General features: G+C 55.7%; 15 protein-coding genes across 15 annotated transcripts in view; 7 read left to right on the top strand and 8 right to left on the bottom strand.

Annotated features, from left to right (window-relative positions):
- The window catches only part of NCLIV_021800 (hypothetical protein), a gene marked incomplete at both ends in the record, with an annotated part of 44,106 nt that extends 39,868 nt beyond the window's left edge, over nucleotides 1-4,238 (top strand). The window contains 5 exons of the mRNA XM_003882374.1: nucleotides 1,237-1,347; nucleotides 1,692-1,844; nucleotides 2,440-2,701; nucleotides 3,420-3,535; nucleotides 4,065-4,238. Of these exons, the coding sequence (XP_003882423.1) occupies nucleotides 1,237-1,347; nucleotides 1,692-1,844; nucleotides 2,440-2,701; nucleotides 3,420-3,535; nucleotides 4,065-4,238 (816 nt within the window). The remainder of the gene's footprint in view (nucleotides 1-1,236; nucleotides 1,348-1,691; nucleotides 1,845-2,439; nucleotides 2,702-3,419; nucleotides 3,536-4,064) is intronic.
- A 2,279-nt stretch (nucleotides 4,239-6,517) lies between these two features.
- Nucleotides 6,518-11,840, bottom strand: NCLIV_021790 (conserved hypothetical protein; the record flags this gene model as incomplete). Its single annotated transcript, XM_003882373.1, has 2 exons — nucleotides 6,518-9,149; nucleotides 9,511-11,840. The coding sequence occupies 2 exons, from the start codon at nucleotides 11,838-11,840 to the stop codon at nucleotides 6,518-6,520; spliced, it is 4,962 nt and encodes a 1,653-aa protein (XP_003882422.1).
- A 5,386-nt stretch (nucleotides 11,841-17,226) lies between these two features.
- NCLIV_021780 (conserved hypothetical protein) lies at nucleotides 17,227-25,168 on the top strand (the record flags this gene model as incomplete). The annotated part of the gene is made up of 12 exons (XM_003882372.1): nucleotides 17,227-17,320; nucleotides 17,871-18,100; nucleotides 18,627-18,746; nucleotides 18,883-18,925; nucleotides 19,352-19,439; nucleotides 20,001-20,109; nucleotides 20,452-20,539; nucleotides 20,910-21,067; nucleotides 21,530-21,673; nucleotides 23,084-23,235; nucleotides 23,834-23,948; nucleotides 24,611-25,168. The coding sequence occupies 12 exons, from the start codon at nucleotides 17,227-17,229 to the stop codon at nucleotides 25,166-25,168; spliced, it is 1,899 nt and encodes a 632-aa protein (XP_003882421.1).
- A 1,308-nt stretch (nucleotides 25,169-26,476) lies between these two features.
- On the bottom strand, nucleotides 26,477-34,156 carry NCLIV_021770 (replication factor-A C terminal domain-containing protein; the record flags this gene model as incomplete). The annotated part of the gene is made up of 14 exons (XM_003882371.1): nucleotides 26,477-26,551; nucleotides 27,207-27,257; nucleotides 27,833-27,970; nucleotides 28,528-28,619; nucleotides 29,107-29,191; nucleotides 29,612-29,824; nucleotides 30,341-30,466; nucleotides 30,990-31,169; nucleotides 31,563-31,673; nucleotides 31,973-32,066; nucleotides 32,363-32,502; nucleotides 32,948-33,019; nucleotides 33,474-33,615; nucleotides 34,128-34,156. The coding sequence occupies 14 exons, from the start codon at nucleotides 34,154-34,156 to the stop codon at nucleotides 26,477-26,479; spliced, it is 1,548 nt and encodes a 515-aa protein (XP_003882420.1).
- A 3,646-nt stretch (nucleotides 34,157-37,802) lies between these two features.
- On the top strand, nucleotides 37,803-55,067 carry NCLIV_021760 (leucine rich repeat containing protein / ankyrin repeat containing protein; the record flags this gene model as incomplete). Its single annotated transcript, XM_003882370.1, has 11 exons — nucleotides 37,803-43,269; nucleotides 43,686-43,871; nucleotides 44,300-45,317; nucleotides 45,653-47,640; nucleotides 48,044-48,129; nucleotides 48,535-48,912; nucleotides 49,179-50,286; nucleotides 50,767-51,928; nucleotides 52,347-52,476; nucleotides 52,930-53,067; nucleotides 53,448-55,067. The coding sequence occupies 11 exons, from the start codon at nucleotides 37,803-37,805 to the stop codon at nucleotides 55,065-55,067; spliced, it is 13,281 nt and encodes a 4,426-aa protein (XP_003882419.1).
- Nucleotides 55,068-56,906: 1,839 nt separating this feature from the next.
- NCLIV_021750 (putative leucine rich repeat protein) lies at nucleotides 56,907-67,946 on the bottom strand (the record flags this gene model as incomplete). Its single annotated transcript, XM_003882369.1, has 9 exons — nucleotides 56,907-57,847; nucleotides 58,285-58,762; nucleotides 59,277-59,509; nucleotides 60,405-60,666; nucleotides 61,199-61,671; nucleotides 62,969-64,278; nucleotides 64,969-65,246; nucleotides 65,631-65,944; nucleotides 67,136-67,946. 9 exons carry the CDS (start codon nucleotides 67,944-67,946, stop codon nucleotides 56,907-56,909), a joined length of 5,100 nt encoding a protein of 1,699 aa, XP_003882418.1.
- Nucleotides 67,947-72,134: 4,188 nt separating this feature from the next.
- Nucleotides 72,135-81,226, bottom strand: NCLIV_021740 (putative ATP-dependent RNA helicase; the record flags this gene model as incomplete). Its single annotated transcript, XM_003882368.1, has 13 exons — nucleotides 72,135-73,254; nucleotides 73,653-73,761; nucleotides 74,109-74,160; nucleotides 74,424-74,776; nucleotides 75,120-75,615; nucleotides 75,945-75,993; nucleotides 76,895-77,007; nucleotides 77,323-77,578; nucleotides 77,976-78,156; nucleotides 78,591-78,690; nucleotides 79,284-79,455; nucleotides 79,642-79,778; nucleotides 80,870-81,226. 13 exons carry the CDS (start codon nucleotides 81,224-81,226, stop codon nucleotides 72,135-72,137), a joined length of 3,495 nt encoding a protein of 1,164 aa, XP_003882417.1.
- Nucleotides 81,227-83,439: 2,213 nt separating this feature from the next.
- On the bottom strand, nucleotides 83,440-84,135 carry NCLIV_021730 (conserved hypothetical protein; the record flags this gene model as incomplete). The annotated part of the gene is made up of 1 exon (XM_003882367.1): nucleotides 83,440-84,135. One exon carries the CDS (start codon nucleotides 84,133-84,135, stop codon nucleotides 83,440-83,442), a length of 696 nt encoding a protein of 231 aa, XP_003882416.1.
- A 2,574-nt stretch (nucleotides 84,136-86,709) lies between these two features.
- On the top strand, nucleotides 86,710-94,334 carry NCLIV_021720 (conserved hypothetical protein; the record flags this gene model as incomplete). Its single annotated transcript, XM_003882366.1, has 12 exons — nucleotides 86,710-86,970; nucleotides 87,293-87,482; nucleotides 87,701-87,852; nucleotides 88,370-88,509; nucleotides 89,362-89,910; nucleotides 90,165-90,305; nucleotides 90,924-91,062; nucleotides 91,588-91,762; nucleotides 92,479-92,615; nucleotides 93,118-93,186; nucleotides 93,483-93,573; nucleotides 94,189-94,334. 12 exons carry the CDS (start codon nucleotides 86,710-86,712, stop codon nucleotides 94,332-94,334), a joined length of 2,190 nt encoding a protein of 729 aa, XP_003882415.1.
- Nucleotides 94,335-97,326: 2,992 nt separating this feature from the next.
- NCLIV_021710 (conserved hypothetical protein) lies at nucleotides 97,327-98,961 on the bottom strand (the record flags this gene model as incomplete). The annotated part of the gene is made up of 1 exon (XM_003882365.1): nucleotides 97,327-98,961. One exon carries the CDS (start codon nucleotides 98,959-98,961, stop codon nucleotides 97,327-97,329), a length of 1,635 nt encoding a protein of 544 aa, XP_003882414.1.
- Nucleotides 98,962-104,753: 5,792 nt separating this feature from the next.
- Nucleotides 104,754-111,257, top strand: NCLIV_021700 (conserved hypothetical protein; the record flags this gene model as incomplete). Its single annotated transcript, XM_003882364.1, has 3 exons — nucleotides 104,754-106,673; nucleotides 107,423-109,040; nucleotides 109,249-111,257. The coding sequence occupies 3 exons, from the start codon at nucleotides 104,754-104,756 to the stop codon at nucleotides 111,255-111,257; spliced, it is 5,547 nt and encodes a 1,848-aa protein (XP_003882413.1).
- Nucleotides 111,258-113,635: 2,378 nt separating this feature from the next.
- On the bottom strand, nucleotides 113,636-117,686 carry NCLIV_021680 (hypothetical protein; the record flags this gene model as incomplete). Its single annotated transcript, XM_003882363.1, has 4 exons — nucleotides 113,636-113,770; nucleotides 114,466-114,661; nucleotides 115,071-115,969; nucleotides 116,601-117,686. The coding sequence occupies 4 exons, from the start codon at nucleotides 117,684-117,686 to the stop codon at nucleotides 113,636-113,638; spliced, it is 2,316 nt and encodes a 771-aa protein (XP_003882412.1).
- A 1,936-nt stretch (nucleotides 117,687-119,622) lies between these two features.
- On the top strand, nucleotides 119,623-121,642 carry NCLIV_021670 (conserved hypothetical protein; the record flags this gene model as incomplete). The annotated part of the gene is made up of 5 exons (XM_003882362.1): nucleotides 119,623-119,693; nucleotides 120,170-120,308; nucleotides 120,412-120,504; nucleotides 120,876-121,136; nucleotides 121,508-121,642. 5 exons carry the CDS (start codon nucleotides 119,623-119,625, stop codon nucleotides 121,640-121,642), a joined length of 699 nt encoding a protein of 232 aa, XP_003882411.1.
- A 2,335-nt stretch (nucleotides 121,643-123,977) lies between these two features.
- Nucleotides 123,978-124,715, top strand: NCLIV_021660 (conserved hypothetical protein; the record flags this gene model as incomplete). Its single annotated transcript, XM_003882361.1, has 1 exon — nucleotides 123,978-124,715. The coding sequence occupies one exon, from the start codon at nucleotides 123,978-123,980 to the stop codon at nucleotides 124,713-124,715; it is 738 nt and encodes a 245-aa protein (XP_003882410.1).
- Nucleotides 124,716-125,790: 1,075 nt separating this feature from the next.
- Nucleotides 125,791-127,625, bottom strand: part of NCLIV_021650 (hypothetical protein) — a gene marked incomplete at both ends in the record, with an annotated part of 9,352 nt that continues 7,517 nt past the window's right edge. Inside the window, 3 exons of the mRNA XM_003882360.1 lie at nucleotides 125,791-125,922; nucleotides 126,628-126,798; nucleotides 127,135-127,221. Of these exons, the coding sequence (XP_003882409.1) occupies nucleotides 125,791-125,922; nucleotides 126,628-126,798; nucleotides 127,135-127,221 (390 nt within the window). The remainder of the gene's footprint in view (nucleotides 125,923-126,627; nucleotides 126,799-127,134; nucleotides 127,222-127,625) is intronic.

Below are 127,625 nucleotides of genomic sequence, written 5' to 3'. Positions count from 1 at the left end.
CTGATGGATATAGATAGATATCGATAGATCTAGATAGATATAGATAGATATAGATAGATATAGATAGATATGGATAGATAGATATAGATAGATAGATAGATAGATAGGTCGATAGATAGATAGGTCGATAGATAGACAGATAGGTAGATAGATAGATAGATAGATAGATAGATAGATATAGATAGATAGATAGATCGATAGATAGATAGATAGACAGATAGATAGATAGATAGATAGATATAGATAGATAGATATAGATAGATAGATATAGATAGATAGAGATAGATATAGATAGATATAGATAGATAGATATAGATAGATATAGATAGATATAGATAGATAGATATAGATAGATATAGATAGATATAGATAGATAGATATAGATAGATATAGATAGATATAGATAGATAGATATAGATAGATATAGATAGATATAGATAGATATAGATAGATATAGATAGATATAGATAGATATAGATAGATATGGATAGATAGATATAGATAGATAGATAGATAGATAGGTCGATAGATAGATAGGTCGATAGATAGACAGATAGATAGATAGATAGATAGATAGATAGATAGATAGATAGATAGATAGATAGATAGATATAGATAGATAGATCGATAGACAGATAGATAGATAGATAGATAGATAGATAGATAGATATAGATAGATAGATATAGATAGATAGATATAGATAGATAGATATAGATAGATATAGATAGATATAGATAGATAGATATAGATAGATATAGATAGATATAGATAGATATAGATAGATATAGATAGATATAGATAGATATGGATAGATTGATATAGATAGATAGATAGATAGGTCGATAGATAGATAGATAGATAGACAGATAGATAGATAGATAGATAGATAGATATAGATAGATAGATAGATCGATAGATAGATAGATAGATAGATAGATAGATAGATAGGTGCATGTTTGCCCTGTGCCTTCACATGGATAGAGGGGAGTTGAGGGCGGTCCCCTGGAGTCGAGGTGAGCGCCATCTACGGTGTCGCTCTGTCTTCGAAACTACGACATCTCTGCACGTGGGGTGTGCAGATGCGCCTGGAAGAATAAAAGACGACTCGCAAGATAGAGATTCCTCGACGCAGGTGTACCTTTTCATCTGCGGATTTCGCAGGCGGTGCGCCAGGTGTTCCCGCGTCTGTCCAGGATTGCCTTGGTCCCCTTCTCTCTCTTGTGCTGGGTACGTAGATGTGCCACGAAGTCTTGGAGGAGCTGGGCGATTCGCGATTCGACATCGAAGAAATCGCCCAGTCAATTCCCGACGAAGAGAAAGGGCCGTACCAGCACGTGTTTCTGCAGGTGAGGTAGACCGGCCGCAGGGAGAGTCAGTGCGTCTGTTTCCTTTCAGCGGGGGGAGATCGCGCGACGGCGCAGACAGCGCCGCCTTCATCCTTCCTTTTCTCCTGACTGTTTCTCGGTTTCGTTTCAGTTGGTTCTCTTTCCGCAAAAGAGTTATCGTACCTATGCGCTGCTAACAGAACAGAACCTGGCGCCGAACGGTGACGCTGGCGGCGTGTGGTCTCCGATTCCTGTTCGCTCCCTGCGCGCCTTTGTGGGCGTCTGTCTGAGCAGTCGAACTCAGCCCTTTCCAGGGTGCCAAGCAAAGCGCACTTCTCCCGGTTTCCTTCTGCGGCTCTGGGCAGGAATGCCAGTGTATGAACGTCTTGGTGACGGAAATGGTTCGGTCGTTGAATGAACTGGAGATGGGATTCAAAGGCGAACTGACCATGTCTTCGCTAATGGAGGAACTCGCCGACAACCTCGTCCTCGACCGGGTTCCGCCTACCTGGACCAAGGTAACCTGACACTGCGATTCCGCACACAAAGGCCGTCTCTACACGGGTGAGGGATTTACCTAAATGCATAGCGACAACTCGTTGTGTGTGCATGTGGTTACATATATATATATATATATATATATATATGCATTAGATGCGTATATGGAGGCATATAGTGCTGTCATTCGGTCCCTGATTTCAACGGGAGTTTAACGCATGCGACTGCGACTCTCCTGTAGCGGTTTTCCTGAATCCGGATTTTGTTGTATCCGAAAACGGGGTGCGTTGTTCCTTGAGATTCCCCACCGCGCAGAACAGGTACGCATACGCGCGTACACTGAACACGTGTCTGTGGAGGCAAATGAGAACGCCTTTTTCCATTAGCGAGCTTTTTGTCCGAGTAGCGACTGTCTTATCACTGGAACACGCAGAGGTGTTTAGGACATGAGAATATATGTGTACATATATGTAAATACATATGTATATATGTATATATATAGGTATATAAGTATACATGTATATATATATATATATATATATATATGTGAGTAGATGCATACATTTGTCCAGGGATCACATCTTTTTCTCACGTTTCCTTGTCGCATTTGCAAAGCTTGCGTTCCCCTCGACACGGCCCCTGGGTTCGTGGCTGAGCAATTTGAAAGAGCGCATCGAGCAGCTGCAAGAGTGGACGAAAGACCCGCTGACGATTCCGAAGGTTGTCGATCTCTCGAAGCTGTTCAATCCGCAGTCCTTCCTCACCGCGATTAAAGAAGTCGCTTCGCAGCAACACCAACTTGAACTCAACAAGCTGGTCATCGTCACAGCTGTGACGAAGAAAGACGTGGCCTCTGTGGACGCCGCAGCCAGAGACGGTGAGAAAAAAATGCGAAACCCCCTCGGCTGTCGAACCACGCAGCGTGGCGAAAGAACGCTGGATCCGAAGAAGACAACAAGAAAGAAGAGCAAGAGGAAGACAAGGAGAGAGAAAAGGCGAGAGAAGAAAGCGAGAGAGAAGAAAGAGAGAGAAGAGGAAAGAGAAGAGGAGAGAGAAGAGGAGGGAGAAGGAAGGTGAAGAGGCGGAGGAAGAACACGAAGGACGGGATCCATAAAAAAGTTATTTTGAGGGCACCATTTCACAGAAGTTGTGTTTTGAGGAGAGGCTGTCGCAGCATTATTGTCGTGGCGTCACTCGGGCACCCGCTGAACCCGGGCGATGGACCATCTCAACCGTGTAGATCAGTTCGTAAACCACTCGGCGCAACTATGGGTACCATGGCGACAAGGTTTCGATTCAGAAGATAACAGGCACGAGCTCCAGCTGGTAAACGCGAGAAGAAAGCAGTCTTAAGAGCTTCGTGCAATACGTGGAAAAGAGGGACGAAAACGGGGCCGAACCAAACGATCGCGGAGCGGCGGTAGTTCTCTGTTTCTCCAGAAAGAGCCTTCTCACGGATCTTTTTCTCAGGTGATTTCGTGTCGCGCCTCGCCTTGGGAGTTGCCGCTCTCTCTCTATGTGGGAATGGGGCCTTCTGCAAGCCTCAGACTCATTTTTTGTCTCTTCCGTTTGTTGGCGCTTGTTTTTCCGCGTAGGCGCCTTCGTCACTGGCCTCTACCTCGACGGGGCGAGGTGGGACTCAGCGGCGAACTGCTTGGAAGAATCGAGGCCGAAAGAATTGTTCTGTGCGCTGCCAGTCGTCCACTGCAAGGTGAGGCCTGCGCTTCTCCAGGATGTTGTGGATATTTGTCTGTTTTCATCGATCTATTTCGATCTATCTGACTCGATTAATTTACCTATATCGATTTCTCGAAACTCCACTCCATCTCTTGTCACAGGCATACGCCTATGCTGCCGAAAGGAATGGCTGCCTACTCGCCCCGCCGTTCCGTGTTCAGTGAGACGTCTGTTGCAGCCAAGAGAATTGCTTTTGGGGGATCCAGGACCACTTCACGTGACTGGATTCGGATGTTTTCCGGTCTGCTATTCCTTTGGGATACGACTTTTTTTTGCCTCGGAGCTGCTCTTCATATAACTATTTGGCTATGTTGATCTGGGTATACGGACACATGCTCCTGTGTGCCCCGTAGAAGTGTAAGGACGCATCCTGTGTCCTTACATTTCTACGTAAACCCTCTCTCATGTATAAATGCATGTCGGAAGATTTTGTCTCGTTCCGTGCAGTCGCGCCTTTGCGCGCACTGTTGGGTTCCCTCTCCTCGTCGATTCTCTGTTCTCAGGCGGCAGTAGGGTCTCAAAAGGAAGACGTGGGGACGTATATCTGTCCGGTGTATCGGACACAACAGAGAGGCGCGACATTCATCTTCAATGCCCAACTCAGGACAAAGTATCCTTCGGCGAAGTGGATCATGGGAGGGGTGGCGATGATTCTCGATGTCGGCATGACGCTGTAGAAGCGAGGGGGGAGGGTGAGATGAAAAGATGCAGGATAAAAATAGAGTTTTGCTCTTGTCGAAAGCGGAGCCTTTTCACGAACTGACCCCCTTTATTGTTCACTTACCTTTCTTGAGGCGGAGGAAAGTGGTCCCGCTTTCGAAGCGCTCGAATTTGAACGCATGTGAGGACACCTGGCGTTTCGCGCTTTTTGAGAGAACGAACCTTTTTCTGTGGAAAACGCAAGTTAAGTTACCCTTCGTCTCCGTGGTTAAAGACTCTATAACCCTTGGCGAGGGCAACGCAGTGAAAAATTCATGATGCTGCGAAAACCAGGGAAATGATCTGAGTCTAGACAAAGAGACCAGAGACACCCTTTCTCACAGGGAAGATGCCACCAGTCTCCTCGTGCGTCCCTCCCCACAAAAGCGAAACCTGGCACGAGGGAACGAAAGGGATTCCTCCCGTTTTTCCACGGGGAGTTCTTTGACTTGACCTAAGAGAAACCGACGCCCCCCTTCAACACCAGAGTTCCTCGCCTTTGTCAGCCGACCTGCTCACACGCACGCGTCGTTTACTTGGGAGCTTTTGTCCAAGGCCTTTGGATGACCCAGTCAGAGTGCCGAAGGAATACAAAAATCTAGAGGCACTATAACCAACAGTTTCTCCACGAGTGAAAACATAACAAAGCATACAATTAAATGTATACATGCGTACAGGTAGAGAGAGAAACAACTCCACCAACACACAGCCGGAGATAACGTTGGCGTCAAATTGCATGCACCCCCTCAAGAATTAATTTACTCTTTGCATATATTCAACCGCACATAACAACTATACATGCAAATCCATCTCTCTATCTCCTTCTATCTACGTATATATGAGGCCACATGCAGACAGATACAAACGTTCTGACTAACATGGGGAGGCGTAGCTGTTGTAAGTCGATTTTCTTCACGGGTTGTGCCGCAAAAAAGAGATACAAACGTTCTGACTAACATGGGGAGGCGTAGCTGTTGTAAGTCGATTTTCTTCACGGGTTGTGCCGCAAAAAAGAGTATTTTGGATAGTTGAAATCACAGGAGTGAACAGGGACGCAGTGTCTGACACATACGCAAGTGAAACGGGTGCCAGGAGCAGCCTAAGGTCGCTGCAGCGTACGACTCCCAATCACCGAAAGTAAGGCGATGCGTAAAAAGTCGACTTGGAAGCTTGCTGTCTTTAACATCAAGCCGCCATCTGGAAAGTGCTTATGCTGCCTCCATATCAACATGTGTCCGTACAAACACTATATATATATATGTGTCTATATGGCTGCATGCATATAGATATGCGTCTACGTTTGTGACGTTTTTTTTTGCTGGGAGGATGGTGTGCAAGTGGTGATTGTGGAGAACGGCGGTTCCTGAGCGAGGAGCGTCCTTGGACTGGGGCACTGTTCTGAAAGAGCTGCAAACGAGAACATTTTGAGGGACAGGCGCTATTCTGCATATTCTGTCTCTCTGCTTCGACTTCCCGAACAACAGAGGAGAGACAAGCAGGGAAATCTGAGAAGAAACTTCCCCCTCTCGCCCAGTGTCCCGGAGGCGGCGCGCATATACGCCTACAGCCCCTGGGAGTCGATTTGCCACGATGAGAGAGAACGAAAACAGAAAAAAACGTGCAGTGGCCTGCGTTTTGTAGGTTTCCTGCACTCTCATCGGCCACCTCGTCTAACGCCATCTGAGCTTCTGTCTAAACAGAAAAAAGGTCATATCCTTTCAGGAAACACCATCTTCCTCGCCCCCTCCCTCTCCTGCACTGTGACACACAAATCTCGCAAGAAAAAAGCGTGGCTTCCTTTCTCTGGCGTCTCTCACCGTCCCTTCTGTTTTTCACTTTCTACCTACACAAAGGCACGACCTCGGCAGACTGCACTCCCTTTGTTCCTTTCTCTTGCCTCCCTTTTTCCTTCCCGCTTCTCCAGCACGAAACGTCCGCAAAGGTATTTCTCTTTCTCCCGACGCTCTTTGCGCGCAATCTCGTTGAGAAACAGCCGCGCACGAATTTCAGATTTCCTCAGCATCCAGGCTCCCTATCCTTCACTCTTGCGCATGTGTCGCCGAGCCTTCTCCACGTGCTTCAACGTCCGCTTGACGCGCATGTTTTGCTTAGGCAACTCACACCGCCGCGCGCGCCTCGGCATGCAGTACCGAGTCAAGACTGTGTATGTGCATGTTCGTGCGTCAGCAGCTAAATCCGTCGCTTTCTGCTCCTTGGCCCTCTTCGTCGGAAGCATCTCTCCTTCGTTGTCAGCTCTCTACGAGGTTGGGAAGACGGGCCATCCGTCGCTCGGAAACACCTTCGGGGGAGTTCGTTCCTGCTGGTGAGTTGGCAACGCGCCGCGCCCTCCGCCTGCCTGCGAGCCTCCAAACTGCGACTCGCCCGCATTTCCGTCCGGCGCCCATGAGGCAAAAGGATCTGCAAGAGGAACCGAAAACGGATCGTGTCCGTTCAGGTGTACGCCGCTTCCCTCTGGCGATGCCTCCTGATTTCCTCGGTCTCCGCAGGACGCACCGAAGGAAGAAACAGACGCGTCCACATTCTCCCCGCCACTGGCTGTCCAACGACTCGAGTCGGGGAACGCGACGCCCTCGGGAAACGGCGCCGCTTCTGCGTCGCATTCTCGCGTTGCCTCAGAATGCGCGTCGGGTCTGTCGGAGTCTGCAGAATCACGCGACTGCTGCTTCTTCGCTTCGACACCTGCCTGATCTCCCTCTCCACGCGGCCATCGACTGTCCTCGGCATGCACCCCGTCGCTCTCCCTCGCGTCCGCACGTCGCCTCGTCGCCGCGTCTACGTCTTCTTTGCTCGGATGTCGCGTGTGTGCGTAGAGAACAAAAGAACCGGCCTCGTCCCGCTTGTCTTCGACAATCTCGCCAATTCTCTGGATGCTGTCTGTGCCGAACGACGCAACCCAGGACGTCTCCCGTCGATCGGGTTCTTCCTCTCGAGGTCCCAGGACAACCTCTCCGTGAAGCTCGGCCTCTGCAAACGTAGAGCTGCCAGCCTCGTCGCGAGCGTGGCCGACCTGCCGTGTCCTCGGGCTTTCTGTCCTCTCGCGGTTCCGCAGTTTCCGCTGGCGCGAGTAGAGATCGAAGATGTCTTCATCGCGCTCGTCCTCTTCGCCGCTGCTCTCGTTATCGCTCGAGCTGTCGCTGTCGCTCTCACTCGAACTCGACTCCCGCTCCTCCTTCTCGTGCCCAAAGCAGAACGCGTCGCTGCTGCGTTCGTAGAAGAAGGTTGGCATCTCCTTTCCGTCTTCTCTCGCCTCCGCCGCAAAGTGCAGGTGCCCTGCGCCGTCACTGCCGAGGAAGGCGGCGTAGGCCCCCTTCCTGTCGTGGCCGCGCCAGGCAGAATCCTCTTCGCCTTCTCGCCGGCTCTCTTGTCCGTCTCCCGAACAGTGGAGGTGCGACAAAAACTGCGGAGACGCGAGTTGGCCCGCTTCGATCCAGTGCACCCACGTCTGGACACTGGTGAATGGTGCCCCGTTGAAGCGGATTTTGTTCGACTTCCGGAAATACACCGCGGAAAACTCCTTCCGCTCGCCCGTGACCGGATTGATGTGTACGTACACTAGCTCGTCTGCGTCGCTCGGAGCGCGCGCGGGAGAACCCGGCGGCGTCGGAGACAGCGTCAAATGACTGGCATTTACGAACGCGTCCTGCGGCGGCTCATTCGGCCCAAACAGCGAGGCGAAGGAAGGAAACGACACATTCCGCTTTATCGCGTCTGACTCCTTCCCAACCGCGCCTCCGCAAGTGTTACACGCGTAGGGCACAGAAAACGGCGTCGACGAATCCGCCCGACCAGCCTCCACCCTGTCGACCGAGTCCTCTTCCTCGCAACCTTCTCCTCCCTCCTCTCTTTCTCCTCCCTCTTCTCTTTCTCCTCCCTCTTCTCTTTCTTTTCCCTCTTCGCTTCTCTCTTTCTCCGGCTGCAAACCGGAAACCGCCCTTCTCGCTTCTTCCCTCTCAGCATCTCCACCCCCCCGTGATCCACTCTCTTCTAAGGCTCTCTCGACAGTGCCCGACACGGCCTCGCCGGAATCCGCCGGCAACGGAGAGGGAGGCGACGAGGAAAATGCAGCCTTTTCGTCGTTGCCGCCCGGCACGTCCCCACTCTCAACGCCCGGCTCCCTGTATTCTTCGCAAGGCAGTTGATTCGAAGTCGCAGAACTCCCGGCTGGCCCCTCACTGGACGGCGCCGCGCGACTCCACGTGCTCGCCGGCTGTGGAGCCTCAGCGCACGTTGCGGAGTGCTGGTCTTCACGCGCGTTCCCCCGAGGAGCGTGATCTGCCTTCAGCTCGCAAAAGGACACGGGAAGTGCAGTCTTGAGTCCCCTCGGCTTCTGTTCGGGCGCTTCTTCAGCGCCGTTCTCGATGCTTTTCAAAAAAGGGGGCTGTCGCCCCGTAACCGAGAGTCTCTCTGCTGGTCCCTCTTCACCTTGTTCCCTTTCTCCATCCTCCCTCTTCAGTCCTCCTCCGTCTGCTCCTGCTTCAGGTCGAGCAGGAAGATCCTCCCCTGGAACCTCCCTTTTGCCGAGTCGTGTTTCTTCCTCTCTCCCTGCCGCTCCCTCTCTCTCCTCGGCCTCTGCCGTCTCCGTCGCCCTCCGTGGTCCTCCCTCCGTCGCGCCTTCTCCCTTCTCCGATTCTGAAGCCTGCTGCGCAGCAGCGTCCTGGCTGGAAGAGACTTCAAACTCAGAAGGCTCGTTCTTCTCCTTGGACGAAAGAGAGGCGGGCAGTGCCTGAGGCCCCGCGGAGACACCTTCGACGCCCGCTGCCTCGTGCGCCTCGCTGCCTGTCTGCCTGGCCTGGACCACTGCCGGATCTGCATGCGAGAGGTCTCGCCCGAGAGCACGCGGGAGAATCAGTTTCTCGATGGCAGACAGCCTGCACAGCAAAACACAGAAGAGGCGAGAAACGGACGGAACATCTCGCGACGAAAGAAAAGAACAAGTGAAGGCACGGCTCCACCATTCACGGAAACATGGAAACGGGCGAAAAGGAGGGCCTCTCGCTTTGCGATGCTCTCCACGCGTTGCCAGCGCATGCGTGCCCAAGCTCGGTTTTCCCCAAGTCTCTCTGTTTGCAGCCCCCTGCCTCGTGTTCCCTGCCATCACCCGGTATTCCACAGGACAAACGCGAAAAACAGGGAACTACAAAGAGGGATAGGAAGCACCCCACAAACCGTAGGCTCTCGCACGAGGCGCCAGAGACGCGTGAACAGGCAAAAAGACTCGAGCTCTCTTACTCGGCTGGTGCGCTCTTGTTCGTTAGCCCGTGCCCTGGCTCTGCCTGGAGACCGTCGTGGGCGAGACAGCGCGAAAGAGAAGGCGAGGACGTTCCTTCTTCCGCCCCCGCAGCCAACCCGACGACGGGCTGTAGGCTGGACCGTTCCCTGTTTCCAAAGGACTTGTCCAGCGTCGCTACACCCGTTCCGTTCCCGCCAGAGCGGGCCTCGGGAGTCCTGTAACTTATCGCCGCTTCAGGGAGGACGAGGCGTTTCCCCCCCTCGAGAGAAGACGCGTGGCCACAGGATCGCTGGCCAGCGTCCGCAGCAGCGGATCTGGCGGCTTGCGCAGGCGACAGCGGGTGTCTCTCTTGCGTCGGAGACAGTGGCGAGTCAGCGTCTTCTCCGCCGCCCGCACTCTCGGCGAGCCGTTCCTCGTGTGCAGAGGACGGCGACCTAGGGTGGTGTCTTGGAGACGAGAACGAGACAGACGGAGACGAAGGCTGAGAGGGCGAAGCGGGCGAAGGCACGGCCAGAGATGACGAGGGCGAGAGAGAAGCGCGTGAGGGAGAGAGACGAAAACGACGCGACGGCGAGCCGTGGCTCTTTCCAGCGAGGGCGTGGGGACAAGGGGTGGTCTCTGAAGCGTTCGATTTGTCAGCGACCGGAAGGCTCGCCGTGAACATGGAGAAGTCGATTCGGACCGAGTTTTGAACGTGGCAAGAACACGTGCACCACGGGCTTTCCGGGGCAGCCTCCAGCGCTGAAGCATTCGGAATGTAGCACTCTCCAGAGCAGCCACAGCACGTGCAGCAAGTCGCCGCCGAGAGCCCCGAGCTCCCGAGCGCGCCTCCTCCTGGGGCGGGCCCCGGTGGGGATCCCCCGGCAGGGGGTTGAGAGAAGTGGTGGCACGGCGAAGACGGCGAGGCAGTTCCATGAGCATTCAGGCAGCTTCCCGTAGCGTGGGGCGACAGCGAGGGCGAGTGATGCTGCGAACCGGATGGAGGGCCGGAGCAAGGCGGATACGTCGCAGGCGCAGGAGAGAGGAGACCAGGGGGCGAAGCCGAGCCTGGTTGATGTCCAAAGCGCGAGAGGGGATCGAGGGGAAGTGGAAACTCGTCGCGGAGCTCTGGATCGCTGATGGGGTGGCCCGCTCCCGACGGAGACGCTTGAGGAGAGAGGAAGGAGGGCGAGAGAGAAGACGAAGAGAGACAGGAAACAGATCGAGGCGAGAGCGCTTTGGGGGAGAGACGCCGCGGAGAAGCCTGGAAGGGGTGCACTGGCGAGGACGGCGCAGCGGCGGGCACATGCAGCGGCGAGGCGGAGTTGTTCCGCGAGGCGAGCGGACAGGGTGAGGAAGGCGGGGAGTTCGGCGAAAAACGGCACGGCGAACAGGCGTGCTGAGGCGAGGACAGGGGTGACCCTCCCCCGCCGCACAGTCCGTGTGAGCTCGTGCGCGGGGACAGACAGAGCGGAGACGACGCGGAATGGGGCGTCGGCGACAGGAACCCCGAGAGCGAGGGAAACGCCGCGGGGGCATTCGCCGCAGCCGCCACAGCCCCCAAACCGGGGGACGAGCAGGACGCGGCCGGCAAACGAGTGGGAGCGGACGGAGACCCGAGCATGTGGCGAGGCGACAACGAGGGGGTAGTCCCACACGTTCTGGGCATGGGGAGCCCCGGCGAGGAAGCCGAGGAACGCGCAGGGCTGAAGTCGCTCGCGGGCGCACAGCACGGACTGCCCTCGGAGGCTTGGCCACTGGAAGAATCCGAGGCCGTTCCCCGGTCCCCGGCGGCTCGAGCCGCGCGAGGCGCGGCCCGATGCGAAGAAGGTAAGCCGCTCCGAGATGCCCCGGCAACAGCGGCGTCTCGCCAGGCAGCAGGAGAGGTCGGAGCCTCCAAAGGATCCTGCCTGGGTTTTGTGGACATCCGCTCAGGCGACGCGCTCGCAGTTCCGTCGACGGAAACTCCGACTGGGGGCTGCGTCGAGCGCGAGCTGTCTGGTGACTCCGGCGCGGCTGCGTGCGCTTTCCCGCCGTTAGAGAACCGTAGCGTCTTCTCGGGCGGTGGTGCCTCCACTATGCTCGTCGAGAGACCCCGTGCACTCTCTCCCCATGCATCTCCGCTGGGCACAGCGCCCGGACAGTCGGCTCTCGAGCCGCGCCCCGCTGTCTCGACAGAGGCATCGGCTGCGTTCGGCAGAGAGGCGGGGGGAGAAGGCAGTGGGAGAGAGGAGGAAGGAGAGGAGGTCCCGACGGCCCTCTCGGGCGTTGCCTCTGAGGGCGGAGCTTGAGGGGAGTGGCAGGGTAGAGCTTCGAAGATGACAGAGGATGGATCCGACGCGGCAGGCATCGTGAAAAGCGATGCACGCTACGGCAGCCAAAAGAGAGGGACAGTGTGACGTGGAGAGACTGCAAACAACGGCAGCGACCGTCCAGGTGGAGAGCGGAGACAAAACCTGACAAAGAGGGCCCGTTCCTTCGAGGAATTCAATGGCGAAATCTCCTGAAGAGGCACGGAGACGCGTCGACAATCAAAAGAAAAAGGGGGAGAGAGCTCCGCCGCGCCTGGCGGGTCTATACACATTCGAGCAAGGACGCCGACGCACAGCGAGTGTCCCGGAGGCGCCTCTGCGCAGTCCAGGTGCGCTCCCCCCCCTTTTCGGCGGAAAACAAAATCTCTCGCACGACACACACAGCTACCGTTTCAGAGGCAGGAAAACAACGGCGGCGCAGTTTCTGGGACGGAAGCTGTTCCCTGGTTCGCATGCCCTCGTTATAAATGGGCAACCCCAGCACTCAGTCGTGCGCCTTTTCACGGTCTCTCTGTGAATGGACTCACGCAGAAAGGCTCGACGATTTCGGACGGGAGAAATGAGACGGAAAAAAGGCGTGCAGGACAAAAGAAAGGATGGGGAAGCTGGCCGAGAGTAGGTGCCCTACACCTCGGGAATCCCGTCGCGGAAAGGCGCTGAAAGCGAAAGAGCGCATAGCATTCGATCGAGGTGAGCTCGAAATACGAATACGCGGAAAACAACTTTGGCGAAAAGGCGGTATGGACATTTAAACTTTGTGAGTGTGCTGCCGACGAGCAAACCAGGGACCGCCTGGCTGTCGCGAAGAGTCGTTGTGTGTCCGACGGTCTAACAACATTTTCACAACCCACAAGTTCGGGGGTTACACAAGCGACGAGGTACACAGCCGGTACGATGTGAACGGTAGAGAAGGCAGAACATTTGAGGCTCCTGGCATGGAACGAGGCAGTGGTGTGAACCGTGCGACGTCGTTGCTGACGGGAAAAACGAAGCTCGGCAGACTGCCGCGAAAAAGAGAGTGGGAAGACCTCTCACGTCACTATTTCAGCACGCGCGAGTCCTCCAAAGAAGATCCTTTTTGCTTCGAATGCGTCCTTCACGAGACGAGCACTCTAGCGTTTGTGGTGACCTGTTTGCGAGAACGAGGCGCTCTCGAAGAGTTCCCTTGTATCGCAGTACTGCGGGAAAGTGGACGGGCAACGGCGGACGAGGGCTGCAAGCTTTCACCTTTTTCTCCACGCGAAAACTGAGCGTGCAACGTGGAAACGCGGCGACACAACTCGGGTGTTCTCTTTCTCGGCTGTATACTGTGTAGAACCCTCTTGCTTTTCTCCAAATGGCTACCCGTGTTTCTGCAGTTTTTGAGCGCAACGAGCTTCAACGACGCTAGAGACAGAAGACTTCGAAAATAAGCCGTCCGTGTAGCGCCCCCCAAAAAAACGCGTTGTGGTGGAAAGACTGCCCGGAAAACTGACATGGCCTCGGGTTAGCTTAGTGCACACAAGGATCGTTCGCTGAACTGCTGTGCCTCTCGCATTTGCCTGTCTGAGTTCCGACGACAGGCAGTTCTCATGAACATGGAAAAGGCGTTTGCCTGATGGGAAGTTTCCAAACCTGCACCATCCCACGACACACGAAACAGCGGCCCCGACGCTGAGCGGCCGAAATGGCCGCCGGGCACATCCTGCAAAAAGTAGAAACTGTGAAAAACGACGAAAAACTGTGGCATCCAGTTCGTATGGAAATGCATGGTGCTCTGGCAACCTGGAGACACTTCATCCGGGCGTGGAAAGACGCTGAACGCCGTATAGAGTTGAATTCCAGTCAACACAGGTACCAAACAACGAGACTCGAGTGCGGAGCTCGGCCATCCGAGGAGAGAAACATAGCCACGAGGAACCAAGAACCAACGGCCTGCATGTAGGAGCTTGACAGGAGCAGCCGGATAACGCGAGCAGTGCAGTGAATGTGACTGGATGTGCTGCTGGAGGTGGAGCGGGCCGACGCACCTGTGGTTGTGAGGTCTTTCGGTGCGGACCAAAACGAGGCTACGTACACTTTTAGGTGTTACGCCTGCCTTTCGAGCTAAATGCGTGGACGTTCCTTGGCTTTACTACAGATACTCCGGCTACACGACTGTCGCCAACCCTACGACATCGGTATCCTTGTCGACCTCTGGGGGGGTCGTGGAGGAATACGTGCAGTGACAGCCACAGCCGAGGAATTGGCGTGGTCGTCGAACTGCACGCGTTACACGAAATGAGCACCTACACGTTTGGGTTGGGAGGGGTTCTTTTCCTGTTCGTTCTCTCGTTTACGTTGGGGTTTTGTGTCGGCGCCCGATGCCCCGCGACAGGCTCGCTCAGCCGTGGGTTACGCCTGTTTGGGCAGTGGCGAATGTAGCGCTGAGGTGTTTTTTGAAAAGAAAGTCCGGGTAGCTGAGGCTCATTTGTAGGACAGTTTGTACATTGGTAGATCAAGGGCTGTGCAGTTCTGCGTCAGTTGCACGGCTCTCTCGCTTTGCTCGGCATCGGTTCGTGTTTTTTTTCGAGCATCGGCTTTCTATCTGACGAGTACGAACCATTTGATCTGCAGGGTACGATACGTGTTGAAGAAAGAAGCTGCATCTGTTTCGGACTCTGCCTCCACGTCCGTCGACAAGCTCTCCTTAACGTAGGCTTCATGGAAAACCTAACGTTCGCATGTTTGGTTGGCAATTAGCCGCCTATACGATCAGCCAAGATATTTTTATCTATCGCAGGTTCGGTCTGGTGCTCCCAAAGGCTTGTTATCCTGCCAGTGCTTGATGAGATGCCGAGGGTAAATGCATCTGCGAGAAATGCGAACACGCACAGACATCCCTGGGGCAATCAGAGAACCGAGATGTAGTGGACAATGGTGACTACTCCTGTGGTTTTGACGGTCTCAGTGAACAAGTGGCCGCAGACAACAAAGACTATTCTATCCCCAATCGTAGTCACCTGGCAACCGTGCGGGCCTCCTACGACGCGGTGCACATCCCCCCGGATGAACCACTTCTCCAACGGGAGGGACTCTAAGGTAGTTGTCTCCCTGTAGCTAGCCTCCGGGGAATACGATTCCTTGGAAAAGCGTAGAAAACAAATCAAATTTAGGATTCGCGTAGTGGTCGTGGGGGGGAGGCGGACAAGCGTAGCTTCCATTCATGCGTGGATCGCTAAGGAATGTGTGGCGTGCCCGAGTTGACAATCGAGCCGATCTGCTGCGCGTCCATAGCGCCCTAGATCTTCCTCCACATTCCGCGTGGATGTAACAACACAAATTGAACCTCTGGTAATCACGTTCTGGAGCCCGCAAAACGCTACGGCAGACACGTGGGTGCCTTGTGAATTCCTTTGGCGGTGTCAAGAGTTGTTCAATGGCGACAGTTGTCCAGTGGCGAGAAGTTTTATGGCTGCAACGTTCCCCCCAAACCCCCACCTCCTCGTGCACAGGAGAGCGTGTGCCGCTCGTTAAAATGCTGGGGACTAGTGGACCGAGGTTTTGACTGTTGCACCAAGCCCCAATGCTAAGTACCAGCAGCACTTCGGCGGTCCCGTGCGTCCTTTTTCCCGAGAAAGGACTCTATTTTCCACATTCGTCCTCACTCACAGTCACGAACATAGAAACTTGTAACGGGATGATGGTGGAGCCTACGTCGTTGCCCCTCCGCACCGACGCACGGTAGCCAACTGTTCAGGGTGATGACAAAGTGGTCTCTGACCGGTTCGGCCGCTAAGGGTAGTCTCTGGAGTGTTCTGTGTCATGAACAAACCTCGACAATTCGGATGTATACCCGAAATCTGCCGCGGATTCGCCGTCCCGGTTTGGGAAATGGTTCTGTGCAGTGTCGTAAACGTACGAGGAAGCGAGAGGCAGCGCTGTGGCACCACTTTACACCTGGCATTTTGAGATCTTGTGTAATCTCTGCCTGCAATTGGTTTTAGGGGTACGGTGACACAGCCCCCGGCCAACAATGCTTACAAGCACATCGTGTGCTTTTGAAGGGGGGAGCAAGACAGGTCTTCGCTGTTCTTCACCGCACTATTGAGACTCACCTGCGAGCACGAATTTCCAAATGGCGGAAGAAAACTATGTGAGGATCGTGGTGTGTTTCCTGGCCAGCACCCCCGTAAAATAGCTAAAAACATTGCGGGCCAATTCGCAGTGACTGCGAAGCTACCATCAGCCGAACCGCCAGGTGTTTTCGCCAGCGACGAGCGCTGTCCGGGCAACTTTTGGCCTTCTAGTCGCTATTTCAGTGACGCTGTGGGTGTATATGAACAACCTAACGCCAAGAAGCCTCGGTTCGACGTTTTTTGAGTTGAGGATTCGCAGGTGACACGGACCTTCGCGCAGCCGTCCGGTTTAGTCACTGCGCGTGGCACATGCAAAATCGAGTTCTGGCCTCTCGGACTCCCCGATGCCTCACCGTGCACAGAAGGGAGGATCCTCCGCGATGACGACGCTCTGACGCCTCCTCAGTTCTCCGTGAAGTCAATGAGGAGACGGGCGTCCCCTCGTTCCTATTCTTTCCAAGAAATTTAGGAACCTTCGACACCGGCCTCTGCTCGTGACTGGCATCGGCGTGCTCATTCGCCGCCTGCGGACCAGATATGCAGTCACCCTCGAGTCTCTCCACGTGCGATTGACGCAACTAAATGCATATCTTTTGCTCTTTAATTCAAGCTGCAATAAGGGGAAGAACTCGCTTTTCTCTGGGCTCACTTCGACGACTTGTTCGTGACACGCGAGGCTTTTCTCCGGAACCTTTCGATGTTGACTGTCTTGCGCTGGGAGCTCTGCGACTCGAGCCGAGTCGAACCCTCCACGGCTTTTTGTTGCTTGTCTTCAAACCATTTTTTTGTCCCTTAGTCATCTGCTTCGAAGCAATAGAAGTTCCACCGGAGGAACTCTGTTTTGGAGCCGGTCCGAATTTCAGGCCGTGCCAGTTTCTGCGGATCTCCACGGGGAGCGATCCTCGTGCAGCTAGTTTGCCGCTGTGTTCGATGTGTCCGTTCGGGGCGTTTGCGATAACAGGCCAGAAAGATTCTTTTTCGCGACTACCTCGTGCTTGAGGGTAAATTTCTTATCCTTCTCCCTGTTTCAACAAGACCGAGGGCGTCGCCGGAGACGCGCCGGCACGGGGTACGATGGGGCTTTCGAGTCTGTCGATAGGACTCCTTCCTGGTCTCCGTTTCCCTTTTCGAGTGTGTTCGGTACTACAGCCTCGCGTGCAGTAGCCTGTTAACTTTCCAACGCTTTAGCGCCGTCGAACAATTTTGCTTTTCTCGTTTCCGCCGTTTTGCTCTACCTCGATTGAAGTCTGAGGCTGCTCAGTCGGCCGTGTTTAAGCATATCGGTTTTTCTCCTGTCTCGTTCCAGCGCTTACACTGACATCCGAAAATGGGCGGCACGGTATCAACTGAGGAGAACAAGCAATGGGCCTTGGAAAAGGTGCTTTTCTTTGACCCAGAGACACGCCCGGACCCCGATGAAGGTAGATCTCGACGGATCAGACAATTCTGGTTTCCGCGAAAGAAACGCGCCGGCGACATCACCGCGAATGTTTGCTGTAGTCATAGCACTTTACACAACGTGTGATGCTTCGGACGCGTACACGCTACTTGTTCCTTCGGACGCGTACACGCTACTCGTTCCTTCCCGCGCCGTGCGCATTGCTGCCCTAGTCGTCCGTAGTCTTTCTCCCGAACTGGCCGTAGGTCCATGAACTCTAACCCATTCTTCATGGCCTTTGGTCTGCTTGCAGAGATGCTCGTTTCTGCGTGAGTGCGCGACTGTTGTCTTCTCAGGACGCATGCGAGTTCGTGTATTAATGCTGGGGGGATGAAGACCTTTGTGTGCATGGTAACGCTTCGATGTGCGGTACAGTTTTGCAAATGCGTGCGTCGACACATATTCGTTGGTGGACGCACGGCGCGGGTGGTCTCAAAATACAGATGCGTACGTCTGAGGTAACACAAGCATCTCTTCGGTTTCAGCATTGAACTTCCCGCTGTTTTCGCACCTTCTTCCGTCTGTTTTCTCAGTCCTTCAAGGCAGAGGCGGGGCCGGCTGTGTGAGGCGCTTCACGCCCAGTAACGCGAAGCTGTGCAACCGCAACTTTTTGATTCGGTTTATTATCGACGGCAAAGGAAGGGAGTTCATTTTGAAGCTTCAGAACCAACCCTACTGCCGTTTGCTTCTCTGTGACAAAGCGGGGGAACCTATCAAGGAGATCCGCACGACTCGGGTCAAGTATATTCAACGCCAGGACATGGTGCGTCTCTGCTGACTGTGCGCACATTCACGAAGTGGACATGGATGTGTGAGAGAGAAGCGTACATCTGTACGGGCATTCAGGCGAGCGAACGTGGCTCTCAATCTGTGCATCCGTTCACACCCACCGATCTCGACGTTTACAACTCCCCCAGTGCACACGAACCTGTATGCGTGTTTACCCGGCTTAACCATTTACCTTTGGCAGTGCTCACCTGTATGCATGCGTTTCCAAGCCTGCTCTGGGAACGTCAAACCATGCCCGGTTTCCCGGCCTGCACAGCCGCGTCAAATTAGAACAGACTGCAGACATTGCTTTGCACGGATGTATCTGTCATGAGTCAAGCGAGTTGGCTTGCGTGCATGCGTGAACCTCTGTCCCAGGCGTGGATTTATTTGCTGTCTCCGTCTCTGCGTGAGGGCAATGTGTCGCCACCCCTATCCGCCCTGCGACATTTGCGGGAGGCAGGCGCAGTGATTCTCTGTGTGTTCAGCAGCTTGTCTTGTATTGTGCGATTTGAATTCAGACAGTTGAGGTTTACGTCAAGACCGAGAGAAACGAGATGTCGTCGCTGTCTTTCGAATTCGAGAACGCCAAGGAGTGCGACCTTTTCGCTGAGTTTTTCAAAATGCTCTTTGGGATACAGGTGAGCGTCGAGCCTACTGAGTTTGTTCAGAGACGCTGAATCATGCAAGAAAAAAATCTCTTTCGCGGCTTCACCACGACCAGGACATCACGATTTTAGATCAGTTGGTACCCTTGCCTTTCCTTCCTTGCCCCAGGTGCACCACTTCGGCTTCCGCGACATGGGCAGCGGACTCGCAGGTGCGAAACGATGGGACTCGAAAACGCTTCGATGCAACCGTCAGCACCGCGTTCCTGCGTCCATCGGTGACATCTCCGTGGACTCACAGCGCGTCTTTCGTCCGCTGCCTCTGTGTGTCTACTGGGTTTTCTGGGGTGGTGTATTCTCGGCGTCAGAGGGAGATCGAGATATTGGTGTCTTCCTTTCCTGCTCACGTGTCTCTTGCGTTCTGTGCAATGCCTTTGGCGCCGCGTCAGGGTGTCTCCTCGTTTCTCTCGCATGGCATTTTGGCGAGGATCGCCTGGGGATGGAGCGTGGGGGCAGCCGCGAGGCAGCCTTGTTTGCCCGTTGGGCTTCGCACTTCGCATTTTGTGTGCCTGCATCAGAGCTCGCCCGCTGCTTTCACGTTCCTTTCGCGCGCGAGCTCCCCTGTTTTTTTGCTGCAGATCTGATGGAAAATGATGCGGCAGGCAGTGACAGCAATTATTCGGGGAGCGACGAAGACGAGTACGAACAGCGACAGAAGGCGCAAGCGTAAGGACGATGCTTTTTTGCCGTCACGCTTTCCAGGGTGTTCGGCGGAGATGTTCGAAATCTGTGCGAAAAAGAAGCTCCCACAATCCTGCATCGACTGAGGCGATGGCAGGGGCAGCGTCGCTGGGGCCAGCTTCCGTTTTCACGTGTCGCAAATGGTCGGTGTCTCGGGAAAACGCTTTGTTCTCCCGTGTTTCCGTGTTTGAGACCGCTCTGCGGGTGCCACGTGAAAAGCGAAACAGTTTCTGTCCAATAAAAGGATCCCTTTTCAATTCGTCAGGCGTTAGTGGCTTCGGCGGTGTGTGTCTTGACGCGTCATGACGCCCCCTACGACGCCACGGAAGATCGACTAGCCCTTTTCTCCATGTTTGCGCTCTTCGAGTCTCGAGGTTGATTCGGCAAATGGTGCAGAGAGTTCCACAAAACCGTGGAGGCAGCCGTCGTCGGTGTGGAGCAGATCTCGACTGTGTGCCTTTGCTCGTTTTTTGCTTCTAGTCGAGCCGTCCCTCTGCACGGGCGCTAGATCACGTGAGTCCATTCGTTTCCTCATCGTGCCCGCAGCAAACAGCGCCGACAGAGGAAACAGGCTCTCCAAAGACGCACAGGCTGTCCCCTCCACGGAGACCAACCTTGCGCATGCGCGGTCGAGCGTCCCAGCATCACGCAGTATGTAAGTGATGGAGTCTCTGTTACCTCCATTGTTGCTCCATCTCTGCACTCCTCAGCCTGTGCTTCCCCGTCCGTCCTCCGTGTTTTCTTCTCTGACGAAAACGGTTGCCCAATGCATACTGCCACATGAAGTTCTCCGCTCTCGTACACATGTGGAAATGGGCACACGCGCACACACACATACGTATAAGTAACGTGTGCGTAACGCTCCTTCTTTCTGAGTACTCTGAAATGGTAGCCTCGAGATTAAGAGTTTCTCTCATTATTGGCGGTTCTTTGTGGTGTGCGCTATTTCGCCTTCATCCCGGGAACACTCTTTGGACGTTTTTTTTTGCTACGTCAGGACGATGAGTCATCGTCTTCTGAAGAAGAGATTCACGCCTCCTGGTCCAATAGGTTCCCCGTGTCTATTGAAGGCGTCTGCGAGGCAGGTGAGAGAACGCTTGACACAGTGGGGTAGAAGGGAGGAAATCGAGGCGCCGGACAAGGAGGACGACGAAGAAGCTGGCCGGCCAAGCAACAGACAAGAACACGCGTGCTGTTGTTTCCAGGATTTCTTCAAGCATAAAAACGGAAGTTTCCCTTCTTCGCCAGCGCCTTTTTCCCTTCGCACTGTCGTGGTTTCCGATCTCGTCTCGACGCTGGCCGTTTTCGACGCTTTGTTCTTTCTGTGCTCGTCCGCTCTTTTCCCGCCTTTTCTTCTTGCCTCGTCACCCGCATCCGTCGTTCCTCTCGTCTGTGTCTCCTGCCGCCTCTGTCTGTGACGATTGTTTGGCACGGGGATTCGTGATTTCCTTCCAGGAAGCACTGTAAAGATGAAGGATCTCGCTGCGCGGTTGGTAAACAAAGCTCCCGCCCGGGTTGTCGAGTGGTTTTTCTCTCACGAGGCCGGGAAAGACCCTTCGTTCCCCACAGTGCCGGAGAAGACGGGACTGTCGATTAGGCTTGAAGAAAGATACGTAAGCACAGGAAAAGGAAATCCGTTCCACGAAACCGTCGGATGGTTTATCTGCAACGTTCTCTCATGTGGCCGTCACATCTCGAAAGGAAGCAGTATTTGCTCGCAGGACGCACTGCACGGTACATCTGCTTCTGCGACGTGAAATAAGTTGTGGAAAGAAAAGGAATCCCAGAGGCACAAAAACGCTCATGCATATGTCTATGTAAGCGTAATCTTCGGTTGCATGCGTATACATATACATATACATATACATATATATACGTATATATGTATTGATTGGGTTTCTGTGTGTGGCCCGTTCCGACAAGTCTGACCCGATTGCGATCATCTTCCTTGCAGATTTGCGTGCGCGTCTTTTGGTTTTGAACTTGGCCATTTGATCCGTCAAGTCAGCCGACCGTTGCAAGTTCAAACTTTAATCGCACGCCGTGCATGCGGTGCCCACGGCGATTCCCTTTAGGTTGGCTACTCTGTTCAAATTCGGGTAGCCCGGCGTATGGAAGGATCAACTCTCGCCAACCAGTTCGTTTATTCTGTTGCGGTCAAGGGACCGATCACAGTCAGCTCGGTGACGGCGCGAAGCATGCTGGAGTTTCTTGCTGAGGTGCGGAAAAACCACGAGTGTGCAGGGAGGCGACGGCAAGCTCGCCACAGAGGCGAGTCCGTATGTTGGGCAAGGGCCTTCTCCACCCCTGCGTCGGCGAAGCGTTGACAGAAGAACATGCGAAATTCGTCTGTTGTCACGGAATCGGGGAAGGAATTCGTAGCTTGCGCTTCGTGGCCTTGTCCGCTGGTCGGGATAGGTTTCTTTAACAGTGTGCATCCGAGCGACAGGCTGAAGCCAGATACCCGCGACGCATCCAATGCTGAGAGTCTTGTTGCTTGTGAAGAACCCTCGGATTTTTAAAAATGTAAAACGTGGAGGAAAAAGGGGCCGTCCATAATACCCGATGCACAAATCTCTACCTGGGTAAACATTTCTGTCCATGCGAGTTTTCATGTACCTCGGTCATGCGGTATTTCACCGACATCCATCAGTCTCGAGTGCCGACTGTGGGGACGTGTGTACCAACGTGTCCTTGCGCCTTCCTCTATCGACGGGCGTCAGCCGGGTTGTGTTCGGTTCTGCTTCCTTCGCGTTCGGGCTGTTGGATGTCTTTGAGGATCCGCCTGTGTCTCGTTTCTTTGGCAGCGTTCTCCAGGGTTTTTCTCACCGAAAAAGCTGCTTTTTCATCCTTCGTGTTTCTTATTCTGTAACTGCTCGCCAGGCAGAGACGCCGATCGAAGTGACACTGACGAACCCGTCACTACACTCCCTCTTTGCCTTGCCCCCGGCATCTGTTGCGAACACGAGACCATTCTTTGACTGCATGCTCTACGTCACACGCTTAGTAGGTCGTGGCTCGTTTTACAGGTGTACAGAGGTTCGTGCATTTACATGGCTGTCGGGATATTGGTCATAACTGCACAAATTATATATATATATATATATATATATATATATGAGTTTTCCTTAAGTCATTGGCGAGACACGCATTTATGCACCTATGCATGTGACCCGTGTATTCATTGTCGATCGATGCATTTGTGTAATGTATATATATGTATATATCTGATGTAGAGTGCTTGCACAAAGGTAGGTATCGGTGCCTTTCGTTCTTCTTTGGTACGGTTGCGCGTCTGCAGGTTGGTGCATAAGTCGGTCGCCTTCTCTTCTTTCCTTCCCCTTCTGCAGCGACTGCTCCCTCGATTTTTGCGTCGCGTCTTTCATGACTTGCTTTGTGCAGACATTTGGATATCTGATGGTTCCCAAAATTTTGTGATTTTCTTTGTCGAAATGCATCTCTCGCAGCATGCATCACCTCCGTGACGAGCGTCTCACCGATAGCCTCGTTTTCTTACAGCTTTTCCTCTTTGCGGCCTCTATCGTATTTCCACGTTTCTTCTCCGTTGCCTCTGCTCTCTGTCGTACGCGGTTTGTGTCTGACTCTCTGCCTTTCGTTCTTACACACAGGGAATTGCCTTCAGGGCGAATGTGCGCGAGTTTTCGGAACCTCTCGAGAAGGCGGTGCCATGGGAGTGTTTTTATGTGACGCGGCCAGAACCGGACGAACTGGATTACAGGGAAGACGACATTACCCTACTCTTCCATATTCTCTCGTACTCGTAAGTTTGTGTGCATACACGCGTAGAGCAGCTCTTTTTTCGGGGTATCCGTAGCGTCGCCATACCCTGTGACCCTCTCGCGTGTTTTCCTCCCGTTCTAACCGCGAGCACACCTTTTTGCACCTTGCGGGGCACTGAGCTGACAGTTGCAGAAACAAAAAGAAGGCAAAGCCGGCGACGCGCGCACAACGAAGCCGTGAAATGGACGAACACCGATCGATAGGACAGATTCTCCCACGCCACGCCCGGACCAGCTTAACAGCTGGCGTCTTTGTCTACGGCGCCATCGTGTCTCTCTGCGCCTCTCTGAATGTTATAGAGAAGCACAAAGAAATACGGTGTGGCGGGAGCGCAGTGAGAGAGATCGTCAGACAGTCTGAAAATCGAATGAGGTTTATAACGGCAACGCGGCCGATTACGTGGTTCCTTTCAGAGATTTCGCATCGGGTTGTGCTTTCTATGGGCGGGAGTGGCACCGCAAGAGAATTTGGGACATGCGTTCGCCTGGTTCTCTCACTGATGACTTATTTCCTTTTCTCTCACGGCTAGACGTGTGCGGCGCTGATTCTCCCTGGTATTTCCGCTTGGTTTTCTCCAGCGTGGCCAAAGCGATGTACAGGCAGTCGACAGTCTCGATCCGGCTCCCTTCAGAGGCTACCCGAGATGCGGTGTACCATACCGTAGTTTTCTTCAGGCTACAAAAGAAAGTGACGGTACGAACATATCTCCGCATCTGCATATTGTCGTAGAAAACATCTGCGCTACGTATACATTTTCGCCGATTGGACTCGACGGCCCTCTCTGTGTACATGCCAGGTGCTATCTGGGTATATCTCCGTGCATGGGTCTCTCCCCGTCGCCTTTTGACTTTCTCTGTAGGTCCCTTTGCCTCTAGATCTGTGTAACCGTCTCTGTGCGTGGTATGTATTAATTCATTTACGCGTTTCCTTTTTCGTGCGTCTCCGCCTGCACTGGTTTGGTCATCTTCCCTTCCCTGTGGATCCTCGGTCTCGGCTTCTACCTATCGCCGTTCGATCCCGCACCTCCGGGCGTCTCTGACTAATCACACACGGGTTTTCTTACATCACCATACAAATATGTATCGGTATCCTCCACACGTGAAAGGCCCACCAGTGCCACCGTATTGTGTGGCCCGGAGACGCTCAGTCCCCTTGTCTGTCCCCTGCCATCCCGTCTGTAAGGCTTCGTTATCCTATATGTTTTCTGTTATTATGCTCCGCCCGCCGGACTTCAAAATATTTATGTTTAGATAAACGACCTGTGTTGTCCTCCAGAGCCTTTCGTTTGTTTGTCCCGATTCTCACGCTCATTGTTTCCTTCGGTCCGTCTTTTTTTGCCCGCCCGTGCCTGCCAGTCCTACGAGCGCTTCGCGCGGGACTTGGCCACAGGCAACTGCACAGAGATCAAGCATCGCTATGCGCGTCTCTGGACAGAGAACACTTGGACGACGTACACGACTCTGTCTCCGTCACAGGAGGCTCTCACGCTTCTCGCAAACGCCGCGACAGCCGAGGCATCACCGAGCGCTCAAGTGCCCTCGTCACCTGCTACTGCTTCGCGGCCTCAGCCCGTCAAAACGGGCGCATCCCCGCGTGGCAGTCGCCAGAATCCGCAGGCGATCGCATACAGCGGAAGGGGCGGAGCAAACAGGAAAGAAGCTGAAAAGAAACGCGAAGAGCCAAGCGCGACAAGTTCCCGAACGCCACGGGATCAGCAGGCGCCGAGTCGTGGCGAAGCTGGCAAGGTCGAAGCGTCGCCGAGTGTTCAGGAGACCAGCATCGCCGCCGCCGTCAGAGCGCGGCTTATCAACAAACAGCCCAAGCGAAACTACAGCGACTACGCGCAAGTGTTCGCGGAGACAGCCGAGGAGAAGGCGCCGCCCGCGATCCCCAAAACGACAACACGGAAGTGACGGGAACAGCCGGGGAGGCGAGACCGAGAGAAAGCGAGAAAGACCGCAGGAGGGTCTCCGCGAGCACCACCAAAACTCTGTCGCTCTGTTCTGACGCTCCAGTGGAGCCGATGTGTCCGATGCACACACAGGTTGCGCTTTTGGAGTGACTTTTTGCCTTATTTGCATCGTTACGCCCAGGCATTTTGACGCGGCGAACAGGCACTTTTGGGGCACGTCGTCGAGGCTGTTGCCGCCCCCCTGGTGTAGTCGTGTCCGGGACAGTGTTTTTCGCTTTCCCTTTTGCGGTTGCGCGCGTCCCTGCCTTCCCAGACGCGTGCACGTGCTTGCGATTCTGTTTTCCAAAGAGCGAGGAACAGCGGCGACGCAGGCTTTCCGGGGGATTCCTCGCCGTCGCAGAGGAGACAGAACGCTGGGAGGAGATTCATAGGCCAGGGAAGGACACGTGGCGCATACGGGGCTTCCATCGGGTGGCCCAGCGCGAATAGAAACCCTAGGAACGTACATGAATTCCCCGAAACTCTGGGAAAGAACACTGGAGAGAACACGAAAAAGCCGTTTGCCTTCCTGTATCTGGTTTTTTACACGTCCTCTTGGCTAAACGAGGCGTCTACGTTTGATTGCATGCGCCCTGCCGCGCACACGCGTTCACCTCTCGACTTAAAACATGCCTTGAACCTTGAAAACAAAAGGCGAGGACGCATCACAGGAGGGGCATGTAGAGGAAGAACGGAGACGGGAAGTGAAGCGCAAGAATCAGTTGGAATCGATAGACCGACGAGAAGAGGAAACTGGTTGGCAAGCACACTCTGAAGCACGACGAAGGCGAACGAGAAGGGCGCAATCCACATATACTCGACCCCACAAAACGAAGAGGCAGGCAGACACCGCACTCCAGAGAGAGGAGCCCGCATGCATCTGTGCCTCCGATTCACTTCTTTCCCAGCAAAAAACCTTTTTAGAGAACTGCATGCAGTGCCGTTGACACTGACGACAAAGAAAATCCCACAGGTTTCACTCGATCCCTCGTCCCCGTCTTGAGTCAGACTCCTCGAAGCAATATCCGGTACCGTACAAAGAGAGGAGAGAGAAGACGAAACGCGAGCGGCTGCATCTTTTAGCTCTTCAGCTCCGCTCTGAAAACACGCCGCGCGTGAACGGCCGAAAAAGCGCCCCACCTTCACGGTCTCGTTTCGCTGCTCCATCAGAACACACATGCAACCGCTAAACAGAGACACGAGGGACAGCAGGAACCCGAACTCCGTCTGCCTGGAAGCGCGCACGCGCGTCCAAAGCTTCGTGGGTTCTTTAGGCCGCCTCAACGTAAGTGTTTGGAGGTGCGTTCTCGTCACTGTATCCCTCGTCTCCGCTCATCAGCGCGTCCTGCACAAAACACCCGTAAAGGCGCAACACGCGAGGAATGTTGCAGATGGAGGGAAACATGAAGGCCATGAAGATCCACGACCAAATGTCCACATGAATACAAACATACATACATACATACATACATACATACATACATGCGTGTATATATATATATAACAATATCTATTTACTCATTTACCTATGATATGCGTAGGGGGAGGCCAGATAGGTGGCCTTGTTGCGTGCTGCACGGGTGGAGTCACGAAACAGCTTACAGAAGAACTATAGAGACAAGCAGCAGCTGTGTGTGCGGTTCCCTAGATGCATTCAAACATAAACATGCATATCTATCTACGTATAGGTAGTTTGACGTGTGCAGGCAGTGTTCGAAACCACAGGAAGACATGGAAGTCTCGATGAAGACCAACGACTCGACAGACAGACCCAGGAAAACAGCGTCCCGTCCCCAGTCACACAAAAGCATAGACGGCTCGTTCGACAGGAAGAGATGCGGACAATCACCAACCCGCACCCGCCGCGAAACAGATGTGAAAGAGGCAGGCATGAAACGATGCAGACGCAGAGAGAGGTACGAGGGAAGATGGGTTTGCCTGTCTCTGCTGTGCGACGGAAAAGAGCAACCTGCATGCAGCGCTCAAAACGACTGGCCTACCGGGCGTTTGCGGGAGATCTCGTCCTTGGCTTTTGGACTTGCTTGGGCCAGCTGCACAGAGAGAGAGGAAAGAGGACGGAAAGAAGCTGTCGACGCATGCATTCCCATCCTCTTGGTTCGCTTTTGGATAAGTGAAGGCAAAAACCCCGACACGTGGGGGGCATGTGCGAAAGACTCTGGGACTACCTTCTGCGAGAGTCTGAGCCTTCCAAACAGCCGGTCTCCGGTTCGGTCAGACGGAGGATCCGCAAAGGAACGTTTCCTCTCAGTACCAGGCCCGATAGCCGCCGTTGTCAAAGGCAGCAAGTTGCCGCGAGAGAGACGAAGAAGAGTGGCGAGGTCCAGAGAAGCAGTAACAATTGCGGAACTAGGACCAACTGAACAACCTTGACACCAAAACGAATCAGGGTACTCTCGACGCCTTCACGAGTTGCGTATTTATACGTTGTGTGCACATTCCTAGCATCTGGACCGGTCGACAGGAGGATGACATAGTGGAACAAGGAGAACGTTTTGTGTACAAACAAAGGGGTGTAACGTCGAGCTGTGGCCATTCCTAGAGCGTTGCATGCAGGGGCGAAAAGTCGGGATCCGTCGCACAATGTGGGGCGTTTCTCGGTCCTTACTAGCTCCTTCGTCATTGTTACAAGACGCCGCGCTGCCTCAACCGGCGAGAGCTTCTCGATTTTGATGGCTGTTCGCTGAACGCGCTCTTCGCCGTTGTAGGTTTCCACACGGGCACGAATCACGACGCGGAAGTAGACCTAAGGCGAGGCAAAGAAACCAGAACTTCCGCATATCCACGAACAAGACATAAATCTTGATCAACCTATTGATTTATATATATATATATATATATGTATATACGTAGCTCATGGTGGGCACGGGTCGAGTTCGGGGTGTGTGTCGAGGCCCGCAGTCTGCCGCAAGCAGGTGGGGACTGCTTCGTTTCGGGCGTTTCAGGATGCGTTCGATGGGAATCTTCACATGCAAATGATGCTGGAAAGGACGTTTGTGCGCATGCATGGCTGCACTCAACAGCACGTGCGGTGGACACACGTGTTGGTGAACATGCGCCGAGATTAACGAAGCACCGGATATGCTAAAAAATGGGGCAAAAGCTGAGAAAAGGGAAAGGGCGAGGAACGAACCCCTCGACGCTCAGCTGCATCGGGCCGACACGACATTGAAAACATCTGCATCCATGCACACGTACGTGTCGACGCAGATGTGTGCATTGATAGACATGTACATTGACGTCTGTCACTTTTTGTATCGCGACGGGCATAAGCGACTGAAAGGATATGCGACGCGTTCTTACATCGAGCGGAAGGAGACAGTCCATGAGTTTCTCCTTGTCCTTGAGCGGCCAGGTCTGGAGTTCGTTGGCAGGGACTCCGAGCAGCTCTTCGGCTGCATGCAAAACCAAATCGACAAAGAAATGCTGAGGCAGTGCGCTCGCCTCGAGCCGGAAAGAAAAGGCGGAAGCAAAAGCTTCACTTAGCTATCAAATTGTATCGTACCAGAATGGTATTTTCTAGCATATTATGCGGCATGTCGCCACCCTCATTCTCCGAAAACCAAGATGGTGACACACGTCTGCGTCAGCCCGTGCCGAACGATCACTGCTTCACGTTCTCTCCAATTTCACCTGTTAGCCTATCGTATTCCCCATCATATACCCATCTGCAAATACGTTATTATCTGTTTGTTATTATTTATACAGAATACGGGGGACATCGGTGTCGGTGGGCTGCTGCGTTCCCCCATCTGCACAATTATCACGTTTCCCGTGATTTTTGGATGCATGCAGGGAAAATCTGCGTCGAGTGTGACTGCAGCGGCGCGTGGCGAAAAGACCACGCCGTTTTTGCCGGCAGCGGAGGACGCTTTCTCTCACCTTGATCAGCGAAACACCGGACCGCCACGTTGCTCGTGTGGTCAACAAAGTTGACCATCAGCATGTAACGCCAGTCTGCCTGAGCCTGAATCGTCAGCGACAAAACCCAGAAAACATCGTGAATGCGAGTCTTCAACGCACCTCGACTGGAACAGTCAAACTCGCGGTCTTTCCCCATATATATATATATATATATATACATTCACAATTTCCATGTGCGCGCATGGATGCTTGTGCGTTTACGTGGACAAGACAAACGTCTGCAGGCTGTCACACCTGAGACCCAACAACCTGACACTGGACTGCGTCACACAGCAAAACACATTTAAACATAAATGTATATATATATATATATTCTGACGAGAACAGGTCGCCACAACGATTTAGCTTTGCATGTTTGCTCGGTTCGAAGACATTTCCTGGTTTCTTTATACGGTCGCTGTACCGCCCCGACTGGCGGGGCACATGCCTGTGTATTTCGTCTCCGTCCAGTCGGTGCACTTACGTGCGATTTGTCGCAGGCGTAGCACGTGTAGTCGCCCTCGCCGTTTTCCACCAGCTTCTTTCGACAAGAACTGCATGCGGGGTACATGATGACAGCCTGTTGGGGATCCGGAGCGCCCTGGCTGCCTCCCATCGGTCGATCCCGGTCTTCGTCGCCTCGTCTGCGCGCTCTCCAATACACCCGGCGAATCTGACCAATGAAACTAAACGCCCCCTAGAGACAACAGAACAAAACAGCCAACCCGATCAAGTTGCGCACAGCACACCCTGGACTCCTCGAATACGCACGTCCAAGTCGATTCAGATGCACGCACAAATGTACCCTTTGACGGTTAAGGTTAAGGAGAAAAAGCTAGATTGTGATATATGTATATGTATGTATATGTAAAGATGTAAGAGACCACGTACAGTTGCGTAGAGAGAAAGATAGACTGTGAAAGAGATGTAACGTGAATTTCGGCCGGGACATTACAGAAAAGGATGAAGGCAGGACACACACGGAACCCCAAACCCCTGTATGGATTGGTGGATGAACATGTACGTGCGGGAAGAGGCGCACATCTGGAAGTGGAACAACCAGAAGAGGCGTCGGAGCTTGAGACGCAAAAATCCCTGCCAAATGCGTGAAGAGACGATCACTCGACATCGAGGGCAAAAAAGACGAAAAGGCGCAAACGCGAAAGAGTTTTGACAGAACAGCAGAGACGAAGAGGGACCAGCCTCGACTCACGTCAGTCTTCTGCTTGATTTCGTCGATGCACTTTTCCTCCACACGTCTCTTTTCAAGGGAACCTGCTGCTCCAAGGTCGCCTGGGCCACTACGCGACATCGAGGCAAAGCGAATCGTGCCGCTGTTCTGAAGGAAGAATGGTTCGCAAAAGCACAAATCGAGAGTTGCTGAAAACAGCGAAACGTTTGAGAAGATCTTGACAGGGTGTGACGCTGGAGACCACCGGATACACGAAAACAACCAGGTATATATACACCGCGTGGGGCGGAGCTAGGGGGAAGCCTGGCGAAAGAAAACCCGGAAGGCGACCTAAAACAGATGGAGATTCGCAACCTGTTCAATGCCAAGACCTGTGGCATCACGCTGAAAAAAGAGACACTGGCAGAAACACTCCGAAGCTCACAATTACAGACCGTTTGCCATACCCAAAATGTGCAACCCTCATAGCCTAGACATACACATCCATGCAGACATAGTTGTGCAAACGTCTCTCTCTTTATATGTCTATCCGCAGGTCTACATGCAATCACGAATGCACAAATAATCTGTACATATTTCGACATACATATATATACACATATATACATATATATGAATATACATATATGTATGTATATGGTGGCGAGACATGGTGGCGTGAGTTCCTGACCTCCTTGTACCACTGCAGGAGGCTTTGAGAGTCTTTTTCGGCTCCGGCAAACGCCTGCAGAGAGGTGAGGATTTCGCTGCCCTTTCCCGTCGACGCCTGGCGGCCGCCTTGCCACTCGCGCACTTGCAGCCCAGTGAAGGCAACCACGCGAGGAAGGGAAACGCCTTCGAGAGCATCGACCTGAAAGAAAAGACGCACGCGAAGGACGGCGATTTCACACGATCCAAACGGCACACGGGCACACAAACCATCAAAAGAAAAAAGCAACGTACACCGAACAAGCACACCTGTAGGCATCCATATATATATATATATATATATATATATATCAGTTCTTGTCTAGAAATAAAGATGAAGAAATTGATAGCTCTGTCAACACATCAATCCGGACAGATATGCCCCTGTAGAGATACGTCTCCACTCACAAACATACACCGCGACATGTATTCATTTATATATATATATACTGTATATTTATATAGAGGCATTTGAGCAAGGTATTGATAAGGACTGGAAACACGCGAGAGGGGTGAGAGAGAAGAGGAAGGCCGAGGGGAAGCGCGCAGCCCATACCTGATTGCCCCAGAGAGAGATTTCCATTTCGTACTGAGAGCGATCAACAACTTTCACATTCCGGCGTTTGAACTCCTCGCCTGTCTTCTTTGAGACCACGGAGGTGATCGGCTACAGAAGAAGCAGAAACACCGCAGTGAAAAAAACGGACTCAGACCCGACGGTTTCCCTCCGAGAAACTCCTCACCGCGGAAAACAACACCTCTTTCTTCCTTTTCCTTCTTCTTTCTCTTTCTTTGTCCCTGCAGCCATGTGCACGGAGACGCAAGAGAGACACCGAGCGCTGCGGGCGCGCGCGAACGCGGACTTGCTTGAGAAACGACGGGAAACTGCCTGCTGTGTGTTCGCGCCTTTCCCGCGCATCGATGAAGCGCATGCAGGACGCGGAAATCGGGGGGTGGGAATCTCACCTGGGACTCGACCACGACCACGAGGACGTCGGCGAAGAAAGGTACCTCGCGTTTGGACTCTGCAATGTCGCGCAGGCTCATCAGCGCCTTCAACCTGAAAGGCCGCAAGCAAAGAGGAAACCGTCAGCGTTCCGACCAAAGGGAGGGGACGTCGCTGAGAGCGAGGAAACACCCTCTCGCGGGCGAGAAGGAAAAAAACCCAATAGGACAGCGGCTACGCAGCCCCGAGGACGAAGACATGGAGAAACGTGAGACGCGGTCGGCGGGGGGAAAGGCATCGTGCCAAAAGATGAAGACTTCAGGCGAGGATCCGATCTTGTCAGAAGATGCATGTACTCGAGAGTCAGCACTGGCTGCGGCCGCTGCGCCCCGTGCGCGATTGGACCTCACTTTCGAGCAGTTGAAATGTCGCCTTCGTCCGGAACTTCCACGATTTCTGAGTCTCTGTAAAACACCAACTCGTACTGGTGCCCCACCGTGTTGAACCGCTTGTTCGCCACTTGCACACGGCCCTTGCTCATCTGGTAAACCTGGAATCAAAAAACAACCCATCCCCACAAATATTGCACACACATACACACATGTACGTATGCATATATATAAATAATATATATATATATATATATATATATATATATATGTACATGCAAATGTGTGTATGTGTGTGTGTGTGTGGAAGGGAGCGCGTCGATGCATATAAGCATACGCAAACTGTATATTTTTGGGGACCGCCAGACGAGTATTGGGTTATGTACGTGCTGCTGAGAAAGGACGCGGAGGCCTAGAGAGAAGACGAGAAAGGATTTGCAAAGGCGCGAACCGCGCGGTGTTTCTTGATGACTCTCTCTGCCAGCGGAGCAGCGGAGACATGTGCGCCCTCAGAGTCGTCCCCAATACGCCCGCCCCTCGCGCATGGGCCTTCTCCATCTTTTTTTGTGAGATCGTTTCGCGTTTTTTTTTTCTCGCACTGCCTACTTTGCCTTGCTTGAGGACTGGGCTCCACTGTTCCGCCGCGTCGCCCCAAAAGACCGCGCGAATCACTTCGCCCTAAAAAGCCGTTTGGAAGGATACAGCGCAAACACCGGATAGGATAGGGATACAGACACAAGGAGAGGAAAAAGAGACACATACGATGATGGGAAAATCGACACAGACGAGGAGGCAAGAGACAGGAACAACTGTCATCGTGGCGCAGTCAATCGTGAGGCAAAAACGCGAGAAACAGTGGAACAGAGAGACAGCCCTTGCCCCGCAGAAAGAAGCACGAGAAAGGAGATAAATCCGCACATAAACAGGAGGGCAGAGAAAGCAAGAGGGGGCGAGACAGGAGAACAGGAGAAGAGCCGCTGACTACAGGGAACAATGTCGGTCGCCGGGAACGGCCTCGCAAGTCGAAGAGGTGAAGCGTGGTCATCGCGAGGGATATGCACGGTTCAAGGCCAGACCCCTCGGAACGAACGCATGTGAGAACGGTCGGCTGCGACGACGGGATCTGACGTACCGAGGCGTCCTTTAAATCGGCAGTAAAGAATTGCCGCGCATTCTTGGTGGAGATCAAGTCCGTGCGCTCCACGACGCGCACTTTGAGGCACCAGCGAACCACGTACGGGTTCAAGGTCTTTAGGCAGCAGTACTTGACTCCTCTGAATGCATGCGTAGAAAGAACCAAAACGGGCGAAACACGTACACCGGACGCGAACCCGACGGCGGCCTTCCGGGGGACGTCCGACGCTACCGTTGTTCCGGTCCGCCCGGATCAAAATTCGGGGGAAAACGCCGGAGGGGAAATGACGAAAACGCGCGAAGCAAGAAGGTGCACACGAAACACAGCGGGAGGTCACGGGTCCTCAGCCACGCGTGGGGTTTGCGCTGTGTACGTACACCCCAGGAGTGCCTTGTGTCAGGCGCCTTCGGCCGTTTCTTCGCGACGTGTTTGGAGCCTAGGCTCGTTCTTTCTTCCGCACTATCTCTCCGCTTTCCTGTTTTTTCCTAAGACATTCGCTCCCCCCTTCTACGCTCGGGGAATCGCGAAGACGCACGCGCCTCGGGTACCAGTGCGTTCGGCGAGACCAATTTAAACATTTTTTCTCGCGACGCCCCGGCTAATACTGCCACTCACTCCCTCGCGCTCTCTGCACACACGTTGGCCACTTACCCCGGAGAGGAAAACTGTGCTCCCGTCATCTCGCCGGCTTCTGTCGCTTTCGCGGATTTCCTTTCCCTCGTCTCTTCCCTGGTTCCTCAACTTCTGCGCGTGGCCGGCGCTGGCGAGTGCGCGCTACGAGCGTAGTGGTTCCTGTCGCGTGAAATCGCGAACGCAGCAGCAAAGGAGGGAAACAGTCAAATTGAATCCACTACACACCCACTTTCGCGCGAGACAGGAAGTAGGCATGTCGTGGTTCCTTTTGCTGTTTTCGGTGGGTTTTCAAACTTTCGTGTTTCACTGGGAGCGGCAAGGTAAGCTGAAAAGATTCTGGTTCCCACGCGTGTGCACACTCGGGAGGAAAACCCGACACGGCAGGAAGCGAGAAGGGAAGAGCGACTAAAAAGTTCTCGAAGCAAGAAAAAGCAAACGAAGGAGACAGCCCAGTTCCTAAGGGAATCAAGACTGCAAAAAGCAAGAGACCAGGCCGTGTGCTCAACACAGGACACGCAAGCAGGGAAGCCCCGCGGCCGAGAGGGCGTAGAAGAGCGAATCCCTTCGGGACGATCCGAAAAAGAAACGCACGAAACGAAGAAAAACCGAAGGACGGAACGCATCTGTAGAGGTCGAGGACGCAAGTGTGGAGACAGAGAGAGACCAGAAAAAAAAGCGCAACTGGAACGGTCGGGGTGAGGAGACGCACGCAGCACACCCGTGCCTGTATCGACGCAGCTTTCGCTTCCGAGAAAACCCTCCGCGGGGGCCTGGTGTGCTCACCTTGGACGGAAAACGCGGAAAACAGAGAAGAAAGACACGAGAAGAGAGAGCAGAGCGTTCAAGTTGCGCGAGGTGGAAGTGTACCCGCACAGCGACGGAGGCGCCTTTTCTTTGTAAAGGGCGGGCGCCGACCCGCCACGGAAGGGAAACGGACGAGCCTAAGGACGAAGAAGACAAGGAGCTGGCTGTGTGAACGAGACGGAAAAGGAAGGAAAACAGAGAGTCAGGTTGAGAGGAAAAGGGAAAACCCGAGGACACGCGTTTGCGAAAGGGAGGGAAACTGCAAGAGCGGACTCCTGGCACCGGGGGGAGGGAGACAGACTCCCTCCAAACCGCGGTTGGGACTTCCGAGGGGAATTTGCACCGTAAAACCTTTAGACAAAGAGGGAGGAAAAGCGTGTGCCCACAGTTTAGAAGGGATGGAGCAGAAGAAAGCGAAAAGAAAAACAGAAAACGCCGAAAAAAGCGAGAGACACACTCGGATGTGAGCGGCTCTTGTCTGGAGGGCGACAGCGTCCTGGCGGCGGTTGCTGGGGAGGTGACTGCACACCTGGTTTTTTCTGCTGAGAGAAGTCGCCCAAATGTGCACGGGAAACGGGCGTCTTTTGAGTTCTTAGTGGACGCACCGCGAAAATACACTCCGCGACAGGAGGAAAGACGGCAACGAGCGAAAATCTCGCCTTTTCGCTCGATAAGACGTCGTAGGAAATCGAAAACCTCCAGACGCGCGTCTTCCCTTTTCCCTCCCGCTCATTTTGTCTTCCAAAGCCTCGCCATCCGTGAACGCGCACGCCACGCTGGCGAACGCGCTCTCTCTTCCCAGCGTTTGCTAACGAACTTTCATTCCCAGTCGACAGCGGAGCGGAAGTTCGACTTCCAGCTTGGCTGATCCCGCTGAAAATCGAAGACGTTGAGGGAGAGCGGGGTCTGTGTCGCGTCCCTCCGCTGGCCAGTTTCCTCTCTGCTCGTAGAGTCTTGACGAAGTTTTTCCGCTGGAGTGAACAAACAGGCTCGGTTGCTGGGCTCTCTCCCGGAGGCGGCGCAGCCTCTTCGCTAGGAGATCGCACAGAGGCTGGTAACCGGTATGGGCTGCGGGCTTGGGCTGTGTTTTCGTCCGTTTTCCAGCGGGAAGGAGGGCAAGTTGGAAAAACAGCGGCAGGAAAGCACCTTCTCTCGAGGAAAGCGAACGAAATTCGATTTTTCGCGTTTTCCCCGCTCATGCGGGAGCGCACGGCGGCAGGCTCTCGCGCGCCCCGGTTGGTGACATCCGAGCATGAAGGACTCGGGTGGCGAAGCAGCGCGCGAACCGCAGAGGTTCGTTTTGTTTGAAACGAGCATTTCGCGGCTGAAGTGGACCGGTTTGGGAGCGAAACTGAGCCGGAGTTGCAGAAGCGTTCCCCAGCGTTCGTGCGGTGTACGTACACACCGGAAAAATCAGTCTCTCTTGTGTCTTACACAGATGGACGCGAGTGACCTCCGTTTCATCCTCCCTCTCTGCCGCCGGGACGCCACCTTTTCTTGAAATTCTCTTTAAATTCTCTCTAAAGAGGTCTCCCCTTTTGATTTCGTCGTGTCCCCGCTTTCCTGTTGTTCTTGACCGTCAGACTGGTCTTCTTTTCTTCTGCTTCTTCTTTTCGCGCGCCGCCTCGCGCTCCGTCAGCTCGCCGTCCCCATTGTCTGTCCTGTCCTGAAGTTTTCTTCGCCTGCAGTACCGGCTTCTCGAAACTCTTTCGTCTTTCTTTTCCCCCTCTCATTCTTGTCAACCGTTTGTCGAACACGAGTCGAGACGCACAGCGTCTCGTTCTGTCCTCGCTTGTCACTCCCCGCCTTTGTCGACCTCCGCTCCGGGGTCCTCGGCATCCTTGCAGTTCCTCTTGGCGGCTAGTGAATCGTTTCCAAACCCTTGCCCAGCCTTTTGCATTTTTCTCTTCTTGCGCGGCTTTTCTGGATTTTCCCTAGTTTTGTCGGCTGACTCCTTCCGAGAATCACGTAGAGATTTCGTTTCCTTTTTCTACCACACCATATGTAGCTAACGCGTTTTGGTCGAGACTTCACGCTCCACGCAGTGTAACTCGATCAATTTCAAGGTTCCCTCCTCTGGAAGGCGGAGCCGTGGGAACGAGCGTCTCGTTGCTTTTGGACCCCAAGGGGGTTGGTTTGTGAGAGCGCGCGCGGAAATCGTCAAATCTGCATCCTGCGTAATTTGACTCCTCTTCGCGCAACAGACGCCTCCGCGGCTTCGACGGAAGGCAAAAGCCTCCGCGCACAGTGCGCAACCTACGCCAGGCCAACCGCAACGGTTTCCTGGGACGTGTGGGGTGTCAGGCTGTTCCTTGTGTGCCGACCCGGCCGCAGCCGTTCCAGACAAAACGCTCTATGTGAGACGGCGGGTTTGCGACGTAGGAACGCCGGTGAGAGCCAATGGGGAAAACGGGTTTTGTCTGAATCGCCTACGTGTTCGTCGTGAGGAGAATCCTCTGGCGGTTTTCTGTACACCGCGCGTCTTGGACGCGGATGCCACCGGGGGCGCCTGCCGGCGAATGCAGACCAGATTCCGTATTGTTTTTCCCTTGATTGCTTTGCGTTTGTTTCCCGTTTTCCGACGCGTTTTGGGCGCGTCTTTCGCAAATGGATGTCCTGCAGTCAGCGTCCCGTCCCTGGACGATATGTGTGTTCAGTTGGTAGTAGTCGAGCTTTCCGAACGGAGTTTTGCACATCATCTTCAAAGGCACACGCATTGACACAGCGTGACAGTCTGCTTTGCGGCAGAAGCGCGCGTGTGGCAAAGATTCGCTCATTTTCCCGTTGACGCTGGATGCCCGAGGAGCGAGAATAAGAGCGCGACAGCTGTGAGCGCGGAGACGTTCCTGAGCTCATGAGTCTTCTCTGCTCAGTCGAGGCCTCGCCACGATGAGGCCGCGGGTCTTTCGACCGTCTTCCGAGGAGGCAGCTCCGACATCTGCCTCCTCGCCCGGCTCTTCTGCTCCTGCCTCCTCCGTCTCTCGCTCTGCTTCGTCCTCTTTCGCTGCTACTCCAGTTCTCGGGCGAACTGCTTCGCGCATTGTGACTTACCATGACATTCTTCAATCGCAGTCCTTCGGGAGCTTCGAAAGCCGGCGCGGAGCCTCGCCGCCCCACAGGGGTCGTTGCGTGCCTGCTGTCGTTGGGCCTCCGAACTCAGGTGTACGACCACCTGGACAGGTTGGGCGAGGAGTTTTGCCCAACCGGGGCCTTCTGCGTTCTGGTGAGTCTGCTGGAAACCCAGAAGCCCAAGGGAAAGCCTTCCTCATGTCGCTCCCTTCTTCGGGTTCGCGGCCTCCCAGAAAGGAAGAGGAAGCGACAGGGCGTTTTGACGACTTGCAGCCGCCACCGCGGGACCGCCTCGAAGGAAAACGCGTGAAACCTGCAGAGGCAGAAGACCCGCTGCCCGTCAACGGCGAGACAGCAGCCGAGTCGCGTCCGGCGGCTCGGCCACGGCACCAGTTTGTGTACACCTCGTCTTGGGAGCACGTGCAAAGGGCGGCGAAGGAAGCAGGTGTCCTGACATCTCGCAGTTCTCTCTCCGCCCTCTTCCCGCTGGAAATCCCCGGAAGGTGCATTACCGTTTTCCCCGCGGCCTCGTCGGCGGTCTCGGCCTTCGATCCTGAGGCGCTCGACAGACCGACCGTGGTGGTGACACTGAAGAAACGGAAACACAAGTCCGACAAGAGTGAGGACGAACGCGACGTTCCCGACGAGCGCGAGGAAATTCGCCTCGCCGTCCCGAGCGCTACCTCCCTGTTCGCCGAAGGCGCCCGGCCTTCGACAGTTTCTGAGGGAACGCGAGCGGGGCCAGGCTGTCCGTCTCAGAGCGGGGACAGCGCGCCGCGGGGTGAGGAGGTTCCCTGCGAGCATGCCTGCGTTCTTCAGATTTCCCGCGTGTCTGCTGCGCCCTCGACTCCGCCGTCGCCGCATGCAGGAAACGTCGCGGGCGAGCTTTGTGAAACGCCCCGAGGTCGTTTGGAACCCGCCGGCGAAGAAGGCTGTACATGCTTGAGTCCAGAACTCGTCTGGGGACTCCCCGATGTGCCTGGACTGTGCGTGGTCGAGCTACGCGCTGCAGACTGCGGCCTCCGCCGCTTCGCGCCCGACTTTTACGCGCAGCCCGGGCGGGATGGCTCTTCTGAAAGGGAGGAATCAACGCAGGAAGCGGCGGACGAAAGCGCAGCAAGGTGCGAGGGAAAGAGAACCCGGCTTCCAGAGGGGGAGGGCGACGTGCCGATGCGGCTGGCGTCGGATGTCGCGCTGCCGAAACCAGTTGGAAGAGGCGACGGCTTCTTCGCGTTTCTTCCCTTCCTTCAAGTCCTGGATCTCAGATCGAACAACCTCGCCGTCCTCCCGGGGTCCGTGGCTTCTCTGCGGTGCCTTCGGACGCTCCTCCTGGACGGGAACGCCCTCGTGTCGGTGCCGCCGGTTCTCCTCGCTCTCCCGGCTCTCGCGAAGCTCTCGCTGACCTCGAACTTCTTGACTGGATTCCCCACTGCGCCCTCTTTGGAAGAGGGAGTTCAGGAGGGAGATCCAAGCGTTGCCGTGGCAGCGACAACGAGGAAAGGAACGGAGAGGCGAGGCAGTGCGGCAGGCCGAGAGGGGGTGAGGGAAGAACTCGACGGGGAAGAAAAGGGCGAAGCAGAAGGTGGTGCAGACACTCGAATCTCGCCCCTCCGGAAACTTCGCCTGGACTCGAATTTCGTCGACGATTTGTCCTTCCTTCTCTGCGAGGCCCCATCGCTGCCTCCGTCGGCGTCTGCCTCACGCGCGGCTTCTTCAGAGGCTTCGGAGTCTGCATTGTTTTTCCGCAACTTGTCGCAGCTGCACGTACACTGCAACGTCTTTACGCTCCTCCCGCTCGGCCTCCACCGACTGTCGCATCTGCGTGAGCTCTCTCTCGACTGGCTTCGGTACACCTCGCCGCCGTTTCCCCGCGTCGTTCGCGGCACGTTGATGCGTCAGTTCTTCGGCCGCATGCGGTCCCTCGAGGGCTGGCTGCATGCGCAGGCCGCGCACCTGCTTGCGCAGGTCGAGGCAGAGATCAAGGCAGAGCGGGAAGGAGCCTCGACGCCGCCGGAAGGTCGAGCCGGAGCTTCCGAGGAGGACGAGCGAGAGAGAAGTCCGGGACCTGAGACGACCTTTCGACGGTCGGGCGGAGAATCCTGCACAGGGCCGGGAGAGACTGGCAGCCGTGCTCTTCGTTTTCATTTTCCCGAAGGCAACTCGGGTGAGATCCGCGGCGCACGAGGCGACAAGGATCACCTGCTTCTCTGCGGCGCTCATCCGTGCCGTCGGTTTGCTGCGCTGATGAGGCGCGTGACTCTCGGCGGCGCGGAGAGAGGCATCTGCGAGAACCCGGCTGGGAAGGCCGGTGTCGAAGCAACGGGACGAGAAAGGCGGTCCGACGAGGGAACTGAGGGAAGCTTTCAGTCACCTTTCCACTCGAGAGACCAGCCGGAAGCAGCGCCTCTCGCCCCCTGGGCGGCCTCGGAGTTGCTGGCATCTCACGCCGACGGGAACCTCTCTCCAGCTGTGCCTGAAGATTCGCCGTGCGGCGCTGCTCTCTCCGCCTTCTCTTTCGCCTGCCCTTGCTGCATTTCCTTCCTCGAATTTGTTCACTTCTTCTCGACCGACGTCGACGCGTGGCTCTGTCCCGCATCGTCGCCGTCTCCGCAACTCCTTGCTGCCGCTCGCCACCTTGCCTCGACCTTTTCTCGCTGTCCCGTCTCTCCCGCTTCGTCTTGTTCTGCGTCGTCGCGAGCTCCGCCTCGTCACCCCACTTGGATACGCCCCTCTGGAGGTTCGTCCGATCTTCCGCCGGCCGTGGCGGGGCTCTTGTTCTCGCTCTGCGTGGTCGAGGTGCGGCTGGCTGTCTCGCGCGCCTTCGCCGCCGACGTGGTCTTTGCTCGGGACGCAAAGCAGCGCACGCGCCTGCACGTCGCCGCGCTCGAAGGCCACGAGGGCGTCGCGAGAGCGCTCCTGCAGGGGTCCGCGGATTTCAACGCACTGGACGTCGACGCGGCCTCCCCGCTCTTCCTGGCGGTCAAGGAAGGCCAGTTCAACGTCGTCGCGCTCCTTGCCGAGGAGGCTGCGAGGCGACTGCGTCAAGCGAAAGGCGTTACAGGTGGCCTTCGGGCGTCACGGGTCGCGCCGACAGCAGGCGAGTCAGGCGGAGACACCGCTTCACCGGGTGTGGAGTCAACGGTTCTCCTTCTTCCGTACACGGTGCCTGCCGGGCATGTTCCAGATTCAGACGCCTCGTCCTGCTCGGGTGTTCTCTTGTCGCCTGCTGCCTCGGGGCAGTCTTGCCCCAGCGCTCCGAAGTCGCCGTCTCCAGCCTCCGAGGAGCAAGCGCTGTCGCCGTTTCAACGAAGCCTGCTGGCCTCGTACCGGGTCTTGAACTCCGGCGCAGGCATCTACGGGACGCCGCTGCATGTGGCCACGGTGATGTTTGAGTTTCCGTTGTGTGCGCTTCTCCTGCATGCGGGGGCGGACCCGACCGCTGTGGACGCAGATGGGAACACGGCGCTCCACGTGCTCTTCTCGATCTTCGACAAAGGCAGCCCAGACCTCGCCGCGATCGTCCTCGATCCGACGCGGCGTCTCGCGCGGAGACGAAAACCCGCCGGACTCGGTTTGACGCCTGAGATGACTCCGCGGGCAGACGATCCCTCGCACTCTGCTTCGTCTCGGGGGATCCGCGGCCAGGAGGCGCAACGGGCGGACGCGGCAGAGCAGAGAAGAAAGGACGGCGAGCGCGGCGAAGCGTCGGGGCGCGAGACAGGCCGGGCGCTCTCGGGAGGACAGGAGGCATGCGTCTTGAGAGACTCCCGCAGTCCGAGCGATGGTGCGTCCTCGCCCTCGAGCCGAGAGAGCGAATACGCACGCGTCAGGGCGCACTTTCTGGCTCTTCTGGGGAATCCCCTCCCACCGTCTGTAGAAGTCGGGCTTCTGCTTCTTCGTCATCCCCGCGCACACGCCCCGGACGCACGCGTGCTGCCGCTAGAATCTCCATGTGTTGAGAAACCGGCTGAGCCCACGGAGAAAGCGCGACGAGGCAGTGCAGGCTGGGAAACCCGAAACCGCAGAAGCGACGACCCCGCCTTCACTTCTTCGTCTTCCACCTCTCCTTCTTCCTTTTCCTCCTCTTCTTTTTCCTCTCCCTGTTCGTCGCTTCTGTCTTCTGAGGTCCGTTTGTGTATCCGCGCCAACCAGCTGAACAACGACATGTGGGGCGCGATTCATTTGGCGGCTCGTCGAGGCCAGACGTTCGCGTTCTGGTTCCTGGCGGAGCTCGCCGAGGTGACCGATCCGCGGTGCATGCGCGGGACCTGTGCGCATGCAGAGCGCGTGGATTTCCTCGCTCCCCTGGCGTCTCTCCTCGCGGCGGCGCGCCTGTTCACGCGGGCTGCCGAGGCGGGCGAGTCTCCGCGCAACGTGCCCGCGAGCGGCTCTGGCGAGCGACACACAGACAAGCAGGCTGGCGAGCGCGCCGAGCGAGACAGAGACGCCCCGCGCTGGAGAGTCGGCGTGCCTTGCGGAGACATGTGGGTGGAAGGGAAACGCGGGCAAGCACGGGAAACCAGTGCAGAAAGAATGACGCGCGCGGCGCAGGCGGGGGGCGCCGAAGGAGGCGGTCACGGGCGCAGCGAGCTGATTTCTGAGAAGGACGCGCAGGCGGAACCGGAGGGAGCAAAAGGCGAGACCCAGGCGAAAAATGGCGATAAAGTGCCAACCTCTCCTCTCTCCCCGGCGACGCCTCCAGAGGCGAATCCCCCCTCTCTGTCCTCGTCTGTACCCCCGCCGAATCCGTTTCTCCTGGCCGCAGCTCAGACGCCGGCTCTCCGTGCTGTCATGCGAGAGAGAGAGGCAGGGCGACGCCAAGAAGAGAGACAGGAGGATCGCCCAGAAGAGAGACAAGAGAATCGACAAGAAGGGAGACAAGAAGAGAAGGAAGCGGATGGGAGGCGGCAGGTGTCTGTATCCTTGTCTCGCGGGCCGCCTTCCCCGCGTTCGTTTTCTGCTGGAGTAAGGGAGGAAGAGCGTCTTCGCTTTCTCTGGGACCAGCTGCAAAGCTCCTCGGCGGGGGTGGTCTTCGCGCAGGCTGTCACGGCAGCCGCCGTGGCCTTAACGCGAAGAAGCGGAGGCTTGAGTTGGGACTCGAGTCGACAGCCAACGTGCCGCTCTGAAGACAGAGGAGAGCGCGCGGATGCTCTGGTGCCGGGAATTCTAGCGGAAGTAGGAGGCGTAGACATTCTGCAGTACACGACGCAAACCTACGTGTGTCCGTTTGCCTTCGACTTCAACCTCAGAGGCGGCACGCACCTCTGGACGGCTCTTCATCTAGCTGGTACTCCGCAGCCACAAGGAGCGCGATCAGTCAGACAAACGCGGACAAAGATGATGAGACTTCACATGCCCAATCTCCTGCGCATTACCCATCAACTCATATCTACATGCATACATACATGTATTCATACATCTATATACATCCATATATATATATATATATATATTTCAGTGTAGGTTTGTTTGTAGACCTGTGGACAGGGAGGGATGTGAGTGCACGTCTCTCTCTTTCTTTATATATTTATTTATGCGATTGCGTCAGAGCTGAGGTATGTAGATCGATGTATGTACACTAGGTGGAGGCTCTTTCGAGATTCGTGACAGGAAGGCCAGTAGCGTTTTCCGGTACTGCGCTCTCCGTTCCTGTCTTTAGAATCGATGCCTGAAGCCTGCAGCTGCTTGTCTCTTTTTTTCCAGCGCATGCAGGAAACGTGCAGGTGGTTCAGCAGCTGCTCGAAGGCGGGGCGTGCGTCTCCGTTTTGAACCGGCAGGGGCGATCTGCCCAGGCCGTCGCGAGGGGCCAGCATCAACAAGCGATCGAGAGAACAATTCATCAGCAAGACGTCCTGGATCTGTGGAAAGTGACGCACAGGACAGCTCGATGTACGTCAAGGAGGGGAGCGCCACGGAGAGAGAACGGTTGGAACTGAAGGGGAAACTGTTTAGCAAGGGGGAGACGTTCTTCCGTCGAGGGAAACGCTTCAGAAAGCAACGCCGGGGTTTGTCGGCGAATGCTGTGTCAACTCGAGAAGATTTTCACTGGCTGTCGGCTCCAGGAAAATCTGGAAGAACGTCAGCGTCAGGGGGAGGAACGCGCTGACCTGGAGGCCGAGCGTTCGGGCGTGTGGCGAGGAAGCCTCAAGGTCGAAGAGGGACCCGAAGTCTGTTCAGATTTCGGGGAGAGGAAACGTCCATCCCCCTCCGTCTAATCGTTTTTTCCACGCCCCTTCACTTTCTTTTTCGTGAGCAGTTCTTCTCCACTTTCTTTTTCGTGTGCTGTTCTCCACTTTTTTTTCGTGCGCTGTTCTCAGCATGTTTTGCCAAGCGTTTCAGCCGGAACCAACACCCGTCGCACCCTCCCGCGTCCTCCCCGAATCTTTCCTTCTCGTCTCTGCAGCGCGATGAACAGCCTGAGCGCTGTCTCTCTGCTTCGTTCCCCTCTTCGCATGCTCTCACCTCGCGCTCTTCGCGCCCTGAGATCCTCAGACGGTCAGCGGACTCGTCAGCGAGTGCGGATTTCCTCTCGGACGTGTCTCGCGCCAAACCCGACTGCTCTCCTCCCTCAGCCTCTCCCGCTCCTTCCGCTCTCGCAGTTCCCCTCACTGCCTCTGTGTCGTCTGAGACACGACCTGTTTCCCTTGGCGCCCCTGGCGGCGGCGCGCCTGCGACGCCGGTTGTCCTGCAGGAGAGAGACGCCGCGAAGACGGAGGAGGCGCACTACTTTCTCGTGCGGACTTCTGAGAACGACGAACCACCTGAGAGGATCGAGTTGATGGACGAGGAGGAGTTTTTCGGCGAAACTCTCAGCGCGCACACCAGCGCCGCGCCCTCCGGACCGACCGCGGCCGCGCGTCGCGAACGAGCTGAGACTGAAGGCGCAAATCGACAGAGGCAGGCAGGAGAGGGCGAGGAAAAAGGCAAGACGGGATTTGACGAGAAGGAGCTCTCAGCCTCCTTGTCGACGTGGAACGACGGCGTGATATCTCCTCAACTGGTTTCCAGCATCATCGACGAAGTGAGTCTGTCGCTGCGTGCAGAGGAAGCGATTGAGGAGGGAGTTGGACGGGCGCCTCGACGAGGACACAAGACAGAAGAAGCGGGCGATGATTCAGATCTCGCGGTCGAGAAGGAGCAGACAGACGAGGAACGGGGGGAGAAAAGAGGAGTCGAGCACGCGGGTACATCCGGCGAAAAGGAACGAGACGCACAACCGGGGAACGTGCCAGAGCCGAGCGTACACCCAGCGATGACGGGTGGGAGTCCGTACACACGAGGCCGAGGCGGAGACTGTCGACTCAAGAGCGAGGACGTATCTGACCCCTGTGAGAGGTAGGTGGGTTGTGCCCTGTGTGGCGTTCCGTTCTCCAGCTGCTCGTCTCTTGCTGGACATCGACTCTGTCCGTGGTTCTCTGCCTCGCGCTCTCGCCCTGTCCTCTCGCTGGCCGCCCGAGACCCCGGCCAGCTCAGGTGTCGAAACCGTCTCTCCGCTCGGTTCTGGAGTCGCGTCCTCCCGCCTCTCTCTCTCTGCAGTCTCGAAGTGTGTTTGGCGCCTCCTTCCCCTTGGCACGGTCTTCTTCCGCTCTTTCTCGTCCGTCCCGCCCACTCTTTTCTCGCGTTTTCCCGATTTGCCGTTCGAATTCTTTTTTCGCTGGTTTTCTCTTCAGGCTCCGCGCGCCTCTCTTTGCCTCAGAGCGCCGCATCCTCGCTGCGTACAGCGGCGGCTCCCTGTTCACTGCAACTGAGGCGGCGTTTGCAGCAGCCCGTGTCCTCTCGCCTCGCGTCGCTACCTCGCCTTCAACACCTCCCGCGTCGTCGTCGTGTTTCGAGGAAACCCGCACGGGGGCCCCCCCTCCTGCTTCTCCGTCTCCTCCTCGTCCACTTTCCTCTCCTAACGGTCCTCGCCCGTCTTCTTCTCTGCCTTGCGGGTTCCTCGAGACTGCCTCTCGGCCACTCGCGCAGGTTGCACTCGACGCGTTACAGGGCGCAGCCGTTGAGGGTCCGCCCTTTCGTCTCGTGTCTCTACTATCTCAGAGATTGCTTTCCTCGAAGCTCGCTGCGTTTCAGCCCCTCTTTGGGCGCTCCAGAGAGGCGCACGCCTGGCTTGGCGGCGAGCGCGCGACGACGGGAGCGGGCGAAAGCCCACTCCGCAGGGTGCGCTGTACAGACACGCCAGCCGGCACTTCGAAAGAAGGAGAGCCGGCGGCCAGAAGGGCGAGCCGGGAGACGAGCGGGGAAGGACGCGCGGCGAAAGGCGGGCGGGCGGTCGCACGCCTTTCTCGCGACGCCTCGCCGTGTCCTACATCTTCCCCCTCACGGGAAGCTGAGGATATTTGGGCCGGAGCTGTGGTTTTTCCACCAACAGGAGAGACCGGAGACGCGTGGCAGGAGCTTCCTCAGCGGCAGACAGGAGAGACGCGAAGAGGACGAGAACGCGAGCGGAGATCCGCGAGCAGTTCGCGCCGAGAGCCGTCTCCTGAGGGCCGGACGTCGTTCCCGCACGTCCGCGCGCCTTCTCGGTGCGCAGGTGATTGCCTTCCTTCCTCGCAAAGTGTCATGGCGGCGCCTGGCGAGGCGCGAGGTCGCAGTCGGCGTTCCTCTGAGACGCGTTCGTCGGCGTCTCTGGGTACGCTTTCCCCTCCCTTTTCGTTTGCCTCGACGTCGTCCTGCGAATCGCCTTGCTTTCTCTCGTGCGCCTCGCGAGACAGCAGCCCCGGCGCGAGAAGGAGCGACGGAGACGAGAGCCCAGCACACGCTCTCTCTTCTGCTGCGTTCTGCCCCGCATGCACAGCCTCCGCGTACGGCAGCGACGACTGCCTCTCGCCGCTCGAAGCCCACCGGGGGCGCATGCAACGCCGGGACCGGAAAACCATCAACTGGGAAGAGAGCGTCTGCGCCTTCTGCCACGGCTGTGCGCTCGAGACTCTCAGGCGAGATGCGACAGCCTATACCTGGAGAGAGATATCCGCGAGTTCGAGTTTCAGCGAGGAAGACACACTCTTCTCTCAGGCGCTCAGCTCCGCAAGACGGCGCGGCAGCGACGGGAACCAGAGAGTCCTGGAACATGCCGGAGTGCACGAGACGGAAGGGGAGAATGCGGGCGTCGGAATCCTGCCACACGGCGATGGACAGCAAGCTGTCTCGCAGCGCCAGGACGGCGACTTCACTTCGTCGCCTCTCTCTGTCCCTGCTGGGAGAGACGACAGTCGGGGCAGAGCGAGACACGGCACAGACGCCACCGGGAGCGAAGAGCTGCGGAGAGCAGAGGGACCGGGCGAGACTCGAGACACGCCTCAAACCGTTAAATCCAGAGACGCGTCCAGGGGCTCCAGTCGCCGCGCGGACTCGCAAAGGTTCTTCTCACACCATCGACACAAAGAACGCGCGGGGTCAGTTGCCGCCTCAGCAGACCTTTTCGCTTCGTCAGCGCGAGATCCGCTCAGCCGACGCGCCGCAGAGCCACGGGAGGGGGGGCGAGACTGCCGCAACCGCGACTTGGAGAGAGAGAAGCCAAGAGCTGTTCGCGAGAAACGACATAAACGGGCACATAGGCGGCGAAATGAGGCTGACCGGGAGACATGGAGCCTCCTCCAGTTCGCCGTCGCCCACGGAAACGAAGATCTGTCCATGCTCATTTTCGACACTCTTCAGCCAAGTCAGAACTGACACACAGGGAAACATCAGAGGACCAACAGAGACCGGTGTCCAAGCTCTCGTTACACACTAGTGGGGAGTCCTACATGTGGACATTTCGCTCTACACACCTAAGTCGACGTCTTGCGATATATATATATATATATATAAATGTATGTAAAAATATGTAAATGTTTATGCATTTGTGTTATTGGTTCTTGTGAATGCATGTGGTTATCTCCAGGGTTCAATGCTTGCATGCATATCGTTGCCCTTTAGCAGGGGAGGCAGGAACTGTCTCTCTTCACGGACGTGTTTTGCCCGATATCGCGCAAGGCCGCGCTTATTCGCCTGGTTGTGTCTCCCCTCTTCTTTTCCTCTCGTTGCATCCTGTTGCTCTTTGTGCGTTTCTTCGTTTTCTTCAGGGGAGAAAAGAAGAGCGCTGTTGATGCGAACGCCGGTTTCCCATGATTCGCTTCTACTTCTTCTTGCTAAGGGAATCTCGCCCGCGGTAGGCTGGCCGAACCGGGCTGGGGTCTTCTCTCTACGAATACTGCATGCCTTGGTTTGGTGCTTTGTCTGTAAAACGCAATGCTGAAACGCTTTGTGCTTGAAGTCAGTCAATGACAAAGTACGCTGCGCTTTTCCCGCTTTCTCCACAAACCTTCCTTTTTGTACAGAGGATGCTCAAACTGACACCCATCCGCGTCTTCGTCTCTCTCCCGTTCCTCCGGCTACCTCTCTCCCTTCTCCTGCCTCTTCCCGCCCAGTCGAAACCACTCTTCTCTTGCGCTCTCCTCGTTTCGCTTCCTCTCTATGCCTTTCTCCATCCCAACCCTGCCGTGTTTCCTTCCTGTCATTTTTTACGCGTCCCCCTCCCCTCTCGTCGGGTGTCTCTGGTGCACAATGCCCGCAGGACTGTCTCCGCGGTCTGGCGTCTCCTTCGCCTTCGCTGTCTCGTCAAAATCTTTTCCACTTTCTCATGTCCCTGGATTTGGGGGACTCGAGCAGCGTCTCTTCGGTCCGGTCGGGTTCTGCCCCGCCGGCGGGGACGCGCTCTGACCCCGATCCGCGCCGTCTCCTCCTCCGCCAGAGAAACGAAGACGGCGCCTTTCCTCTCCTCGCTGCGTGCATGCAAGGGGACGTCCGTCTTCTTAGCGACATGCTCTTGTACTGCTCCGCGGCTGTCTGCGGCTGTGAACGTCGGCGCAGAGAGATCGCACAAACGCCTCTCTTTGAAGGCGCCGAAGACAGCGTGGATCGGGAGACCGCGCACGAATCAGAATTCCTCACGGTGGGTGCATGCAACGAAAAGAAGGCCATCTTTTCTATTTCCATGGAGAACTCCTGAAAGCGCAGGTGCCGCGGCTGCCTGTTTGTGTCTGAGAAGGGAATTCGCACCACGGTTTGGAGAGAGCACACGAAAAACAGACTCTCTCCCCTCTGGTCTCGCTATACCTCCAGACTCTTCGTTGTCGTCTGTGAAATCCTTCCTTCTCTTTCGCTACCGCAATCTTTCCCTGCGACCCTCTGTTTCTTTTTCCTCGTGTTCCTCTTCAGGTTCGCGCACTCCTTCAGTGCGTCATTGCAGCTGTCCATGGCAACCAATATGCGGCTCTCCTTCGCCTGCTGTATCAGCCTCTCCTTTCGTGCCCCGCGTGCTCTCTTGGCACCCAGGGATTTCTGTGCCTCCCCTTCTTCTCTTCCTCGACTTCTGTCTCCTCGAGTTTTCCCCCCTCGTCTTTCTCCGTTGCGTTTCCCTCGTGTGCGTCGCCTTGTTCTCTGTTTTCCCCTGTCGCAGGGGCGACCTCGCGCGAAGGGCCGGTGCCTCGCTTTCCTCGTCGCAGCTCAGATGCAGGCGTGCGTACCCGGGGAGACGCAAAAGAGACCGAAAAGTCCGATAAGGAACAGCTCTCGGCTTTGGAAAACCAGATTCTGCTCCTCACACGCCTGCAAGCTGTCGTGACAGCGATCAGGAAAGGCGATTACCGCTCGCTCTCGCTCCTCCTTACCTCAGGCTTCTTTCCGCCGCCGGCGGTTCTCGCGGCCGGACTCGTTCTCTCGCGACTCACCGCGGAGGCAAAGGACAACTGTGAAAGGCCGGAAGTGCGAAGGGAGAGAAGACGCGCCGCAAACAAACAAGAGAGAAGACAAGAAGAGACTGGGGAACGAAACGAGCCTGCGCAGGAGCGCCAAAAATCGACGTCGGAGCCGTCAGACTGTGAAACGGACGGAAAGGCGAACCGGGAGACCCACAGGCGCGGACCCGATGGGGCTGTGTTGGCTCGCGACAAGGCGCTGGGTGAAAAACCAAGAGAGGAAGGAAGATCCGCCTGCCACGCTGGGGGCGCAGAGGCCGTCCGGCATTCTTTCGACTCGCTCCATAGGCGTTTGTGGCATCTCGCCACGCGTCTCCTGGGAGCAGAAAACCTAACAGGCGTGCGGGACGTGCGAGAACTCGAGGCGAGCGGACATGTCTCGAGTGTACGTACAGCGTCTCATGGGAGGCCGACAAGTGCAGGGAAGAACGGAGAGGGAGAAGGCCGAGAGAAGGAGTCGAGTCCGCGTGAGAGTTCGCGGGACGGGCCGAAACGCTTTCAATATCTGAAAAGAGAAGCTCTGGCGATGCTGGCCGTCGTCAGCACGAGAGCCGCGCGACGCAGCAGCAGTAGGTCAAAAACACAAACGACACAAAGCCGAGCCGTGCGCCACACCGCGGGCTGTCTGTTCGTTCCTCTTCGTTTCCCTTTTTCGCTGCTCTCTCCTCTTCGTTTCTCCTCGCGTTTTTCTTCTCTATGGGCGTCTCCCCGCCCCGTGTCGCCTCTCGTCTGGCAGCAAAGGACCCGCGCGTCCTGTTTTGACCGTCTCGCACATTTGTTCAGCCTCGCAAGAGACTGTCTCGTCCTTCCGCTTTTCGTTCGTGCCTCCCTTTTCCCCAGGGCAGTCGCGCTGTGTTCCAGTTTTCCAGCGCTCTCCTGTTTTCCGTCTATGTATTTCGTTTGCATGCAAACAACTGCTTCCTAAGCGGGGCATGCCCGCATGCGCATGCGACTCTGTGGTATGTGTTCGGCAAGATGGGTTCGTCTCTTCCTCCGTCGTGTTTTCAGCGCCGTTTTCCCCTCCATTTTCTTTTGTCTTTTGTCTCCAGGATCCGGCGACGTCCTTCTTCTTCCTCTTTTAGGCGCGCATTTCCTGGCTGCCGTCTCTTCCGTGACTCTCTGTCCCGTGGAGCCGTTCTCCTCCGCGTCCCCGGCGTCTTCTCCCGCTTCGGCCTTCACCCTCGAGGTGGAGTCTCCGTGCTGGAGACAGTCCGCCGGGCGAGGAGAACCGTGCAACGAGGCAGTGTCGCGTGTCGGAGAGGCGACCCCCTCTCCCGCGGAGACTGCGAGGAAAGACCTGACCTCTGGCGCGACTCCACCCCGAGAAGAACTGCATGCGGACCTCTCTCCGCTTGAAACTTTGTCTTCCTCTCTCCGGCCTTTGGCCGACACCGCTTCGCAAATCGAGGAAGGAACAGAGGCGCGCGTGACCTCGTCGCCTGTCTCGCCTTCTGTCTCTTTGTCCCTTTCTTGCGAGTTGCGCGACATTGGCGGGGATTCTGGGCGGTCTGAAGAGCTCGGGTGTTTCGAAGAAACTTCCTCGCTTTCTTCTCCGATCTTGTGCACTGGAGGCGCTTCTCCGCCCTTTCCCCTGGCTGCTGCAGCAGTCCTCGGACCGACAACCGTCGCTTCCTGCTTCTTCACGTGCTGGGATTGTGGGGCGGAGGTCTCCGACGAAGAGGCGAAGGCCACTCTCTCCTCCCTCATCTTGTCTGGTCTCTCCTTCCTCTCTTCCTCGCCCTCCTCGCGCGTCTCCGCCTACCGGGTTCCGAATCTGCTGCCCGCGGCGCCTCTCTTGCGCTCGGGCTCCGCGGACTGTCCCTCGTCCCCCGCTGCCTCTTCTGTCGCCGTAGCCGCTCTCGCGCTGGCACTCCACACCTCGGGGCGACTTGCTGCCTCGGAGTCGCTCTGCCTCCTCGAGAACAGCAGCGGAGATCGTCTCCTTATTTCGTTCGCTTCAGAGCCCTCAGAGGATCCATCCGCTCAGCGGTCCCGCGCACCTTCTCTGATTCTGCACAAAGGTGGAAAACCCAGTGTCTCGGCTGTCGGCGCCTCCGGGGTTTTCCGCCCTCACCAAAGAGCCGCCTCGCAGCCTCCAACCAAATCCGCTTCGCGACAGAGCGGTGGCCGAGACGCCAAGCTGCCTTTCCACTCTCCCGCGAATGTAGAGGAACTTAACTGCCTCCTTGGTGCAGAGGGACTTGCTTGCCAGTAAGGGAATGTGCCGCAGAAAAAAAAGAACGTCGGCCGAGGCCTGCACGGACCTTTTGGATCGACCGGCCGTCGCGTGGCTCTCGGTGGCCAAGGGCCCTCGTGTGTATCTGAGAGTCTATCCATTCTCGCGCATGCATCTCTTTATATGAAGACATACGTGTATGCATTTCAATGTGCATCTGTAGATCTATGTGAGGAGATACAACTACATACATACATACATACATACATACATACATACATACATACATACATACATAGACGAGTATGCGACACATGTACAACTACAGAGTTGGGTGTGTGTACGTCAGGATTGCGTGTGGATGAAAGGGAAGGTGTACTCGCATGCTGTGTGTAGAAAATCGTGCTTTATGCCTGCGCCGGTCCCTCGTCGCTGCTCTTTGTTCCTGTTCAGGTGTTGCGGCTTCTTCTACTGCCCTGCATGCATCGTCACCCTCAAGCGTCCGCTCCCGCTCCCTCTCCTCAACGTTCTCGCGGCACGCCGGAGGCAGCCTCTCCTTCTTCACGCGTCTCACTCCTCTCCAGTGAGTTGTCGAGGCCAAGGGGCTTCCAACTTCACAGACGCCCCGAGACGAAGTGCAGAAAAATCGAGAGAGTCCTCTTTTCCTCCGATGATTACTGGCTATCTTCACTTTCGAACCAATTCGTGGGTCCAGTGCCTACTCCATACATATATATATATATAGAGAGAGAGAGAGAAATTTGGTAAGAAGAATCTGAATAGGAGATACTGTGCTAGACATGAGAATGAAATCGTCGTTGCCGCGCGGTGAGTTAGGGCGAGAGGAGAAACTTGCCGAAGACAGAGTAGTAGGGATGGAGCATGGACACTTTGAAACGGAGAGAGCGAAACAGTTGCCGCTCCCAACACGAGGTCTCACGGTTACCTGAGAGGGTTTCAGAGTCTCGAACGCAGGAGACATTCCTTTGATGTATCTTTTTTCTTTCTCTGCACGCGCTTTCGTCTTCCTTCTTAGCCCTACGAGCTGCGAGACTGGTTGCATCCGAAGCAGCTTCTGGAATTCAAGGAAGACGCTGGAAGCCAAATTCCTACGAAACCTGAAATGTGTCACGGGGATCTCGCCGATGACGTCGCTGAGCCAACGCCGCTAGAGGTTAGTCAAAAGAACGTATGTATATAAGTTCATGCATTTCCATGTATATAAAAGTATATGCATGCACTTTTGAATCGCGGTGTATGTGTGCGCAGAGATATACATGCATATATCGGTTTCGGTTTTCTCTGTACATATGTCTATACATTTGGTGGTTACTTACGGAGATATGGATGTGCACGTTTTCTTGTATCTTGTTTCTGGTAGTCTGACCTGGCTCTTCCGGTTTCGTCGGTATCTGTATATTACTTTGAACGGAGCGAGAGCCACGTTATGGGTGATCTCTCGGGCCATTCTTCTCGCCAGTGGCAGGCTTTTGGATCTCAGCGTCTGTGCATGCGTCTGGTGTTTCGATGTTCCTGTTCGGTTTTCGCATGCAGAGCAGCGGAGACAGCGCCGCCGACTCTCTTGCGACGATGTTGGAAGAGTCGCGTTCTCCTTCCTTTCCGGAAGAGCTTTCACCGGGCACGTCGGTGGACGTAGGCGAAGCTGAGACGAGAGCGCACGCGCGACGCGAGACTGGAGAAGACGACGAACCAAGAACCGTTCCCGGCCAGTCTCCCGCCGCGTGGCGTCTGCAAGGAGACGAACGCGCGCAAGGGTCTCCAGCCGAAGAGAGGGGAGAGACAGAAGCCGATCGGAGCTACGAGCCAGCAGACGGTAGTGGGGGATCTGCGGTTCAGGATGAAATGGTGACGGCGAACGACGAGCGGTCGTGCGAGTTGACTCCAGGGTCGAGCCCCGGAATCGAATTGCCTGGGAAAACGGACGAACGTGTGGACAGGGGTGAGGCCAAAGACGAGAGAAGGACGGATCCGTCGCCCTCTGTTTTTCGCTCCGACGCTGCTGTGTCTCTGCCGTCGCCAGTCGGAGACGGGGGAGGCGCTGCCCCCGGGCTGGGCGAGGCGACCCCACTGTCGTCTTCGTCCTTGTCTTGCTCGTCGCCGAGCCAACCATGGGAGCGGAGCGAAGAAGGCGAGAGAGGCGGTTTCTCGCATCCGTGGCTTCGCTCAGCGGGCCTCTTTGGTCATCTCAAATCCTCGCGGAAAGACAAACTTCCTCGGAAGAGCAACACCAGCGCCGCCTCTCCCGGCTCCTCTCGACCCACCTTCGCACAAGGGCGCGACGGTTCACCCGATGCAGGTGGAGGTCCAGCGGACGCCCCTGCCGGTGTATGCACAGCGCGTCGAGGGAAGGAGACGGGCCACAAATCCTTCGCGAGTCTCCGCAGCCTCTTTCCAGGTTTCCGACGGATCCGAACCAACCCCGGTGCGGGGCTCCACAGCTCGCCTCGGCCAGGAGAGGAGAGCGACGCCGCAGAGAAGGCGAAGCGGCCACAGCCACGCTGCCTCCCTGTGCAGGCCGTGAGAGCCGCTGAGCATGCGTCAGTCCTTCGCGGCGACAGCAACCCGTCAGAGACGACGCGTCGCTCCGAAGACCTCTTGTCGCCCTCACGAGAACTCCTCGAAGAGACGACGCCCCACGAGTTGCTGCTCACGGCGACCTCCGGCGACAGTCCAGAGACGCCTCTTTCTTCGATTGCGCCGGGTCAATCCGACCGCTCGCGCTTGCCGTTTCCAGGTGGCGAGGACGCCGAACAGCGAGGAGACAACGCTCGTCTCCCTTGCGAGGCCAGTCTCTCGGAGAAGCCTGGCGGCCGACACCGGATCTCGCGTCTCCAGAGCCTCGAGCTGCAACGCGCACGCATGCATGCAACTTGGATTCAACAAAAGCACGTGCTCGCGTACCTTCCCCTGTTTCGGCTGCAGCGGCGGCTCGACGTTCTTCGGCGCCTCGCGGCCAGCCACCAAGCCGAGATCGACAGAGGCCGAACATCTCCCGGTCGGCGGGCTCAAAACGCAAAACCCCCGAATATAGGCCGAAGAAGAGGCCGAAGAAGTCACACGCCTGGCCCGCCAGCGCAGGCCGCCGCCCAAACCCCACACGTTGGTGGCGTGCGTCTCTGCCGACACTGCGCCGCCTTCTACTCGATTCTCTGAAGAGACCCCGCCGTCTCTGGATGCGTGGGGAGAGACCCTTGCTTGTTAGAGACATGAACATAGGCATCTACCCCCGCGTGTCTGGAGAAATGTGCGGACGAGGTGACCGATTTTCGCGAGAGAGGGAGAGGATGTGCCGCTGGATCTCTGTCGGGGGGGCTCTTGCCGACATCAGAGAACTGGGGCGCGAAAAACGGAGGTCGGACAGATGCGCGATGGGTGCTGCATCCAAAACAAACTTCACAGCTGTATGCAGAGATATACAGACAGAGGGACGTGTGTGCAGAATTATCTAGTCCTGTGTTGTAATTATATGTGGCGATAGCGGGTTTTTTCTATACCGCGGTGCCTATATATATATATATATATATATATACGGGGACAACGATACATGATGTGTGTTTTTTTACGCGAGGCTTGCGCGGGGTAATAGACGCTTGGCCCTTGTTTCCACGTATTCGGCACTTGACGGAACAAAGGCAATCGGGTGTGGATCCTGTGATTGTTTTTCTCCGGGGTTAACGTGTGTATCGAGACGCTCTTGAACCTTCCGGGCCGTCTTTTTTTCTGAATCGGTATCGCTGCAGGCGTTGTCCTGCACAGTTCGGGCATTCGGGCACGGTGGACAGGCGAAAGATCCCGTCCCGTGGCAGGCTCCGCGTGGTCTCAGAGCCATGCACCGTCACCGTTTACTTGGCAACAGATAGGACTCCTTAACTGAAATCAGGCAACATGTCTTTTGTCAGTTCGCATTGCCGCTCCGAAATATAGGTGATGCGCTTGTACGTCTGCAGAACAGTAATGTCATGCACATGCCTGTTTCCTCAAGTGCGTTTACGCTGCTGCTCACATGCGTTTATATGTCGAAATATGGGAAGGTAAGTGGCTGCCATTGAGAGAGCGATGCCCATCAGGATCTCAGGTTCCGACGTGCAGAGGCGCAGGGACGCGTGTCGCTTTTTCTGTGGAAGAAAGTGAGCCGGACAAGAGTGCGTGGACGCATATCGTGCATGAGCGTGTTTTTGTCCGCGTACGCACGGTTTGCATGCGCATGGCCTCGTGAGGACGACACTCGAAAAAGGAATCGTAGTCGGAACACGCCTGTACAACGAAGACCCTATGAACAAACGCTTCTCTTGCTCGAACGTCAAAAGTTACCTGTCCTAGAATACCCGGTGTATCATGAGCCCAGAAAATCGATTCTCTTGCTCGCCTCACCGTGCCTTCGTGGGACGCACGCAGGTCCTTTTCCGAGCATCCAGACACATCTGCATGTCTATAAAAAGCGAATTTGCTTCCGGCTTGGAAAAGCCCGCCAGCTGAGTGGCATGCAGGTTTTGCGTGGCTAAACACGAGAAATGCGTAGACGCGCCCCGAACCAGTGACTCTTAGCTGGTCGTGTCCTGCCTGTGGATGTGCGCCTTTTTTCCAAAAAGTGTCTCTAAAGCCTGCGCAGGGCAGTGCGTGATGACTCCCGGAGCGACGCTGGGGCATGGCCCTCCACGCGAAACGCAGTGCAGGCGAAAGGGGATTCGGCGGCCTCGTCGATTTTCCTTTCCCGTTGATTCAACCACGGGGGAAATGGAGAGAAGGAGGTACCACATCATTTTTGCCCTCACCCAGAGACGTCACACTCGTCCTGCGAGCTCCAGTGAAGAAGTCACCTACAGACGAGTTCAAGAAAAAGACGTGGAGGCGTGTCCGTGCAGCATCCTATGAATGCATGCCTCGCTCCATGCAAACACGCGTGGGCGGGCACTGATTGATTCCTCCTGCCGTCTAAGCTTCTGTTCCGTTCAGTTCTTCTCTTGTCGCGACTTGTCCTTTCTTCTCTTCCACTTATGCTCCCTCGCGCATTTCTTCCTGTTGCCCAGGCGATCCTGGCCCGACCTCGCTGGGTGTGAGGTTCTTGAGTTCTTCATTGCCTTCGGCTTTTTGACCATGCGCAACGTGCCACCCAGGAGTGATGGTGAGCAGCCCCTCCAGCTCTTTTAGGTCCGTGTGCTTGAAGGCAGGGAAGAGCCTCGGCTGCAGCGTGGCGCCGTCGGGAGTTAGCATTTTGTCGGCTACAGCATTTTCGAGCTCCAGGTATATCTGGTCTTCATCGTCGGTTGCCTGCTCTTTTGCTTCCTTTCGAGACGGCCCCCAACGAGCGCCAGTCCTGGCTCCAAGCGATCTTTCCGTTTGGTCTCGTGAAGAAAATCGTACACGACTGCCACTGCTCACGCTGCCCTCCCTTTCCTCATCTTCTCCCTCCAGACGAGTGGTGTGTTTGTCTCGCGGCCTTAGCTCTCTGCCTTCGTCAGCCTTTCTCCCCACTTCTCTCGCTGATAAACGTCCTCGCCTTTCGCCCTCCTCTCCCTCCGGCTCCTTTTCATAACTGTTCCCACCTCCCTCTGGTCCCGAATTCCGATTCGATGGCTGCGTGACGCGCCTCCTTGCCTCCTCTCCCTCTCCCGTCCGCCCGCCCCAACCGCCGTTTGGAGCCCAACTAGCGGTCGCGGGTTGCTCGAGGTCCGCAGGCCAAGTCGCCGGAGACCCGGCCCTGTCTCCTGGGGTTTCCTGCACAGGTGGATCCTCACTGGTCTCCATCGCAGACCGAGAAGAGGAAGATTCCCTTCGCGAGTGCAGTCGAGATCGAAGACAACTTTTTCTGGCCGAGAATTCTTGACGAAGTCGACGAACATGCTGAAGGCGGGACAGCAGCTTTCGTTGCAGGTACGAGTCGCCGTCCAGCCACGAGGCCAGCGTTTCGCACATCAGAGGCGCACCTACAGGGACTGGGAAAGCAAACGCGACGCGACAACTAAAGGGCAGGCTTGCAGAGACCCTATCCAAGACCGCAAAAAGCACGAACCAAGCACACCGTGCACCCGACAACTCCCAACACGGGTGAGACGTTTCCCCCCAAGAAACGGGAGCTCCCTAGCACCGCCCGTCCAACGCAAAAGAATCGAACAAACGCAGTGCTCATAGCGACGCCTCCCTGCCGGTTCCTTCTCATTCTCCTGCATGCATTTTGCGCTGCCTTTCTTTGCTCGCCCCCCCCCCCCGTCGCTGCTTGCCGCTTTCCCTTTTCTCCCGAAGCCGCAGGTTGCCTCGAGCCCCTCCACCGAGCTACCCGCGCCAACTTCGTCCTCGCTGGAGATCCTCCCCTGCCCCAGTGCGCAAGTCTGCCATCGTCGTTTTGTCTCCCCTCGTCATGTTGCCGCCGTACTTTCAAAGGCAGACGTGTGCTTTCGGAGTTCCTTGTACTGCACGTTGAAGCTGACGGCTCTCTCTATCATTTGCAACAGACACGCTGACTCAGCGGGCTCCTGGAGACCGACCGTCTCCCTGTCTCCTCTAGACCCGGCGCCTGCGGTCGCGGTTCGCGTCTGAGTGCCCCGGAGTGGCGCTCCGGCCAACGTGTTCTCGCCTCGCCCGCCGGAGACAGGCGAAGCAGGCGAGCGTCCGCCATTTCTGAGAAGGGACTGTTCCAAGAGCGGCGCTTGAGGAGTAATAAGAGAGGCGCGAGAGGAGGGCGCAGCTGACGACGGGGACGCTGGCGGAAAAGGACAAGTCGCAGTCTCTCGCGGTTCAAGAGCTGGAATGTTCTGCAAACTCAGCAGCCCGACGCTGTGATTCGAGCAAAGTGCACGGCATATCGACCGCAAACCGACGACGGTGATGCGGTTGCCGCTGAGGTTGACAAGCTGCAAACAAGCAAGTCGACAGGCGCTTTTGCGCGCGCAGAGAAGGAAGCATCACACCCAAAACGCAGAGCACCACTTCCGCCCATCCACACATACGCATACGGAAAGCCAATCTATCATGAGGGCGTCTGTGCGGTGCCCCGCACACGCCGAGTGTTATAAAACAAACGCGGTTCGAGGGCTGAACAGAGTCGCCGATCGGGGAATGTCACCGCGAAGAAACACATCTAACAGCCAGAAGGCGTTCGCCTTTCCTCGACGTGCCTCCTCGCAACACCAGTCTGTGCAGTTGCATCGAAAGGGGAAGTAACGTCCGCATGGTCGCTCAATTGCCACGCGCCTCGAGTATCGGAAACGACCGCACACAGAGCAGGTAGCGAGGTGTACAGCAATCGCAAAGAAGCTGGTTGGCTGCATCTCATAACTGGACTCAGAAACAGTCAGTGTCCCGTTCCAGAGACTCGACGTCCGTGTCTGTTGCTCCATCTTATGCTTCCTCCCCTGCACACTCTACCTGGAGTTTGCCATGGACAGCCACGGCGTCGGCCAGGAGGTCGAGGCCGCCGTCGGAGATTTCTGCGTAGCTAAAGTCGATTTCCTTCATTTGCGGCCAGCTGTGTTTCAGAGCTGCCGCCGCCAAGCGGCAGACTCCTTCGCCTCTTCCTCGCTCCTCCGGATCTCCTGCCTCTTCGCGATCTGTCTCCGAAGAGTCCAGGCGACGGCAACTCACGCGCCGCCCGTGGGTGCCTGAAGCCCATTGAGGCGCGGCCCACCAGCGGATTCGAGAAGAGTCTCGACGAGACGAACATCGCGAGGGCGAACGAGAGGGAGAAAGCGAAACGCGAGAGGAAGGACAGCGAGGGGTTGGGGAGGCGTCGGTGGACGAGAGAACCGGCGGGCACATCATCGCGCAGCTCAGGAGCAGCCGACGAAGGTTTCGACACCGGCGCAGGCACTCGAGGAGATGCAAGGTGTCCAGTGGCGCTGAAAAACAGAGTTTTACATGGCAAGACCGTGTGTGCTTGCCACTGAAACAGTGGAAACGCGAGACAGAAAAACCATGCAAACGTGGCTGTCTCCAATCATGACCGAGGAAGTGCATTCAGAACAAACCAAGGGACGGCATCTCGAAACCTGCAAAGATACCCCGGCTACAGAACCCTTCAGAGGCATTCGCAGGTGCCTAGCGCATGCAGAACAAATGAGGGAATAAACATATATATATATATATATATAGATGTATATGTGTTTGTAAATGTAGGAACTGGTGGTTCCGATGGTGAGAGTGGTAACTGCCCCACGGCAGTGGAAAACGCGAAAGCAGGAAATGGTCGCGTCTACGTTTTAAACAAAGCAGGCCTGGATCGCACATGTCCTTGGACGACACCAAAGGCGGATTTTTTGTTTGGAGCAGACGCACGACGGCAGCGTTCAGTGGGCGTCGGCCGATGATCCACCTCAAGATATAGCCTGAGCCAGTGAGTGCATACACGTCGCTACAGAACAAGATGCACGTGTAGGCGAAACGTCATAGCACAAGATATATGTGTAGCCAAAACGCTATAGAACACTCGCGATGCAACTGTGTAAAAGTGCTTGAGGGCGCACACGTTCGGAAATGTGAATCGAAAGGTGCCCTTACAGAGTTGGCATCGATTGAGGTCGAGGACTTGCAGGTTGTGCATGCACGTGAGAGAAACTCCCAAGAGTTGGGCCGCTGCGCTGCTCCTCCAGCTTTGGTCTCCACCGTCCTGTCCAGAGCCTCGCCCTTCGAAGGACGGCGAAAGTTGCGAAGCATCAAGCGACGGGCTTTCCAGAGAGAACGGTTGTCGGGGAATTCCGCCTGGAGGCGCCGAGCCGAAGGCATTGTCGTTCAAACGGAGTTCTTCAATCCACGAGGCCGTCTATAGGCAGAAACTCAGGACAGGACCAGGTTTCATGGAAAAACGCCAGAGAGACACCTATCCACAACAATGCTTGCTCCAACCGTTTTGTACGTCGACATATACAACTATAGAGGGAGTCGCATAGGACTGGAAGTTTTTAGACGTCGATAAAAACAGGGCGTTCGTCTGTTACTTCCTGTTCTCATCTCTCGTTTTTCTGCGTGACATGTTTTACTCTATATCGAACTCGCTAGGATGTGCTTTGTCGGCGGGGTAGTTGTTCAATCCTCTCGCCTTTTCTCGTCACGCTGCCGCTCTTTCCCTGTCTTCGTCCACGTTCCGTTCACGCGGAGCTCCCCTCTGGAGGCGTGTCAGTGGCTGATGGACCCCACGCGTTCTTTTCTCTGCCTCTCCACTCCTGCTTTCAACAGGCTCCCCGCCGCAAGTGAATCGGAGCACAACGATTGGAGTCCACTCGTCAAAAAAGTGGAATTATGTCCTCCCGACTTTCGCCCCGCCCCGCTGTGTCTCCAGGCCTCTCCTATCTCACCAGGAGCGTCCGGGCAATCAGCACTGCCTCGAGCGACGTGAGGTTCTTTCCACTGAGATGCAGGTGTTTTTCCTCGCGACTCAACATGCGCGCAAGAGGCACCGAAACGAAGCCGCGATCCGCAACATCTTGCCGGGACGTCCCTTCCGCCTCCCCGCCGTCGCTCCTGCTGTCTGCCAGCCTCTTGGAAGGAGACGAGGTCGGCAAGGGCGGCGAGGAAGACAAAGAGGACGAAGCTGAAGGCAGCATCAGAGTTTCGGCATTCAAATGTCTCGCAAACTTCGCGAGGTAGCGGATTCGGAATGGATCGAATTTGACTCCACGAAGATCCAGGATCGCCTGGCGGGTTTTAGGAAGCGCAGTTGCGGCGAGAAAGGAGTCAGAAGCAACAGGCGGCGAGGGCAAAGAAGGCCCTCCGGCGGAGTCCAAGAGCGGCGCATCCAACGGCGAGTCCTGGCCAGGCTTCCCGGCACCTGAGAGAAAGAAAGGGAAACCGAGCGTGGCATGAGACATGAAAAGGGAGAGGCGGGCCAGCGACGTACCTCCCTGTCAGGCCGACTTTCCAGGATGGAGACAGGAGACGCTGTGGAGCTGCATCTGGCCGCGAAAGAGAAGCAACAGTCGAAAAGGAGAGATGCCTAGGCAAGAGCGATACAGCCGCACATCTTCTGAAAAGAGAGAGGTAGGGCAACGGAAAGCACCCAACGCAGAAGAAAAGGCCGACACCGTCAGGAAGGCTCGATCCAACCCGCGACGGAGTCTCAGACCTATCCAGAGCGCTGCGAAATTCCCTGTGACCGGTCTGTTGTTTCGGTGCACTGACGCCTCCCCAACTCGCATGCTCAAAGACGAACTCGCTTTCGAAGAATGAAAACAGTCCTGGGCAGCATCCGCTAAGGCGCGCGGCAGGTGGCGAAGATTCCGTTGAAGATTCCGGAGAAGACTTTGCAGCTCTTCCACGTCGCGAAACCGCTTCTGGACCTCGGGGTGGAGCGCTCTGCTCACGACCACATCGGCCCCAATTCGGCCGGAAGATTGCGAAATGTGTCAACACAGAGGAAACGAAGAAGGGACGGAAAGAGACGAAGATGGCCCACAAAAACGCGAGAAAAGAGACAGCAACGAGAGAGCAGGAGCTTGGAGACAGCCAGAGTATGGAAGCACAAGGGATGCACCCCCAGTGGAAGCGACCTGAGACAACGCGACGCGTCGATACACAATGGAGCATGCCAACTCACATGACTCCTTTTCCACGTAATCTACCCCCCCTGCTTACCCGGACACATGCCCTCTTACAAACGCTGCAATTTGTCTATCTAGATACATACTTATATATATATATATATATATATATATATATACAACTATATGTATGTATACTTATGCTTCTGTTGTGTGAGCAGTTGCTTCATATTGCCGTTGGGGGACCATGCCATTTGATTTACTTGCTGAGGATGGAGATGAAGTCATCGGAAAGGCCGTAGGCATGTAAGGGGAGAACCCCTTGCTCGAAGTGTGTCTTCAGCTCTTCATCGACCGAAGAAAGGGATGTATGGACAGTCGTGAGGGATGACAGACAGCAGCCTCTGGCTTGGACGAGAATGTGGGGAGGAACGCTCTGCTGCCACGTCTTTGGGTCTTCTTTTCCGTCGTCCTCTCCCACGGCAGCGATGCCCCACGTTGTGTTTTCAGGCCTTCCCCAACTCCCCCCTCTTGCGGAGCTTCCTGCCTCTCCCGACACCTGGCGAAACGCCCCGTGCTGTTCCTCACTCCAGTTTCCTTCCTCTGCCTCTTCCTCTCCTTCATCAGCTCCTGGTTCCCGCGCCCCGAACTGAGACCAGAAACTCGATTTCCGACGAAGAGGCGGGGCTTGCTGGAGGGTCACGCACTCTGCAATGATTCTGGCTGTGGCGTAGAGATCCCACGTCTTCCGGACGGAGAGGGACGGAGTTCGAGGCGCCGAACCAGGCATCGTTTCAAACGCGCTTGCCTCTCTTTCTCTCGCGCTTTCGCATGCGGCGTCTCTCCCTGGCCAGAGGTCGGTTGAACCTTGGCCCACACAGGCCGCCTGGGAAGCGAGGTACAGATGGAGAAGCTGCAGTTCCGGAGGCGCGTAGCCTTCGGCGTTTGCGTCTCGTCCCGCAAAAGAAGAGATTTCTTCCTCGATATCTTCGGGAGACACGCCTCCCGCGAGTGCGCCAGCGAGACCTCGCCTGAGCTCTCCGACGAGGGCGGAAATCTCATCCTCGAGAGGTTCGGAAGTGCCCGAAGATGCGCGGGCGGAGACGCCGAGCTTCCCCTCCGACACCGGAGAGCCCGCATGCGTGGGCCACAAACACCCTCCTCCTCCAGCGCCGGCCGAAGAAGCACGCCAGGCTGCGCAGCTGTGGCGAGAACGCGTTGCTTTCTCCTGCAGCTGTGCATCGATGCCGAGTTGCCAGTCGAGCAGAACGAGTGCGGTGTCTGTGAAGGACAGCCGACTGGGATCCCCCGTTTGCTCTGTTTTGCCGAACCCGGCAACGGGCCGCGCTTCCTCGCTCTCGCTCTCTCGCGTCGCTGTCTCCCCGGAAGATAGAAAGGGGCCGAGGGCGCCTGCCGTGCTTTGCAGGAGAATTTTCCGAGGCAGGAGGTGGCCGTGGGTAATGCCGACTCGGTGGTGTTCCTCCAGCACGGACAGCAGCGACAGCCAGAGGGCTACGAGTTCAGTCTCAGAGAAGGCCGGAGCTCTCAGCTGGGTGCAAGGAGAGGCGGAAGGCGGACTGCCAGGCAATGTGGCGGTGTCTTCTCGCCGAGGAACGGGGGAAGAAGAGGAAGCAGGCGACGAGGGGGGGGACGTCGAATGCGGACACCAGTCCGCTCGTCGCCGATTCAAAAACGCCTCGAGAGTCTCGCCTTCTTCCCACGCGAGCAGTTGGAAAGCGAAAGGAGGCACTTCCCCCTGGAGAGTGCATCGGGCCGTGTGCGCACGGCCAGCGGCGCGCAGCTGCTGCGGGCGTTTTTGAAGGTGAGCAGCCTCAGCCAGGAAGGAAGGCAGGCGAAGCGCCGGGAAGTCGGGGAGCGGTGAGCACCTAGCGCTAGCGCTGAGAAATCCCCGACAGGATACAGGCAACAAAGAAGACAAGTCATTGCCTGGGCGAATGGGGAAAAATCCTCCAACCGCACCGACCTGGTGTCGTGGAATGGCGCGCGAGGGGTGCCTCTACACTGGCCTCTAAGGGGCAAGGCCGTATAAGGAAAGCTGCGTAGCCGAAAAAGAGTTCTGCATTGGGAGGTTGACGGTGCATTATTGTCTAAACATGTCGGGGCAGAATAAATATATATAGATGTATTGTATGAATACTTGAGAGGCAGTGTACTTTATGGTCTCTGTAGGTATACATACTTTGAGGTAGACATACGCGGATACAAAAAATACGTAAAATATCGATATATATAGGTATAGTATATAGAGATAAAAGTATGGCGACGCCGGTGAATAGATGTATAGATTTATGAAGGTATGGCGCTGGAAGACAACCAAGCTTAAAAGAGCAACGTGCACCTGTGCACATCATTCAGGATATTGGTGGCAGAATATGAGGAGCGAGAACGCGAACGCGAGACAGAATTTAACGTCAGGATGCGCATTGTTTTATCGCGCGCGCGCGCCCCTCGAGGCGAAATCCTCTGTTTGGCAGGGTCGTAGCCGATGGACCACCAGGACAGCGCCCGCAGTCACTTGTGTCTTTTCCCAACCCTATGTTCTCAATTCGCTCCTTCGCAAATCTCACCTGCGGCTGTGTCTGCGAGGTTCACTGCCTTGTCGATTCACAACGGCCTTCAGCGCAAACACGTGGCCCGTCGCTTTCTCTTGAACTTTCAAAACGACGCGCCCGTGAGGAACTCTGGAGCTTTTGTGGAGTAGTTGAAGAACTTCGTAGTGCCCGAGGAAGAGAGCCCCGGGCTGCAGCTGCGTCGTCCAGGGTAATTCGCCACTGGGGAAGGTCATCCGCAAGACATCGGCCATCTCAAGCGCCGGCTGAAGAGACTGGCAAATTTTCCTTTCCACCTGACGCACGCAAAGAGGAGAGGCGAGAGAGAGAAGAGTGAGAAGGAGCGAGAGACACCCGGTTGGAATGTAACAGAGACCAGCAAAGACGTGAAGAAAAGGGAAACCGGATGAAAGGGAGAAGGACGAAAGACAATGCGAAACCCAAGAGAAAGCCGTGGCGTGAGCAGCCGATGAAGAGGCCGAGGACAGAAGGGCGAAAGAAGCCCAGCATACAAGACTGAATAGGCAACGGCCGAGAGCAGCGTCTAACGTTTCGGAGGGAGAAAAGTAGGGACACACGAAAATAGATCCCCAGGAAAAGAAACGCAAACACGGAATGTTCCTCTCGCTTTTCAGACTTTATCGAATCGGGTTTTTTGGAGTTTGCTTTCGGAGTCGTACCTCTTGAAGAACTCCCATTAGAAAGTCCCACGGCACGGGATCGTTGCTAGCAACGTGTACGGCAAGCTTTGCGTTCTTCTCCTTTCGTCTTCCATCTCGGCCGGTGGATTCTTTGCTCTCCTCGCGGTCTTCAGCGCCACTTTCGCCTCTGTGGCCTTCTCGCTGCGACCGTGTTCTCTCCCTCAAGGCTTGGTTGAGGAGCGCGCGGCTGTACGGCGTAGCGACACCTGAAAGGGCCGGACACGCCAGCAGGCGAGCGAGGCCCTCGAGGCTCCTGTCAAGGAGGATCGAGAGCTCTGCGCATGTCAACTTGCCTGCGAGAAAGGTGGATGCAGAGGCGACGGAAACGCGAGCAAGTGTTGAAGAAGCACACGAGCGAAAGAGGAGGAAAATGGGGCACCGGAGGGACGGGGACACAAGCAGGCGATGAAGGAGACACGGGGATGGGCAACGAGGGCAAAAGGGACGAACCGAGCAACAGACAGCTAAGCAGAAACCCTACGAAGATACGGGACAGGCGAAATGAATAGCTATAAACTCAATCCATTGCTTGTGATTGGAACAGCCTGTGTTCACAAGGCGTGCCGGTACTTGTGTGAATCCAACGACGGCCCTTCGTTTGTACAACCCGTTTTTCCTCACAAAGGGAACTCCGCAGGTGCCGCATACGTATAGAGTGTTTTCCCCTTGTCTCCGTTCCGATTGTCGTGAGGTTCCGTGTCTCGGGTCTCTCTCGTTTCTCTCTCCTCGCTTGTGGTCGCTCCCTGGCTCCCCACAGTCCAGCTTCGGTATCATCCTGCCGAAGGGCCAGATACTTTCACAAACCGGCAGGCTCCGTGGGATTTACTGGAGAGCCTCTCTTCTTTTTTCTGCATCGTTCCTATGTTTCTGGTAAAGGGACTGAAGGGCGTGGGCGGTCCAGCAGAGACCCCTGGAGTGTCAGAATCGGCAAGCCCCTTTGTCTGTAATCTTTCCGTGCAGTGATTTGCTCGTCTGTCTCCTTCTGCCACTCTCCCTGAATCGTGCAGGTCTTCTCTCCCTTCTTCACTTCTCAGTGGTATATTGTTACCAGACTCGCTTCTGCTTTGTCTCCTGCCTCTCTTCTCTCTCCCTGTCGCGCCGTTCTATTCTTTAGTCAGTGTATGCATGGCTCGCTGGTTACATACCTTCCTACAAAGTGAATATCTTTGAGCAAATGCACAGGGCGAGAATGTACCTTTATTATAAATTTAATTCAGTCTCACTTACTCTAACACTTTCCCCGATTGAACATATAAAAACGACCTTTTATATGTCTCCTCGGTTCACCAAAAATGGCATAGAAAAATCCCACGGTCTAACGCGAAACAGGGAATCTCCTTCCTAGCGTCATTTCTTCTCAGTCTCCACATCCGGATCCCTTGAATTCCACCTGGCGCTCTGTCTTCACTCTCCCTTTCTCTCTGTCGCAAGCTCTCGCTGCTTTCCTTCCTCTTTCTTTCTCTTCCTGTGTCCCTGTCTCTCACCCGTGCCCATGATGTCAAACACGCGAGTGAGGGCCCGGCACTTTGTCCGAAGGCAGGCGGGGAGGAGCCAGGCGAGTCCGCCGAGCAGCTGAAAGGCCTCGAGACCGCCGCCGATTTGAAACGCTTCCCAGACGTCTTGAGCGAGGTCTCTCAAGTTTTCGTCCGACTCTCTAAATCCTTCGTTGCCTGGACCTCCGCCTCCTGCAGAGTCGTCGAGTGCTCGGTTCATCTGCTGGAGCGATGGCCACGTTGCATAACGCTCTTCTTCCTCGCCTCCCCATCCTCCCGCTGGCGCTGCTTGCTCGGAGGAATCTCCCCTCGGCGGAGCCCCAGATGCCGCGACTGGGTCGTGGAGTCGACGAGGGCCGAGTCCGCAGCCCTCTTCTCCATCTCTGCGCTTCAGGGAACCTTCTGCTCCTGACTTCGGCTGTTCTGGAGAAGCCCAGTAGGGAGAGCACGCATGCAGATTGGGGGGGGCTTCTCGCCGTCTCTCGCTGTTCCCGAGCTGAGCGTCGCGACCCTCCCGCGTGGCGCAACCGGCCTCATCGGGCGGAAGAAACACCCGGCAGAAGGAGTCCCAGCTTAGTAACAGCGGCGCATGCAGTGAAGACCAGCGCTGCAGGACAGCGTAAAAGTGCCTGCGACTATACTGGAGGAGGGAGGATCGCCATGGGCGCGGCCGGTCGGGACGCGAGACTGGCCCGTCTGAGGGTCCAGGTGGAGGAGCGAACGAGGACCAACGGCATGCAGAGGCAGGAAGGTTGGGCGACGACGAGGAGACGCCGGGGAATAGCGAGTCTGACCGCGTCATGCTGAACGGATGGAACGGACTCGACAAGTGGGAAACTCGAAACCGAGGCCGGACCGGCTGCTGGTGCGGAGCGGCTGAACGCCGCAAGACTACATAGCCAAGGGCGTTAAGAGAACAAAGGATACTACTACCACCTAAGACAACCAGACCTCCAGTTAACTAATCAGTAGTGACAAAACGGAGGGAACGAAGACGGAGCGGAGGAGCGAAACAGAGAACAACGGAAAGGAGGAAAGAAAGGGAGGGAGGAAGAGAAGGATCCAGTTAAGGTCCGGGCAAGAGCATTCGGGCGTTTTGGCACCATGAGCCGCTGAGCAGAACTTGAGAGCGCCTCACGGCCTGGCTCCGCATCAGGGACCAGGGAGAAATCAGATTATTTTTGGCATGCACAGACTTCGCAAGGAAGTCACACGATCGACTTTCGATGCAACGAATCCTCGAGGACTGAGGGAGTGCATCCCCGTCCGTCGTCATGCACCGGGGCCAACTGCGGCGGTCCGACCACTCGAAAAAAACACTTCTACGCATTATGATGACAGCAGGACGTTTCCAAAATAGCTTTCTGCATTCTGCAGCCTGTCGTTAGACAACGCAACTGCGGCTGTTATCGTGCTCAGGAATTTTCCTGGTGAAAAACAACGAGGTAAAACCGAGCGAAGTTGAGGAGCCGGTGTGTCTCCCCACTAGTAAAGTTCCTGTCTTCCATGATGCAGGTCACCAGGAGCAGCAATCTGGCGACGCGCCTTTCGACTTGGCCGCGCATTCAAAGGTAGGAAACAGAGAGTTTCTACTGCGGGCCAGGGGTCCGGAAGAGGACCGAAGTTGGGGTTCAGTTTGTGGCTGCTGTTTCTGAACGAGATCTGAAGCGGGAACCTTACACTCCATCCTGCATGTTTTGTAGCTTGTCAAGGAAGACACGCGCCACAGATCCGCGCAATGCGGAGTTCACTACCCTTGCCTGTCTACTTGGACTTTTTCGAGAGGGTGTATGCAGTACGGCGCTTCTCGTGCTTTGCTCATACGGCATTCGCAAACAGTCGAGGGAGGCGCATACATGGGGATTCCGACTGGCAGTCCCTGAGTTGCCGTGATACTAGTCAGCTGGAAAATAGGTGAAGTCCAAACATCCGCCGGTAAAAATGCAGTGGAGGAAAACGTTTGATAGGGTGCCGAGGAACGTGAGTTTGCATGCGGCAAAATCATCACCGCGAGGTGAAACGTTTGGCACTAAAAGCTTGCTCGCGGTTCGGTTCGTTTGACGTGTTTGCATAGAGTGCATGTGAGAACTTTGCTTTAGTCTTTTGGAGCTGGCGTTCAAGCAAACCATTTCTGTCTTCAAGAGACTCTCGGCTGTTCACCTGCTGCAAGGCAGAGGAGGAGCTTGACTGCCTGCCTCTTTCAGACTCCACCAGTTTTCCCGTGCTTGCGAGGAAGAAACCGTCTCGTTCCTTTTCCCGGGCTTTCTATCCACGCCCTCTCCGTTTCTTGGTGCACAAGCGGGTGTCAGGCAAACGCTTTTGGATGTCCAATTCCGGCAGACACGTCTTTATTTTAGAAATCGATGCCACGAAGCGCGCCTGAGGGGGAACAGCGGGGCCCCTCTCTCTGGCGCGAAAGGCGGTCACACGAGGGTGGTTCTGCGCTAATTTTTCAGATCGATGCGTCAAAGTACTCCTGGAGAGGCTGAACAGGTATGGATGCAAAAGCGAGAGTTCGGTTTTCCCTCGATCTCCGGGACGTAAACGCAAACCTGAGAAATTTCACGAGGAAAGGAGAAAATCCAGGTGGGTTGAGACCGACTGGAAATCCCGTCCAAAAGTGCCAGGCGCTGCGGTTTGGGATCTGGGTTTGAAGTCACCGTAAGCTGATGAGTTTCTTTTCTCCACAAGTTTGGCGGGACGGACAACGCCACAGGGGCGTGAATATTGACGAACGTGCAGCCGACGATGGGGAAACAGGCACTGTTCTGGACGGAAAACGACTTGGCCGTAGAACTGCTCGGATAACGTGTTTTCTCGCGCCGCTCCGTGTGTGGTTTTGAGGCTCCGTGGTCTTTGTTCCGCGGCGTACCAGACGCTTTTCGCCTCGTTCTTTTACTGCAACTCCAATTTTCAGCTCTGGCGGTTCGGGAGCAGAATGGCCAACGCACGCATTGCGCAAGGCAGTTATCTCGTGTTCTGGTTTATTCGCTGTCCCATCTGGGCCGCGCTGATTGAGTACTCGATTTACCAGAGAACAAACGGGAGAGAAACAGTCGCTCGCTGTCAGGTTCGCTGTTCGCCTCCGGTCGTTTTTTCGAAAGAAATCGTGGACGTCGATGGCCACGAAACGGGGCGACCCGCAGGAAAAGGGAGAAAGGCCTTTTTCTTCGTCACTCATGTCGCAAGTCTAAGTTTCCAGGGACCACACAACTCACATGATTGAGTGCCTTGGCAAGCAACACGGGAGGCAGGGAGAAGGCACAGAGTAGAGCCGGTAGAACCAAGAGCAGGGAAAAGGGAACAGACGACGGCACACCAGGCTGACGACACCGTCCAGTGGTGTGACTGCCAAGAGGAGAAGAGAGAAAAAGGTTGTTGACCAGCTAGGTTTTCGTGTTTCCAGAAAGTGGCGAACGAGAAGAATCGCTCTCAACTCCACTGAGAGATGACGTGATGCACGACACACTGCCACGGAGTGTGAATATATCAAAATGGTCATTCGCTGCTCACGTGCACTGGCATGCATGTATAATTATATACATATAATTAGAGAATATATATGTATATGTATATATAGATTGCTGGTTTTTTGGGGGGTGTCTATCTCCCTTGAGTGCCCGAGGCGTTGAGCGTGTGTGGTTCTGTTGGCACGTGTGTAGAGAGTTTTAAAAATCCGTGTCTTCTCCTGTTGCGCTAAAAACGAGACACGCCGAGGGAGAGGCCGCAAGCAGGCGTTACGGCCACCGAGACCCCTCACCAAACTCTCTGCCGCTCATTCCACAACTGGCCGGAGAGAAACGGGGAAGATAGACGCGACATGAGACAGGCCGACGCAACGCCGAACGCAAGTCACACAGATCGACAGAACGCAGCTGAGAGAAGGGGAAACGGCACGCACCCGCCATACAGGCGGAAAAAACTTGTCGCCTCCGAGAAAGGGACCAGTCGAACAGGGAGGGCAGAAGAGAGAAACGACCGGGTGACGAGGACCAGAGACGTGCGCGAGAGAGCAAAAGAGCAGAGATGTGAGGCCTGACGCCGGGCCGTAATCGTGTGAATCAAAAGAGACGAAAAGCCGACAAAATTAGCATTTCCGAAGAGAGCACCGAAAATCCCAGTGAACAGGAATAAATGACAAAACAAACGCGGAAACACCACTTTTGACAGAGCGTCGCATCGTCCCAACAGTGAGGCAGTATCAGAACTACAGACGGGAGAGGCGGAGAAAAGAGGAGACACGGAGGGAAGGCGAAAAAGGCACTTTGGAAAAGCGGAAAAGAGGGCGGTGGACCCTACTCTCACAACGCACTGAAAACACTTGGCCGTGTACAAACACCACGAAAGTAGGCCAGAAAAAACAGGACAAGAAAAGGCACTTCCGGTGTCTTCCAGTTTGGCGGCAGCTGGACAGAGTACGACAATTTCCGCAAACACCGCAGGGAAGGACAAGGGGTTCCCCCTCTCCTCTGGTTCCTTCTCCAGTTATACCCATTTCCAACTCCAGTTCTCTCCCTCTCCAACCTCTCCCCTCTATGTTTCACACATGCCTCCGTCAATCTTCTTTCTCGCTCCGGGAAGTGTTTGTTCTCGCCTCTCGCCCTCTCCTCCTTCTTTCTTCTGTCTCTGCGCACTGACTGGTTTTCACCTTCTCGCTCTTTCCCTCGCTCTATTCTGTGTCTCTGTTTTCTGCGTTTTGTCCCTTATCACTGGCGCTCTTCACCCCCTTTCGGAGTTCTTCCGCCTCTGCACTTCACCCACTTAACCCCCTCTTCTTCTTCATGTCTCCCCCCCTCCAACATCTATCTCTTCGTTCCCGTCGCCGTTTCTTTGCCCTCACGATTCTTCGTCGTAACACCATGTGCGCTCTCTTCTTCACCGTTCCTGCTGCCGTCCTTCCTCTCCAGCGCACCGTCCCGCCCTTTTCGTCCGCCCTGTTCCACTCTCTCAGGTTGTCGTTGTGCCTCCTCGATCTTCTCTCACGTGTCGCTCATCTCCCTCCGGCGTCTCTCCGCGCCGCCGCCTGCTGTGCATGCGCAATGGCTGCCGCCAGAGCCGCCGCAGCGGCAGGGTCGGAGACGCGTCCAGACGCACCTGCAGCTCCAAACGATGCATGCACATTAGGTGCCGGGACAGCGGAATACGCCGAGGTGCACAGGGAACCCTGACCCCAGGCACGATCTCTCTGTGCGTCTCCGCCGCTGGCTGGCGTGGTGGTTCCCCAGACAGCGCTCAGCTGTTGGGGGGGGTAGGCAGGAGAAGGTGCGCCGGCGTGGCCGCTCTGAGGCTGCGAGGCGGCGTACAAGGAATGCAAAGACGCAGGACTCGACCGCACGTCCCCCGGCCTTGCATGCGCGTTCACCACGTGATGCGCCGCCGCCTGGGGGTGTTGATGTCCGGACGCAAAGCCCGCTTGAACACGGCTCCTCGCGTCCACAGACTGACTTCCTACAGAGAAGGAAGAGCTTTCCGCGCCTGTCCCTTGTCCCTCTCGCGTTCCCGCTCTCCTCTCTTCACTCGTCCCCGCGCCTGGGCGACGCTCCGTGAAGGATTTCCGGGGAGGCGACACGCGCTCTCGTCGCTCGGCGTCGCGCTCTTTCTGTAGCTGCTGTTCGCGCCGAGCTTCCGCCTCTTCTGCCCACTGTCTCCGGCGCTCTTCTCGCTTGCTCAGATTGAGCAAACCCGGACGGGAAGGAGCTGCCGGAACCGCCGGCTCGTCATCGGAAGAAAGCTCGTCATCGACGCCGACAACGCGCGGCTGTTGCGCGCGCGAATCCCCGCCGTTCTCCACCTTCCCCTCTCCAGGATTCAACGAAAAGGACGACAGAGACGACGAGGCTGGCCGCAGCTGCTCGAGAGTGACGGGTCCACTTCCCCCGTCTTCGCCCTTCTTCGATTGTTCGTCCGAGTCCCACCGGCCTCGCTTCGCCCCTGCCGTCCCGGCAGCGGAACTGCCGGTCGCCCCCGAGACAGGCACTCCGCCTTCTCTCAGATTCATCGCTTGCTCCTTCTGGAGACAAATCGCCGCCGCGGCTGCAGAGGCGGCTGCTGCGTACACATTCTTCGCATGCGAGCCTTCAGCGGCGCTGCTCGACTGAGGCCCTGTGTAGCTGAAGAGACAGAACAACGAGAAACTCGAATGCGGACAGTGGAAGGAAAGCCTCAAAGAAACAGGAGAGAGAAGTCTAGTCTCGTGGAGGTGCGGGACACAGGGCGCGAAAGCGCGAAGGCGACGAAAGGACACTTTAGACAACGAGGAGAGACGAACGTCTCGTCCCTCACGAGAGACAACTGAGGTACCTGGAGCTCGCGCCGACAGAAAACGACAAGGAGCATGAGACGCGGGTGACGGGAGGGGTGTCGCATCGTGAGAGAAAGGGGGGGATGAGACAAAACAGGCGAAGGAAAAGAAAGAGGAGAGACAAACGCAGAGGAAGAGCGAAGCGGGATCGGTGTTCGGAGACGCTCCAGGCAGGTGTTGTCGGCTGCCGCGAGACGATCGACATACCCGAGCCCGAAGGAGGCGTTGGCGGATTGACGGTGGTCACCCTTCTTCTTCCTCCCTCTTGCGGGTTCTTCCATCTTCATGCCGGCGAGTCGCGCATTCCGGAACGGAGCTGAAAGCACCAAGAGAAAGACGGTAACACACATGGGAGACGAGCGAGCGAAAGGAGCGCACGCGCGAGGAAGGCAAGCAGAAAAAAGGAACCACGGCGGGAACGGAGGTCAGAGTGCAACGAAAGACGCGCGATAGGACGGACTGTCATTGTAGCCTCTTCTTCCAAGTAAATGTCATGGAAAACCTAACATTCGCATGTTGAGGCGAGAGGAGGAAACGACGCCAACAAGGAAGCGAAAGGAAAGGCCGGAGGACAGGACGAAGAAGAGAGAAGGAACAGCAGAAAGCACAAACAAAAAAAACACTCGGTTTCTCCTCGGGAAAACAGCCATTCGCTCTACACACCGTATCCCATCGCCATGTCCAGGAGCTGCCGCGGAGCCTGTTGATCGACGGCCTGCGTAAAACGAGCAGAGTCGGGATACACGCCAAAACCCGGTGAGGATCGAACGCGACACCACGGAGAACGGATATACTCTAAAGGGAGCGGACGCCTCCAGAGACAGAGGGGAAAGAGACGCCCCTGCGGGGCGAGAAACGAATTTGGATGGCGCCGGCGAGAGAGCAAACGGACGAAACAGGGACACCAGAAGCGAACCCGGCAGGAGAAGAGAGGACGCACGACACCGAGTTTCGTTCTTTTCTCGTGGATTTTCCTACCTCCATCGCCTCGACCAGAAGTGCGGCAGAGCGTTTCTCCGCTCGCGTGAGCAGCGCAAAAGACCGTCCACGTCGACCGGCCCTGCCGGCTCTTCCGATGCGGTGTACGTACACCTCACCCTCTGCTGGGGCGTCGTAGCTGACGACGAGCGAGAGCCCAGCGGGGAAGTCGAGGCCTCGCGCTGCAACGTCAGTCGCGACAAGGACGAGAGGGGAGATTAAGGACGCAGCATCGACGGAAGGAGGGAGCGACGACACCGGGGGAGGAGGCGGCTTCAAAAGGTGTCGGTGGAGACGCCGCACTGCAGTCAACCGTTCGGTCTGGTTAAGGCCGCCGTGGACGACAGCGACGTCTGAAAGGAAGCGCGGAAGCGGAAACAAGAACGAGGACGAAACCCGCGCATGGCTCGCGCTCGCGCGGAGGCGTGCCAGAGAACGGCCGGCACACACACCGACTTCCTAAACGAGGTCCGACCCGCCACATCCCCCATTCCGCGACTCCTACTCCTCTCATTTCTTCTGTTCTCGCTCTCCCTGCGCGAGGTGTCTTCTCCATCTGTGTCTCTGCACGTGCCTCTCGCTGTCCTCGCCCTGGAAGTGTTTCATCCCCGTCTCTGCCGTTCGCCGTCGCCTCTTCCCGTTCTTGCAGTCTCCAAGCCGAGGGTTCTGCCGCGTGCCCGACTTCAAAACGCTTACACTTGAACGTCTGTTCTGCGTTCCTCAACAACTTGCCCTCGACGTCGGCCCCTTCGCCGTCCAGCTCCACATGCAGCAGCCGCGCAGCTGCCGCCTTTGTGTTTTCGTTTCGGGTCAACTCTTTCGTCGCAGTCACCCTTCGCTTCACGCCCCAGTTCGCATCCTTTTCCTCGTCCCTCGCGCCCGCCTGGCACTCGTCTCTCTCGCGCTTTGCCCGTTCCACCCCAGGCGCCGGCGACGCAGAGGAGCTCGGCGCGAGAGCCGCGCGAGCGAGGTCGTCCATTTGCGCCGAAAGTTCCGCCTCGAGGAGAAAGGCCAGATCTTCGCACCGCTGCTGCGTGTTGCAAAACACCACTGCAACCCGGCCGTTGTCCGACGGGGGCTCTTGGCCGGGGTCGGACGACGAGAGCAGAGACAGAAGGTGTGCAGCCACCCAGTGAAACTTCCCTTCCTCGCTGTGGACAATCGCGACGTTCTGCTCAACAGACTTCGCCGCCTGAACGGAAATCGGGGCAACGCGCCAAGGCCGACGTTTGCGTGCGGCCACGGAAGCCGAGAGACAAGAGGGGAAACAGATATGCGCGAAGGAGTGTGAAGCTAAACTCGATCAGGGGAGCCGCGAGCCTGCGCGATCAGAGAAGAGGCAGGCATGACTGGACGGCGGCCGAGGGGCGAGACCCGAAGAAAGGGGAAGCGAAGAAAGGCGAGACGACAGAAGGAAATACCCAAGAAAGAACCAAGGAATTTATATCGTGGTAGGCGGAAGAGAGATCGCAGCCGACGTGATCCAGAGGCAAGAAAGCCCAGTCGACGCAACAAACGCACCTGTCCACCTTCGCCGATGGTGATCTTCACAGGGCTGCGCAGGAACTGCCTGAAAAGAGCAGAGAGAGACAGAACGCAACCGCCCGGATAGAGACGCGAAACAAAAGGACATGTCCCTTTACGTCCTACAAAGAAGTCGGCGATATGTAGAGACGCACGCAAACCTGCACATCTTCAACTTCGTGCACGCGCATGCGTAGTCGAGAGCTAAGAGAATCAACGTGCCTGCGAGAAGCGGAACAAGCAGTCAGCGCGGGGACGGGGAGGGGTGAGGGGGGGGGGAGGGTTAGGCTGTGGAGGCCAGCAATGATGGAAAAGACAACCCAACCTCTCCCCATGTATATGTGTATGTGCATATATATACATATACTCATGCATGTATAGGCTAGATACTGGCATGGGTATACGTGATGTATACGCAGCGATCCTCTGGCGCGGAGTTCGAAAGCAAAGACCCGCAACGAACCCAGGTTCATGTCCACAGGCCTATTAAAGTAGAGGTTCAGGAATATGCACGTGATTCAAAGAACGGCATGTTTCACCAAAAATACGCTGGCAAGCACAGCTATGGTTTCTGAAGCGAATGCCAAAGGTACAAACCGATGGAAAAGAAAACAACACACCAACTCGAAAAAAGATATACATCGATCAATGTATACAGATGGGTCCATGCAGATCGATATCCATATAGATAGATAGAGATAGATAGAGATAGATATAGATAGATAGATATACATAGATAGATATACATAGATAGATATACATAGATAGATATACATAGATAGATATAGATATAGATAGATAGATAGGGCTGAACACTGGAGACGGGCAACTCAGTGGGGCGAAATGTTGAAAGGCGGATACCAAGTGTTCATCCGGTTGTGTAAAGCTCCTCTCTGGCGCCACACGCCTCTTAGGACTCCCGCTGGAGAGAACCACGTCTTCCTCACCTGCCTATCGTTTCACAGCGCTGTGGCAGCGTCGCGCTGAACATGCACGTGATCCGGTCTGGGCGCAGTGCGCTCAAGATGCTGCGAAGTTGATTCTCGAATCCCATTTGGACCTGCCAAATCGAAAAGGTTCAACCAAACGTGCGCGTTTTCTGCCTTCTCCGGGCTCTCCTCTCCATCTTTCCCTTCCTCCTGTCTCTCCCCCTTTCCCTTTCTGCTGCGTCTCCCCCTTTCCTTTCTCCTGTCTCTCCACCTTGTCCTTTTCGCTCGCTTCTCTCTCTCTCACTGTTTCGCTGACAACACTCCATCTGTCGCCTTCTGCATCTGTCGCTTTTTTATTTTCGCCTCCCTCGCGCGCTCTACGCGTTCTCCCGTGTTTCGTCGCCTGTCCCAACACTGCGGCTTTCTCTTCTCGAGCTCAGTCTCACCATTTTGTCCGCTTCGTCGATCACCACCATGACAACTTTCTTGAGCACGTCCTCGAGCCCCTTCATCGTCGCGAGATCGATCAGGCGCCCGGGGTTCGCGACAGCCAGATCCACGCCCACCTTCAGCGCCTTGTACTGCTCGGTTTTGTCGAAGCCGCCAGCGAGGAGCGCATGCTTCAGCGGCACCGCCGCATGCGCCAGCTTCGCCTTGGCGAGGAGCGCATGCACTTCGCCGTCAATTTGCACTGCCAGCTCCCTGAAAAGGCAGAAAGCGCGTGGAGCAAGAGTGAACACACGCGCTGCCGCACCGCCCAACTCAGACGCAGAGAGGCGCGAACCGCGGACGGAGGAAGTCGTCGCGACAGCCCGGGAAGCTTCCGAGCAGCCGGCCCCCCCCCCTCCCCCGCCGGCGCTTTAACCCTGGCCTCGCAGCGAGGGCCAACTGAGAGAGGAAGACACTCTCAAGAGGGAAATGCGGACAAACCCACACTCCAGCGCGCGAGCGCGAACGCCACTAGAGAACATCCACCCCTGTAACCGCCTCGAGAAAAAGCGAATTGCAGCTGGATGAGGCTCGAAGGCCGCGAGGTCACGACGCCACAAACTGCGGCCGAGACAGACAACGGCAAGCCACGAGCGGAGAGTAAACGGACCGTGTGGGGCAGAGAATCAGCGCGGCGGGTCCAGCTCGAAGCGCAGCTCCAACTTTCTCGGGCCGATTGTCGGCGAAAACCACATGCTGTTTCGGCCACTTTTCTTCTTCCTTCAGGTGCTGGAGGCGCGCAAGGACAGGGATCAGGTACGCTGCAGTTTTGCCGCTGCCAGTCTCAGCCACTGCGAGGCACCGGCGCCCAACACACACAGACAGACACACAGGCAGAAAGAAGACAAGGTGAACCTACCCGCGAACGGAAAGAGGCAAGAAGGCAGAACCAGAAGAGACGGACGAAACGGACGAGGGAGGCGCGGACAAAATCAGCAACCCGGCGGGACCGTTACCCACTCGCAGAGCGACGCGACATCAAACTCGTGTGCAGAAAAACCTTTGCAAAGACAGGGAAACGGCCTTTTCCGTTGCTGCTCTTTCGCCTTTCTCCCGCGTCTCTCTGTGTTTACCCCGCGCGCTCTCCCTCTCTCGGCCCCTCCAGACATATGTACACTTATACATATACATATATATATATATATATATAAGGTATGTGGAGGCGTGTGTATAGACCTATCGTCGGATCCATGTGGTTATCACCGGCGCCGGCAGTCCATCTTACATCCTAGGACATCTCTGCCTCGCATTAGGCAGGGAATGGCTGCGGACTGGATGGGCGTCGGCAGCGTGAAGCCTCGCTTGTTGATTCCAGCGAAAAGCGCCTGACGGAAGGCAGCACACAGCCCGGGGCCGCGTTTTCTCGACACTCGGCACAGTCGCGGCGCTCTCGGACACTGCTCCCGCCCCGAAGCAGCCGGACGCTGTCTACTGAAGAGTGTCGCAGGGAAGGACCCAGCGCTCGGAGTGCTTGTCTCCGTGCAGGCTCTTTCAAGCGCGGATGCGAGAAAACGCAGTGAGGAAAAAACCGCAGCCACGGATTCGCCAAGGTGTCTCCACCCGGTGCTGGTGCGTGGACAGTCCACGGGTCCGGTTTGGCCCGGCCGCCTCATCCAAGGGTGCGGAGCGAGCTTCAGGCGGCATCCCAGTCCCTGCCGTAAGTTCGTCTCGGTCCTTCGGGCCCCGTGGTCGCTGTCCCCGCAGTCTGTCTCTTGCTCCTTTTCGCCTTCCCTTCTGTCCCGGTTCAGGCTGTGCATGAGGGAAACTGACGGTGAGAAGCAAACAGAGTTCTGTAAGTGATTCGAAACTGCGCCCACACGCACGACGTCCCACGACACACTCACGACCCGCTGCTTTCTGCTGTTTTTGTCTGGCGCAGTTCTGCGTCGCGCGATGTGGTGTCTTGTCTTTTCGCTACCTTTGACAGAGACTCTTTGAGGTGGAGAAAGGACGCAATTGGGCGAGGAGCGTTCAGACCCGTGATCCGGATTTGCAGCGACGCGCGGAGCTCGCCGACAGCCTCATGGGAAAGGCTACACAGGTCCGCAGCCTCGGTGTAAATGTCGCGCTGAAAGGCTGGGTAGACGAGCCTGGGAAACGAAACGCGGAGGCAGTGCAGTCACAGGGGTTCGCAAGGCGTTTTCCCCAGAACGAACGCCACCTACGAAACTTAACGAGGACACGGCAATCAGAGACGACAAGGAGAGGAAGAACCTCTGCGGGAAAGAAACGCCAACAACGCAGAGGGCCGCGACGCCCGCGAGTCCCACACTCACATGCTATGGTCCACTGAAGCCAGCTGTTTCGTGCCTCGAACCTCGCCATCTTCTCCGCCAAAGTCGTCGTCCGAATCTCCGCCCCGTGTCTTCTTCCTTCTTGCTTTCAACAGGTTCGCAGCCTGTGCCTCGGCCTCCTGTTTAGCGAAAAAGACGAGCAAAGGGACGAAAAACAACCGCATGCGGACGGTGCCTGTGCGGGAGCAGCCGGCGGGCATACGAAGAAAAAGGAGCCGGGAAAAAGAGGCGGTAACACGCGCGAGTGTCAAGCAGCCGGAGCACACAGAGAAAAGGAAAGCCCGAGAGACAGCGACCGAGGGATCGTAAAAAGGAGCGACACACGCAGGCGAAAAATACGAAACCAAAAGGGAAGCAAAAAGGGAAGGCGACCGTCAAGAAAGCACTCTCTACGCGTGTTCACGTCGTCTTGTGCCATATATATATATATATGTATAGATGTATAGATGTATAGATGTATGTATGTATATATATATATGTACACATGTATATATATATATATATATATATATATATGTATAGATGTATATATATATATATATATTATAGATGTATGGATGTATGGATGTATGGATGTACAGATGTATATATATTTATATATGTGTGTTACTTTACATTATACGTTGTGCAATGTCTTCATTGGCGATGCGCCGCCGTCCAGAGTGTATGTGTGAGCTACGCGAAGGCCCTTCTGCTGACACCCCCTTAGCGCTCGGTTACCTCTGCCCTCTTTCCGTTGTCCCTTGCCACATGTTTCTATCATTTTTCCCGCCTTTCTCACTCTCGTTATTTCCATGTGTGCATGCCCGTCTTTTCGGGTTCTGTCTCTGAGAATCTCAGCTTCTCGCGCGGCGCGGCCCCGCTCGTCGATCATCGGACACGCACGCTTCCTGCCTACCGTCTCTGTCCTCTGGCTCTCCCTCTCTGTCCCTTCTCTCTCCTTTCCCCTCTTCGCGCGTTGGAAGCTGGCGGCCGGTATGTACGCTTCACAGCCACGACACAGTTTCCTTTCTTTTCCACCAGTCGAACAGAAACCAAACTCTCCAAAACTACTTATATATATATATATATATATATATAATATAATTGAATTAGTGAATTGTAAGGTAAACAGATAAATAAATATTTTGAATGAAATGTTCCCCGCCGTTCTTCCTTGGTTCCTCCTTGTTCGATTGCTTGCAGCCTCCCGAGACTCGCAGCGTCTTACCTTCTGTCGTTGATCCAAAACATACGCGTAGCTGTCGGCGAGAGGGTCATCATCGTCGACAAATCTTCCACAAGTCGGGTCTGCCTCTGCCCCGGAAGTTGCGCCTCGCCCCGCGCCTCCAGCGGCTTTCTCTTCAGCTGCTTCGCGCTCTTGTCGCTGTCGAATAGCTTCATCTTCCACTTGAATCTGTTCGGAAATTTGGTTCATGTAGGCGTCCAAAGGATCATCGTCGTCGCCGGCTGATGCGCCTGCGTCTTTCGGGGAAGCCGCCACGGGTTCCAGGCTTCCCAGCAAGGGAAGCTTGGCCCGGCGAACCTCCGGCTCTTCTTCACCTTTTGTCAGGAAAAAACGCTCCATTTTCCCGCGGCAAAACAAGCAAAAGAGAAGGCAAAACGGGGAGGGAAAATACCGCAGAAGTTAACACCGGGCGGGCGGGCGGGCACAGGTCCGGTTGCAGATGCACAGGTCGGTTGCTTGAGGCACGCTCAATCACGAGGCCGCAAAATCGGGTTCAGAGGTTGCCTTTCGAAGGAAATGCACACGAGGGAGAGCGCACAGGAACGTTTTTGAGAGAACGCGGGGGGTGTCGCACTGAGAGGTTTTTCCCTTCCGACCGTTTTCAGGAAAGAAGAGGCACGCAGTCAGAACCCCGACAGGCGAAGAATTTGCGAGGCGAAACCGACGAAACAGGTTTCGGCTGACACCCCACAACGGAGGCTTCAGTTGTCCACCGACGCGTGAGGGCCAAAAAGGCGGCCGCGTGGCGAGAAGATGGCGTCTATCCCTCGACCTTTCAAAGGAGGAATCGTGCTCGCTCCCCATCAAACAATCTCTGGACGTGAAAACTGAAACGCTGGAAAGCATTCGGGAGCCGTATCGCTGCTTGGCGTGGTGTTTGCGAGGTGCCGCGGTTCGGCACGCCTCCCACGCCGGTTGCTCAGAAAAATTGATCGGCAGAGGGAAGGGGGGAGTTTCCGGCCATCGGCACGGCGCGTTGAAAAAAGATAGGAGCCAGTGTCTTAAGTACGGTAGAAAACACAGCCAACAACGCCAGATCGTGCCGCATGCGCCACAAACGGTAGACAAGCTGGATTGCCGCGTGAACTAGAGGCGCGCCTAGACGTTTTCGAAGGAAGGAACATCGCCCTCACGAACGGGCGAGCAGCGCGAACAGGAGTGCCCTCGGGAAGAACAATTGGACGAGAAGAGGCAAATGGAAAAAAATGAAGGACCAGGGAAGTGGAAGTCTTGACTGCGGCGGCACACGCCTAGACAACGCAAGCGTGGCTGCAGGCTTTGTTCGCAAAAAAGGCTGGGCCCGCGGGAGCACGTGGAACGTGCGAACAAGTTCCCTCTTCCCGTTGAAAGCAAAATCGCGAAAGTGAGCAGCGAGGCTCTTCAGTGGAATTCTGTGCCTGTCCAGCGTCAGCGTCTTCACATCGCTTGTACCGTCTTTTTACGGAACGGACCTGCATGCATGCGTTCAGATGCGGCCGACCCGTATGTACGGGCCTGTATATCGCGCAAGAGAGATCTGAGAAGGGAATGCTGCCATGTCCGTTTTTATTCAGGCAAGTGGAACCAGGTTTCAGCTTCTGAAAAGGAAGCGGCAGATTCGCGGCGTGGCTAGGAAGAATGCTTTCTTTAGGGTCACGGGAAATTTCAAGTGCAGGCAGACGCTGCCCTCGGCGCTGAACGGCAGAAGTCTTCCAGGACTAAAGCAGCGACAGCGTCTGAAAATGTAACTGCTATCGATGTGCTGCTGAGAAGCGTAGCTCGCGGCGTGAACCCGTAAATGTGCAAAAAAATCTGTGTATGGTGTCTATCGTGGTCAGGCGGCCACCCCGGTATAAGACCAGAAGCCATACTCTTCGAACGCAAGAATGCCTATCCCATTAGTGATACACTTTGTAGCCATGTAAGGCACTGCCTTTCCGACACACAGAATATGCGAAATGCAGTCATAGGTTGACAAGTGCTCGGCACACAAGGAAAAATCAGGTTTGCACATGTCTCCCCGTCTCTTTCATGGCGAATACCGGTATCCTGCGCTTGACACCGAGAAGCGCAAGCTCCGCTGGCGGGATACACAAACGAACATCTCGGTGGTTGCGTTCGGCAACGTCAGCAAAGGTACCGCCACAAGGAAAGCAATCTGTCACGCGTGAGTTTTGGTCAGAACACGAAGAGAAACAGCGGACCCCAGTGGCCACTGCCACGATCGAGACCGCAGCTGAGAAGAACTCACAAGTGAACCTTCCACTCTCTCAATACACACACACTTGATGCGTGTCAAGCGGTGTGGACACAAGAATCACACCTGACAGTTGAAAAGCTGACGGACGCTCCCCCTCGCCATGATGCTGGCCACCACAAGGAATCGAAGCTCGCCACACCGTCTAAAGAACTGTTAAAATGAACGTGGAAGGAGTGTAACGTCGTTACGCAGAGAATTTGGCCGAGCCGCCATCACCAGGACGTCGTCAGCCCCGTGCCGAGGCGAGGCCTGAAGGCGTCCACTTTTCGACGAAACAAACTACTTTTGTTACTTTTGTACTGTGCCTCCTGCATCACGACAACAAGGCCTTTCCTGTTCGCAAAGCAACACCGAGGCTCGCTCCAGTTAGTAAGGTTGCTCCGACGTTCAGTCTCGAATTCCACAGCACATCGTCGAAACTGTCTTCGTTCGACCGGAAATAAAGCAACCCCATCACCCCGCCCCCCAGCAATGCGAGAGTCAGCCCGGCACCCGTCGACCTGAGCAAGGCTTCATCAGCTTCAGGAGCGGCGGTCGACTGACCGTCTGTATGCAGCGGTCTCGGTTCGAAGGCGTCTTGGCGGTGATCGCCAGAAGGCTCGGAGGCTTCATCCCACCGACAAAAGCCCCTTACCAGACGCGTGACTTGCCATCCTACAGATATGCCGGCCAGGAACTTCATCACCGTTGACAAATCAACCAGTGCGCGGGGCGTGTTGTCGCCACCGAGAGACCATGAAGTACGGGCGCCCGTCTCGATCATGTCGCCTCCTTTGAGGAGAACCGCCGCAGCGGCGGTTGCACCGAAAGTGGCCAGGAGAGATTTTGGCAAACTGTCTCGTCCAATGGAGTTAGCAGAACCTTCCCTATCGTGCCTTTCATCCTCCGGCCTTGGAAGCGATGTGCGCGAGGCGCCTACCAGAGCACCTAGCCGTGAAGCTAGGCCCAGGCTGCTGCTACTCACGCTCAACGCCGTCAACGCTGCCGTCGCGAGGAGCACTTGGGACATCTTGCCACAAAAACAAGGCAAAAGAAAGTGCGAAGCTCGAAAAAAGCGTTCAAAGCGTCACGTGAAGTCCCATCACACTACTGTCCTAACTTGCGCGGGAGCACGACACACGCCACGCCTGGAAGCAAAAAATTCTGCATCAGAACGGTTAGCGCGCCACGGCACGGACCAGAAAAGATCGGAAGAAGTCAGGGGGAAATGTTTTTACTGGAACACAATGGCGTCCTTGCCAACCTCCGCACCAGCTAAAACAACCACGTACGCGGCAACGCAATACTCGCCGTCTTGTGCATCCAGCCCCGACTGTAAACGGCGCCCCTCCAAGTTTTGAGCGTGAGTGACGTCTAGCCGAGCTGGGTGACGGGACAACAGCTCTCGCCGGTTTGCAAAGATAAGCAGCAATCCTTTAAAGCCTTTTTACTACCGTAACACCGACCGAAAGTCGAACGGTTCATTATCATTGCGTCAGTGGAACGGCAAAGGCAGTTCTTGTTGCGCTTCCCTACGGCTCGTTTTCAACGTCGCAGAGTCTCGGATGACCAATGATACAAAAGTTCAAATTTACACAAACATGCCCTCTACGCCTTCTCGCCTGAGATAACACTCCAACAGGCTTGGGATGAGGCTGCAGTGCTCGCGGAAAAATACCTAATTCAAAGAATAACGCTGAGCAGACTTGACTGAAACGACACGGTTTGCTCAATTACACATAAGATTGCTCACACATTCGTGTGGGTGTGCCAAAGCGTTCCGAATCTCAATGATGACTGTAGGGTTTTTGCCGCAGTCCCACCGCTCGAAGCCGTTTTATTTCAGCAGGGCCGAAACAGAGAGATGAATGGTGTTGTCTCCCCATCGTCGACAAGCGGCTTCGATTCTACGTGCCTTTACAGCCCTTTTGCGCACGCACGAATCGCAGCTTGCCAACGAACATTTCACACACGTTTGAAACGGTTCCAGGCAAAACTGAAACACCGATGAGGCACGATCTGCCATGCGTATCTAGAGTGTCTCTTCCAGAAATAACAAGTAGGAGTTCCAGTGTGTCCGCAGTCTTCCCATACACGGGAATAATATTGAATGTTTCCTCGCGGATGCTTACCGAGAGGCAAGAACTCCATTTTGCGTGGACGTGCAGTTCGCGTGTATACGGTGAACAAAGTAACAGCGGTTTAATGCGACTTTGGACCACGCTTCCACTCTCGTTCTCAAACATTCCACCGGGCCCTAGACGCTGTTTGACCGCCCCTTGACGCGAGAGGGCGTACCCTTTTGGCAGGTTCGTCTTTTGTTCCTTCAAATGAAAGGCGGATTCTTCCCCTGCGAAAACCGCCGTGTCGGTCACCTGCCACAGAGCGCCACACACGCGCGGCTCTGGCCACCTGCATGCCAGTAAAAAATTCGGTACATGCAATCGAACGTCTTGGCCGAGAAAGCGATTGCCGGATGAGCCTAACTGCCTTTTCCTCCGCCGCAAAGACAAAGCCGCAATTCCAGTTAGAAAAGAGAAGTTGTACGCCTTCTCCCTGCAGCCGCAGCAGTGGAAATTCTCGGTGTTCTCGGCTGCGTACCGGGGTTGGTATCAAGGTGACTCCGTTGTTTGCTGGTTTTCCTGATTGCAGCGGAAAAAGATGTGATGTTCTCTCCCTCCTTTCTAGGTCCGTCCTGTCTTTTTCGCCGTTTCAACCGCATAATCCTGTTGTATCTCTCGAGCCTCACCCACGTCCCCCCTATCCCTTCTTGGCGGCCTTGCACACTGTTTTTGGACGGCTGCGGATGCCTTGCCGAACCCCAACTCATCACTCACAAAACGGCTCGAGCAAACCTGGAGGGCTGTCGCTGTTTCTGACGTATATAGTTAGCCGTCTCGTACACATCGACGGGCCATCTCTCCCAGGCGCCGCGCGACTTTTGGGCGAGGCCGATTGCGCTGTAGCGCTAGCCCCCTGGTGAGCTTCCGTTTTTGCCGTCTGCGATTGAACCGCAAAGCGACGGCACCTTCTCAGCATCTCTCCTCTCGGCCAGCCGCGATGCAGGTTGCAAAGTGAACCACAGAACGTACCTAGCGAACGATGTGGGAGGGCGCCAAGTGTTTGGAGAAAAAGGCGCTGACTAGGTCGGAATCCAATCGTTCAGATTCGGAACACTGCTCTTGTTCTCGCGGCTTTTTTCAGTTGGTTTCGATTCGCGTGGTCTTTGTCGTGGTCCAAGCACGCCCCTCCGCACTTTTTGGCCGTTGCGCTATTGCACTAGCACATACAAGAAGCCTCTTCTGCCAACCCCGTGCCTACTTCGCTCATTTGCGGCTCGGCCTTCATCGTCTCCGGATTTATCTTCCTTATTTCACCAGAGAACCTTTTTTTTGCTTTTGGGCAGATACCGGCCTTCCTTTCCCTTCTTGGATCCACCGACGTTGTGGCTTCACAGCTGCCTGGAGTTTTCTGCAGTCGTGTGTGTTGTGTTGACTCCAAGTTTTGCGGCTTTCCCAGTTCTGTGGTCGTCCCGCCCCGAAGGCGTCAGAGTGTGCTGAGGCGCTTCGCGCACTTTCCTTTTTTTCTCGGTGTGTGGGCGACAATGGGGACTGCGACACGAAGCAAGGAGACAACTCGCCGAGGAAGCATGCACAAACAGCTCGTGTGTACGGCGTCCCATTCCTCAGCGACAAATTCGAATGTAGTGCTGCCGTTGGGCCATCACCTCGTGATGGCAACAAAGACAACCTCGAACGCACTAAATCAGGAGATGCGCAGTCCTGTCGACACTCTCAATCCCGACCGCTTCAGTTGGTGGAAATGTCTTGCACACCCTGACGAAGCAGCTGATGGCCTCGTTACGGTGAGAAGAAAACCGCGTCTAGAGGAAGTGCAGCGCACCCCCAGCTATTGATCTCGCACCCTCGCGTACACACACATACATCACAACGCGCACATATATACATATATATATATATATATATATATATTATTGGGGGGGCCGTATATTCGGACATGTACACATGTGTGAATGGCCTGAACACCGCGCGATCACTCATTTATGGGCGCGAAACCGTAAGGTGAAGGTGGCAGGCCATTTGCAGTGCCTGTCGACAACCCCTGCGTGAGTCATGTGGTTTTGTCTCTCTTTGTTTGTGTTGCTCTGTCCGTGTTGAATCTCCCAGGAAGGCTACGCGCGCCTGCAGATCCTTCTCGCGTATCTTCTTCCAGAAGTGACGGATGTGGCAGAACCTGTTGAACTGCATCAGCTGACTACCCCCCGCGAAGAGGGACAGAAAGGCGAGGCGGCAAGCTTGTCTCGCGCGGAGCGCCGAGACTTCACCGTGAGCAATCTGATGCCTTCGCGAGGCTACGGTAAGCTACGAGGAAAGGAGTCGTTTTTGCCAGTGTAAATGAGAATCGCGGTGTCCTTCCGCCCCCGCACGTGCTTCTTGATTCTTGCGGAGGCTCTGGGAGTCTGCCTATGACGCCTACCTGCGGTCATGAGATCGTCTTCGCGCTCACTCTTCACTGTATGTGCACCCGTTTCCGTGTGGATTCACTCTTTTCTCCACGTGTGTCTGTTCGCTCAGTGCGTGTGAGCCTGAACGGCGTCCCCGTCTACCGCAGCGCAGTTCTGGATATTTCCCCGGACGCGATCAACGAGACGGCCGCTGTCGTCAAGGGCGAGAAGGAGGAAGCCCGATTGCCGAACACCATTTTTAATGAGCGCATTGAGATCCAGGTTAGCAAATTCCCGCTTTGAAGGCGAAAGGGGCAAGAGAGAGGGAAAGTGGGGATTCGTGCAAAAACCGGCCGACCCGCACGTGCTCCTCGCGTCACGGTAGTGAAGCCTTCCAAAGCGCGGCGCATGCGGAACTCCAGCAGTGTGCCGGCCGTAAGCATGCGATACACCAGTCCACATGTCCGTATATTAGAACCCAACTACCAAAAAAAATAAATATAATATAAATATTATCTATATATAGAGAGAGACATATGGATATGGATGCCGGAGGTCCGTATTAAAAAAAATTGTGGTGAGTGTCCACATACCTACTGGCTGCGGTACACGTACATGTCTTACACACAAGCTTTTCTCTCGGCGTTTTACAGGGGCATGTATGTCGGAGACGCTGCATATCCTCAAGACAAAGAGGCACTGCGGGATTGCAGCCAGGAGTGTTTTTGTTTGTGTCGCTTCTCGCGTCTGACTACGCGGTCACCTTCGCTCTTGCTGCCGTGTGTGTCGTGAACAACAGATCCACCAACCGTACAGCGTGGTGCGAGTGGAGCTTTTCAACCGAGACGTCACTCTCGGCGTCATAGCAGACGACGACTTGCTGGGTGTCTTCGAAATGCCCGTCCAGCTGATGATTCCTTTCAAGGTTTACGATCTCGAGTAAGAGCGCGCTCGCTCGCGTTATTCCCTCCCCTGAAGCTTTGTTGCACGTCGCTTGGAAGGCAGAAAAATGCCGCGTTTTTGCTTGAAACGAACGGCGCGCTTCCGCGTGATTCTCTCTCTGTGCAAACGCCTACTTCGCGTTGGTGCTTCACCCGTAAAAACCGTAACCATGTGATCTATAAACTATAGCGGGACATGAGACCGAACCTGCGATAGATTTTAAGTATATCTTGGATGATTGTATGTTAGCGGCTAAATGTCAATCAAACATGCGAATTTTAGGTTTTCCATGAAACCTGTTTGGAAGAAGAGGCTTGATAGTACTACCGTTTTCCGTCCAAAGTCTCCGTTTTTCCGGGAGTTTCTGATTTAAAGAAGGACTTCCCGCTGCGACGCATGCGTCCCATCGCGCGGTGTGCATGCATTGGTTTCCCTGTCGTCGGCACCCCGGTGTGTGTGTCCGTCACGGCATGTGTTCTGAGTCGGTCATTGGCATCGACACAGAATCTTGCGACTTCTTCCTCGTTGATCCCTCCGAATCTCTCAGCGCACGTGTGAGATCCCTTTCCTTCTGTTCATTTCTCGCTCTCTCTTCCGCGTTCTCGCCCCTCTTGTATTCTCTCTGGCTTCGCCCGTCTCTCCGCAATGCGCTTCTCCGTATCCGGCGACCTCCCTAGTCAGCCCTTCCTCTCCATCGCCTCCCGCCTCCTTTTCGTTCTCTTTCTCTCCCTGTCACTCCGTCGAGAGAAGCGGCGGCGTTTCCTCTCAAGGCGAGTCGTGTGTCTCTTCCGAGACTCTCCAGATCCTCTGCCGTTTTTTGCCGTTTGGGCTGTCTCTGGATGCGCACAGAGTGGAGTTTCCGCCGCAGTTTCTTCGGGAGGAGAACGAAGACTGGATTTCTTGCCAGGGTCTGGACTCGCCGTTTATTCTCGGCGAGAAGAGGCTGGTGTCTCCGGACGCGACGGCTCAACTCCTGCAGACGAAGCAGATCTTCGACGCCGAGGCCGCTGCCGCCCAGGCCTCCGGCCTCGACGGCCCCGAAGGCTCAGACGGGGCGGAGACAGGGGATCCCGCGCCGCGCACGCTCGACGCGCCAGTGAAGCGAGAAGCCCGCGAGGCTGCTCAAGAAAGTGCGGAAAAAGTCGACGCTGGAAACGTCGATTTGCTGACGTGCACGGTGAACGTCGCAGCAGCGGCGGCGGCGTCTGCTCCCCAGGTGTCGGGTCTGAGATCCTCGTCCTTCACCATCGAGTCGAGATCCACCGTGATTGATGACTGGGAAGAAAAACCGAGGCCGCCGTTGCTGCCTGAAGGCTACTCCTGCGGTCCCCGACTGCGCTGCTTGTTCAACTTGCAAGTCGTCGGGCGCACCCCGAAGGGCCGAGTTGGATCAGAAAAGTGAGCGAGGCGAGCGCGGCGAGGAAAGAAAACACAGGCGAGAAGAACGTCGCGAAAAGCGACAGCGTCGGGCTCGGGAACGCGACGGTGTTGTTCTTCGACAACACAGAACGAGGGCGAAACATATGCAAGAACAGCGAGAAGCGCAACGCAAGGGGGTTTGAGCGTGAGTGAGGTTGGCGTTAGGCGGACGCCTGGGGGACTCTGTGCATCTTGTGAGCACTCTTTGGTTTTCCGCTTCTTTGCCCGTCCAGAAAACAGGGAAGTTGGTTCTCCGAGATGTGTGCTCTCGCCCTCCCCATCATCGACTCCGCGGACGAGGCCTCGCTGCCTCCCCTAAATTTCCGAAAATTCTGGCACGATGCCAAAAGGCTCAAACATCTCGCGTGGGACTGGTACGCCTACAACCAATCTGCCAAGGAGATGTATATATATATATATATATATATATATTCGTTTTGACGATTCTCTCTAGGGGGTTTATCGGTATAGAATATAGCTTTTTCCCCAGTGCCAAGACACCATTAATGTCCACTATTCATTCATTGATATATATATATATATATATATATGTATTTCCGTTTAATTCGGTGTTGCTACTTCTACTGGTGTCGTTCTTACTCCGGCTCCGTAGCGAGTATATAAACCGCGTCGTGCTCACGTTCCTGGTCGAAGCCAGTCCTGTGACACTGTTTTTGCTTGAGGGCGTTTCTGCTCTGAGGCTTCTCTCGTGCCTTTCCCCTCTCTCTGTCCCCTCTCAAAACTCTTTTTGAGGGGCTCTTCGCGCGCCTTCTGTCTCTGCACCGCGTCTTCCCTAGCCTCGGTTGCCTTCCTGTTTTTGTCTGTTTCGTTCAGTAAGCGCTCGTGCATGATTTTCCCGTTTTCGTCGCTTCGTCTCTCTTCGCTTCACGTTCTGGCTGTTCCCCACGCGTTTGCTTGTCCGGTTGATCTTCACTTGTTCGCGTTTTTCACCCGCCCTCGCCCTTTCTGGGTTCTTTTCGGTGTCTGTACAGCGTGCTGAGCGGCCTCGCAGAGAGCGTCGCCGCGATTCCGACTTGGGAGAATCCGTTCGTGTCAGCCTGCTGTCTCGCGAGCGTGATGGTGGCCACAACGCAGCCGCAAACGAGTTTCGCTCTCATCTTCCTGTTGATGGTGGGCTCTCGAAATGTTAAGAAACTTGCCCAACACGAAGGAACCCGACCAACAAGGCATCGAACGCTCTGAAAAAGTGAAAACGTTTTCGACGTGCAGCGCTGCGCAGGATCCTTCAGATGCTTGGCACACATGAACACACCATACACACAAATCCGGAAAGAGATGTCTTCCGTTGTGTGTGTGTATACGTTTTTGCGTGTTTGCATATCTATAGACATTTGTATGCATATATACATGCATATGCAGAACCGCATCCCCATGCCTATACACCTAGTCACACATGTACGCACATGCACATCGATGCATCGAGTCCCCGTGGATGCGTTTCGCGTCGTCTCTGTGTCTCCATACGTGTTATTTTCGTTTTCGTCCTCTCTGTTGCCTTCAGTAGTTTACGTGAACGTCTCTGGTTGCCGTCTCCCCCGTTTCCGTCTCCTCTTTTATCACTGGCGTCGCGTGTGTGTCGCAAGTTGTCTCTGCCTTTGAACTTCGTTTTGTCTTTCGTGCCATCTCCATTTGCAGGGTGTCTTGTGCCTCATGCTCTCCCTCACGCCGCTTTCCAACACACGCGAAGCCGCGATCGCAGCAGCTTCTGTCTTGACAGATGCGAAGAGGAAACCTCCCGAGGCGGCTCTGGACAGCGACGCACAGGCGGAGAAAGCCGAGCCGGGAAAGGGCGCAGAATCTCAATTATCGGGTACGAAAGCGCGCCACGCATGAAGCCCCGGCGAGGATAGAGACGCATTTTGGTAGAGGCTGAGAAAAACCAATTCAGGAAAACAGAACGTGTGAGGGAGAGGTCTTACGCGCCCGCAGGAACGCCGAGAAGCTTTAGGTCTAGCCGTGTCGAACTTTGATTTTCAAGCAATTTAGCAAACGGATGAAAACAATGCATGTGTGCAACAAAAATGGAGATATGTATTTCTTTTCGGTCTGCCGATGCACGCGTCGTGCTATATATCTGTAAATCTGTGCCGTTGCATGCATGCATGCATGCATGCATGCATGCATGCGTGGCTATTCTACATGACAAAACGCAGCAGATACGTGTAGGCCTACACTCCAGTGCAACAGCCACGTGCGATATGGCGGTTAGTGGGAATGCCCGAGGATCCAAGAGCTTTTCCCAAGAAAACGTGCGTGCAATCTTGCATAAATGCAAACGCTCGAAAGTCCGTTATATCCATGTAGAAAGAGAAGGGGAACCTCGGTCTGCGTGTGAGTGTGTAGCTGCGCGCCGACAAAGAGTACTACCTACATATTCGCATAGAGGGAGCATCGGGTACGACAGGAAAGCAATCGAGCGTCTATGCTGAGAGATTTTGTTACTTTCCGTGCTTTACCGGCTTTTCCGTGAGGCTACGTCTTAGATACCCTTCACACGTTTCTTCGGATGTCTGTCTGTTTCACCAGGACAAAAACCTTCGTCACTGCAGGCCTTCGAGAGTCAGCAGCAATCAGACGAAGCGACGATGGAAGATTCTCTTCTCAAGTCTCTCCTAAGTTCTGCCGTGCCGCAGTCTTTCCATGTCCAACTCCGAAGAGCGCATGTCAGTTGATGCCTCACCGAAATTCCAAAACTGAATGGAATGCTCAAAATGCATATATTTGTACACCTGCATAAATGCACATTGCGTGTCGATGCGCATATATCGATCGATAGATATTTCACATTCGTAAGTCAATGTGGATGGTGGCAGAGAGGTGCATGCTTGCCTCTTGCTTCGCGGAGTTTGTGACGTAGAACCGGACGTCGGTTAACAGAGTTTTTTTGGGGCGCAACGGTTCAGTCTGCAGGTGACTTCCGGTAGACGCGTGCATGCGTATACATACTCTGACGCATACACATATGCATTCACGTATAGTTACATCTCCACATATCTATGTATTTATACCCAAACCCCACAAAAGAATATAATATATATATGGCAATGGCTCCCCGCAGGTGTATGAGCGTCGAGCGCCTGTCGTTGCCCGTTTTTGGGGCTCTGTGTTTCCGCTTCGGTGGCGACTTGCGTCCATCTTCTCTGTGTTTTGGTGTCTGTTGCACAGAAGCGCCTTTTGAAGGTGACAGCAGCCATTCTGTATGCGCACGAAAAACTGCGACAGCGTAGGGAAGTGGTAAGTCGCGGTTTTTTGTCGCGGTGTGAAGGCGCCGCTTTTCTTTTGAAACATGCGAATTTGTCCTTGCCCAAACTTGCCGCTTTGGTTGCGGTCGCGTCAGTATCAGGGCGCCCTCTTCAGTGTAGAAAAAAGGCGACGAGATAACTGCACTACGACATGGAGAGTAGATGCTGAGCCTTTGCGTTGCACACAGGTATATCTCTAGGGATAGGTGTGCTGCTCATCAAGGCCTGGTTTGGGTAGTCAAAAGTAGTCAAAAGTTACCTTTTCGTCTTTGCTTGTCACCCTCTCAGGTCGTTGGCTTGCTCTGGCTTCTCTCGCTCCTCTCTTTCTACCGCCCTGACATCACCGGCATGGCACTTCGCTTCGGCTGTGGCGGCACAGGTACCGCTTTTATATTTGCATGCGCCGAAACATGTAGACATCCATGTCGCACGCGTGGCTTGGCAACACACACAAAAGTATATATATGTATATATGTTTGTGTGCGTGTGTGTGCCCGTATACCTGTGTCTTTCCTCTCGGTCTTCCGTCATCTCTGATTAATATGTACATATGTATGTATATATATATATATATATATATATATTTGACCGGAAGGTCTGGAACGATACATGCACATCTGTGGTTTACGTGGAATTGTGTACGCTGCCAGTAAAATGTCATGTCTTGTTCGTATGATTTCCAGAAGCGTAGATTCGGTGGTTTTCTTTTAGCGGAGCGAACGTATCTCTTTCCCAACGAGTCCGCGTTTTCGACTCCTCCAGTCGAGCAACGTACCCCGAAGCACTAAGTTCCTTTTCCCAGATCTGCGTGCCTCCTGTCAGCGGTATACATATATGAATGCATATATATATATATATATATATATATGTATACATGTGGATATATATGGATATGTGCATGCTGTTTGATGTTTTGTGTGTGCGCGTCGATATGCATCTTCATCCGCACATGTGAATATGGCCCTTTTGGTGTGTCTGGTTCGTGTTCTCTCAGCGGTTCTTCTTCTCGTTCACCGCATGCCAGTTCTGAGCCCGTGTCTTCGCTTGGCCGTCGTCTTCCTTGCCTACTTGCGTCTCTGGCATCAGCGGCGCACACGCCAGCACCTCGTGGCAGCTCCGGTCGTCCCGCGCGCAGCTTGAGGCTCTGCGCGTGCCTGGCTGAGACTGGAAATCCGGTGGAGGCGTGCGACGGTTGTTGCACGGGACAGGCGCAGCGGAGCTCAGAAGATACAGGGAGGCTGGGGAACAGGGGAAAGACCTCGCGAAACGAGAAGCCGGAAGAGGGCTGTTTATTCGTTGGCGAAACGAGGCGAGGCAGACGGGCGGAAACCACAGAGGCATAAGGCTCAGAGAGAGAACGGATGAAAGAGGGAAACGTCCATCGGGAAAGCCACGGAAGCGCCACGGGGTTGAAGCGGACCAGGCGGTGAGGTGCCTCCGCGCGGCACACCGAAACATCCGCTGAGAGTGCAGCGCAGGCACAGAGAAACTGGAAAAAGACGCATGAGGAAAGGGGAAGGGGAGAAACACAAGGACAGTGTGAAGACGAGCGGATCTTTAAAAGAGATCTTCTCGGAACAGCACGCAACGTTACCGCTGTGACAAAGCACAAACATCGGTGGGTCGTGATAGTGCGAACGAGAGATTAGACTCGGAAGGCGTCCTGCGTGTGCGGGTTCCTTTGCAGCGGCGGGGCCACGGCGTGGTGGCCCTACGTGCAAAGTGGGGGTTTCCTGTCTAGGGGTTTTCATCTTTATGTGGAGTTTGAATTTTCGCCGAAGCACGCTTTCGAAGTCGAATCGGCGGCCGCAAAGCGGACCCGCGGGGATTTCGCGAGGGCCGTATTTCTTTTAAAAAGTGGTTTGGTGCGTCAGATAGCAACAAGAGCGTTACGCACACACCTACAGATGCACACGTTTCTGTAGAGGCGGCTATATATATATATATATATGTATGTATATGTATGTGTATATATGTATATATGTATACTATATATGCCGTATCGAGAGTGCGGAGTACATGGAGGTATATTTAAATACCCATTTTTATGGATATGTAGTTCGACTGATATATATATATATATATATATACCTCTGAAGACGTATCCAAGATGCAGCTGCATGTTGGATCGGCGTGAAGCTTCGCGGAGGGACGAAGGATGGGGGATCGGTGCGGCGGAACGTCGCTGCGACACTGGGGCGTGATGTCAGTCGCGAAGCGGCTGCGAACCGAGGAAGCGGCAACACGTCGAAGCCCCCGAAAGCCACGCAATTTTTCATCTTGTTTGGGTGAAAGGCTCGTCGAGGCTGCCTGCTGGGCTTCCAGAGGCGAGCCCGTTGTTAGTGAGAAAGCGGAGAAGGCCAAAGAGTATGCACACCACCTGCAGGTGTTGTGAGCGTATAACAGCGCGAGTCCGCATTCTCAGCCTTTATGAAGCGGCATCGTCTGAGCGCTGTTGCCTTGTTAGAAGAGGCTAGTGCGTCGGGTGTCGGACTGAGAGAAGCATGAGCAGGAGAAAGACAGTCGCGTGGCAGAGAAAGCCGTCGGTGAAGGGAACGTCCATGGCCTGTCAGTCGTGCACGATAAAACGCGTCGATATCGAGGTGTAAACAGGTAGTCTTTCTTCTTCGCATCCACGTCGTTTCATGTAGTCAGGTACGCCCACAGCTGCTGGGAGCTGTGGTGAGTGTTTGGGCTGTTTCTACAAAGACGGGGAAGGCCGTTTTGTTTCCGCGTTTTTATCGCTCGCCTTCGTGTTCTTGGCGTCTTGGCGGCCGTGTGTTGTGTGGCGTGCATCCTCGTGCAAAATACGTCGAAAAATTGAGTTTCGTGTTCCCTGGAACGGGCTCTCTCCCTGCATGAGTCGTGACAAACGGTGAGAGGCTCATAGGCCCTCGATGCAAAGAGATGCGCTGTGCCGGCGGTTTTCGAGTTACACACTGACGCGCACGGCGGCGTGCACATCCTACGAATGCGGGGCACGAAAGAATCAGGACACGCAGCAGATGAGACGAGGTGTTGGCGCTTTAGACGCAAAAACACGTGGTCCGTGCCCTCGTCTGTTGCCGTTTTGTCGAAGCAAACTCGGCAACGGAGCCAGAAATTCGATTCGCTTCACGATCGGCTCGGCAACCCGTCACTCCCGAGCCGGCTCCGATGCCACACCGACAAACGAACGCCATCTGGATCGTCCTCTCAAGGGATCCAGCTACGACGAGGAGACACTCAAGGAGCGGATAGTTAAAAGTGGCGGATGCTCCTTCCTCTGAGGAAGTACAGGGATGCTGGAGTCAGTGACTACAGCGATATCTACGGACCCAAGTAGTAGGGTGAGTGCCGCTTTTTACAGCACACCGATCGCATTGAATCTGAGTGCGGCGAACACGTGTATCATTCCTGAGTGATTCGAAAGCCATACAGGCGCACAACGAGGTCGATACTGTATAGAGTACGCTCAGCCAGACGGATCTGCGGAGCATCGGAGTGGATGAGGGTCGCGAGTTTTTTTGGTAACGTTTTTGCGGTTGTTGGCTCGAATGGAAAGACTTCAGAATAGGCAACACCAGCGCGGTACGCGTACTCGGTAGCTGGTCTCAAAGAGTACATCCGTTTTCCGTCGAAGAAAAAACACCCGCGGATCTCGTGTGGGTATCGAGCAATGTGTACCATCCACATGCCTAGCGAATCCGCAGTCGTCTGCAGGAAACTTTCAACTGGGAAGCAAGAGGCTCATCGCGTTTGTTTACAGAACGGATTTGCAGTGGTGGTCCCCCTCGGGCTTGGCTTTAGCATTCCAAATCCAGGAACTCACTTTTGCTGTCGTCGCCCCCCAAACGGGCACACGCACGACCGTTGCCGGAGACTTTTTGAACTCAAAAGCAGAAAAACGTGTCTTCCGCGTCGTTCTCTGGGGGCAACTGTCGAGCCGGAAAACGTTTCACCCTGAAAGCCTGCCTCTCAGCGTGAGGCAAATGTAGGCATGCATAGTCAAACTCAAATCGTGTACGCCAATAGGGCGAGGAAGACCGATTGAAGGCAGGACGTGCGAACGAAAAAGGATACCCCCACACCGAGCAAATATACGAAGACCCTTTGCGGCGCGTTCTGCCCAGGTTAGTTTCTGACGGTTCCACTACCCTCGTGAGGCTGTCTCCCCCTGCGGCAAGCTACACCGTTTCGTGCCCCATTTCTCACGTTCCCGCTTTACGATGACCAAGCGACTGGGGGCGGTGCTCGGAATCTGTCTAGCGCGCGTTTCGGCTACGGTGGGCCCCGCCGTCGTTCGCTGACGCCATTGACGCAGGAGTTTCACACCCCTTGCCACCACCTGTTTCAGATGGCTTTCCTCGAGTCTCTGCAGTTCGTCGTCGTGTTGCTGTGCCAGGCGCCGCTCCCGTGACTCGAGGAAATCCATTGCTTCTCGGTATTTCCTCTTGATCGCTGCCAAGTCGTCCTTGTGCATGCGGCGCAGCTCGGCGATCTTCCGCTTCAGTTGCCGCTGCTCGCGGGCATGTCGGAGCCGCAGGTAAAGCAGCTGAATTTCGTGCTCGGCGAGGCAAGTGCTTCGGAGCGTTTCGCTGCTCGCGCGAGGCCGCTGCAGGCCGCACCTCGGGCTGTGCTGGTCTGGTTGGTCGTGCACCGACTCCGAAGGCGAACCGCGAGTTCGGGCCCTCGAGAGAGGATCGCATTGCTCTCGACGAGCTGGCCGAGACGCAGAACTGTTGTGGCGCTGACGCGTCTTCGCCTGTGCGGCTTCGCTCTGAAGCCTCTCCAACTGGAGACCGTAAGAGCGAGAGCGGGAAGGAACCGAGGCGCCTTCCGATGACTCCGAGCGGACGCCTGCCAAAGCCGTGGCTACACCGCATTCAACTGAGCGTGTGTCTACCTGAGCTGTGTGGACCTGCTGACAAACTGGTGAATAGAGCGAAGGAGACGAAGCAGACCGAGATGCGAGCTCAGGTGTAGCGGGGGATACCGAAGACGACGACCGAATGCGCGTCGAGTCCGAACCCTCGAAAGGAGACATCACACAGATTTCCGACTCCTGTGTGCCCCCGTGTCGGGAGCACGTCTGGTGCTCTGAGAGCTCTTCCAAGTCTCCACTTTGACATCTTTCGTCTGCAACCACGCCGGCGTTTCCGCGCGCCTCATGACCAATGGCGACGTGCTGGATGTCCACTGGCCGACGTTTTGCGTCAGAAACCACAGCGGAGGCCTCCTGCCTCTCGAGCGCGTGAGAAGCCGAACCCATTTTCGCGCCCGGGTGGTCCATCATCAAGCGCGTATCTGAGGCGATAGTTACAGACCGGAGAGAGCGACGGGTGTCGCCGGATTCGCCAGAGGAGGACGTGAACGGCAAAGGAGGGTTTCGACGAAGATCACGGGACGACTCCAGGGGGAAGGACGACCGAATCCCTGGAACATCTGCACGCTCGCCGAGCGTTCGGGGCGTCGCGCCTTCGCTGGTCCCCGTGGATTGGCCACAGACCCCAGACACCTCGCTGCCCACAGTGTCGTTACCACCGGTTTCTCCTCGCCGATCCTTGGTTGTGGTCATCTTATCTTCACCCCGCGCGTCTCCCTCCGTTACGCCCCTCTGGCTTGTCAACAGCTCCTTCGTTCCTGTTGTTTGCCGACGTGCCTCGGAGTCCTGCGGTTGTTCCTTTCGTGTCGGATCCTGTGTTCCGCGACTGCCATCTCCCGCGCCTCCGCCGGCTTGGTTATGACGTTCACCTTCCCGAAATGTGTCGCCTCCCTCGCGTAACATGGCAGTCTCATGCGAAGTAGGTTTCGATCGCGAAGGATACTCTTGCGACTGAAGAAGCGTCGGATCAAAGCAGCCCCATACTTCTTCTGCAGTGAACTGTTGAAGCCTTGCGGACCGTCTCCGCCTAACCGGACTCCCCCCCCCTTCCTCATTCGCCCCTGTCATCCGTGAAGAGGCTTTTCTACCCAAGGCCGCTACTGCGTCACGAAGTAACGCAGCAGTTTCCGTAAAACAACATACTGCCAGGGCATCGGTACCAGGTAAGAGAGAAGGATTTCCATCAGAGCTGACAACAGGAGGCACTGGCTTTCCGGTAGTCGCCTTCGGCTGTCCCTGCGGCTGACCCTTCCGACGGCTAGCCTTCGTGGTGACCGGTTCAAAGTCCCTGGATACGTCTTCCTCATCGGAAGCAGAAAATGCGATTTCGTCCAGAGAAAGTACAGCAGGAACCGAATCATCCGGGGCGGCCGTTGCGCCACCCCCACGAATCCAGTGATTCTCACTGTTTGATCGTGTTCGGTGTTTTCCCTGCTTAGTCCTTCCAGAGGACCCTCCATTTTCGGATCCGGAAGAGGGGCAACCAGACGTGAAAGCAGGCGTCGGAGTTGCCGTGTCGCCGTCTGGCGCCCGTGTAGCGACGATGCCTGCCTGACGGTTTCGCTGCGCAAGCGTGCAACCAGCGGAGCGATCCCCCATTTCCCTTCTGAGGGAACTGTCCGCTCTCTGCAACCGAAGTTTCTTGAGAGTCGGCTCCTCCGTCATTCGACGTGTTTCTCGCCTGCCTGTTGGGTGAGGCAAAGCACTTTCTTCCCGTTGCTCCTCGGCTTCTTTATGGCGGCCACGGGACTGCTTCCTGAGCTCACGTCGTCGAGTGCAATTTCTGTTAGAATGCCTAGCAGCCGCATCTAATGACTTTTGAGAGTGATCGCGCAGCGCCGATTCCGTCTGCTTACCGAAAGATCCCCCTTTGCCTGGGTCTCGAATCCTCTCCGCGTCATGGCGAGGACCACTCTCGTCTTCGCTGGTGGCTTCGGCGGCGAGGAAGTTTCCAATCGACGTTTTGCGTGCATCTTGCCTCTTCCCAGCCCAGCGCGCCTCAGCGCTTGAGGCAACTCCAACCTTCCCTGGGATATGTCCTGGCACTTTTTTCGCAGAGCGATTTGGGCCAGCGATGGACGAAAGGCAGCAAGGCAATGGCTTGGGAAGGCCCGCCGCACCACTGTGTCCTGGAGACGCTGTCGCGGCAACAGTCACGGGGGACAAACGATCACCTGCAAGTGCTTCATTTGATACCGAGAATGCATCCAAAGGTCGGCGTGCTTGCTCCGTAGGTTTATGCGGTCCTGACACTTGAACTCTAGCGCAAGACTTGAAGCCACCGGCGCCGTCATTGGCTGCAGAAAGTGCGGTCCCGCGGGGGCCCTGTATCGCTTCTTGAGAAATGTTTCGTGACGCGTTCAAAACTGACGAAGTGGCCGACGGACTTGTATCGGTTGTGGCCGGCGCCACGACATCTTGACTACACGACATGGTAGTGCTGCATCCGCTATGAGAGAGCACTGGCGCGTTCACACCTTGTGAGACAATGAAACAGATACCAGTGATTCGAGGAGTTTGCGCAAAATGTGGGCGCCGGATGCAGTTGAAAGGACACCTCTAAAATGATGAGTCCACCACTAGACGGGCTCTCGCGTGCTCGAGTTGATTGTCTCTTCAGAGGTGGGCCGCAGGGCGTGGCGTGCAGCTGTCCGCCGAGTGCCTGCCGGCCGAAGTTTTCTTCGGTAGACAGTGCACCAGGTTGAACGACAGACAGATTGGCAAAGACATGTGGGAAGACTGAGAAACCATTAGATGAAATGAGTTCTTGATCCGAACGTGTGCACGCGGATATGCCTGGCAGACGCAATGCTCATCCAAGACGCGCTTCGACGGTACGACGGAAAAAGACAATCGCACATAGAGAAAACTTGAGAGTAACAGGTCACCATATGACTCCAAAAGTAAGCCATAACTCACGCAGTACGTGAATGCATAAAACACCCAGACTTGGGAGGAATGGCGCTGCCACATTGGTCATGAAAAGGACCAAAAACAACCAGTCGTGCCAGGCTTTCCCGCCTGCGGCAAACGACACTCAGATGGAACGAGACACCACCACAGCCCTCCCAGTTCTTCCCTTTGCGGCTTCCTTTCCCCGGTCTCGAGCTAGCCAGCTTTCGTCCCGCGCCGCATCCTCCAGAAGGCTACTCCACGCCTGCTGAAGTCCATTTCAATGAAGAATTCAGAATGCCTTGCAGCGGAAGCGACGTGGCTTTTCTCGGCATAGCCGCAAGCATACTTGTCTGGTCAGCGCTAAGCGCTCACGCCACAGAGTACACAACCAAGACACGTGGATATCAGAATGCGGAGAAAAACATGCTTGTGACCAGAGGAGAGAAAGGGCCAAAAGCTCAATAGAGGTAGCGATGCGATACTAGTTCCCGAAGCGGGTGGTGAACAACCGTTGTTGCTGCTCTCTCCCGGAGTCTCATATATCGTCTACGTTTTGTTGTTCTTTTCATTATGGAGGGGGGTGGATGCTGCTGATCCATTTCAAGGGCCCCTCACCCCGCCGCCTTCCGATATTTCATACTCTTCACTCGAAACGCAGGTTTCGTCGGATAGATAGTGTGAGCGCGTAAGACACACCGGGAAGCACGATTTAAATTTATACACGGAGCCTTTCTCCCACATTTATTGACTCCCAGTTCAGTTATCAGACAGGCACGCGATTTCGGCTGCATGACGTGCGGCTTCTACTGCGTTTTATTGTGACACTTCATCCAGCTGCAGTGTGTTTTCACTGGTGGCGTCTGCCGGAGCAGGCGGCTGGCAATGTTCTGCCTCGCATGCTGCATTCGCTGAGGTCACCGCACGCTGCAGTCGAACTTTCACGATGTGCGGATGTTAGCATTTGTGGAATGTTCGGTTCGACAGCGTCCCTCCGGTCCACTCAGCAGTCGGCTTATGATGATCGTTGCGCGGCCATCCGTCTGCATAACCCCCATGCGCCAGGCTCCTGTCTCTCGATACTGTTGTGCAGTTTTTTCACAGGGAGGCATTCACCACCGTTAACCTCTGTCGATCACAAGGACATGTGCCACTATTGCAATAGACCAGGTGCTGCTCATCTATCACGATTAAAACTAACACACGCAACATCAACTTACGCCACCTGCAGCTCCCAGGGAAGGGCTGAAATACGGCGGCATCTCCCTCTATATGGGCCCAGAAACCCCGTCGGGAGGGTTGTGCCACAAGTAACACGACCACATCTTCCATCACGAGGCTCTTGCATTCCACGAGGGAGTTCCTAAACAAATCCTGTAAAACTGATTGGGACACAGACGCCACAGCGTGCTGAGAAAGCGCGCCTTTCGATACGCGATCAATGTACAATCCGATCAGGCGACGGGTGATAATTCAAATTCAATTGCGTATGACAGTTGTTTTTCCAGATTTGGGTTTCTTAAACAACTCAGCCGTTTCCGTATTCATTCACGTTCTTTACAATTTCGGAGGGAACGAAATAGTGGAAACGGACGTCGCTCAAACCGTCTAGAGGACTGCCTCCGTCCGCCGGACCCGGTTGACAAGCACTCGACCGTGGGCGGCGGGCGTGTGAAGTCCCGCCGTGCGGCTACTGTCCTGCTGTGCCCGTAGGTCCGGGAGAAAGAGATTCCTGTTTTGCATGCGATGCAATAAATATATCAACACGGCCAACAAAATGTGCTGGGAGGTCTAGACAATCTGCGCAGCCACTCGCAGAGTGTATAGAACTTTCAACCGGAAACGAGCTGTAAGCCCGCCCCCTCGAGCGCCGTGTGCTCGTGTACGTTCCCGCGACAGAACCCTGCGTGTACGTTTGAGCAGTTATTGAGACGCCCAGCAAATCAGCTGAGCATTGCCTTAATAAGTACGTATAGGAAACGGGGTGCGCCCCTCTTGCGGCCACAAAGCGCCTCAGCTGCCGGCGTTGTCCCATCCAACAGTCCACTGCTATCTGAGTGAGACACGGCATCCGGGACACGCGCGACCGCCGGGTGCGTCGCCCTAAGCAGCGTCACAGGTCGCAGACGCGTTCAGTCTGTTCCTGCAGCAGAAGCGAAAATTCTCATAATCACTTACGCTGAAGTACCATGGCTGCGGCAGCATCTAACTCTCACGTTTGGCCCCACGAGCAAAGCAAGGGAGATCCTCAGACTGGCAGCGGCGCGGACGATCAGCAGACAGCAGCTCACTTTGTTGTACATGTTAACGCATGGCGAGTTTCCCGTTGAGGAGCAAGGAGGGTTCCCTTTCGAGCTAGCATTCGCCCACTTGCCTTCCCATCTGGGTTTCACCGTCTCTCACAGCACTGGAAAAAAAGTGCGAAACTTCAGCCCGCCCTGCAGCTCGCTGTCCAAGCCATAATGCCGCCTGGAGGGTGACCAGATGCATGCGGTCCACAACTAGTTCTTCTTTGCGTTGCCGCTCTCCGGGTGTCGTACTTGCTTTCACACTTTTAGATTTCCGTCGAGAGAGAGGTGTCTGTGCTGGAGAGTATTAGTCTTCTTTTCCCGTGAGCGTCCTGCCTTTTCGTGATCCTGCGTGCCCGAGCCACTCCCTCCCAGTCGCGGTGGGTCTGCCAGCGCTCGCGCCTTTGCCGGCTGGTATCAGGTAAAAAAACAGCGCTTTACACACTGCTTTGCGCCATGTGTAGAGAGGCCTCTGAGTTTCATACGCCGCTACCTCTTCAGCAGCGAGTACTGAAAGCGTTCGTTTTTTTCACAGCCTGCCTGAGTTCGGGTCGTCCTTTCCTTGCGTCAACATCAACCTTCCCTGACTGTGCGCTGTGCCCGCCACACCAGACGTGAGCTGCAGCCGGGTATATACATACAGTCCAACCGCACTGTGACGTCTTTGATCCCAGACTTGAGCCTTCGTGTAAGTTTTCCTGACGTGGTGCTTCCTGCGTGCCAAGCGACAAAGCATTTTCTGAGGGGCGACAGTGACTCGGCGCCATCAGTCCCAGACGAGACGAGAGAGACTTCACTTTCTCGTCGGAAAGTCTTGTCTTAGCAGCCGGGGCGGGCTGTTGCCGTCCCGCCCCTTGTCGTTTTCCTGTTGAAAACCCGACCATTGCTGGTACGCGTCCCCTAGCTACACACACAACACCAGGAGGCACTTCGTGTTCCTTTCCGTCTCGTGACGGCAGATTCCTTGTCCCCGTTTGGCTACCTTCCCGCTCGTGCGCCGCCGACCTAGCGTGCGCGCGTTCTGGACCAGCGCGCCTGAGAGGTTCCTTCCGGTCGGCAGCGTCGCTTTTGCATTCCACCTTTCTCATGCGCGGGAGAGACGCCCTCACCGCGTTAAGCGAGACATTTGTCCCCTCAGGGCGCCTGCTTGCTCAGAAGAGCCCTCATTCCTCAGCGGCCCAGAGGACGAGGCACAAGAGCGGCTAACACACTCTGAGTGAAGGCCCATTCGTCCTGCTGACTGCCTACCTAACGATGAGACTTGCTCGTTTTCCTCTGTTCTCTGGCTTGTCTCTCACGCACGTCTCCGCCTGACACACTTCTCTTCTCCCAATCTCGGCCGTTTCTTGAGTCTGCCATCAGTCCTTGTTTCGCGCGACTTTGCCTGCAGTGAATTCCCAATTCGCAGGCCTGCATGCTCCCGAGACACCCAGAAGGTGCGCGGGAGACTGCTGCCTGGTCGCTCTCTCGCTGCGACGGCTGAGGGCAGCCGCGATTCGTTCGCTGCCGACGGGAATGACCACGCTCAGAAACGCTGACCCCGCTGAAGAGTATGGAGCGAGCAGAGGAGGCGTCTCGTCGCCTTTGGCTTCTGGGCCAGCCTGGTTCTCCGACAAGAAGGCGGGCGACAGCCTGTTGAGGGGAGCGCTGAACGGCTACCTGGGAGCGGTTTCGGCCAGCATGCAGACCCCACACAGACGCGCTCATCGGTCACGAGAAGACTCCCAGGCAGAGGCGAGAAGCACGGGACGGAATGGGGAACGCAACACTTCAGGAGGGGCGCCTCGAGACCGGACAGAAGCCAACAACAAGGGTGGGGCCGTCTTCCTCGACCTGACAGTTTCCTCTTCCTCCGACGAAGACAGTCCAAACCGCACTCTGGAGCGACGCCTCCACGGCCAGTCGCAGTGTCGAGTCCCACCGAGCGGCGACAGAAGCTGTGGAGGCTCCGAAGAGGTGGAGAACGAGACAGGCCAGACGAACTCCCACCTGCGCAGTCTCTCGTTTCTGCGGCGCCGAAGAGCCGAGAACCCCGACGCGCGGCCCAAGTCCCCCGACAGAGGCGACGTGCGCACAGCTTTGCGCCTCCACGAGAAAGGACCCGACGAGAGCGGAGGAGAAGGAACAGAGCAAGCGGAGCAGGGTTCGGCGAGAAGGCGTCGCTCGGTGCGTGCCAAACGCTCGGGCCCGCTGCAGCCGGAGGGTTCGAAACGAACTCAGGCGGATGTCAGGGAGAAGAAAAGACGCACGCTTGCCACAAGGCCAGAAGACACGGAAGAGACGGATACAGCCAGGTCAGTGACAGAAATCTTCGACGGGCGTTGCCGGCTAGGCAGTCATGCTCAGTGCTGGGCCGACAAGTACGCACCCCAGGAGTTGGGAGACCTTCTGCAGCCCCCTCAAAAGGTCCAGCAAATCGTCTCCTTCCTGAAGCCGTTTGCGCTGCCTTCGCCCGCTGCGTCTCCCCCTTCGTCTGCGGCGCATGCACTCCACAGCATCGACGCGCGTGCCGGGAGGGACTCTCCCGATTTCTCTCCTGGCGAGCGAGGGGACGGCGGTTCACGGGCGCGGCGACCCGACGCTGCTCAAGGGCCTCCGTGTCCGTTAGTCTGCGTCATTCAAGGCCCCTCTGGCTCTGGCAAGCGTTCCCTCGTCGCCACCGTTGCCGCCGCTCTGGGCCTGGCCGTTGTCGAGTGGGAAGAGGACGCTTCGGGCATTCCAGAACGACAAGGAGGAATACCTGACGATATCCCGACCTCTTCGCTCGGGGACTCCCTGCTTCTATTTCTCTCGCAGGCCCAGTCGAAAGCGCCACTCGCCACTCTGACGGTTCCCCCTTCCCTAGGCGGGATCCGCGATCACGCGAGAGTTTCGAGCGGTCTAGGTACACCTCGGGATGGCGGTGGAGGGGCCGGGAAGGCCGCATGTTCACCGCGGGAGACCCAGAAGGCTCCGAAGCCCTCTGACGTTCCCGCCTGTGAACTTGCCTCTCGACCGGTTTCGAGGGATCCTGCCGGCCGCGGAGTCGAGCCCCACACATGCTCCGCAAATCAGTCTTTCCTGTGCAAATCGGCGGACCCGAGCGCGTCCTGCCCCGACACCTCCAGCTGTGGGAGGCTAGCCGCTGCTCAGGGGCAACCGCGGCACGTCGCTCTTCTGCGTCACCTCCCTGTCACACTTTTTCAGAGGTCCCCTGCGTTCGTCCGCAAAGCGTCGGCGTATCTGGAAAATCTTATCTCTCAGCATGCGTCTGGGCACAACACGCGGGGCGGCACGAGCGCAGACGGGAGCGCGCCTTCGCGGTTCCAGCCCCTTGTGATCTGCATCGGAAATTCGCGAGAGGAGAGCCAAGGCCTGCAAAAGATTCTTCCTGGCAACGCGCTGGGACAGGCAGGCATTCTCCACGTGAAACTCAATCCAGTGGCTACCACCAAGGTAGGCTTCCTTTGAGGGCGAAAACCGGTTTCGTGGCCTTAAGAGGCGAGGTGTCGAGGACGGGGACGGGGAGAGAGAGGCAGTGCCCAGAAGTGAGAGCACGCGTAGGGAAGCGACATGCTGCGAAGGCGAGCCGCAGAGGAAAAGAATGAAACGGATCGAGAAGACAATGGGAGCCGGGAGAGGCAGAGTGCAAATCTCAGCCGAGGGAAATGACTTTGTTGTCGCTCCTGGACGGGAGAGAAGGACGCGCTAGAAAAGGTGCAAATGAGTGAGGCAGGCGACGGACACGCGGGGAGGGCGCTGCCGGGAGAATAAACCGAATGCAATCGTCCTCTGGACGCGCAGGACACCGGCTGGAAGTGGCGGATCAGCGGGATCGTTTCGCCGTCTTGCACAGTTCCGTTCTATGCTTGCGTCGCTTTTCGTGTGAACGCGGTATCTCGCGTTTTTCTGTCTTGAACGCTACACACTTTGAGGACAAACGGTGTCTGCTCGGAGTGGAGAGGAGGCCTCGTCGAGACTAAAACCGCCGTCGGACAGGGGTGTCCCGTCGACAACCCCGAAAAGGAAAGACGCCCTTTCTCAATCCTCGAACGAAGAGCCTTTGAACTGTCATGAAGAGATGCCTCCGACATGTCTCTTGGGTGTTTTCTTTTGCGTGCGCCTGATCTTCCCTGGGTTTGTCGCCACTCCCGTTGGATCGTCTCACCGTCTTCCCTCGCTCTTGTGGTGCGGTGCGTCTGCAGCTTCGGCAGTTTCTTCTGCGCGTGCTGATTTGCGAGGGGATTCTCTCAGCCCACGCCTCTCCGCATTGTGCGGCTCTGCCAGCGAGCAAGGTCGCAGGTCTTCTCGCATCCCTCCCGCCTTCTCTTGATCTTCTCTCGATTCTACATCTCAGCAACGGAGATGTTCGCCACGCACTCACGTCTCTCCAGTTTGCAGCCGCAGGCGCGTTGACGTCTGTGTCTCCTCGCCCGCATCCTTCGTTCAGGGCCGTGCCTCGGGAAAACGAATATGCGCCCCGGAAAGGTGTGGAGGAGGCCGACGAGCGCGCGTCTTCCAGAGCGCTGCCAGTGGAGAATCCGCCGCGGGAGAGACGCCGAAGAGACCAGCAGCCGAGCGCCCCAGTGGGCGCGAGCCGGCGTGCCAAGCCGGCAGAGACAGAAGCCACGGGGACAGAGGAGACAGCTCCGGAGCGTGCTGTGGGGCACGACACGGTTGAGAAGAGAGCCTCACTGGAAGGAGGAAAAGACGAACGATGGGGGCTGTTCCACGCTCTCGGGAAAATCCTGTACAACAAGCGCCTGCTTCGCCCGGAACAGCTTCATCGCGGTCTGCCCAGCGAAAGTCAAGCAGTCGCAAGACCGGACAAAGCCCAAGCCGTCCGCGACTCTCCGACCTTCCCGTCCTCGTCTTTTGCTGGTTCCACGTTGTTTTCGTCTTTCGCTTCTCGATCCTCGCCTTCATGCTCTGCCACGTTTCTTCCTGCTGCGGAAGTCTCCAAACCGCCCTCCCCAGGATCGGCCACGTCGACGAAAGCGGCCTGCGGGGCGCTCCCGGCGAGGTCCGCAGAAGCTCCTTCCGCGCCTGGCTTCACATCGGACTGGTCGTGTGTGTGTCGCGTTTCGCCGCGCGGCGGCGGCGCACTGGTCACTGGCCCGAGAAGAGAGGAACGAACGCGACTTGAAGAACAAAGACTCCTCGGAAGCCTTCCAAGTGGCAGCACGGCGACATCGCCCGAGGTAGCGCGGCTGCCTCCTGGGGTGGTTCTTGACGCTCCGCCTGATCTCGATCTCGCGGACCTCGATGACATTTTCGACGCAATGGACTCTCTGTCGGAGCTCGACGGAGACGTCGGACCTCTGGCTTCTGCTCAACCTGTGCGGTGTTCTTCGACGTCTCCTCTCAACTCGTCGCTGTCTCTCGCTGCCTCGCACGCAGCTCCTCGTGCGTCTCCTGTCTCCCCTTGTTCGTCCTCGCCTCGTTCGCCTCCACTGCTTTCTTCTGCGCGGTGGCCTTCGCCCGGGCCTGTCTCCTCGCCTTCCGCGTTCATCGGCGCCGCTCCTGCGCCCCCGGCCTCTGCATCTCCTTCGTTGGCTGCTTTCTCGAAGCGCGAACAAAACTGGAACGCCGGGACCTCGCAACTCCCTCTCGCTCTGGAAACGTGTGCCCCGGTTCCGTCCCCGCCGAACGCCCACGCCTGCGGTGTACAGACATCAGGGCAGGAGCCGCCGGAGGGCGCCCCGGAGAGAGAGCGCTGCGCGTGTTTGCTTTTGCTGCAGCGGGAAGAGGCGGCAGTGAAGCGCGAAGAAGCGAAGTGGACAGACGGAGGAGACAGTCGCCATTCGTATGCTCTCTTTGACGGTAAGGCGAGAGGGAAATGCATAACGGGCGGGCGACGAAGAAGCGCATGGGGAGTCCCCGGAGACGGCGGGACGAGTCCCGCGACGGGAGACACAGACTCTCATGCCGGTCATTCCACTCGGTTAGTTTCTGTCTCTTCCCACATCCAGTCTGTGACAGCACCGCGCGTATTTCTCGTTCTGGCTTCGTTTGTGTCCTCTCTCTTCAGGACTCTGTTCTTCGTTCCTCTGGCTGCTCCCGCTTCACGCGAGATCGCCGCTCACTTCTTCCTGCCAGCCGCCTGGCGAGAATCCTCTGATATCTCCGTCTCCATTCCCTCCATCTGGTTCCCCCTCCCCGTCGCCTGCCTCGTCTCTGCGTTCTGGCGCTTCCCTTAGTTCCGTGGCTTCGTCGTCGCGGGCTGCTTCCTCGGCTGTCGTGGCACAGGCCCCCTGGAGCTTGTTGTTTCGGAAGACCACGCGGCCGGAACTTTATTTCTCGCCGGAGAAGCTGCTGGAGGAGACGCCCTGCGACTTTGACCACTTTGTGCTTCTTCTCCAGGAGAACTTTCTCTTCTTCTTCTCAGACGTCTTTGACGTCGCCGCTTTGTCTGCACACCTTGCCGACGCGGATGCACTCTTTGGGAAGGTCGGCTTATATTCGGGGTACGGCGCTGCTCGAAGCGGCGAAGGCGACCCAGGGACCCCGCACATGTCCCGGCTCCGCGCCTGGTTCTTCGCCGTCGTCTCCAGCCGAGCCGTCCTCGACAGCAACACGCATCCGTGCAGTCCGGGAAGCTGGCCGGAGCTCGGGGGGGTGGCGAGGTCCCGGCTGAATTTTTTCTCCTTCAAAAAAAGTCGCGCTCTCAGTCTCCGGCGACAAATGGCCACCCGACTTCATGTCTGGTGTACATACACCGCAGGAGTGCAACGCGGACTCGGGGACCTCCTCGTCCGGTTTCCCGTAGGTGACGCGCCTGCACGCCTATCGGAGGGGAATGACGAGGGCGCAGCGATCCCGGGGATCTGTGCCGACAGAGTTTCCAACCCTGTGAATATCGCGGCAGGCAACGCTGAGCGACATCTGCGAGGCACCTGTTTGGGAGACAGTGGACACGCCGTCTCGTTTCGTCCGGGAAGTCTCAATCTGCCGTTCGCTCCGCTGCCCTCTGCGGCGCCCTTCCAGCGGGATACACCATGCACACAAGGTGTACATACACCCGAGTGCCGTCGCCCCTCGAGCATGCCTAGCTCTGTCCTTGTCCCTCACCTTCCCTCGCCGACTGGGGCTTTCCCGAAGCGTCGGTGTGGAGGTAGCGACATTCTCCCAGTCGCTAGGCAGCCCGTTGTGTCGCACATGGCGGCAGGAAGGGGGTCTGTCGGATTCGAGGGGACCAAAGAGGGTGGACGGAGCCCTAGGTATATGGGCGGGTTGTGGCGCGGCATGAATGGCGTTCTGGGGTTGTCAGCTTCGCGTTTTTTCACGGAAGTCCTGCCGTACGTTACAAATCGGGCGAGAGCGATGCAGCGAAGAGACAAGGGGTCTGCATGGAGCGCGACGCAGAGTGGACCACGGCGAGGCGTCGGGCGAGCAGGCGGCGCGGTGTCTGTACACCCGGAGCAAGCATCTGGCAGGTGTCTGTGGCTGTCTAGATACCCGCAGCAACCAGAGAACGAGGTCAGTAGAAGGACGCGGGAAGTGGAAGGAGACGATGGAGACGGTCAAGACTTGTTCAGTCGGGGTTGTTTGGACTTCCTCTGTGGCATAGAAGCGCCGATTTTGGAGAGGCTCAGGCGCAGTGGCAGCTGGGACAAAAGGGGAGGCTCTAGCGGATTTCAGCGGTCTTTTGGAACAGAGCAGCCGCACGCACAATGTCAAACGTTAAGCATGGACGGTGAGGACGAGGAAGAGGACCCCGACCCCACTGAGGCACTGCTGGAAGCTTGGGGAGGCTACCTGCCTCTGCCGGCGTCTCTCCTGTCGGGCAGAGGCCTGCTGAGTGGTGTACATACACCCGGCCAACAGACAGACAGGGAAAGCAGAGTTGGCGAGTGGACGGCTGGGCTGCCTGCTTCAGGATACGCACATTCTGCAGTCGAACACTCCACAGCGGAGCCAGGCTCGCCTGGTTTCTCAGGACCGAGGCCACATTCAACTCATTTTCAGCGCGGAAGTTCAGAAAACGGGGGCGTAGAACAAATCGCGAACGCAACCGAAGATGACATTGAAGAAGCGTGACTCGGTACCTGTTTTCCCCGAAGGGAATATTCAGAAGCCCATGAGGTGTAAAGAGGTGTGAAGGTCCGACCTCGGACATCCCAATGCGTCTGAACCCAGGTTCAAAAATACGTGCGTGGATACATCAGCGTGCACCTCTGTATATACAGTATATACAGGGGCAAGATTATCGGATATCGGGTACCTGAGGCTCGGTCTAATGCCCCGTTATATTCCCTATATATTACAGTGCTGCTCGGATATTTTGACGTCACACGAACGACGAGAAGGGAAGTTTCAAGGGAAAGAGATCTTTATGACCATCTTCGCCTTCCTCGTCGCCTCCCGGGACGTGCAGCAACGGAATGCATCACACTAGTTTCTTGCGTTTCGGCTCCTGTCGTCAGTCTCGGTATATCATTTGATGTATAAGCATGTGCATATATGTATATATCTGCATACCTCGTTATATATATTTATTTAATTGGGAAACGCTAAAGATAGGGCTAAGATGGTAGAAACAAGTCGCTCACCTCCAAATGTCGCGAGTTGGGTCTTCGCTCTCAGGTGTCTTGGCCTCTTCTTCGCCGGAGATGCTTCACTCGCGTCGAGTTTTTTCGCATGTATGGTTTTTAGGTAAAACCACGTTGTCTCGTTCTCAGAGGCGTCGTTTTTTTTCTCCGGCACTCCATCCGTCCATGGGTGCGGGCCTGGACGGCTCTGAGGTGTGGATTTTCCGTTTTTGCTTTTTCGGCGGTTCCCGCGAAACGTGCATCCTCCGGCGGCTGGCCAGTAGAGTCGAAGGACATGCACGCGAGGGTCCCTTCCTTATGCATGCACACTGCCGTCTCGCCTTCAGTAGCGAAATGAAGAGCGGCAGAGAAGCAAGACGGTTGGCATGGCCTCAACAAAGAGCACATTCCAGCGACAGATACAGAGACAGGAGGAGCGAAAGCGAGAAAAAGAGAGGCGGAGGGACTTGCCTCAGTGTGAGCTACCGTTCTCGTCCTCAAATATGAAAATACATGAGTTCGGTTCTCGGTTCTGTCTCCCTCACGCCTTCCGCTCTTCCCCATCTTCTGAGGTGCATACACATATCTACATATTCACAGATGCCTTCCTATATATAAGTATATATATACGTTTTTCTTTCTACATATAAATCTACATATATATATATATATAAGTATCATATGCATACGAGCAATTGTGTCACAGCTTCAGGGGAGTTGAAGCGTCCTGCTGAGAGGAGGCAGTACAGCTGGAGGAGAGGCGACTGCATGTTGAACGGGAAGCACAAAGGGGCGTTGCCTAGAAAGCAGACGAATGTTCGACAAAACGTCTTTTCTAAATGAACCAGAAAGCCGTTCCGCATTCATCAACGTGGAGTCTTCACTCGATGGCGACAACGCAGCTGCGTCATGTCGGTGGGGGCGCAAGCAAAAGGGAACGAAAAGCTATATCTTTGATAAGAAAAACGGAAGCCCGCGAAAAAGTCTGTTGCCGCCATGCGGTCACAAGGCTGAAGTACCCTCGAAGCCGCCTGTACGTACACCTGACTAGAATGGAACTTAACCCCTGTAAAAAGGTGGAAATTATCTCGAGTGCCACTGTGTTTATTTGCTGCAAATGTATCCCGAAAGCCCACCCGCATAAGGCACACACAGCCCTTCAAATTTGTACCCATGTACTTTTATAAGTTTACAACTCTCCGTAGATAAATATACATAAATGTCAATCGATGTTTCTACGCATGCTGCCAACCGCGCGCAGCTGCGGTCGAGGGCGTGGTGTCCGCACCGCTCCCTTTTATCGAAAGACTGAATTTACAGTTTCGATCAACACCGCTGAAGGTGCAAATGAGTAAAACAGTCGGCGCCGCACATCAGGGCGCGTCTTATGTTTGTAGAGACCCGAAATCCCAACAGCGAGCGTCCCCCGAAAACGAACTCAAACAGGCGACTCTTCGACATTTTCCGAGCAGACATGCGAGTAGACATCTCGTTGCTTGTCAGGGCCTAGGCGATCTTTTCATCGGCTTCTCTGTGCCTCGAAAGACGTCCCATGTCTTTCCCGTCGCGCCTGGAGTCTGACGGCGGAACCGCCTCGAGACGCATTTCAGAAAAGCGCCGTCACTATCAGGAGTGACGATGAGTTTTCACCTCGTTGTCCTCGTCATCACGAAGCGCAGCTCCTCCGCGATTGAGGTCTTCGGCAGAAAAAGCAAACCGGCTCCGTAGATTTGCCTCTGGCCACGTCTCGGCCTGGCGGTGACCGGAAGAATTTCGTGCCGACCGTCGAGCCATCGGCTTTCGCATCCGGTGTACGTACAGTGAGCAGTTTCTACCAGCAGATTGTGGGCGGTGGAAACCACGTGAGCGGGCCGTTTCGACAGCCCGTTAAAGCAGTTTTTCGGCTCCGTCAAAGAGTGGCAGAACTGCGTCGACGAGGCCATACACGCGAGCTTCTTCAGCTGTCAAGAGTTTCTCTTTCTCGATGTCTAGCCGAAGCGATGCCTCAGGGCGGCCTGTCACCTGACTGGAACGGAAACGCGCAAACGCAGTCGTCGGCCGAGGCGTTTTGCATCGAGGCAGTGGCAACCTGAGGAACGGAGGGTTGCTGGATGCAGAGTTCCAGGCTTTGGAAACGGAGGGGGAAATGGCGAAACCCCCACTGTTGACGCCTCCAGCTCCTCCCATTGTGTCCACGCAGCCGCCGCGAGGAGCGAGCCGAGAGGGACACCACACTCCGACACGGACGAGGCACGGGCCCGGGGTCGTCTCAGAGACGACGGAGAAACCAGAGCGGCGACAAAAACAACTACGTGAAGGACGACTGTGTGTCGCCGCAACGTCTCTGTTCAAACAGGCGAAGGCGACGGAGAAGCGTGTCCTTTCGTATCGTGAGCAGCGCCACTCAGGTCTTGATTGAGGACGCAAAGAAAGGCGCAACCACACTCGGCCGTGCTCTGGTTCCCCCGCTAACCTTGTGCTACGGATGCGTTCAATCGCGAGACGCGTTGTGCGTGCTCTCGTCTCTCTCTTCCTCTCTCCCTATTTCGCCTTTCCCCCTTTCGCCCCTTCCCTCTTCCTCGTTCTCTATGTGTGTGTCTCTGCTCTTCGTTCGCTCATTCTGTGTCTGAACCGGTGTCTCTGTTTAGATGCCTTGCTATGTTTGCCGCGCGCCTGGGTGCATGGACGGCCTCTCGCGGTCTCTCCCTCACCTGTACAGGCGGACGACGCGTTGACTGATTTTCTTGACTTCGCTTTTCTCGGTTTCGAGGTCGCTGGGAAGCCCAGCTAGCGAGCCCGCAGGCTGGTGCAGCAGCGCCGAACTGCTCTCCACGGCAAAGCGGTGCCCCGGCGTCCCCGCGCCGAGAATCAGAGATGCGACCGACGCCGCCAGCCCCATATTCACCGTGTACACTGGAGACTCGAGCCGCTACGGAAAAGGAGAACCGAGCCCAGAGAGAAGCAAACGATGGAGAGCGGGAAGCGAAAAAGAGAGAGGAAAGAGAGGGAAACAGAGAAAGAGATGAGAAGGAAACAGAGAAAGAGAAGAGAAGGAAGAGAGAAGGAGAAGGGAGGGAAGAGAGAAGGAGAAGAGAGGGGAGAGAGAAGGAGAAGAGAGGGAAGAGAGAAGGAGAAGAGAGGGGAGAGAGAAGGAGAAGAGAGGGAAGAGAGAAGGAGAAGCGAGGGGAGAGAGAAAAGAGAAGAGAAACGCGAAGAACAGGACTCTGGGCACGCGGGTAACGTTGGCCCTTTTGATTTTCTGTTGTGTCTGCCACCGTCGAATCCCCCCACCGCCGCCTATTCTCCCCCTGACAGAGGAAACGCCCTTTCGACTTTCTTGACCAGCTGTCTCTCCACCGCGTGTCGCAGATACACCTCTTTCCTCCTATCCATGTCTTTCCACTTTCCGTTTTCTGGTCGAGCCATTCGGTTTGTCTCTGCACCGCCTTTCTGCGTTTTCCCTCCTGTGTTCTCTCGAAAGAACCACACACGCCCTCCATCGAAAGCTTCGTCATGTTCTCTCCACGCTCCCCCGGCGGTTTGTGAAAATTTCCCTGAATCTTCCACGATCTCCCCCGCCTGCTTCCCAAAACAACTCACCGAGATGACGTCAAACAAGGCAAGGCCAGCATTGAGAGATCCACCAGGAGAATTCAAGAAAAGAACAAATGGCTGCTCGTCCACGCTTTCCTCTTCGCCTTCTTCTCTTTCTTTCTCGCCTCCTTCCGCTTCTTCTTCTGCCTGTCCATCTTGCACAGTTTCACCGTTCGGCTCTGAGTTCAGTGCGATCGGACCGCCTACAGGGCTGGAGCTGCCACGCGCGCATCTGTCGCTAGAGAGAGAAAACGGGGAAGAAGTGCAATCCTCGCCCGGAGCCTGCAGGCGCCCGTGCGACCCACCCTGCAAACATTTGCGCCAAGCGTCCTCGGAACACGGGGAAGAACATGACGAGAGAGATGCGGAAGAAAAATCTGAAGAAGAGGAAGAAGAAGCTGAAGAAGACGGAAGAGCATTCGCAGGCAGAGACAAAGAAGCAGGATGAGGAAGGGGAGACGCAGGGAGAGGATGGTGAAGCCGAGAGGATTCCCAGGCTTTGCTGGCCTCGCGGTTTGTGCGCCTGTTTCTTCGTCTGTCAGAAAAGAGAAGACGTGCGGCTAGTCGGTGCGACACCTCATCGTCAATCTCCTGAAAAAGGAAAAACACTCGCCCGCTTTCCCCCTTCTGACGTCGCCGTGCTTCCTTCTCGAGTCTGCACAAATGAAAAAAAGGCAGCAGCACCACGATAGAGAGCCATCTTCTCCACAAACCTCGAAGACCTCAGAGCCGTGCCTCAGACATCTACATGCATAAATACACGCATGCACATGCACCTATTTATATATATATATATATATATATAGAAATAACTATATATATCTGTATATCTACTCTTGACACGTCAGCTATACCTCTGTATTCAGACTTGATTGACATATATATGTGGACATATTGATTTGTTCCTACGTATTCAAGACTTTTTGCATATCGCTGAACACAGGTCGTTCGCAACACGAGACAGATGCACCATTTGCGGGCGCGTCGAGCTGCGCAGCAAATCCCGATACAAGAGGACCCGCCGCAGACGGTCGAGAGGTTGTCGATACACCGCGTCGAGAAGTCAAGAAGAGTGAAAGGATTCACACTTGTCGCGAGATCCACTTCCCACGGTTTCGCAAGGCTCACGGAAGTCGAAGCTGTCCGGCGGGAAGCACCAGACACAGTGAGGGAGGATAGAAGGAGACAGCGCGAGAGAGAAACGAAAGGGGAAAAGGAAGAAGACGGTGGGGGAAGGAAACAGCGGGGAAGCTCACACGGTGTACAGGCAGCGCCAAGCGGCGAGAGGCGCCTGGGAGGCTGTGTGTGAAGACTCCAGTCGAAACGAAGAAGCTGCGCCAGGCAGAGAAGAGACAGGTGGGGCGGACCGATGAGACCTCAGGGAGGACGAATCTGCTGAAGAAGGGCAGACAGAGCAGAACCGCAAAAGAAACGAGAGATCCGCGAGCGGACCCTCTGTTTGACGCGTGAAAGTTCCAGATTGTCGAGTTCGTTCTCCAAGTCCACGCTTTCCCCGCTCTTCCTTTTGAGACGCGCCGAGTCTGTCGAGTTTCGTCGTCGTCTTCGCCGCTCGCTTCAGGCCTCCGAGGGATGTCTGGTCGCACGACTTTGTCGGAGAGAAGGACGCAAGCGGCGCATCTGTGTTTTCTTTTCCTCGTCGGCTCTCGCGAAAAGCGCGTGCACGCGCAGGTGCGAGGGCGAAGAAGGACGAGGAAAGAGAGGCGAGATGAGCGCCTCCCTCTGGGCGCACGGCGGATCTCTCTGGACGAATTGGAAGACGCAAAGGGTGGGAGACTGTCCACGACGAGGCACGTGTCGTGGAGCCGCACACGAGCGGAAACCGGACAGCGGGGGGGTTTGCCGAGCAGGAGACTCGCGCGTCTTTTTCGGAGACGCGGCAAGGAGAAAGCGCACAAAGCGGGACTCGAGCGGCGGCGCGTGCAGGACAGAAAGGCGCTTCGCCGGCAGGCCGGTGCTGTCGGGGACCGCCAATACTCGAAGCCAGCGAGAACCCGAGACTGGAGGGGAGAAGAGAAGTCCGGCCACGTCGTAACGGCAGAGGGATGTGATAGGAGAGAGCCGAAGCTGAAGCAGCGCAGGGAAAGGGAGAAGAAGGCGATCGCGAGGACGAAAAGGGACAGGAGGGCGAGGAGCGAGGACGGAACCGCGGCGGTGACGGCGGAGCCGGTCGGGCGTGGAATTGGCAGTGAGCGGAGAGAGAGACGCGAACGAGCGGAAGGAGGAAGGAGAGAAGGAGGAAAGCGGAGCGAGAAAGGGGAAGACCCCGCGAGCCAAGCAAGAGTCCGAAAGACGGCGCGAAGAGCGGCGACGATGAAGCTGGCATGAGGACGAGAGGAAGCGTGGCGAGAGAGAGGAAGCGAAAACGCGCGTTAAAACCATGGAATGGTCTTGCTTTTCGACCGATCGATGCGAGTTTTAAGGAGTCTGCGTACCAAGGAAACAGTCGAGAAAGGAGAGAAGGATCCACAGAAAGAAAACAAAGGAGAAAACGAAGACTAGGAGACAGCTGTGGGCAGAGTGCGGGAGGCATCGACGAAGAAGGAAAAAAAGCAGAGCCCAGAGGAAAGGTCAGCAAGAGCCTCAACAAGCAGATTGAGGAGGTAGAAGAAAACAGTTTCGCTCGCGCCAAGAAGACAGGAAGTTTTTCAACAGGAAAAAGAGGGAGAGGCACAAGGCGGCACGAGTTTTGCCTCGGCAAACCCGAGACAGGATAAACGGTCAGCGAAGAGAAATCAAGAGGATGCACCGCGCCGGAGGAGACTCCGCATTTTCACCTTCTGGGAGACGCCCAGAGAGAGATTTGACACTTCGATGAAGGCCATTTTAAGAGAGAAATGGGAAAATTGAGCGTCTTTCGATGTAGAGACACCTGGGAGCACACTTGTGTTCTGCCTCCCCCGGTTTTCGAATGCCCAAGCACACACTTGCATGTAGACACTTTATCTGCACTCAAATACGCATGAGTGCATACACATATATACGTACACGTACAGCTATACATACACATATACAGTAAATATTCCGATAAATACACATACCAGTATATGTAAATATGTATTACGATTACGTATACATTTTTGTGTCTACGGATTTTTCCGTGTTGGATTATGGGGCTGACAAGAGGTTCTGTTTTTTCTCTCTCTCTTGAGAAAATATAAAAAAACGGTGGAGCAGGGGACTCTTCCTGAATCCTGCTTCACGTTTTTTCAAGTTGTGGATGTCAAGCGACTGAAGTTTCTCGAGTGCATGCACGCACTGGTGTGAGGCGACTTTCCGCATTTTTTCGCGGTGTTCCTCGGCGACACTGCGCGCGTGGTCTGGTGGTTGGATTTACAAATGTCTTTTTTGTCAAAAAACTTGGATTTTTTCCACGGCAATTCTTCTCGAGACTCCGGCTTCTCCGCGGTGCGTCTCTGCTCGTCTCTCGCGTTTCCGAGCTCGAGAGCGGCGGCTCTATCATTCAGAGTCGGTCCTTTCCACAATCATCACTCTGTCTCTTCCTTCTTTCCTCTTTTTTTTCCTTCTTCTTTTTCTCTTTTGTCTCTCTCTTCGTAGTTGGCTAGTGTCTGCGTCATCTGCCTTGCCTTGGCCTCACGCTTTTAGTAGATATCGAAGTTTTCTGGTTTCTTGGTCCCGCTTTGCCCAGTGTCTTCGTTCGGCCGCGTGGCGTCGGGAACGGCTCTCCAGAGCCAAGAACAGAAAGGCGAGAGAGAAGAGTTTTTCGGGTTTTTCCATTTGTTTTGGATGTCGTGCTTCTTCATGGCAGGAAACTAGGGGAGGTGTCGTTCAGTTTCTAAGCTGTTTTTGCCACGATCTTTTCTCCACGGTCGCCGTCCAGACAAGGATGCGGAGCCTGAGTTTCGGGAGTCGGCGCATCTGTCGTTCCTCGCTCGGCGGCGAAGAGGCCTCGCGAGTTTTTTCGACTTCGCCCGCTCTTTCGGAACGAGAAAGAGGAAGCGCAAACACACTCATTGGGCGCTCTGTCGACAGAAGGCGGGCCGTGCCTCGCCGACTTTTTGTCCCCTCTGTCGAATTCTCTATTCCTCGGCGCGCTCCTCTCTAGGGTGTTTCTGTGCGCCGTGCTCGGAGCGGGCGCCGCTCTCTTCTCCTCTCTTGGGACTGACGCTCTCTGTCTTCTCGTGCTCTTTCTTCTTTCTTCCTCCGGTGTCTAGTGTAAATCGTTCCTCTCCGCCTTTTCCGCTTCTTCCAGCTTCTTCTACTTTTTTCCAACTTCCTCTACTTCTTCACTCTTCCCAGTCATGGTGAAATGTAGGGGTTTCAAGCCCCAAGGCATGGTCCTCAACCCGATTCGACGGGTCGTCTCTTCCGGGTAAAGCTTGTCGCAGCATGAAATTAGAATCGCTGCTCAAACCACGGAACTCACCGCTCAGCTACATCCTGATCTACATACCTATACATACCTGTACATATACATATATGTATATATATATGCATATTTGAATGTATTGAAAGGTGAACGTGTACGCGTATATACCCATATATATATATATATATATATATATATATATATACATACATACATACATACATACATACATACATACATACATACATACATACATACATACATACATATATACAACTCTACGTCTATTCGCGCGTCTGTGTCAGTACATGTAGTGTTGATATGCGTATATTTGAATATATAGCCATAGAGAGAGAGACCTAATTATATATATATATATAAGTTGAGATCTGTGTCTCGTTTTTTGTTGTTGTGCGTTGCTGTTCGTTTTTGGTTTGTTGTGGAAACGGGGGCGTTTTGGTGGATGGTGCGTTTTCCAGGCCGTCGCTGATGGAGAAGCTGCAACGTGACTCCAGGCCGACGTGGGAAGAGCTCCGAAAGATGCTGAAGAAGAAGGAAGAAAGCGCCAACGAGTTTCTCGAGCGCTACGAAAACGAACAGTTCTCGGGGCAGCTGGAGGTGAGGGTTTTCCAAAGACAGGGGAAAAGAACGGAGAAAGGGGACGATTCCCGAGCGAAAACAGACCTCACTGCGCACGGTGCGGATTGCGCTCGTTCCGCAGTTCCCTCCTGTCGGGGATCCTGGCTCGCCGCTGCGCTTTCCCGTCGACGGAAAGGCGAGCGTGCGATTTGGCCTTTTTGGGTGGTTGGAGAAGGTGCGGTTCGTCGGGAAGCTTCGAAGCTTCCGAGAGGGGGAAACAGGGCCTGTCTATGTCGTGACGTTGCAGATCCAGAGAGGAGGCCAAGCGTAGGACGGTGAGTGTCTTCCGTTCCGCCTCTTTTTCCGCCGTCGTGGTTTGCCCAAGGAGGGGCTGCCGAAGGGTCCGTTTCCGATCCGTGCATTCCGTACACAGCTTGTATGCAAGTGTTGGTTTTTCAAATATACGCTGGACACTTTTTTTAAGCGCGAAGGAGGCTTTGCTGGGTGTCCGAGCATTATGCACAAGTCTTCGCGCCTCGATGGCGGTCCAGAGCTGCCAGGGGCGTTACGGGTTTTCCGTTGTTCGCAGTGGCGCTTTGCGTGCAGAGCTTTCGGAACTCGAAGATCGAGGAGCAAGAAAGGCAACATCTCGAACTTCTTCGACAAGAGGCGAAGCAGAGAAGAAAACGTGCGCGAGAGGAGGCAGGGCCCTCAGACTCGAGCGCCGAGGAGTCGAGCACCGGCGAGCGAAGTGACGGCTCCGACAGCGACAGAGGGAGCAGTGGGAAGAAGAAGAAGAGCGAGAAGAAGAAGAAAAAGAAAGACAAGAAGAAGAAGCACAAGCGCGAGAAGAAACGGAAGAGCGAGGTAAGGCGACGAAATCGTCTCTATGCCCCCTCTCTGGTTGTCGGCGGGTGTTTCGCGCAGTGCACATCCAGGTGTTTTGTGTTTTCCGGCGACTTGGGGATCAGTCGCGTTGCGTTTCACAGCCGAGATGCATGCACGTTGCCTTCCTCGCCAGACTGAAACAGAGGTGCGAACGAAGGCGTCAAACGCGCTCGCCCGCATGAGCCGTCGCTTGTTCGGGGATCCCCACTCCTGCGTTTTAAAACCAGGGCACTCTGTGTGCAGATTTCTGTCGTTTGTGGGGTATTTGAACACGGAGGTGAGGACTGCATTGTGGAACGCGAGTTCCCAGGCGCGCTGCTGGGCTGTTTTGTGTTTCGCTCGCCTCGCAGAAGTCTGAGTCTCGACACAAGGATTCCGGGAGAAACGATCCTGCATGCGCCGCTTCCAACAACCCGTATCGCCTCTCCAACTTCTTCAGCGATGTGCGCGCAGCGGAAGGCCCTGCGAGCTCCTCGAAGGCGTGAACGAAACCGTTCTATCCGAGATGCTGTCAGCGCACCCGAGCCGGAAACGCGGGTCAGTTCTCCGCTCAAGCAAACGTCGTGTGGTTTACGCCCGCGGCGGACCTGGAGGGAGGAAGAATCAGGCGACGCGGCTGTGCGTTTTCGCCCCTTTGTCCACCGCCTGTCGCGTTCCAAGAAAAACGCGCCAGGCGTGGAAGCCCCTGCGTGCTTGTGGAAGAAGCGGCTGTCTGTAAACCGCAAACGCTCCCAGGAGTCGCCGGGCCTTGTGAGTCTTTCGAGTGCGTGCAAATATCCTTTTTTGCATTTTCGGGCTGGGGGAAGACGCGCCGTTCTGGCTCCGTGTTCGCCATTGAAGGGCCGAGATGGACGGCGGATGCAAACAGCGAAAGCGATCGCTGTCCTACGCCGGTTGCTTGCGTCAGCTCGCGTCTGATCTTCGATTGTGGTCTTCTAAATGGACGCTTGTTCTGAGACAGTGCAGCGGCGCGCTGGAGAGGTAAGGGGTGACCACCGCCGGAACGCGCTTTGCTCTATTGGCTGCAGGTGGGTGACAACCGAGCTTTTGGAACCTTTTTTCTGTGGATTTGACGGACCTACGGCCGGCCTTTTTTGTGTGGGTCGCTGAAGGAGGGCAGAAAGGTCTGGAGAGGCGTAGACACACTCGATCGGAGCACGGCCGCGTCTGAGAGAAAGAGCGGCAGAAACGGGGAACCCTCTTCCAGTACCACTGCGGCCACAGGAAACAGCTCGTGCGTGCAAAGCGACTGTGTAAGAGCGCATCGGCGTAGCCGTGTATAAACAGGTTGTGTATGAGCGCACGGGTATATATGCCTGGGCTGCCGGAGTTTCACGGGGGGCTGTCCACACCTAGGCCAGTAGAGTGTGTCTCCGCTCCCTGTGTACAGAGAGACGTGCACGTGTGCCCAGCGGTTGGTGTCGGTATAGATTCCAGAGTTTATCTCCTATGGGACTGCACACCAAAAGCTCCTTCCGGCTAAAAAGGTGAAACACCCGGTTACCTTCAGCGGCGTAGGGAGTGGCGGCTACCGGCGAAAAGTATCGCAGCACACGTTTCCCGATGGCAAGCCTGTGGAGAGAACTGACACAGGGTGTATCAGGGAGCGGCTGTGGACGGAGACAGTGTTGCCCGTCGCGACGCAAGTCGTGTGCATCGAGAGACTCGTCTAGATGCGAACACCCGGAGAGTGCGGAGCACAGAAATGCTGGTGCTGGTCTTCGACGCGCACATTTCCAGCCGTAGATATGTGGAAAGAGGGAAGTTGTCATGGGTGACATTCCGGGAGGGCGCCCAAAAACCAACACATATCCCATGTCGATCACTCAGTGTCTCCAGGGACGACTCCAGCAGGATGCGTCTCAACAAACGAGATTTGAGAGAGACACGCTGTTTGCCGCACGTCGGGCCCTCCAGCAAACCGTCACCCACACGGTGCAAGAGCAAAGCCATCGCGTGGAAACAAAAAGTGTCCGCTGTACACTGGTCCGCCTCTTTGCGGCGTGTGCTTGATGTGGGGTTGTCGGGCTGGTGTTTCGATGCGAACGCCCAAGAGTCCAACGCGTAAGTATTGATGCGGAAATACCTCTCCGTTGAACGAAAGCGTCGCGTACCCCTCGACACACTGTCTCTATATAGGTCGTGTGTGTCCATCCTCACGTCGAGCCCCTGGCTCCCCCTTTTCGCCCACTGGGAAGTTCGACGTTTTTCTGTCGACCGAGAGACGTAAACATTGCAAAGCGACACAAACGGCTCAACCGTCTAATAACGGGCCCCGGCGAAGCGTGACATCGCAACCCCGCTCGGTGTGTCTAGAAAAACCAGCTGGGATTCGACAACACGCCGCCGACTGCTTTGAGCAAACACAAGGAGCGAGCGGACGTGTTTTGGCGTGCGTGCGTCTCCAGTTCTTGGTCCCGTAGGGTGGGAGTTTCCAAGCAGGCGTATCATGCCGTCAGTGACGGCGGGGGGTGTGCAATTTTTTAGGAAGCTTGTTCGTCTCGCCGACACGGGCATACTGCGAGAGGGGCGATCAACCAGTGCGTTTTGGGGTCGGTCCAAGCGTTCGCAGTTCCCTGGCGTGTCTCGTCGCCGTCGAAATGCACCCGGGCGCTCAGCGCACCGAGCACTGGTTGTCTGTCGCTTTTTCGCGAGGCCCCGATCGATATGACGCTTTCTACGTGGTGGACCCCCGGCTCGACTGAAGGGCGGATTTGTCCTCGGGAAACGAGGACAGCAATTTGTGTCTGACTGTCTTTAAGGTACGTTCACTGCGACAGTTCCTCTCCAAACTCTGTACGTGTGTGCGTTGCGCCCTACATGCCAGCGCCTCGAGGACGACGGGTAACCCACGTCGGCGCGCGCTGTGTGTCTATGCTGCGAGTGGATGAAACCGGTTTTCCAAACGCTTCCTTCAGGGACTTGTATGGCTGCACGATGCTGTTGCGAGTTTTGTTTGGTTGGGCAGCGCTTGGGGCTGCACTGGCGGCGGCAAGTCTCCTGCAGGGTGCGCCGACTGGGTTCTACGGTTCCCAAGGTACTGAGCCCACGGAGACCTCTCCGGACGAACTAGAGAGCCTTGCCCGAGTCCCCGCCGCGCGAGCGCATGCTGTGAACTCCCCAACCCGCGCCGAGGTGCCAGGTGTCTTTGTGAATGTTGACAAGAAGCCCAGCGACGGTTCAGCCACGGAAACCGCAGACGAAGTCGAGATGGAAGAGCCGGCTGACACGTCAAAGGCGAGGGGACGGTCGGCATCCCCCTGGGACCGCTACGTAGTGAAGGGGAAAGTCTCTTTCCTCGAGGCCGTCGGCGCGCTGTTTCTCGTGTCTATCGTGCACAACGCAGTCAGGGATCAATTTCGAGCTCTCGAGGAAACTGAAGAGAGACGCCCCCGATCCGCCACCCCCGCTCTTAAGGGCCTCGTCGTAGCTACCACTCTCTGGATGGCCTTGAGGAACAGGCTTCCAAAACTGTACATTCTTCAACGGCGTGACGCCGCGAACGCGAAAAAGAAGGCCCAGGAAAACGCAAAGCGAGATTCCGTGTCCGCGGTGTAACACACACTCGCGATGGACAGTTATGCCATTCGTTTTGAGGTGGGAGTGTCCCGCGGTAAGGTACGCGGTTTCAGTCGTATGCAGAAAAGTTGACGCGTAGGACATGTTTCTACTAGCCTTACCGTTCGTCTTTTTGCCAACCTCATATATCATCGAAGTCTTCGCGTCGGATGTTAGTGGCGTCTCGCGCACTAGACCCCGCGGATATACCCTTGGCTGTACCGGTGTTGCGCGTCCTGTAGCTTTCATTGGCGGCTGATTCGGGGATTGAAAACGATGGACTCCAGAACTTTACGTTCAGCCATTCTGGAGTGGCAAACGGGGAATCCCGTGGCATCCTCAGCGAACTGCCGTCAAAACTCGGCTCCTGAAGATCCCCTTGGAACCATGGAAGTATGGTGCAGAAATTAACCACCTGTTCACTGTGTAAGTGGAGATACACCCCAGTGTGCACGCCAGCAGCCGTTTCTGCTGGGACGGATTTGCGAATTCCGACAGCCACAACAAACTTAGTGTGTCCTCGAGTCCGTGCTAACGCACGAGAACTTGGACGTAAAGACGCAGTGGATACTCTCAACCTAGGTCGTGTGAACGCGTAATGCAGAATAGTCGTGCGTGCCCACTTTCAGCCAGCCGAAGTCATTCTTCAGAGATCATCACCTATATCGCGGACACATTGTGCCGTTTCGTTTTACGCGTGGAAATCTACGGATTCGCCCAAAAAACGAAACACGCAACGGTCTAGTTGCGTGTAAGCTCGCGGTCCCAGAAGCCGCGGCTTCGACGTGCTCGCGTCCTGTCTCAGACGCGCACGGTCATCCGGCCTGCCACAGAGCTTCGACACCTTTCCTCTCAACATGATTGGGAAGCAAACACCTAAAAAGATTTCCAATCTCTAATGAACTGGAGTTCCTGTGCGTCTGGCTGAAGCTCACACGTACGGACCCGCCAGAGACAGAGGCGCGCTTCGCTGGGTGTTTATACACGCGACGGTTCGCGTGCCGGTTCTAGGCACCAAATTCGACTGAGTTCTTGATCTGCGAGACACAAAAACGGTGCTGTCTCGGTTCTCGCGTTACGAGTCGAAGCCAATGAACGTCAAAATGTCGGGCATCTTCTCGGGGTACTGCGCGTGGCTCTTTACGAGGCCGGTCACGTCGTAGTTCTCAACGCCTTGAACGTTCTTCACCGGCCCGAGCCCCGCTACCTGGCGGCACGGCACAACACGCGTAAAACCGGACACCTCGAGGAACGATCCACAGGGTAAGTAACACGCGCAGCGGGGGAGAGACAAAAACAGCATGCGACGGAAAACGACACCCGGGACATCGAAAGGGAGCTCGCGACCGCACAGAATCGACTCGCTGGCCAGCGGGCCCAGCCCCAGAAAACAAACGATAGCTGGGCCGAGGGCCGGGGCAAAAAGTTGACAGCGCCCGGGGGGCAGGATAGGAAACCTGTGGACCGTTTCACACGCGACACAGTTTTCAACTTACGACAGGTAAAAGGATCGGATATACTGCCACATGGAAACCGGCGACGGGCAAACGGCCAGAAGCGAAGGCAGCGCCGCCCGCGCCCGAAACGCATGAAACAAGAGACGTGTCCCGGTCCAGCACGCATGGCACGACTCGTCACGCTGTAGAATCCCTCATCACACGCAAATATGTAAATGGGCTGAGCAGAGCTCGGCCAGACGCGCACACATCCCTGTGTCTGTGTTGACGCGCTGCGCTACGTGCCCCAAAGGATGCCCACAAACACGCGTTTCTATAATGTGTATGTGGCGAGCTCCTTGCACAGACCGTCACTTGCATGCGACGCGAGACCAACGCACATGCACAGCTTTTTTTAGAGTGAGCGGCCAGCGCGGGAGCGGTGCTCTCGCAAAGCAGCGCCCGCAGCGCCTCACCTGCAGTCCCCACTCCATCCAGCGGTAGAGGAAGGCGAGAAGCCAGTCTGCGCGAGAGTAGACATTCACGAGTCTGCGACTGACGACGTCGCGGGCGGCGGCCCACTGCTTCGTGTTGAGGCTGGCAGGCAGGCCGATCAAGACGCAGTCGCACACGACGTGGAGCTTGCGCTGCACAGACACGGAAAGACCAGATGGGGCGGAAGAATGGAGAACAGAGGAGGGAAAGAACACAAACAGGGAAAGACACGAAGAGGACGGTGAAGAATACCGGACTGGAGAAGCCAGAGAGGGAAGGAAAGGAAAAACAGGGAAGGCAGAGGTGGAACAAAAAGCGAAGACGTACCGAGACCGGCAGGACGGACAGGAAGAGAAAGAACGACGGAGAGGGACAGGGAGATCTCAACGTGGAGGACCCAAGAGAAAAGTGGTGCAGCACTTTGCGCGCCAAAGACAACGGCAGGAGAAGGAAAAAGGAAAGACGAAACACCCGCGGCAGGTCCTTACGCGTTTCCAAAGAGTCTGGAGACAGTAGAAAATCACGCGAGCTCCCATGCTGTATCCGACCAAGCTGACTGGGCGCTGCCCCACGGCCTGAGTGTACATACACAACGGACCGTGCGCAGACCCACAACCGAAACTGGCGTCGATGCCTGACCTGGCTGTTTGCCGCCCTCGACTCCCTCACTTCCCGAGCGCGCAAATATACACCTAGAAAGTATACACGCAGTTACGCATAAAGTGATAACCAATCTACCGAGTGCACAGATATAAATATATATATATATATATATATATAGATAGATAGATAGATAGATAGATAGATAGATAGATAGATATACAGGTATACTTGGATTGCCTCTACACGTTCTTTGGAAAGCGCCTGTGGCACTGCTTCTTGTATCAGGCGTACTCTGTCCATATTGTGGGGGCCCCTTCTGTGCAATAAGAAAAGAAATCCATCCGCGTTTCCACAACGACGGAACGCCGACACACAC

Source organism: Neospora caninum, chromosome VIIa (genome assembly GCF_000208865.1).
Source record: "Neospora caninum Liverpool complete genome, chromosome VIIa".
NCBI classification, from domain to species: domain Eukaryota; phylum Apicomplexa; class Conoidasida; order Eucoccidiorida; family Sarcocystidae; genus Neospora; species Neospora caninum.
This window is presented reverse-complemented; position numbering and strand designations above follow the sequence as displayed.